This window comes from Eubalaena glacialis, chromosome 17 (assembly GCF_028564815.1).
Source record: "Eubalaena glacialis isolate mEubGla1 chromosome 17, mEubGla1.1.hap2.+ XY, whole genome shotgun sequence".
NCBI lineage: Eukaryota > Metazoa > Chordata > Mammalia > Artiodactyla > Balaenidae > Eubalaena > Eubalaena glacialis.
This window is the reverse complement of record NC_083732.1, coordinates 88,353,155-88,484,830: the sequence shown is the minus strand read 5'-3', so window position 1 is coordinate 88,484,830 and position 131,676 is coordinate 88,353,155. Positions and strand designations below refer to the sequence as shown.

The 131,676-nt window shown below is 61.2% G+C and overlaps 3 protein-coding genes across 4 annotated transcripts; 2 read left to right on the top strand and 1 right to left on the bottom strand.

The window, feature by feature from the left end:
* Positions 1 to 2,363: 2,363 nt before the first annotated feature.
* Positions 2,364 to 7,269, bottom strand: GSDMD (gasdermin D). The gene is made up of 11 exons (XM_061171908.1): positions 7,040 to 7,269; positions 5,740 to 5,999; positions 5,361 to 5,553; positions 4,542 to 4,710; positions 4,290 to 4,392; positions 3,979 to 4,032; positions 3,602 to 3,673; positions 3,302 to 3,477; positions 3,043 to 3,184; positions 2,873 to 2,946; positions 2,364 to 2,741 (listed from the first exon to the last, which is right to left on the bottom strand). The coding sequence occupies exons 2-11, from the start codon at positions 5,954 to 5,956 to the stop codon at positions 2,502 to 2,504; spliced, it is 1,440 nt and encodes a 479-aa protein (XP_061027891.1). The 5' UTR covers positions 5,957 to 5,999; positions 7,040 to 7,269; the 3' UTR covers positions 2,364 to 2,501.
* A 7,715-nt stretch (positions 7,270 to 14,984) lies between these two features.
* Positions 14,985 to 99,450, top strand: ZC3H3 (zinc finger CCCH-type containing 3). 2 transcript variants are annotated; one of them, XM_061171868.1, is made up of 12 exons: positions 14,985 to 15,097; positions 16,516 to 17,833; positions 19,076 to 19,272; positions 46,558 to 46,711; positions 71,727 to 71,914; positions 77,247 to 77,289; positions 77,363 to 77,524; positions 77,607 to 77,676; positions 79,685 to 79,816; positions 96,483 to 96,667; positions 97,282 to 97,655; positions 99,335 to 99,450. In XM_061171868.1, exons 1-12 carry the CDS (start codon positions 15,010 to 15,012, stop codon positions 99,364 to 99,366), a joined length of 2,943 nt encoding a protein of 980 aa, XP_061027851.1. In that variant the 5' UTR covers positions 14,985 to 15,009; the 3' UTR covers positions 99,367 to 99,450. The 2 variants fall into 2 exon arrangements, with proteins under 2 accessions (XP_061027851.1, XP_061027852.1); XM_061171869.1 differs by having other exon boundaries at positions 15,059 to 15,101.
* Positions 99,451 to 107,129: 7,679 nt separating this feature from the next.
* On the top strand, positions 107,130 to 109,740 carry MAFA (MAF bZIP transcription factor A). Its single transcript, XM_061171910.1, has one exon. It carries the CDS (start codon positions 107,496 to 107,498, stop codon positions 108,525 to 108,527), a length of 1,032 nt encoding a protein of 343 aa, XP_061027893.1. The 5' UTR covers positions 107,130 to 107,495; the 3' UTR covers positions 108,528 to 109,740.
* The last annotated feature ends 21,936 nt before the right edge of the window (positions 109,741 to 131,676 follow it).

The following is a 131,676-nucleotide window of genomic DNA, read 5'->3' as shown; positions in this document are numbered from 1 at the left end:
CACCAGGCACACGCTTGTCCCACTGCAGAGCACAGCTGGGCAGCCTAGCGGCAAACCCCACAGTGATGCCCACTGGAAAGGAGAGCCCAGCCTCAGATGAGGGCTCAGGCAGGCAGCACCCCACCTCTTCTCGCGACACCTCCGTGATGCCTGGGCTTCTTAGGCCTGGGAGCCCCTACTCCTACCTGTAGCAGGCCACTTGGAGTGCAGGCTTCTCTTGCATGAGGCACCTGCCTGCTCACAGTCTTGTGTGCACCTGCCTTGCCATGGTCCCCTGCCCCACCGCTGGAAGCCCTGCTAGACTCCCTGCTTGCCAGGTGTTAGGTTCACTTAGAGCCTGTTGCTTTGTCCTGGGAGTGTGACCCTTCTCGGGGATTTCTCCGCTGGGATCCTCAGGGAGGCTCCAGGTGGATCAGTGCTGCCATAGCCCTGCTCCCAGGTGAGCATCGCTGGTCTGTGAGTGTCCAGGCTGACCAGGTCCATCAGATCTGCCTGCAGAGAGCCCATCTCCCACCATGGGGCTAGGATCCGGGTGCGCTCCTTTCCACAGAAGGCCCCCCTGACTTGGTCTTCATGCTCAGATACTCTCACATGAGCTCTCACTGGAAACCTCAGGGCACTGGTGGTCCTGGAACCTGAGGGCCAATAGTCAGAACCTCCAAAGGGGGCCTGGGAGGGGCTGACCAGGACCTAACTTATCGCCTGGATTTCGAAGACCTAAGCTGTTCCAGTCTTGTTCCCCTTGGTTTTGCCTTTCAAGTCCCCCTAATGAGGTTCCCAAAGGAGGGGCGTGGGCCCTGGTGAACACAAACAGGCTTGAGAGGCGTCCAGCTTCTCCTCTCCCTGTGTGAGGGGTAGATTTCTAGGGGTTTCTTTTTGTTTTTTTAAACATTTATTTATTTATTTAGGCTGCACCAGGTCTTAGTTCGGCACACGGGCTCTTTGTCGCGGCATGTAGGATCTTTTAGCTGAGGCATGAGGGCTCTTGGTTGCAGCATGCGGGCTCTTTAGCTGCGGCATGCATGCAGGATCTGGTTCCCCGACCAGGGATCGAACCCGGGCCCCCTGCATTGGGAGCACAGAGTCTTACCCACTGGACCATCAGGGAGGTCCCTTCTAGCAGTTTCTGTACCGGGATCTGGGATGTTTGGGGAACGCTCTGTTTTTTTTTTTATTATAAATTTATTTATTTATTTATTTATTTTTGGCTGCATTGGGTCTTCGTTGCGGTGCGCGGGCTTCTCATTGTGGTGGCTTCTCTTTGTTGCGGAGCACGGGCTCTAGGCACGCGGGCTTCAGTAGCTGTGGCACGCGGGCTCAGTAGTTGTGGCTCGCGGGCTCTAGAGCGCAGGCTCAGTAGTTGTGGCACACGGGCTTCGTTGCTCCGCGGCACGTGGGATCTTCCCAGACCAGGGCTCGAACCCGCGTCGCCTGCATTGGCAGGCGGATTCTTAACCACTGTGCCACCAGGGAAGTCCCGAACCCTCTGTTTTAATATTGATTTTACTGTTGGCCTTGATCCTGAGTTTTCTCGGGAGTTAGTGTCCCAACCACAGCTGGGCCGACCATCCCTTCTCTTTAGCCAGTCCTGAGGCTGCAGGGCAGCGGTGAGCCTGACAGGAGGGGAGCGCGGCTTCCCCCGCCTTCCGCCAAGCGGAGGATGGCAGACTGGCTCCCACGGGGAGAGGCAAATTTCTCCTGGCTGTTCAAGCTCCAAGATGAGAATAACTTCCTGGCTGAATCAGTTACTATCTCTTCTTGCACGTGGGGCCATTCCACCCCCGCCCCCCCCAACCCAGGGAGGCTCAGGCTCTCTGGTCCAGGGAGGCTCTGAGCCCTCCGAAGGCCCAGGGACTGCGGCTCAGGGGCCCGGAGGCCTCCTCTCGAGAGACTGTTACCTTTGAGCGAATTAATTTGGATGAGACACACCCCAAAGGCCAGTTTCTCTGGTTCGGGTCACTTCCCTGGGGCCCCAGTGCAGCCCCAGGAGTGCAGATCTGTTTGCTTGTCAGTACACCTTTTCGCTGTCCTCTCTGCAGCCCCGGAGGGCAAGAACGGGCCCCCGCTACCTGCATCAGTACGTTCTTAAGTTCCCTGAGGCAGACAGAGAACCATCCTGAGGGCTGGAATCGCCCTGTCCCATTCTTTCCAGGCCAGCCTGCGGGGGGAGGGGGCCAGGAGCCCGGCCACGTGGCTGCTCGCTCCGGAGTGATCAGGTGCAGCGCAGGGAGTGCCCCCTCAGCCCCACGGGAGAGATGCCTGCTCTCAGCCCCCCGGTCCCTCCCCATGCGGAGGCACCATCCCCATCGCTGCCCCGACCCCTGACATAGGGCCCCTCAAAAGCTCAGTGAGCATTTTCCCTTTGTTCATCACATTTATTGGCCTTCCTCAACTCCCAGGCCTTGTGGTGAGCTGCCCACATGGCTGGGTGTGGCTCCAGGCAGCTGGGTGGGCATGAGCTCTGCCCCGACTAGAGAGCTGCCCTGCGGGCGGGCTGCAGGCTAGCAGAGCCGGCTCAGCCTGAATAGCAGTGCCAGGCAGGCGTAAAGCGCATACGCACAGCCCTGGGCCTCCGGTTTCCAGCACACCTGGGGGGCGCCCACCTGTGGCTCAAGGCCGCACTCCTCCAGCAGGACCCAGGTGGGTGCCTCTGAGTCCCAGCTGCTCCCCAGGAGCTCGGGCGGCAGGGACACGGCCCTGCGCTCCTGCCATGGGGTGCTCTGCTCCAAAAGGCTCTCCACCTGGCAGAATAGGGTGGGAGGTTGTCAGAGGGGACCCCCAGGCTTCTGGCACCACCCACACCACCGCATCCCAGATGCACTGGGTCCGCACCTCTGGCACAGCCCCTCCCCTACAAGCTGGGCCCTCTCACCAGTTTGAACGCCCCCGACAGGGCCCCCATCTCCAGCACCTCAGCCAGCAGCACGTGCTGGGTTGCACTCAGCACTGGGGAGAGACCTTGTGTGAGAGGGGGTTCCGGAAGGCCAGCTAGGGAAGCCCACATTCCTGCTCCCTACCTGCCCCGCCCCCGGAGCCCCTCACCAGCTAGAGCTTGCAGCAGGTAGAAGACGGGGCCGGCAAGTTCCTCTTCCAGCCTTCTGGAGGAGAACACCAGGCACTGGAGGACAGCACCCACCGGACCATCCCGAGGCTCCAAAAGCCCTCCACGCAGGCCGCGCTCCAGCTGGGGGTAAGGGCGTGGGGCGGACGGGTGAGGGGGGGGGGCGGCGGGGCACAGGCACCAGCTCCGCCCACCCCTCCTGCCGCAGCCTGCCCCGCACGCCCCACCCAGCTCGCTCACCGACTCATCCAGGGCTTGCAGGGCGGCCTCGTCCCGCAGCACCTGCCCGAGGGCCCCCAGCAGCTGCCCACAAGGCTCCTTGGACAAGCCCTCCAGGCCCACGGCCCAGGCCCCCACTTCTGCCTGCAGGCCCTGGAAGTCTTCGGTGGTCGCCAACCGGTCCTCCACGGGCCCGTCTGTGGGGACAGGGCTGCCATTGCTCAGGTGCCCACACGGCCCCGGGGAGCCCTGGTTACGGAGGGCAGACCACAGGGGGGCAGAAGGGGAGCCCACCAGGGGGGTGGCCAAGAAGGTACTGACCCGACAGGAACTTGAAGTGGACAGAGAGCAACCTTATGGAGGTGAGGCAGGAGGACCACGGCAGCTGGCCACCTGCAATGTAGGAGGGCCTGTAGCCTGGACGAGGCAGGGCTGGTCAGTGCAGGGGTGGGTCCCTGAGCCAGAGAGGGCTGAGGCCTCCCCTCGGCCCTCACAGCCTGTCACCACCGCCCCAGTACTGGCAGCCCAGGACAGGGAGCAAGGTCTAACCAGGCTGGTGTCAGCCTGTCACCGTGTCACCCGTGTGTGTGTGTGTGTGCGTGCGTGCGTGCGTGCGTGCGTGCGTCCCCCGGCTGCGCTGTGCTGGGCAGGAGAATGCCTCATCAGCTCGTCCCATTGCCCAGGTCCGCAGGCCTCACCTTCCTGCTGTGGCCTGAAGGTCGTCTGCTTCTTGTCCGGGAAGAAGAGGATGTCTGGCAGCCAGGCAGGAGCAGAGATGGGAAAGCAGGTTGGCGGAGCGCCTGGCATCTCCCTCCCAAGCTGGGGGCCCCTGTGCGGTACCCCCTTTGTGCCCCAACCTCCCAAATGCCAGAGCAAGGGACCCTCGGCCACCCCGACCCATGAAGTTATGCAACCAGATGCCCCCAGTGACCCCTGGTGGCTCTTCCAGGCCTCTTTGCCTCTCTGCCATGGAGTCTGGGCCCCAGAAGTCACCCTGATCCTGGCTCACCCCAGTCAGAGCCAATAACCAGCTGGGCCACCCGAAATGCGAGGATGCTGCCCGAGGGGATGGTGACCATCTTCTTCTGGCTCAGGTGGCCCTCGCCTCTGCCCTGAGGGATGGATATGGGCTCAGGACTGGGCTCTGGGTTATGGGGCCAGATGTAACAGGGTGCTGGTGGCAGGGGTCTACCCCACTGCCTGGGGACACTGCCCTCCTGCCTCCCCAGCCCGAGCCCACTGCAGGACCTATGCCGCACACCTGCAAGCACATGGCTCCCGGAAATGCAAACTGGCCTGAGCCCTCCTGCTTTTGGGTCCGGGTGACTTCCACCTCCTTCTGTGTCTGCAGCACCTCGGTCACGACGAACACGTCATCCCCACGATTCCGCAGCTGTTGCAGGATTTTGTGCTCAGGCCGCCGCAAGCGCCTGTGGTGAGCAGACCAACGGGAAGCTCGCAGGGGTGCAACCTGCCCTCCCCTCCCCCTGCCACGGGACGGGCTTCCCTCCCCTGGACCTCAGCCTTTGTGGCCATGGGGGGTGGGGGCGGTGACACGGCCGCGGAGACCAAGAGCTCTGTGGATGCCCAGGCACGGGATACCCATCATTCCCTCCCTGGTGCTCCCGACAATGTCTGTGAGTGGCTGGGGTGCAGGAAGAAAAGACAAGTTCCAGTGGGGACGGGCGGACACCTGAAGACCTCTGGAGGGGCCCACCCTGCTGGCCGGTTGCTCACCTGGCTGCTGTCTCCCTCCACTCCCTGCCGCTCCCTGGGTTCAAATCTCATGTCTCCGCTCTGAGCAAATGGTCCTTCTCACCAGGGTCCCTGTGTCGGCTCCACCCCAGCAGCCCAGCCTCCTCGCAGTGGGACTTGGTCTGACCCCTGACCCTAGGGCCCTGCCTGGCCGCCCTGGCCCGCAGGACCTCTGCAGCCTCCTTCCCTGCCCACTGGTCCCAGCACGCCCCTGCCTCTGGGACTTCCCTCAGCCTGGCAGAGACCCCCTGTGACTCCTGATGCCCCGAGGTCCTGACCCAGAGGCTGCCCAGTTTCAGCAGGGCCCCGCCACCCCGGGGCTCACCTCTCTCGGTGCATGGCTTCCCAGGTGTTGGGGGCCACTCGCAGCATGCACACGTTCATCGAGGCGCTGGAGCTGCCCGACACCGCGGCCCCACCTGACAACTTCCCCTGTCCTGGGGCCGCCAGCTCCACGCTGCCCTGCAGCTGCCCATCCATAGCATCGTGGAAATGGAAGGTGCTGCCACGCTCCACAGCTGCAGCAAGACCAGAGCTGAGGCCCATCCCACCAGCCGCCGCCTGTCCGCCCGGGCGGAGGGGCCTCTGAAAAGTGCCTGCCCTCTGGAAGCAGAGAGCCCAGAGGTCCAGAGCAGGTGGCAGCGGGCCCGCCCACTCCTCCCCCCACCCAACCCGTGGCTCTGACTCAGTGCCAAGCGGGGTACCTGGCTCCGGGGCGTCGGGCTCCAGGATGTCCCTGATGGACAGGTTGACACGTGTGTAGCGGTGTCTCCAGAACCGTGAACTCGAGGACCTCCTGCCCAAAAGGCAGTAGAGCTGGAAGCTGGTGGAGCTCTGCAGGCTGTCCACAGGGGTGAGCTCTCCACTGTGGTCCAGCTCCCGGACCACGCTCTTGACCACCCTCGCAAAGGCCGATGCCATGCTCCTGAGGCGGGCAGCTGGGTCAGGCCTTGCACCCGCAGGGCTGGAAGAGGGCGGGCGGAAGAGGGGAAAGGTAGGTACTTGGACGTCTCCAGTGATGGGGAGCTCTTTCCCTCCAAAGCAGCCCTGCTTGGCTAGTCCTGGGATGCTCTGACTGGCAGAAAGCGCTTGCTGCTGACTATCACCCAACACGAAAGCAAGCAGAAGTACACCCTGTCATCCGCTAATCCATCTCTCCAAGGGGCCATGAGCACCTCCAGGGTGCGACGTCATTCACAGCCCTCAGTGGGGCTCAGGCCATGCACACCATCTGTTCTGTGATCAGAGCGCCCACGTGAAGCCCAAGAAAGCCCTGGGACTCAGCGCTTGGGGCGGGGGGGCAGCCCTGGCCACCCACCAAGGCCTCTTGTCACTTTGTCACTTCAACAAGGCTTAGGGCTGCTCACGAATAGCAGCCACTGAGGAAGGGCAGGGCAAGGCTGGGGCCTTGGAGTGACCCCAGGCCACTGCTCTGTCTGCTGTAGCAGCTGACCCCCTGGCTGAGGTGTTCAGAGGGCATGGGAGGAAACAGAAGCCATCACTTCCTGGGCAGTTGGTGCAAAGGCCCACAGCAAGGCCCAGCCAAAGTGTCCCCAGCTCCTAGACGTGTCCTCCAGGGCTTTCTCTGCGCCCAAAGCTCCGTGAGCCACTAGTCTGTCTTCAGGGGTCAGAAGCCAATGTGGGCCTGACTCAGGACCCAGGACATCTGGGCTCCAGTCACGGGGGCCAGCCCTTAGGAAGCCTCTGAGCTTCAGGGCTGGTCTGAAGTCTGAGAGTGGGCCAAGGAGCACCTAGAGGGCCTACCAGGAGTTAAGCCCAAACTAGCCGGGCTGGGGAGGGCACCCCCTTCCCAGAGGCCTGGGGCTTCCCCAAGCCGGCCTGGGATTGCGAGTCCTGGGGGGCTTGGGGAAGCCACAGAAGGGTGCCCGTACCAGGTCTCCACCCAGGGGAGCTGGCCTCCCCCCACCCAGCACTAGGGAGAGCCCCACCCTGGAGCCAGGGCAGGCAGTGGGGTGCGGCGCGCAGGGGTGGGGAGCAGCTCACCGTGACCGTGACTGTTGCGTGCCCGCGCCCACAAAGCTGAAGCCAGGCCGCTCTGCTGGCTGGGATCGGAGGGCTCTGCCCCGGAGCTGCGGAGCGAGCACACAGCCCAAAGGTCCCCAGATCCAAAAGTGAAACCTCGGCTGGCCTGGCGCAGCGACAGCCCGGAAACACCCCCTGTGAGCCCGCCCCGCAGCCCGGCGGGGGTAGGGGAGGGTCAGGGTGCGCCAGCTCGTGCCCCACCCGCTGCTGCCTCCAACTGCTGGGCACCAACTGCTGGGCACTTCTTCAGTCCTTCTCTCTGGAAACTCTGGGCCACGGCAAAGGGTCTGAAGAGACATTTCCTCAAAGAAAATGTATTGCTACAGATGGCCAACAAGCGCACAAAAAGATGCTCACACCATTAGCTGCCAGGGAACTGCAAATCAAACCACAGTAAGATGCTGCTTCACACCCCATAGATAACTGTATAAAAGGGAAGTAACAAGTGTTCGGGAAGATGGGGGGAAATTGGAGCCTCACACACTACTGGGAATGTAAAAGGATGCAGCCGCGGCCGTGCAAAACAGTCTGGCAGTTCCTCAAAAAGTTAAACAGAGAATTACCATTAGATCTCATTCATTCCACTGCTAGGTGTGTATTCAAGAGAAGTGAAAACATATGTTCACGCAAAAACCTGCACATGGATGTTCCCACAACATTATTGTTAACAGCCAAAACGCAGAAGCACCGCAAATGTCGGTCTGTGGAAGCACAGACAGAATGTGGTCAGTGCATACAATGGGAGACACATGATGGTGTGGTGCTCGGTCATACAAAGGAATGAAGTTGTGACTCACGGCACAATGTAGGTGGACCTCAAAACATTATGCCAAGTGAAAGAAGGCAGACATGAAAGACAATATCTCACGTGATTCATGTATGCAAGTTGTTTAGAACAGGCAAATCCGTAGGGACAGAAAGCATATTAGTAGTTGCCAGGTGCTGGGGGGAGGGGGATGGGGAGTGACACAGCCTCTTTTGGGGAGATGGAAATGTTCTCAAATCGATTGTGGTGATGATTGCACAACTCTGAATATGCTAAAAACCCCAGAGTTTTACACTTTTAATGGGTGAATTGTATGGTATGTGAATTATATCTCAATAAAGCTGTTACTTTGAAAACCTGAAGCCAAGTAACAACATCCAGGCCTGTCTCAGGTTCTCAACACCCTTACTCTCCTGGGCTGCTTGCGGATCATGTCCAGTGCAAGGCAGCCAGGAGCCCCGTGCCCCCTTTTCTCCACCACCCCACTGCCACATCCTGCCTCTGGGCCCTATGACACTCTGGAGCCCGCACCAGGGCCCCTGCCAGTTGGCTGGCCTGAGACTCACCCCGCAGGCTCCGCCACATGCATTCATTCGAGCCATGAGTGTTTATCAGCACCTGGTGCCATGTGCTCCTGCAGATGAGGGCTCTGGCCGTGAACGGGACAAGGGCCCCTCCAGGTAGAGCCGCTGGCAGCGGCCCCGATGCCAGTGCAGGGAAAGTGACTTCCTGGGGTGTGTGTTTTGGAATGTTGCAGTGACCCGGGGCTGAGTGAAGTGTGGACAGGGCATTGCTGCAGCAACTCCTCGTTCACACGTTCAGTTCTTTGGCAATAACCTAAACAAGAGGCACTGGGCTTGGTGAGTGGTTGTGTCACTAGGCTCCTGAGGGCAGAGTCAGCCTGAGAGGACAGGAAGTGAGTCCACTGGGGAGAAAAAGCAGAAGGAAGGTGGGCGGGGCTGGCCCTGCACCCCCTCCCCCTACCCCGTTTGGAGGGCTGGGGAGCACCCGGACATTTCCAGGGCCAGGAAGTCTGGGGCAACCTCCCATCTTCCTCACAGCCACTCTGTGATATGGGGGTGGGTGAGGCCTCCCTGGACAACGTCTGGGCAGACCCTGGGGGTCCAGAGCCAGCTAGGACACTGCGCCCTTGGGGGGAGAACCGTGACCAGGGATGGGAGCCTGGGAGGGGGCTTCTGGCTGTGTGCGGGGAAGGGTCAGCACCTCTGGGAGAGTTCTAAGGAAGAGGAAGCTCACCGCAACCCGATGCCTCCACCCACCCGGTGTGGGGCAGGGCCGGCCAGGCACTGCTGGGAACTGGGCAGAGGAGGCCACAGCCTCTGCCCTGGGAGGGCCGAGCCCCTGGGAGGAAGAAAGATCGCAAGACCCAGGAGATAACCAGGACAGCCCTTTGGAGGCAGCAGTTGGGATACCTCAGAGGACATGGGAGAGTGGGCTTAGGGAGAGGAGGCATGAGGGCGTCCAGGCAGGGCCTCCAGGAAGGGACAGTGGAGGCCAGGACCGCATGAGACGGGGCTAGGGGGTAGTCGGCCCGAGGAACCCACCCAGCCCCGGCCATCGGGCATCAGGGACGGCCAGGGTCTGGGGAGGGGTAGGGGGAGCTCCGGGCCTCGGGCTCATCTGGGTCCGCGATGTGGGTGGTGCAGCCCGGGGGGCTGGCATCACCCTGTGCCCGCCTCCTAGTGACACTTTGGGGGTTCCCAGAGTGCCGGAAGTCGGCGCCCAGGATGTCGGCAGCCGCGGCCCGCGCCGCCGCGCCCCCAGGAGCCCGCGCGGGCAAGAGGCGCCCCGGAGGGCCCCGTGTGCCCGAGAGCCGCTCGGCCGGGAGTGAACGAACGCGGAGCGGGGGCCGAGAGGGTGCCAGACGCACTGAAGTCCCAGGAGTCCTTTCCTTTGGGAGTTGAGTCCCCGCGGGGCCTCCCTCCCGCTCGCCGCCCCCGCCCCCCTTGCTGGCCCGGACCCTCGGCGGCGGCTCGGACCGCCGGTCAGCAGGGCCTGTCCAGCAGGCGTTCAACGCTCGGCGGATCGCTGGGCGACGGGGAGGCCCCAGAGCAGGGCGGTCTCGGATCCAGGGGCGCCCCGGGAGTCCGGAGGGGCGTAGGCCGCAGGCAGGGGCGGCAGAACTGGGCGGGGGCCGGCGGGGAAACTACCCCCCGCAGGTCGGGATCAGCGGAGGCTCACGGTGCGTCCTGGGGGCCGGCGCGGGTGACTAGCGGTTCCCTTTGCCCACGCCCCGCCTCCAGCCGCCCCTCCCCGGCACGGCCCTCCCGTCTTGTTTCCTTTTGGTCCTCTGTCCGGAGGCCTGCCGCATCCTGCCTGGCTCCCGGCACTTTCTGCTGACAGGGGTCGGGGGAGCGGCTCAGAACCCTGCCCCACTCCAACCGGTCCTCTGCAGAGGGAAGCGGCCCTATTGCTCTTGTTTCCGACGCTCCGAGCCTCACTTCACTTGGCCCCAGCGGCAGGAGGCTCTTACTGCTGGGATCCGGGCATTGCTGGGCTGGGGTGGTGGTGTCTCTTCCACCTAGGCAGGTTTGCCCAGTACTAGGGCATGTGGGAAATTGTGGTGGTGAGATTCACACCATCCATCCACCGTGGTCCCTGAGAGCCTCGTGGAAATGCCGCCATCTAGGAAACAGTAGATTAATCAACTTTTCTCCCAAAAGGATCTGGTTCTGAGGCTCATGCTTTGCCCTGAGGGTGGAGGGTCAAGTGGGGGATTGGAGGCTGGGATGAAGGAGGGACCCACAGAGCCCTCAATGGCAGTTCTCGTCTACACTCACTTCCTGCCTCTCTCCCTCTGGGATAAAAGGCAAGGGGGTATCCATGGGGTAGCGGTCCCAGCCGGCCAACCACCTGTTCCCACGTGAGGGCCCGGTGAGTCAGGGTGCCTGACTCCCATCGCACGCAGACCTCCTGGAAGGAAGGAGATGGCAGGAGGGGGACATTCCCCAAGGGAGGTGCAGGCTGGGTTGGTGGAGGGGGGATGCAGACACTTTTGCAGGCCATAGAGCCAGGAGACAGGTAACAAGCTCAGGAAGGATTTGACATTTTGTGCTCGTGCCCTGGTAAAAGTGCATTCGGTACAGCTGCATTGCTTTCCCTTTACTACTCTCCCACCCCCTTCAGAGAGGCTGGTGCCTGGGGTAGCCTTCTGTGGTGGGGCTGGAGAGAAGGGGGGTGTGCAAGGCCAAGGGCAGACATGGGTGGGGTGGCCGGGGGAACAGCTTGCAGCTCAGGAAGGTTGCTTGGGCTAGGGTGGTGGAAAGAGCAAGAAGCTGGGTGTGGGAGAAGGGAGGAGAACAGAGGGAGGTGAGGGGTAGCGGTGGGAGACAACTCCCCTATGAGGGGAGAGAGGAGAAGCCCATGGAAATGGCCTTCCAGCAACAGGGATGTCTGTTCCTCAGCACTTGTTTGCTGCATGCCAGTAATGGAGTCCTTTTTATGGCCCCAGACCTGCACCTGGGCAGCCCTACGGAAAGGTCCACTGCGGGGAAGAGAGAAGACTGGCAGAGAAGAGATCCCTCGGAGAGTGGGCAGCCAGCAAGAAGAGACCTCTGGAGGAGAGAGACGGCCAGGAAGTAGCTGGCCCAGGATGCGCAGGAGTCTGGGGAGGGTGGGGCTACCGTGATTTGGGAGGGGAGATTGACCCCCTTTGTGTTGGTCTCCTCATCCTTAAGATGGAAATGACAGGGTTGTTGTGAAGACTCAATGCATTAATATGTGTTAACACTAGAATGGGGCCTAGGGACTTTCCTGCTGGTCCACTGGTTAAGAATCTGCCTTCCAATGCAGGGGACGCGGGTTCGATCCCTGGTCGGGGAACTAAGATCCCACATGCCGCCGCGCAACTAAACCCACGTGCTGCAACTAGAGACAAGCCTGCAACAAAGAGCCTGCGCAGCCAAAATAAATAAATAAATAAATAAGTAAACAAACACAGACCTGTGCTTTTAAAGAAAAAAAGGGGGGGGGGCCTGGCACGCTGTAATGGGCCATAAACATGCTCAATATTTTTGTTCCGTGTAAAGAACTCAGCACCTGACTTTAAAATTTTTAATTTTATTGAAGTATAGTTGATTTACAATGTTCTGTTAGTTTTTGGTATACAGCAAAGTGATTCAGTTATACATGTATATGTATTTTCATATTCCTTCCCATTATGGTTTTTTACAGGATATTGAATACAGTTCCCTGTGCTATACAGTAAGACCTTGTTGTTTATCTATTTTATATATAGTAGTTTGCATCTGCTAATCCCAAACTCCTAATTTATCCCTCCCCATCCCTTTCCCCCCAGCACCTGATATTTTTGTTCATAAAGCCTTGCACGTGTTTCACTATCTCTTTTGGGGGGATTCTGAAAAGTGAAATTCCTCAAACGGTATTCAGGGTCTTGGCACGTGTTACAAATTGCCCTTCAGAAAGGCTGTGCCAACATCCAAGAAGTGAATAGTGAAGTCTCTTCCCCTCACCCCCAAACACTGAAGGCAGACTGTTTAATCTTTGCCAGCTTGATGGACACCAAAGAGTTTGTTTTTTTTTTTAATTTTATTTATTTATTTATGGCTGTGTTGGGTCTTCGTTTCTGTGCGAGGGCTTTCTCCAGTTGCGGCAAGCGGGGGCCACTCTTCATCGCGGTGGGCGGGCCTCTATCGCGGCCTCTCTTGTTGCGGAGCACAGGCTCCAGACGCGCAGGCTCAGTAGTTGTGGCTCACGGGCCTAGTCGCTCCGCGGCATGTGGGATCCTCCCAGACCAGGGCTCGAACCCGTGTCCCCTGCATTGGCATGCAGATTCTCAACCACTGTGCCACCAGGGAAGCCCCCATCAAAGAGTTTTAAGTGTAACTGTCAAGGTCAGTTTTAAGGAGTTAATCGTGACAGCACTTACATCCCACTTACAGTTTCACAACTCCAGGAGACAAACCCACAAACCTTGCCTCCTCTCAGCAAGTGGCTGGGCTCTCCCCTCCACCACCCCAGGACTGAAGTCCAGGAGCAGAGAGCTTGTCGGGCACAGAAGACAAGTTCAGTGCTAGACCCATGAATCCGTCAGTTTGTGCTAATAAATCACCCCAAAACCTAGTGACACAAACATCCACTGGTTTGCTCATAATTATGTGAGGTGCCCTAAATTATGACATTTAGGCTCATCTCTGCCACACGTGGTATCACCTGGGTTCATCGATTTTGTGGCTAGCTGGCAACCACTGGCCTCATGTGTTTGGCAGACGGCTGGCTGTCAAGAGGGTCAGTGGTATTAACTAGGCATGTGCTGTCCATCCTCCATCAGGCCAGCCCTGGCTCATTCATAAGGTGATGGCTGCAGGATTCTCAAGAGAAGCAAGACAGGGCAAGTCCAAAGAAGTGCTTTTCAAGATCCCTGGTGGGAAATTCCCTCATTCTACGAGAACTCCCCTACCCTGCCCTCAGAGTTTTGCCAAGGCCTAAGGGTCTTACACAGTGTTCAGCTGGTGGGGCACGACCTGTGGCTCACCCCGTCTCACAGCCTGAGTGCAGGGGCCATTCTATTGCCTGGTCTTCCTAGCCTGGGGCCACCTCCGCCAAAGAAATCCCAGGGTGCCCACTGCTGTATGTTGAGTGGACTAACACTGACTCCCTAAGGTGGGTTCAGGTGCTGACCTAAGAGGCTGTGGGCTGCATCTTCACCTGCAGGAGACACAGTGCACGTGACCCCTTGAATCATTGGTGGCATATGTTTTACCTCTACATATATTATAAACCCACAATACGTTTTTATTATTTTTGCTGTATCTATTTGTCTTTTAGAGAAAATAAGAAATGAGAATTAAAAAAAAATTACTAACATATTTCTCGTTTCCTGTCCTCTTTCTTCATGTAGATCTGGCTCCATATTGTATCATTTCCCTTCAGCTCGAAGAATTTCCTTTAACATCTCCTATTTTTCAGGTCTGTGCAGACACATTCTGTCCACTTTTTTTTTATTGTGGTAAATACATACAAGTTGTTATAATCATTTTTAAGTGTCCAATTCAGTGGCATTAAGTACATTCACAATGTTGTGCAACCATCACCACTGCTTGTTTCCAAAACTTTTTCATCGCTCCAAACATAGACTCTCTACCCAAAAAGCATTAATTCCCCATTCCTCCTCCCCTCAGCCCTTGGTAACCTCTGATCTACTTTCTGTCTCTATAAATTTCCCTATTCTAGCTATGTCATATAAGTGGAATTTTGCCATATTTGTCCTTTTGTGACTGGGTTCCTTCATTTAGCATAATGTTTCTGAGGTTCATTTATGCTGTAGCATGGATCAGTACTACATTCCTTTTCAAGGCTTAAATCCTGTTCCATTGTACGGATATACACTGTTTATCCATTCATCCTCATGGACACCTGGGCTATTTCCACCTTTTGGTTATTGCGAATAATGCTCCATCCAAAATCGGCACACATGTTTGAGTCCCTGTTCTCACTTCTTCAGGGTACATACCCGGAAGTGGAAGTGCTGGGTCAACCCGTAATTCTGTTTTTAACTTTCTGAGGAAACACCAGACTGTTTTCCACAGCGGCCATACCATTTTACACGCCCCAGCTCTATAGAGGGATTTACACACCTGGTTTTATATTTGTTTCCACTGATACACCAAAATCTTTCATGTTTTCAGAGGTTTAACACGTCTCTGTAGGGCCTCTTCGATCTTGGACGTTTCTTCTCCTGTCCTGGCCCGCGCAACAATAGAGTCTCTTGGGCCCTCATCCCACCAGGTCGCCCCTGCAGAACCCCCAGAGCCTAATTCTACGCGGAAGGAAGTGCGCTGCAGCTGGGGTGGGGTCTGGGGTTCGGCCCCTCGCCCAGTCCCGCAGGGAACGAGAGCTCTTGGCGGACAACCCGGCCAGAGCTCTACAGGGCGGTGACCACCTGCCGCAGCGCCCCCTTCACACGGGCGGTGAGTACACTTCCCGGCGCTCCGTAGTGACGTTGCCCCCCCGCCCCTAGCTCTGCGCATGCGTGACCCCGCCTCTCCAGCCGTTGCCAGGGCGACGGCGCATCTCTCCTGCTCCCCCTCCCCGCGGCCCGGCAGTCGCCCAGGCCTCGCCTCATTGCGCAGTCTCGGCACCTCCCCGCGCTCCGCCCAGCCCGCGGGGAAACGGTCGCGCGGCGATGAAGTCGCGGGGGCCTGGTCTGGCGTCGCGGACTCCGGAGATGGAGGAAAAGGAGCAATTACGGCGGCAGATCCGTCTCCTGCAGGGTGGGTCGGGTCGGGCCCGGGTCGCGCGTCCCTTTCTTCCCCTTCACTTCACAGCGGGCCCCTGCCCGCCTCCCCTAAGGGGGTGGCTTTCTGCCCGCGGTCTCGGCGGCTAGGTCCGGTCGGGTGGGGAGGTAGGTGGGGTCGGGCTGCGTCTAGGGGACCCGGAGGGGCGTCCCGACCGGCCTGGGTCACCTCCAGCTCGGGTTTCGACGGCGGGTGCGAGCGTTTCCGGCGCTGCGGCGGGTGGCGGCGGGGCGGTCGCTTAGTAACCGGCAGGCGGGACGGGGGCCCCCCCACCCCCACGCGCGGGCACGTACTCGGCGCCCCTTGGGCGCTCCCTCGCTCCCGGCGCCCGACAGTGGCAAAGCCCGCTCGGGGCCAGGTGTGTGTTTCTTCCCCGGACAGCCCGTTTTGACGCTCCTTCCGTCCGTACAGCCACACTCTCCTTGATATTCCCGGCCTAGACTCCCCAGTCTTCAGTTTCCAAACTTTTCCATTTTTAGATCTAATGTGGTTTGCTATACTTAAACAAAAAGAAATTCCCCTTGTAAAGTTATTTCCACAAAGAGAAGACTTAAGGACTTGGAAAGTGTGTATAGGGGAGAGTTCAGGTGGGCTGAGCCCACCTTCCAGGCACTTCCTGGCCCTCCATCATATCTGCCCTGAGGTGTCACCAGGTCTGGACCTGGCTCTCTTTGGGTCTGGGGGCGGGACATATGGTGGGGGAACGTTGTAACTGTGGGGCTTGTTGGCTGAGTTGTAACAGCTTGTGTTGTTCCAGCCGAGGCCTGTGCCCCACCTGCACGGGCACAGCTGTCCAGGGGCTTCCTTGGCAGGGCCCCGTGGCGGTCCACTGCACTGCGATTCCACACGATTAGGCCTCTCCTCTCCTCAGGGGAGGATGGTGTGACATTCTTGTCAAGTGTGGAGTACCCAGGGGTGTCATTTATCTTACCCTCACTGTCTTGTGTGCCAGGCAGGGAGCTCATTAAGGTGCAGCCCTGCTCCCTTTCTATCTGTGGGCAAGCCAGAGGGCCTCCATGTCTCTTGAGGCATTACAGCATAGGGCCTTGCTGGTCTCTTCGTACTGAGTGACACTTCTCCTCAAAGGATTGTGAACCCAGCATAACATTCCTGGCGGATAGGGAATATGCCACAGGGGTGCATTTTAAGGATAAGCAACTAGAAATAGGACTGAAGTAGAACTGACGGGAAAAGACTTATGGAGAAGACTGGCCTAGGGCATTTGGGCTGACTCTCAGTGGTTCTCAGGCACTGGCAGCTGCCCCTCCTGCACTGGGGCCTGACAGGATCCAGTGGGGTCTGTGGGGTGTCTGGTCAGCTGATGCCCCTCCAGGGAATTCTCACTGATTTTACTCACCCTCCGGTTAACGGGGCCTGTGCTCCTGTCTCCTCAGGTCTGATCGATGACTACAAAAACCTCCATGGCAATGCCTCTGCCCCAGGCACCTCCGTCGCTTCCCAGTGGCAGCCGCCCACTTACAGCAGCGGCAGGGCCTTCGGTGCTCGCTACCCTCGTCTGAGCCGGAGGGGCTTCTCCCCGAACCATGGGCCCGTGTGGCGCAAGAAATACTCCCTTGTGAATCGGCCCTTGGGATCCTCGCACCCACCCGGCGACTGTGCTGCGCAGCCGCCCCTTGGGGCTGGGGGCAGCCAGGGTCCCGACCCCCAGCAGTACATCCTGGAGAGGCAGGTCCAGCTCAGTCCGGATCAGAACATGGTCATCAAGGTCAAACCACCGTCAAAGCCGGGCTCAGCTGGCACTGCAGGGGTCCTGCGGGGCTCCTTGGAAGAATACGGGGATCCCCCCTGGAGCAGTCACAGGCCTCAGGAAGGTGAGGGTGAGCCCCCCGGTGGGCAGCGGCAGCCCTTGAGGCCAGGAAGAGCCAAGGGGAGCTGCAGTGAGGAGGACCCCCTTCTGGTCTGCCAGAAGGAGCCCGGCAAGCCCCGGCTGGTGAAGTCGATGAGCGCTGTGAGCAGCAGCCCCTCGGAGCCCTGGCGGACGGTCAGTGAGAGCGCAGCTGCGGCCAAGGCCCGCTTCGTGCCCCCCGGCCCGCCCCAGCGGGGCAGCACGGCCCTGGGCCGGAAGGTGGGCCCGCACTCTGTGGCCAGCTGTGGTGCACAGCTCCTTGGGGACGGGAGAGCGAACGCCGGCCATGCAGATCAGTCAGCTGCCTCCGGCCTGGTGGCCGGCCCAGCTAGACCTGCTGCTGGACCCAGGCAGACCCGGGAGCCCTTGCTGCTGGTGTCCTGTCGAACCAGCAAGTTCCGGAAAAACGACTACAAGTGGGTGGCTGCCTCGGCGAAGAGTCCCCGGGCCCCTCGGAGGGCCCTCAGTCCCAGAGCAGTGGCGGAGAATGTGTGCAAGGCCCCCTTTTCTGCAGCGGAACGAACGGAGAAGCCGCAGCTCAGAGCCGACCTGGATGCCAAGCCCAGGAGGTCGGCCACAGCCTCCGTGCCTGGGGCCTCCCCGAGCAAGTACAAGTGGAAGGCCTCCAGTCCCTCGGCCTCCTCGTCCTCCTCCTTCCGTTGGCAGTCAGAGGCCGGCAGCAAGGACCATGCCTCCCAGCTCTCCCCAGTCCCATCTAGGTTCCCCCCAGGGGACAGACCAGCAGTGGGACCCAGCAGCTTGAAGCCCCTCTTCAGTGAGACCCCGCTCTCGGCTTACAAAGTGAAGAGCCGCACCAAGATCATCCGGAGGCGGGGGAGTGCTAGGTGTGTGTCCCCGCCCCGCCCCAGGGTCCCGTCTGGCCAGGCAGACTCTGCCTTGTATGCAGAGCGGGTGGGAGGGCTCACCTGCAGGGGTGTGGGAGGCGGAGAGGAAGCCTCGCCCCTGACGGGGCCTGAGCGTCAGGGGCCTGAGCGTCAGGGGCCTGAGCGCGGAGCTTTGCCTGTGGTGGTGTCACCATAGTCAGTAGGAATGAGGCCAGGGTCACTGCCGTCCCTTACAGTTGAAAGGGCTCAGCCTGGCTGGGGGCTGGCCCGGGGCTCCCAGCCAGGCGGGGCAGGTGGAGGTGGTGGCAGCATCCCACCCTTTCTCCTGTGGGCAAGAGACCAGAGACTGCTGGAGTGGTTCCTGTTCTGGGCCCACAGGGTTTGTGCCCAGGCCAGGAGCAGGGCAAGCAAACTCAGGGTGCAGTGTCTCTGCGGGAGGGGGTCCTCTTTCCACTGGGGAGGAAGGCTGCCCCTTGACGGCCGGGTGACAGGGTGAGTCACTGCCTCACTGAACCCATGTCACCTTCCCCGCCCTCTGTCCTCTCGGATCTAGAGGAGGCTCGAGGACGGGGTCGTGGCCCAGTGCTCCGTCTGGGGTCAGGGACTTAATTGTGGTGGCTGCCAGTGGCAAGGGCAGAGGGCCTGCCTCTGCCATCAGACGTGGTGACACTCGCTGTCCTCCCAGCAAGTCCCACTCCAGAGGTCCTTCCTGCTGTCTGACCTTGATCTTGGGCCCTGCTCTCCCAGATAGGTGCTGTCTTGGATCCCTCGGGCTCCCTGCCCTCCTCACTTTTTCTGGACAGCGGCCTCTGTTTCAGCCAGTGTGGGGAGGGGGTCACGAGGCTGGGGGCAACTCCTCCTCCGTGCAAGGCCTGCCTGCTTTGCTTCTCCCCCAGCTCCAGGCGGGGGCTCATCTGGCCTGGGGAGGTGCAGGAGGTGGTTGTGGAACACTGGGTGGGGGTCGAGGGCTGCTCTCCTGCGCTCTCCGCCTGCCTTGGCTCTGGGATCCTCCAGGGTTGTGGCTGGGAGGCTGGCGGGGAGGAGGAGGGGAGGGGGGTGGGGTGGGGGGGATGGGCGGGGAGCAGCCTTCTGACGGCTGCTGAGGTTGGTTAGGTGAGAAAGCGAAGTGGGCTGCCTCCGGGGGCTGAGTCCATGTTGCTGGGATCTGGGTGGGCAGGGGTGGGGAGGTGAGCCACTCGCTGGGGGAGCCTGTTAGGAGCTGTCCGCTCTTTGTCTCTGCAGCCTTCCTGGGGACAAGAAGAGCAGCCCCCCACCTGCTGCCACGGCCAAGAGCCAGTTCAGCCTGCGGCGGAGGCAGGCCCTCCGGGGGAAGAGCAGCCCCGTGCTGAAGAAGACGCCCAACAAGGGCCTGATGCAGGTCAGCAGGCACCGGCTGTGCTGCCTGCCTCCTAGCCGGGCCCACCTCCCCACCAAGGAAGGTACGACCAGGAGGAGGGGCTCCCTGGGCCTGTGCTGGCTCTGCTCCCTGTTGGGACCCACCTTCGCCGTCCACCTTGCATTGTTGGGCCCTGGCCCAGGAGCGCTCAGCCTGGCGGGCAGTGGGTGGCCTGGGCTAGTGAGTGGAGGAGGAGAAGACCCGGGGTACCGTGCCCTGTGCTCTGGGTGGGGGAGATGCTGCCAGGCAGGCATGTGGTGGTCTTTGCAGCGCATCCCTCCGTGTATGTGCAGCCGAGTACCTCTTGGCAGGAGGAGCGGGAAGGTAGATGAGAGGGTGGCGGCCACACAGTCCTGAAGGGGGAGGAGACATGGCTTGTGCTGCCCAGGGCCTCTCCCTCCTTTCCTCGCTGCCTGGGCCGCAGGTCTACCCCTCCCCTCCCTGCTGGCTGCTGCCTTTTCTTCGGGAAGCCTGAGCTGGCCTGGGAGGGGTCGGCTTTGCCCTCTTAATGAGTCCCTGGAGTCCAGGAACAGGATGGGGAGCGCTGTGGGCGTGGCCCCCGCAGGAGGCCAGCTCCCCACTGCCACGACGGCAGTGCTCTGGGGAGGCTGCAGAGCCAGGCTTCATATGGGTGCCTGGTCCTGAGGTGGCCCCTCTGAGCTGCGGGGCGAATGTGCGGCAGCGGCTTCTAGACTGACCCATGTGAGATCTGGAGGTGACAGGGTCTGGGGCTGGGCAGGCTCGGCGCCGCGTGCTCCAGCCGGGGCCTTGTGCTCTAACAACCGTGCTACGCTTGGTGCTTGGGGAACCCAGCTGAGGGCGTGGTCCTTGGCCTGGCCAGGAGGCTTTGAAGAAGGCTCCTGGAGGAGCTGGTGCCTGGGCCGTGCTGAGCATCTGCGCGGAGCCGGCCGTGGGAGGGTGGGCCGTGGGGTCCCGGGCAGAGGGTCGAGCGGGGCAGCGAGAGGGCTGTGGGGAAGTGAGGCTGGAGGGTGCCGGCCTCCCACCCATTCTCCTTTGGCCGTACCCCGTGCGCCATGGCAAGTGTGGATGTCATGCCAGGTGACAGTGCAGAGGGAGCCCCGTTAGCGGCCCCTGGTTGCTGCGAGGTGGCTGGATTGGGGCTTGGGCCTTGGCTGCAGGACTGGCTGGGAGTGAAGAGGTTGAAGGTGACCAGCGGTCAGGCTGCCGCGGGTTGTCTGGAGAGGACGAGTTGAGGATGCCCCTCGCTTCGAGAGACTGGTGGCGGGGGGGCCCCCAGGGAGCTTGAGGGCAAGTGAGGGGGTCAGGTGGCCTCTTGGGGCAGCTGGGAGAGAGACCAGGAGGTGGTGTCTGTGGACATCTGGGCCTCTGTGGGGACTCATGGCCCCTGTTCAGATCCTCTCTGTCACGGTGTTGTCTTAGCCGGCTGAGATGTCGGGTGTGCAGAGAAGTTGCAGACAGATCTGTCCCCACAGATGAGGTGTCACGCGGGATGGCAGCGTGCAGGCCGTGATGGTGCTCGGGGCCGGCTGTGGGAGGTGGGCGGTCCAGGTGCTGGGGGTCCAGGAGACCCAAGGCAGGGGTGGTCCCTCCTGCCCTCTGGTGCCTGCATTCGAGCTGGCCAGCTGCTGAGACGTTCCCATCGTGAGTTGCCACTAGCAGGGTGTGTCAGGGCGACGGAGAGGGGGTGGCCAGGTAGGGCCCCTTGTGGGGGTAGTATTTCAGCGAGGCTTGACTGGCGGATGTGGTTGGAGGTGGCTTGGGGGAGGAGTGTCCCAGCCGGGGCAGCGTGCTGGGAAGGCCCTAAGGCCCTGTCCTGCCTTCTCGGGCCCTTCCTGACAGCAGAGCTCTTGGGGGATCTGCTGGGCGTCTGCTGGGCGTCGGGCCCCCTTGCTGGGCCTGGAAGCAGGTGTGTGTGTAGAGCACCTGCTGGGCAGGTGTTGAGTATGGCATGGTTGTGGCAGACAGGGCCCCGGGCCTCTTGGCGCCCTTCCTGCCGCCCAGGGGTGCTGAGTCCTGATGCAGGTACGCGCACTGGCCTTGACTCTGTCCCTGCTAGGCCTGTGCTGCCCCTGCCCCCAAGGAGCCTGGTCTGGGGGTCGACAGGCCCAAGGCAGGCTGCTGCTGGCCCGTGCCATGGGCAACCCAGGGAAGGAGCGCCACGCGGTCGAGGAGGTCCTCCTGTCTTGTGGGCTGAGGACCCACGGACCGAGGGGCCCTCTGCAGACGGGTGGGCAGCGGTAGCACCGGGAACTCTCCTCGCAGAGCCAAGCTTTCCCACCAGCCGGCCAGGTGGTCCTGGGTGCCCTCTCTCCTGGCTCCAGGCTCTGGTGCGGCTTGGGGGCCGGGGTGAGGGCTGCCCCAGGCACGGGAACAGCCTGGCAGCAGCCTTGCTGCAGGAACCACTGGCCAAGGGGCGGCCGGGGAGCTGGAGAGCTGGGTAGGGGCCTGTGGGCAGCGTCCCAGGGCCATGGGCCAGAGATGTTCTGGGATGCTCACCCGGTCATGGGGTGGACAGAGGGGTGAGGGGCTGGCGGGGGCACAGACGCTGGGCCTGCAGATTCGATAACCAGGCCAGGTGGGAGAGGAGGCGGCTGTGTCCTCCCTGGAGCTGCACCTGCACTTGTGAATAGCCTGGCCCCTTTGTAGGCCCAGAGCAGAGTGGGGTGCAGGCTGGGGACGGTGGCGGCTGCCGCCTGCTGGCAGGGCAGCCGTGGTACTCGGTGGGAGGGTGAGAAAGGCTGCGGGCACCGCTGGGTGTGGGGCTGTCAGGTGGGGACTGCGGCGCCTGCCAAGAAGGCTGCCACAGTCCCTGCCTTCACGCTCCTCTCCACTAGGAGGCAGATCAATCAGCTCATAGTTATAGGCAGTGTGATAACCACGCACAGAATGCCTTGCGGGAGAGGTGGAGGCAGAGGAGGGAGAGGGTCCTGTTGGGGGAAGGGCTTGCAGAAGGCCTCCCCTCACTCAGCCCCTTGTCCACCCCCCCACGCATCCTCTGTCCTCCACCCCCTCACCCCCTCCCCATCTCCTGCACGTCTGTGCAGGGCAGTGTGCTGTCTCCTGGGGTGTGTGTGTGCTGGGGCCGTGCTGTGTCAGTGGACACAAACGGCCCCTTGGGTGCTTGTAAACAGGCTGAAAAGTTGCTTTCAGGGGGAATTCCTTGTCGGTCAAGTGGTTAGGACTCAGCGCTTCCACTGCTGGGGGCCCGGCTTCAGTCCCTGGTCGGGGAACTAAGATCCCACAAGCTGCACAGCGTGGCCAAAAGAAAAAAGAAAAGTTGCTTTCAGGTGGCCGAAGCCCTCTGAGGAAAAGGAGACAGGCGGCAGTGTTGCAGGGAGCTGCGGGGAGGGTGGGCGGCAGGGACGTCTCTGAGGAGCGACATCTGAACTGAGCCCTGCGTGAGGAGAGGAGCGCGTGGACACACCTGTGCAGGTGAAGTCACAGGTGGGCTGAGCTTTGCCTGTTCCAGGAGCAGAGACTGGTCCTGTGTGGCCGGTGTCCTGGAGGGTGGGAGGGGCCGAGGCCAGAGGGCAGGCGGGACCAGGTGATGGGACAGGGTGCTAGGCCACAGCAAGGAAAAGGGGGTTCTGTTGGGAAGCCCCTGAGGGACAATGGAGGCACCTGGGCCTGCATGGGTGTGCTCAGGGACACAAGGCGGCCACGTCGGGGCCCCAGGAGTGTCCAGCGGTCCCGGAGGGGCAGCAGCCAGGATGAGACTGCGGGTGAGGACTGAACTCCAGGCCGAGGGGTGAGGTCCTCCTCCTGGAGACTTGATGGCCGGAAGCTCACGGGAGAGGCTTGCGCTGGCGGAGGCGAGTGTGCTGGGCAGGCATCGTGAGGCCGGGACAGGTGGAGGTCATTTCCCTGGGCTGACGGCTCCCCCAGCCCCCTCCTCTTGAAAGGCCTGCCCGGCTCCCCGCTTCCCAGCTCTGCCTGCCTGCCCTCCCTTGGTGGGCCCGAGCAGAGGTTGTGTGTGTGTGTGTGTGTGTGTGTGTGTGTGTGTGTGTGTGTGTGTGTGTGTGGCGCACACGCGTGCGCTCTCCTGTCTCCTGGAAAGTGCAGACCCCACCTAGGGGCCGCTGGCAGGGCCTCCCTGGGAATGGGGGCAGAGGCTGCCTCTGCATCTACTTGCTTTGAGGCTTCTCTGCCCTGTTTCCCACACAGACTTTTAGTGCCAGATGCAGCCCTCCGCTTGGAGCGGTGTCAGACCTGACCCCTTTGGGACTCCCTTGCTGCTGAGGCCAGGAGGGCTGCGGAGGGGGAGAGGGAGAGGTGGGCTTCCCCACCTGGGGTCCCCACTTCAGGCCCGCTGTGCAGCCCCGTGGCCAGCAGAGGGCGCACTTGCCCCTCTTATTCCTCATCCACCTTTTTCTGGTAATTGATTGCCTAATTTCCTCTTTATGTGAAAGAAAGCAGATATCAAGTAATTTGCAGCAATAACCTGCTAATGCTGGGCCAGTATCGAAACTCCCGTGTTCATTTCAAGTGGCAGATAAAACACTAATACATAATTATCCTTGCAAATTGGATTGTTTTAAATAACCAAAAGGCTATGGCCAGGAGAAAGCGATCCCATCTCCCTTGAGTTACTATTGCAGTGTAATTGCCGCGTTCAATCAATTTCCCTGGCATTAGAAATTCCATCACAATCAACATTAAGCTTTATTCATTGTGATGGCTAAGAGCCGGGCCATTTCTCCTCTTTTTCTTAACTGGCAAAATTAATCAGGGAAAAGATTTTAAACATTTGCCCGTGCGAAAGAGGTCAGCTCTGCCACTATATTGCTCAGCAGATAAGGGGGCTAATAAAAAGAAAATTGAATTACTAATGATCACCAGGAACAGAGTATATAATACCTGGCAATCGCCGGTTCAGGAGAAGGGAGAATCAATGTTCTCGGGACAAGGTGTGCTCATTTTTTATTTTGGCTCATATTATCAGCAGTTTAATTTGAGGGCGCGTAAACAGGAGGAAACAGTTAGGGAATAATGAACCCGAGGTGTACAGTGCCACCGGATATATGCTGCACACAGTTTATTTGACACAGCAGATAATCGCTTTAATTGAATTCGAAACTGCACGTTCAGCAGGCCTGGGGCCTCGTGCCTTGGGGACCTGGCCTTACGAAGATTCCAGCCTGACTCCTCCTCCCGCTCTGCCCCCCGCCGGCCCTCTCTGGCCGGCCCTCTCTGGCCGAGCCCTCTGACCCTCCCGCCTAGTTCCCTGGGCCTAGAGTCAGACTTTGGCTGGGGGGTGGGGCAGGTGGTCCCTGGGGGTCCCCACGTGACACCCCTACCCCACCCCGTGCTCCCTGGGGGATAACCGCACCTTGGCTGCCAGAGGCCCCACTTGATCCGCCTCAGGGCCGACAGACCCCAGAGAAGGCAGCAGAGAAGAGAACCTTCCGTAGACCTCAAAAATGGTTTCCGATTGGCCACCCGTTCGACTGCGGAAGTGAGTCGTCACAGCCCGTGGTGTGGACGTGCTTTCCAGTGCAGACCTGGGGCTTCAGGGCCAGCACCGGGGCTCCTCTCTCCCGGCCACAGTGGGCCCAGCGCCGTGACTCGGGCTGCCCTGAGGTGACAGGCTTCGTGTGTGCAGAGAGGGTGCTGCCTGGTGCACACCAACCCAGCACGACGCTTGCGGTGTTGGGGGCTGGCAGCCCACCCAGCACACTCGGCCCCAGGCTAGGGGGCTTCCTGGTAGCAACAGGCCATGCGATTCCTCCCAGTCACTGGGAGAGGTCTGCCGTCAGGTGCCAAGGAAAAGCCATGGGCGGGTGGGCGGGCAGTGGCGTCCTCGCCTCCCAGGGGTTGCCCAGGACAGTGCATGTGTGGTGACAGCCCACCCACCTCTCCTTTGCCTGCCTCTGCACAGACAAGTGGCCAGCGCGGTGGGTGGGGTGTGGGCCTGGCGGGTCGCTCAGGGCTGTGCCGGCAGGGCTGAGGTTGACAGGAAGGGCCCAGCGTTCACGGTGCCATCAGGTGTGGATCTGAGTGCTGCCGAGGCTTTCACTCAGGCCGGGCCTCACACAGCCGCCTGCCTCTGGCTCAGAGCTTGCCAGCATGTGGCGGGCACTTCCCACACGTCCCTTAGTCTGCCATGCCAGCCACGCGGTCTGGAGGATCTGCTGTCACCTGTTTATGGATGCAGTGGGCGGCCACTCATCCTGGGTCACCGGCAGAAAAGGTAGGTGTGGTCTTGGGCCCTGCCCGGTCTTCACCATGCAGCCCCCTGTCTCTGACCCCTGGCCATGGTGGCCAGTGAGACACTCCTCTGGCTGGGGTCACCCAGCGCTGGGACCACCTTGCCACCCCGGCCTGAGTGCGAGTGTGTGTTGGAAACTGACACCCATTCCCTGTGTCCAAGTTTCTCCAAGGAAGTAGTCAGGGAGTCCCTCCCTGTGTAAGCCCCCTTGTCTTGGACCCCTCTTCTGGCCTCTCCCCGCCCAGTACCCAGGTTCCTCACCAAGCCCCAGAGCAGGGCCCTGTGGGGGCTGGGGACCCCTCAGGTGCACGGTCCCTGGGTGGCCCCTCTGTGGGCTGACTGTGAGGGGACATCCTGGCGCTGCCTCCCCCCACTGCTCGGTCATTCGGGCTTGAAGGGCTCACCTTGGGGCTGTCCCCATGTCCCTGGGGCACCTCCTGTGGAGGTCAGAGCAGGCCCTCAGCTGCCTGGACACCAAAGCCTGTCTGTGGTGCCCAGTTTGTCCAGGGGGGTTTGCGGGGCTCCCCTCGAGCAGCACCAGCTCCGGGTCGCGGGGTGTACCTGCAGGGAGTCGCCCGCCGGCCGGCTTTCTGCGCCAGCAGCGCCTGGGTAGCCAAGGGAGTCTTAAAATCGGTCCTCACTTAACCTCCCCTGTAGTCCTGCGGTTCCAGGTGCACCGGAAAACCCAGTTCCGGATTCTGTCTGCCCGCCCTGCCCCTCTCACCATGCCCCGCCCCTCGCCACGCCCCACCCCTCTCACCAGACCCTCAGTGTCCCGCCCCACTCAATGCCCCGCCCGTCTTACCGTGCCCCAAGCCTCTCCCAACAGGCCCCGCCTCCCCTCTGACCAGATGTGCCCACTGGACAGGGGCAGGCGGTGGGCCAGGTCCTGGCACGGCAGCATCACACTGCTTGGCGCTGGGCCGCCCTGGGCATGGCCTGTGCTGGCCTCAGGACTGCGGGAGGGTCAGTGGTCAGAGGGAGCGGAGCGGAGCGAAGCCTTGCCCTGGTCTCCACGCTCATCAGTAGTGTTTTTTCACCACCAGTGCCCACTGGGAGCACTGTGGGATGGTCAGGAGCCAGGGCAGGTGGGAGGAAGGAGGCAGGCTTGCTGTGGCCCGGAGGGGTGGGCGCAGGGCCGGGGCTAGGTGACTCCTGTGGTGTCCCCGTCCTGTCCAGTGCCCTGGTCCTGGGTCCCGGTCCTGAGGTGTGGGCAAGCCCTGGTTATGAGCCTCCAGGCTGGTGCTGGCATTGCCTTGCTCTGTTCCCACAGCTGTGGAAGGGTCATCTCTTGGGGGTTTCTGGGCGGGTTGAGGGGACGGGGCAGGCTTGGCGGATCCTAGACTGGGAGGCTGCTGGTGTTCCTGTCGCTCTTCTCGCTGCTGGAGTTTCCCGCCACGGAGCGGTCTGTGACCCATCATCACTCGCTGTTGTGCAGCTGGGTTGTTTAGCTTTACTACGGCAGACGCTGTAAAGGGCGTGAGCGCAGTTCAGTCTGGAGCCCTGCTTTCCTAAGGGAAAATGAAAATGCTGAAGTAGGCCCTGCAAAAGGCAGCCGCAGCGATCCTGAGCCTTGCATAAATTATCAGGCGTGTCGGAGGCCTCCAGTTTTACGTTCGTCATGGCCGTGCTAATTAATTATTCCACAAGAGCTGGCGTGGGCGTGCGTGTATGGGCATGCGCGTTGCCTGTGTGGTGCCCGGCAGGCGTGGGGCCTCTAGGGGGGCTGTGACCTCCGCGGAGTCAGGGGCACCTGGTGACTCCGTGAGGCTGAAGCCCTGGGAGCCGCTCCTCACCCGGGAAGGAGGGGTGATGTTCTCATGATGGCAGAGCTTGCAGCCCTGGGGTCTCGTGGGCCAGGGTCCCCAGGTGTCTGACGAGTGTAGACGGTGTGCTGAGGGTGGCTCGCCCCCGTGTCCTGGCTGACCGAGTTAAGCCCAGCCTCTGTGCCAGCTGGGCCTGGCCTGGCCTGAGGGTCCCTCTCAACCGGGGGCTCTCAGAAGCCTGGCCGTCAGTGGGCGTGGGGTGCAGGGCGGAGTCTTCCTAGGGCTGCTTTGTCTCCCGGCCTCCCCCTCGGCCCTCAGTGCTCTCCCTGTGGCTGCCGCTGGCCCCTCAGGTGGTCTGTCCCCCCTGCTCTCCTGGACCCAGCCCCTTCCTCCGTTGGGGAGTGGGGGCCACCTGGTGACGGGGGCGTGGGAGCTCCTACCTGCTGGAGGTGGGCCATGGCCCTCCAGGTCCTGGATTGTGGCACCTTCTCTCCACAGCTTCAGGATGTTGTTGGGCACCCCATCCAGAGCCGGGTCCCACTCCTCCATGCTCCCATGGTCCCAGGCCAGGAGCCCGCCCCAGGCTACGTCACGGAGCACCCCCTCCCCTGCACACCTCGGCCTGGCCCTGTGCCAGTGCGGACAGTGACGCAGTGGCCTCCCTGCGGGACTCAGAGCCGGGGGTCTGGGCTGGAGCCGCTCTTCCTTGTCCCTCTCTTTGAGTGAAGCTGGGGGCGCCGAGGTGGGCAGCTGGGCTTGGGCACAGAGAAGGCATCTCAGAAAGGAACTCCGAAAACATGTTTCCCCTGTGGAGCTCTCTTTAGCCGGGCTCTCCTTACTGCTTGCGTTTTAAAGGGGGAAGATGCCAGGTGGGGTGGGGGTTTGTGGTCTGCATCTGGCTCAGGCTGCCACCCCCATGCTGTGTGGTCCCCTCAGCTTGGGAAGGCAGGGCAGCAGGGGGAGGGGCTGCAGGGCCGCACTGACCCTGGGGCCGGCCCGGCTGTGTATGTCCTTGACTCTGGGCCGTGAGACAGTGCCCCAAGGGGCAGCACGTGGGGAGACAGGCAGCCGGGGAGCAGAGGCCGGGGCTGGGGGCTGCTGTCCAGGGTCAGAGATGCCCACATGGCCAGTGGGCCTGAGCTTGGACGGAGCGCAACAGGACCAGATGGCTGGACAGTTGACCTTCAGGTTCTCTTTTTTTTTGAAATATGCAGGTGTAAGCTTATAAATTCTCCCCTGAGCACAGCCTTAGCTGTCTTCTGCAAGTTAATTATTTTTGTGTTCCTCCGAAACTTTTTCTAATTTTCATTGTAATTTTTTCTTTGATCCAGGGTTATTCAAAAGGGACTGCTTCATTTCCAAACCCCTGGGGCTTTTGAGTTTCTCTGTAGTGACCGCTCCCCAGCTTCACTGCCCTGGGCGAGCTGTCTGCGGGATTTCAGTCCTTTGAAGTCTGCTCAGACTTGTCTTAAGGACCAGCTTAGGGTCAGTTTTGGTAAAGCTCTTGTGTGCACTTAGAGAGAATGATTCCATTTGGGAAGTTTGGGGCTCTGTAAGGTAAGTTGTATTAATTGTGTTGTTCAGATCTTCTGTATACTTACTGATTTTGTGGGGCAGGGAGGGTGTCTGTTTTTTCCAGTCACAAAGAGAGAGTGTTAAGATCTTCCACTGTTCTCCAGTTGTCACTTTTTTTTTTTTAATGAATTTATTAATGTATTATTTATTTTTGGCTGCATTGGGTCTTTGATTCGTCGCCCCTTGGGGGGAGGGGGGCTGGGGGGACTACTTTACATTGCGGTTGTGCGGGTTTCTCATTGCGGTGGCTTCTCTTGCTGCGGAGCACAGGCTCTAGGCGCGCGAACTTCAGTAGTTGTGGCTCCCGGGCTCTAGAGCGCAGGGTCAGCAGTTGTGGCGCGCGGGCTTAGTTGCTCCGCCGCATGTGGGATCTTCCCGGACCAGGGCTCGAACCCGTGTCCCCTGCACTGGCAGGCGGATTCTCAACCACTGCGCCACCAGGGAAGCCCCAGTTGTCACTTTTGCATTAAGCATTTTGAGGTCATTTGACTGAGTGCAAACCACTTAGAATCGTTACATCTCCCCGGTGGATTGAATCTTTTACTGCTACGAAATGTCCTTTTTTATCTCCAGTAAAGCTTCTGGCCTTAAAGTTTACTTTCTCTGAAGCAGGTATAGCTAGGCCAGTTTCCTTTTAGTTAGTGTCACAAAATGTGTGTATATACACATGTGTACACACACACACACTCTATGCAAATGTATTTATGTGCGACATGTGCAAACATGTTTACTTTCAGCCGTTATTATATTTAGATTTTTTTGTATCCAGCAAATAGTTGTTTTTTAAGTGCAATCTGAAATTGTCTTTCTAAAAAAGGGTTTCGTCTGTTCACGCTTAATGCAATTACTAGGGTATTTGGGTTTAAATCTACTGTCTTACTATGCGCTTTTTCTTTGTTGCACCTGTTTTGTTTTTTTCGCTCCTTTTTTTTTCTTCTTTTGGATGTACATTTTTAAATTCCATTTTCTCCTCAATTAAGCTTATTATACATTCTTTTATTCTTCTTTTGGTGGTCTCCCCAGAGGTTATATTGTGCGTTCTTGACTCACTTTTATTGGTACTTAGAAATTATTGTCTGATGCCTCCCCAAACAATGTAAGAAGCTTGGAGTACTTAAACCCTATTTTCCTCTCTTCCATCAGATGTGGAGAACTGCCATGATTTTAATTCTCTATATATTTTAGACCCTAGAAAACACTGTGTACAGTCAGCATTGACCTAGGCTATGTATTTATTCTCCCATTTCTCTTCATCCCTTCCTTGCCTTCTGTTTGAGAAACACCTCTTAATATATCCTGTAATATTGCAGGTGTGCTGGGGACCATTGCTCTCTATAGATGTTTATCTGAAAAGTCTTTGTTCTTGCCTTACTCTCTGGAGAGTGATTTTGCCTGGGAAGCCGTGGGGCTTTTGGTGCTGGGGAGAGACCCTTCCCATCGCTAGCTGGCGTGGGCTTTTGGTGAAGTCAGCTGTCCTTCCCGGGAGGGTAGCATGGCTCTTCCCCCTCTGGCTGTGGGGCTTTCTCTGTCTCTGGTTTTCCAGCAGGTGTGCTCTGGTGTGCTTCCTGTACATTTTATCTGTCCTGCTCAGGGTCTGTGGTGTCTCTTGAATCTGTGGCTTGATGGTTTTCATCACTTTTGGAGTCTCAGCCGTTCTGTCTTTAAGCATTGCTTCTGCTCCATTCACCCCTCTCTCCTTCTGGGACTTCAGCTGCGTTTGTAGTGAACCTTTTCACCATATCTTACATGTTTCCTGTGTTCTTCTCTCTGTCTTCTTTGTCTCCATGCTTAAATCTGGGTAGTTTCTTCTAACCTATTTTCTAGTTTAGTTATTGTCTTTTCAGCTTTGTATACTGTGCTACAAAATGCATCCGTTGAGGTCTTAGTTTTAGTGACTTTTAAATTCTAAAATTTCTATTAAAAGATAGTTACTAGGTCTCTGCCAAAATTTGCAATCTTGTATTTTTTTTTAAAATTAATTTATTTATTTTTGGCTGTGTTGGGTCTTTGTTGCTGCGTGTGGGCTTTCTCTAGTTGTGGCGAGCAGGGGGGCTACTCTTCGTTGTGGTGCATGGGCTTCTCATTGTGGTGGCTTCTCTTGTAGCGGAGCATGGGCTCTAGGTGCACGGGTTTCAGAGTTGTGGCACGCAGGCTCAGTAGTTGTGGCTCGCGGGCTTAGTTGCTCCGTAGCATGTGGGATCTTCCCAGACCAGGGCTCGAACCCTTGTCCCCTGCATTGGCAGGTGGATTCTTAACCACTGCACCACCAGGGAAGTCCTGCAATCTTGTCTTTAAGCCCTTGAACATATTAATCGTATTTAAAGTCTGTGTCTGACCACCCAGTTATCTGGATCCCTGTTCATTCCATTGCCTGTTTTTTTCCTTCTTAGTTTTGGGTCAAGTGTGATTTGCTTGTATGTATGGTTATTTTGTATTGCGTGGTGGACGTTGTGTATGGAATTCTGGAGCTAATTCAAGGCTGGATGATGTCATGTTCCCCCAGACAGGGTGCGTGGCCCCTGGGGGAGCAGACCTGCAGAGTCAGGGCAGTGTGGGCAGTGAGAGTGCCCAGGCACTTCCTGCCCAGGGGGGGCCCCGCGCTGGGGCGGGCTCACTGCACCGGCAGGCTGGCCTGCAGAACAGGGTCTGTGCGGGAGAAGGGCGAGGGAGGGGCGGTGGGAGCCCGCTCAGCCCAGCCCTGCATCTAGAGGCCCACTTGCTCACCTGTCCCCAGTGTGTGCTTGGTGGGGGAAGAAGGGCGGCTCCCTGCAACCCCCAGCGACCTGTGTGCTGGAGACAGGAGGGCCTCACTGACCCGTGGCCTCTGAGAGGTAGAGGTCTCTGGGTGTGGGGTAGATGGGGCGGCCCGTGGGCCTCCTGCACGGTGGCCTTGCTCCTGTAGGCCTTGCCCCGCCTCCGCTCCAGGCCCTGGGAGGGGCCTCTGGCAACCCTGCCTGCTTCCCCATGCAGAGCCTGCTGTAGGGGCCGGGCAGGCCTGGGCACAGGCGGTGGAGGCCGGGTGAGGGGCCAGGGGTGCTGCCTGCCCAGGGGCGGGCGAGGAGTTGCAGTGGGGTTGCGTGACAGCTGGGGTGGCGGTGCTTGTGTCAGTAGGGCCTTCGGTAACATCCAGGGAGAGCGTTGGGTTCTGAGGCGGCCACCGGCAGAGGGCCCTGGTGCACAGGCTGCCCGAGGGAGTGGGGCAGCCTGGTCCGGACAAGAGCTGACCGCCTCGGGGCACACCTCTCTGGGCCCGGGCGGGCAGGCCGCCTGAGCGTCGTCGAGAGGCCTCAGCCTGGGAGGGTGGGTGTCTCTCTGCCCCGCAGGGCGTGCAGGCTGGGCCGGTGGGGCTCAGACGTCCCAGAAGCTCCCTCCCTGCTCCTGCAGCTCACGTGGGCTGGAGCTGCTGGCTTTGGGGAAGGAGCAGGACCTGGTGACACTTGGCTCCCAGCTCTGTTGTACCTGAGGCCGCGTCTCTCCTCTTGGGGTGGTGGGAAGGGTCGTGGGCAGGAAGGGCTTTCTGCCCCAGATCCGGCAGGCAGCGATGGTGCACTTGCTTGGAGCCCCCTCGGCTGTGTCCCCTTGGTCGCCCCCCGCCACCGTGTCCTCCTGGGAGCATGTTGACACTCAGGGAGCCCAGTCAGGATGGGCACCAAGGATGGGCCTCCCCCAGGCTCTGAGCTGAGACCCTCTGCTACCCACCCTGCCGGGGCCCCGCTACTTGCTCTGCCGAGGGAGGCCATGAGGGCGGTGGGCTCAGCTGTCCTGGAAAGGGCGGGGCCATGTGTCCCTCTGCCGGGGGCTTCTGGACAGGCCGTGTGACCCTGAAAAAGCGCCGGTGTACGTGGGGCCCTATGCTCTTCGTAGCCCTCCTGCTTTCCTGTCTTCCCTCTCGTATCCATGGGAAGTGAGCAGTGCTTCCCCCAAGACTGAGCCCTTTCCAGGCAGATCCCAGGCTGAGAAGGCACCACAGCCCAGCTGGGCCCTGCTGGCACCACCTAGGCATCACCTGTGTGGCCTGGGGCTCTCAGCAATCACAGGTATCCTTCCAATTTGAAGCTTTGGCCCTAATGCATAGAATTGATGGAATTTGCAAAGAAAATCTATAGCCGCAGGCAACGACTGTAAACCTATCAGCTTCTAATCATTAGGCGTGCAGTTATTTGTTGGTTTGCCTAAGTGTCTCCCAGGCCTGGCAAGAGGAGCCCTGGCCCTTCTGGTTATCTCTGGCCCAGGGGTCCTCAGGGGTCTGCACTGTTCCTGCTCCCACTGCTGGCTGGTCCGGGCAGCACTGGGACAAGGTGTCCGGCTCAGGGAGGTGGCAGGTCCCCTGCTGTGGGGTTGCAAGCGTGGAAGCGAGCCGCTGCCCCCCCACGCCCTCCTGTGCCCCCTGGGGGCTGAACCCTCAGGTGCTGTGTGTGGGGAGGCCCGGGTGGGTTCCGGGGCCAGTGTTCTCTCCGGGCCGGGCATGGGCCACTGACTGCCTCTGCCCCATGCGGGCCTGTCTGCACCTGCTGCAGCTGTGCCGGGACCCATCCTGGGATGCTTCGGGGCGCCTGCAGGGTGTGGCGCCGGCCCAGGGGTCTTGTCCCTGGCACACTCGCCCCCTCCCATCTCGTTAAAGTTCTTGGGTGTGTCAGGGACCTAAGGGACATGCTGCCGCTTCTGCCTTTCCTGCCCATCTGTGGACGGGGAGACTTCCGAGATACTCCACCCCTGGCTGGCTCCGCCCAGGAGAGCCGTTTGCCGGCCGTTTGTTGTCATTCTTCGGGGTGCTGCGCTTTCTAAATTAATTCAGAGCTGTTGTGTTTCCTTTTCACGGCGTATCCCAAGCTGTGCCGATCCCTGATGGGCTCTGGCAGCTCCAGCGGCCGCGCGAGTAGGTGGCAGCTGAGAGTGGGCGCAGCGGCACGGCCGCTGGCAGCAGGTGGCATCCTGTGAGGCAGCGCGTGCTGGGTGCGGGGACGGGCGTGAGCCTGCTTGGCAGGAGACGTCTCTAGCGCGAAGGATGGCTCACTGCAGGGGTGCCTTCAGAGCGGCTTGCTCCCACCCCGCACACCAGGCTGCAGCAGGGCAGCCGCCAGACCCGGAACCGCCACGGGCCGGGGGAGGCGCGTGGGGCGGCGGGGCGAGGGGCGCACCTCCCTGTGTCTGCAGGAGATGGAAGGCGGGCCTGGCGTTGTGAGAGAAGCTGAACTCCGTGGCCCGGGCCTGCCGCAGAGTCTGGGAAGGCCGAGGAGAGAAGCTTGCTCTGTGCCAGGCCCTGCTCGAGGCGGGAGACCCGGGGTCCGAGCAGGCCCGGCCCACCAACTCCCAGCGTGTCTGGGGTGAGCCCCGCTGGAGCCCACGGTGGTCCAGCAGATCGCCAGCGCCATGTGTTCCCGTCACTGCTCGCTCCACACCCGCGTGGGGGTCTGGAATGTTGAACTGGGGGGCGGGCTGGACCCTGGGGCCAGCCTGGCTGAGCTCAGGCACCCTGGCTGCCCCTCCAGGCTGTGGTGCCAGTGGGCACCGTGACCTGGGGCCTCGGCACTGGGGGGCGGCCTGCGCCCCGGGCCTTCTCTTGGGAGCCCCTCTGCTTCCCTCTCTTCCTTCTGTTGAGTTTCTCGGGCTCCCTTTCCCCCACCAGATGGCATGTGCATCAGGTGTGGCGCCCTCTGCTTGAGAGTCCACAGACAGAGTGGCCTGCGGGCGCCCACCACCCTGAGTTTGGGAGGCCTCTGCTCTGGGCCTCTGCCTGCCCTGCCTGGGCTAGCCCTGTGCCCCACAGCCCTTCCTCAGACCCCGGCACCTCCTTCCCTCCCCCTTCCCCTCCCCCCTCCCCCCCTCCTTCCTCTCACAGAGGGCCGAGACCCCGTCTTCTGGAGGAGCCCCAGCTCCCACAGATGGGTGGGGCTGCCTTGAGCTCCCTTTCTCAGGGGCCCCAGGATGGCCCTTGGTCCTCACCCGTATGGCCCCTGCGGACCCCAACCTTACACTGGCCCCAGCAGGAACTTTTTGCCGGCTGTGTGCTTGGGAACTGACCCTGAGGCGGGCGCTGCTGCTGGCTCAGGGGCTGCATCCTGTGCAGGGACTGGAGGATCCCAGAGGGGAAGGGAGAGGAGGGGGGAGGGGAGGGGAGGGGAAGGGAGGGGAGGGGGGAGGGGAGGGGAGGGCGGAGGGGGAGGGGAGGGAGAGGGGAGGGGGAGGGGAGGGGGAGGGCAGGGGAGGGGAAAGGAGGAGAGGGCAGGGAGGGGAGGGTTGGGCAGGATAGGGGAAGGCAGGGGAGGGCAGAGGGGGACAGGGGAGCGCAGGGCCCACTCTAGAGTCTGCTGGCCCAGCGCAGCTGCAGCCACAGCCAAGGCCCGGCTCCTCCCTGTGGCCTCCGCAGAGCTGAGGGTGGGGAGGCAGGGACGTGGCCCCGAGCTCCCGTGCTCGCGCGCTGCCCTCCTTCTGCCACCGCAGTGCCCAGCGCTGGGCAGGCTGGCTGTAGGGCTGAGTGAGGCCGGGGCCCACCCCACACCCAGGCTCCCCTCCGCGGCCTGCCCGCTGCCCCTGTGCCGCAGCCCTGCCCCTTCGGCCACCAGGAAGGAACGGGTGAGCGGCCGGAGAGCCTGGGCAGCCCGGAGCCTGTGAGGGGTTACGTGGTTTTCTCTCCGTGGCCGCTGCTTTTTATAGTGGGCTTATTTCCAGGCTCTCTCGAAAGTGTCTCTCTCTGGCCCTGACTCCGAGGAAGCAGGGCAGGGATCCCGAGAGGCTAGGCTGTGGCCAGCAGGAGCGCTGCCCTCACAAGAGCCACAGCTCCGGGCCACGTGGTGGAGCCGGGCTTCCCTGGGGTGGCTGAGGCCCAGTGTCTGTCAGACACCTGCGGGGCTGTGCTGCCCACCCTGTGTCTGCTGGGGGAAGCCCCCCTCGTGCTCCCGCCCCTGTGGGAGAGGATGGGGGGGTCCCTGGGGGTCAGAAGGGCAGAGGCAGGCTCGTCGGTGCCCGTCCCGTGGCGCCCTGTTAGTGTCACAGCACCTGCCGGGGGGGACGGGGTGTGCTCTGCAGCACCCCCTTCAGGGGCAGGGACCGGTCCCTCTCCGCCTCTTGTGGCTTGGAACGTGGGGTATCTATCCACCTGGGACTAGTGGGCAATTTCCTGCGCTCCTGAAAGCCCCCAGCAGAAGCTGCCAGGGTGGGATGGGCCTTTACCTCACAGGCTGGGCTTCGTCCCCTCAGCTGGGCTGGCCCGGCTCGTGTGGAGGCCCCGTTGCTGTCGGTGGAGTGTGGACAAGGCCCCTCGATTCTCCCTCGGGGACTTGGGAGCCCCCATTGCTCCCCCGGGCTCTGGCCTTCTAGAGTTTCAGCCCGGTGAGGGAATGGATACCCCTTCCGGCCCTCCTGGCACATCTGGGCCAGGCCCTCAAATGGAGAGACATAGTGATGACGGAAGACTGCCGTTTTGTGAGGGCAGAGACACACGCCAGTAGACCCAGTGCGGGGTAGGTGTTGGCTGGTACCTGGTCCCTCCTGGGCAGTCAGAGGCCTCTGGCCTCTGCATCTGAGCATGTCAGCCCCAGGCACAGCGTAGATAGAGAGGCCTCGGCCTGAGGTCTTGGCCTGCTCTGGGGCCTCTCCTGCTGGGCTGGCTTCACTTCCTGTCCCCTGGCAGGTGCAGGGAGCTGGGCTGAGCACTGTGCCCGGGGCGGCGGCACTGTGGCCGGCTCCATGTTTACCTGGATGGTGGTCCCCGCAGGCAGCCAGCAGCTCTGTGCTTCGTCCCACCTGGATCACAGGGAGTTCGGGGCCACCAGTGCTGGGCCCTGCCAGGCGGGGAGGCCTGCAGCAGGTGGAGAGGGAGCCTTGGCATCGGGTGGGCAGGACCGAGGTGTCATCTGAGCCCCTGGCACCGGCACGGAGGGGGGCCATCTCGAGAGAAGTTTAGGTGCTTCCGGTGGTGCTGGCCCTCCAGAGCCCCTGAAACCCTGGGCAGGAAGGGCTTGCCCAGTCCAGATGCTGGTGCGGACGCTCTTCGTGTTCAGGGCTAACGTATCAAGTGCTGCCTCTGCCTCTTCCAGCGTGCTGTGGAGGGACCTGCCCTTCCTGGGAGGAGCTGAGGGGACTCGCCTGCCCTGAGAAGGGGCGCTTGCTGTGCTCCCTGCCGCTTCCCCAGAGCCCAGGGGCCAGCATACAGCGGGCTCGCCAAATGTCTGTTGACTGACTGAGCGAGCTCTGTGCAAGGGACACACTGGTGTTGGTGCTGCCTGGGCATCCTTTCCTCAGCCCTCTGACCTCTGGGGTGGCTTTTGTCAAGCATGAGGGTCCAGTTCCCTCTCTGGCTTCCTCCATGGTCTGCAGTTGCTTTTAAAACACTTCATTTTCACTGTTTTCTTTCTAAGCTTTTTCATGTTCCTGGTCACTTGATTCCATGTAAGGAATAAGTGGACCTCAGGCCACAAAAGCAAAAGAGGCTGTGAGATGGCAGGCCTGGCTCGGTGTCGGGCTGCAGGTAGATGGCTGATCACCTGGCACTGTGCCTGGGCCCGGGACACCAGATCAGAGGGCCGCAGGCGGGCCAAGGGGCCCCAAGGGTCACTGTGGTCAGGGCTGGGCTCGGAGCCTATGAAGGCACGGTCCTGCTCCATGACCCAGGGCCAAGGGGAGGAGGGGAGCAGGGTGGGCCCCCCAGTTGTGAGCTGCGTCTCTGGAGGCTGGAGCTGAGCCTTAGGACCTGCTCCCCGCTGACGGCAGATTCCTGTCTCTAACATACATGTGCGTGCCCTCACCTGGGAGGCCCTGGGGGCTCGCATCGGTACCTCCATGGCCACCCCACCTGCTCTCCTGGACACTGGCACCTCTCGTGCCTGCGGGTCCTGGAGCCCTGCCGGGGCTGCTGAGCCAGAAGTGGGTTTGCCTTTTGTCCTGAGTAAGAGGTGGATTTTGCTCATCGGGGTCTGAGTGAAAGCAGACAGGGCAGGGTATGTCCTGTCGTAGCTGCTTCTGGCTGAGGTCAGATGGGGCACTGGGGCAGCAGCTGGCCTCACAGTCCGGTGCCTACAGGGTGTGGCCCCAAGCGGGCAGGGGCTGCTTGGTCTGCTGGGGAAGGGGTAAGCACCAGCTGTGCCGCTGGACGAGCCTGCATCACGCGGACGCTGCTCCCAGCACGCTCAGGCCTGGTCCTGTCTCTGGGGGGCGCGGTCCTGGGAGGGCGCGCTGGCTGCCTGGCACGGACCCTGCCTTCCCTGCCTTCGCTTGGGGCTCATGGCCTTGGGGTGCGGCCGCCTCTTGCTCCTGTGGGCCCCGCTCCGCGAGTTTGTCCCCTACCTGGATCTCCCAGCCACACGCTGTGCTTTCACCTCCGCCTTCTGGGGCGCGCCTCCCTGGGATGTGCTGGGGCTCCCTTCCCCCTGGGCCCAAGGCCTGCAGGCGGGGTGGGGGCTGGGAGGTGCTCGCTTTCCCCTCTTCCATCCTTTAGAGGGATGGTTAAAAGGGGAGGGAAGACCCACCCCCATAACGTACAGCGACTGTCAGGGAGCAAACTACTCCCATTTCATACAGACGGGTCAGTGTCGTCGCGCGATCGATGGCTCGCGCACAGTAATTATAGGAACGAGCGGCTTGTGTCGCTTGAGTGAGTTTGAGAAGAGTGGGGTCTCAATCTTTCCTCTAATAGGGCCTCGACAGCCCCAGCACCGCGCATCTCCGGCTGACAGTGTTGTCATTAAACACCAGGTAGTGCGGGGCGACAGAGAAGGCGGCCGCAGGGACAGGCAGCTGACAGCGGCGGTTTGTCATCACCCAGCTGCCCACGCTCCTCTTGCGGCGGTGCCGACCGCTGCTCCGTGACGTATGGCCCTGTCGGGCTGCCACTGTGACTTAGTAATCAGTAAATGTTGGGTTTTTTTTTATAAATTTATTTTATTTTATTTTTTATTTTTGGCTGCTTTGAGTCTTTGTAATCGGTAAATGTGTGTCAGAGGCTGGTCCCCAGTTCAGACAGCAGTGCTGCAGGAAGCCCAGCAGGGTGAGGCCCTGGGCCGGGGATCCCCTCCCCCCACCGTTGCAGACGTGTGCACACCGTGTGTGTGTGTGTGTGTGTGTGTGTGTGTGTGTGTGAGCGAGCACGTCCACTCATCCTCCCAGGGCCGCCCGTGTGGATTCTGGCCGGGAACGCAGAGGTGCTGTGGCCAGCTGTGTGTCGGAGTCTGGCAGGGCCTCTCCACGGGCCGCCCGACCCATTCCCGAGGGGCCTGCATGAGTGCTGGCCTCCAGTGGCCCCAGGGTGCAGAGCTGGGGTGTCCTGGGTGCCTAGGAGGGGCCTCTGGCTGTCCCGTCACCTCCTCTGTGACTGCCACCGGAGATGAAGGCTGAGCCGCCTGATTGCAGCAGGGCTTTTCCAGTGTTCGAAGTGTCGGGAACCATCAAGCACAGGAAAAGTGGAGTGATTTATTAGACTCATAAAAATTCATACTTTGCGATCCCACTTCAGTCATCCCACGTCTGAAGCTTGTTAGAGCGTGGTCCCTGGCAGCTCCCGCCGTGGCAGGGGCGGGGGCGGGGCGTTTGCCGCCTCCTGCCCGCTGCCATCCCTGCTCATTTGGAGAAATGGACAGGCCTCTGCAAGCACCTGAAGAACTGTTCACAGGGCTGGGGATTTGTCATGTTATTACAGCTGTGTTCTCGTGGGTGGGAGCAGGAGGGCCAAGCCCTGTCACCTGTGTGCTCCCTGCACCTGCAGGGCCTGGGCTGGGACTGGCTGGGGCTGGCTGGGTGCCGGAGCACTGAATGCAGTGGGCCCGGGGCTGGCACCAGGTGAGCGGTGCACCCGTGTGAGAATACAGACAGAGGTCTAGGCGTGCAGGGGGAAGTCTGGGGGCACAGGGGGAGGTCTGCAGGTGCAGGGGGAGATCTGGGGTGCAGGGAGAGGTCTGGGAGCACAGGTGGAGATCTACAGGCACAGCTGGAGGTCTGGGAGTGCAGGGGAAGGTCTGCAGGTGTGTTTCTAGCTGTCTTTATGGGATGGAGCGGTGTGTGTCTTCTAGGCTGATGTCAGTGGGAGTTGAGTCCATCTCTGTCCTTCCTGAGAGACTCCTGAGCAGAGGCCCCTTGGCCCAGTGCCCCCCTGGCCCAGCCTGGGCCCCATCCTGCTGGGCATGGTGGGCAGGTCATTTTCCTTCTCTAGGCCTTAGTCTTCTGATCTGTTCACTGGGGGGCTGGCGTGCCCCGTCAGCTCTGCTGTGCGGTGGGCATTGTGGATTCTGTGCGAAGGGGATGAGGGGACAGAGGGTCCTCACTTCTGTTGACAGGGAAGTGCCACCTGAGCTGGCCAGAGCCAGTCCTCCCTGGGTCCTCGCCTGTAAACAGCGGAGGGGCCTGGAGGTCTGGGCAGGATGAGGGCCCAGCCCCCTGTGGAACCGGCTTCATCTGCTTCTTCGCAGGCAGCGGCAGGGTCCTCCCAGCAGGTGTCTCGCTCGGCTCTGCTCCCAGCCCGGCCCTTCAACGAGATGTGAGGGGTCCACGTGGGGCCTGCCGTCCCCATCCACCACCCACCTCCTGGACACCTGCTGGGGACTACCACTCTGGCAGTTGCTCTGGCTGCGCGGCCTCCTTAGCGCCTGCCTCAGCCTTCCTCTTGCTGCTTCCTGCTGGTGGCGGAGCCTCTCCTTGTGGCCCCTGGGGTCTGCTCGCCCCTCCTCAGCCCCAGGGCGCTTTTCACCCCCAAATGCTGTTGTGGCCTTGCTGTCTCCAGGACTGTGTCACTGAGGGGACAGCTCAGACGGGGCTGACTTTCGGAAATGCCCTGGTAGACGGGCAGTGTCCAGAGAGGGCAGCGCCCCTCATCGTGTGGTCTGGCAGGGTCTCCCCACCCAGGAGCAGTGCACCCTCATCGGGAGATGCCGCGTCCTGCTGGCGTGGCCTTTGCTCTGGCTCCAGGCGTGGTCAGTGCCATCCCGCCAGGCCCAGGGCTCTGCGCACACCTCAGATGTGCAGCAAGCCTGCAGGTGCCGTGGAGGCCTCTCAGAAATGCGTGCCGGCTCTTCTGTGGCCACTTTCCCGAGACGGCGGCTCGCCGCTGTGGGAGAGAGTCTACCTGACGCCCGCTCGGCCGGGGTCCTGCGCGTCGGGCTCCTGCATACGGCTTCCTGTCCTGTGTGAGGCCCGCCTGCTGCTGCCGAGAGGGCCAGGAGCCTCTGGGCACCCACAGTCCAGCTGCAGGCCCGGCTTTCCTGTCAGATGGGTGGGAAGGTGAAGCCCTGGAGGGGCCGTGTGACATGTTCTGAGCTGGGTACCAGGGGCCCGTCTGGGCTCGGTCCCTCCCACTGGCTCTCTGGGGACCCTTCCCCGGCTCAGGCTCGTGGGCTCATTGCCTGCCCGCTGTCCAGACCCACCTGCCCCCCTCGGCCCGGCCTGTCCTTGTCCCCGTGCTGGTGCAGAGTCTGGGAGCAAGGTGTGAGCCTTCCGCCAGCCGAGGGGCAGCGCAGGACGGGCCTACGCTCCCCCTCCTGCCAGGAGACGCTAGGGCACCGCCTGCCTACAGCTCTCCCCTGCTTCTCACTGTCCTGGGGCCTGTGGCCATGCCACCCCCTCGGCCTGGACCCCACCCCGGCCAGCAGTGTCACTGCGGGGGCCGCCCCTTGTGGGTCCAGCCCGTGGTGCACCCCCTGCACCCCTGAGCGCCTTGCGTTGTGACCCCAGCTCTAAGCAGGCAGTTAGCCTGAGAGGCCTGCTCTCCGGGAGGCCGGGGGGCGGTCCGGGCGAGGGCGCTGGGAAGAGGCCTCGCAGGGGAGCCCCCTTGGGGACCATGGGCGTGCGAGCCCTTTCAGACCACGGAAACCAGGAAGAGCGAGCTGGAGGGTGTGGAAGTGGCTTTGGTTGGCGGCGCCCACGGGCCCCCGTCAGGTGGAGGCCGTGTGCTGTGCTGGGCCCGGCCGGGGTCGGCCTGGGGGAGGTGGGTGCAGTGGTGGGTGTGAGGGCACTGACGGCTGACGGTGAGGCGACGGGCCAGCCGGGACCTGAGTTACTGGGGCGGGAGGGAGGCTTGCGGGGCAGAAGAGCGGAAGTCAGCGTGGCTCCCGAAAAGGCTGAGCCGCGACGCGGCCTTTCAGGGCTGCCTTCAGCCGCGAAGGCGGGGGTACTGAAGAAGCGTCCAGGCAGCTGTTGATGAAGAGCAGTCGGCGACACGCGGGGGGATTGAATGGTAGGACTCGGGCACGGGAAAGCCCGGGCCCGGCAGCCCCGCCAGCCCGGCTCCCGGCGGCCACACTGCAGTGACCCCGCGAGGCCGGGCGCCTCTGCTGGCCCCCACCCGTCCCCTTCGCCCGTGGGGCCTGGGGGCCTGGCCTGGAGCCCCCCTTCGGGAGCGGGGCTTGGACTCCGGGATGCCTGACAGGCAGGCGGGATTCTTCGTCCACGCGCTCCACCGGCCCAGGCGCCTTGTGTGGCTGGTCTGGTGAGCCCTGCGCTCAGGCACCAGGCACCGGCCTTTGCTCAGCTGTCTGGGAGGGCTGCAGGTGGCCGTGCTCTCGGGCCGGGCCTTCCCCAGCAGCGCCCGAGCTGTCTCCTCACGCCTGCTGGTCCTCAGATGCTGGGTGGCGTGGGAAGCCCGGCCGAGAACCGTCTGCCGTCTTGGGCCTCCTCCCCCCGTTGCTCCGTCTGCCTGTTCGGGAGGCCCTGGTGCCCCGCGTGGGTCTGGAGGCTGGTGGATGACGAGCCGCGGGGCCTGGGGCGCGGTCAGGGCGAGTCGGGGCGGGGGGCCTTCAGGTCCCTGCCCCCCGAGGTCCCAGGTCTGCTTCGCTGCCCCCGCCCCCGCCTTTCCTGACGGAGCCTGACCTGCTTCTGTCGGGACGTCTGGAGCCGGACGGACAGCTGGGCGGCCGCGAGGGCTGCTGGCCGCCGGGCTCCTGGGGCTTGTCCCACAGCCGCCTCTCTCCTGCCGGCGGCCCCGGGCAGTCTCCGCTCAGAGGAGTTCTGGCTCCGTCTCTTCCTCACTCATTATACAGTGGTGAGATCGGCAGCGCCCCTTCTTCCTAGTTCTCTCCCTTTGAAGTTCCACAAAAACCTGAACTCCCTCTCAACCCCCGGTCGCAGTGAAACAGAGCGAGAGCCGTGACCTCCGTCTGATGGGCTCTGCCGTCTGTGGTGGCTCGTTGAGGCCGGGGCCGGGGTCAGCGGAGGCCGGGCTGCTGCAGACAGTGCCGCCTGACCGGCCATGCGAGCTGCACAGGCCCCGGCAAGGCTGGCGCTCTCCCCACTTCCGCAGCCCGAGTGCCAGACCGCCTGGGCTCTGCTGCCGTCGTCCGGTCCCCGCCTCTTGGCCGGTGGCCTCCCTCCCCAGCTTGCTCGTGCAGGAGCCGGGCCCTGCTGATAGATGGGCTCACATCCCATTCAAATATGATGCCAGCAGTTTTTTTGTAGTTTGTCTTCCATTGCGGTAGTAAAGTTTTTAATTAGGGAAGCTAATGAGATCGATTAGTCATTAGAAGTGACCTCTGCACGGCAGGGCGGAGAGGGCTGTGTGTGTGTGGGCCTGATAACGCGGCACCCGGGCGTCGTTGGCAATAAAGGCACGAAGGGTTTGATTTGAGTGAAACGTGCCACGGGGAATACATCATGCGGAGAAAAAAATTACAGCCCTGGGAGTCTGTAATGAAGGGAATTAAACCAACATCCTATCTAAATAACATGATTATCTACACAAACCCTCAGCCGGCCAGGAGGAAGGGGAGAGACTGCTGCCTGCCGGGGCTGCTGCCGGGGCAACCCTCCAGCACCACAGGGCCGGGGGGAGGCCGGGCACCCTGCCCACGGGGAGCTCGCCCATACCTGCCGCTCTGCCTTTGCACTGGGTTCACGGTTCCGGTCCCTGTGTGCCATGCGTGGTCTGAGGAGCTTTCACTCCTATCAGCCGTAGGATGGGGGGGCGATGCCACCCGCCTGTCCGCCCTGCTGAGCTATATGTGCCCTCAGCATGGGCGCCCTGGACTGTTCTCTTCAGGGCGTTGTCATGAGTGCTTCCACCCCCATGGCCAAGTTGCTCATGGGGAAGACCAGGAGGGTCTGCGGGGCCAGGCTGTGAGGGTCACAGCCCCACTCTGGGGGGCGGAGCATGGGCTGGTGTGCCCTCCCCTCTGCCCCTCGGGATCGCGGGGGCTGGGGCCTAACGGGTGCCGAAGTCTGGGAGGTGACACTAAGCCTTTTAAGAGGGGGGCCTACTTTATTACTTTGTATTTTCTTAGAAGTGGTTATCAGGTACTAATAAGTAAAATGCAGTAAGTTAGTGGAAAGTTAAATTTCGCAGTGGGGCTGCATTGCAAAGGAATGTTATAAATACTGATGCCCGTTAACGGCAGGAATGAGGGCCAGGCCCAGAGGTGGTATGTCCCAAGAGGAACTTTGCAGAATGCAGAGTCCAGTCCCTTGGGCATTGGGGGCTGGGGGTTTCCTGGAGGAGGTGGCATCTGGTGGAACAGGGAGGGGGATGGGAGAAGCCGATGTTGTGCATCTGGGCGAGGGGGGCGCGAAACTGGCCAGGCCTGGGGCTCCCGGTGCTCAGGATGAAAACAGGGTTGGTGAGGAGGGGCCCTGCCCCAGCACAGCCCAGCCCTCCTTCCCACCCTGCACACCGGTGCCCCCGAGCTGCAGAGCCAGGGCCCTGGGGCTCTAGGGTGTATGTCGCAGCCCAGACTGGCAGGTGGTGGCTGGTGTGGGAGCCGAAGGGGGCCGAGGGCGGGTGGCCCCCGTGGCGGCGGAGGGAATAGGCAGGTGGGCTGTCCAGGTGCAGAGGCTGTGGGAGCAGGGAGTGGGTTTGGAGGCCATGGGGTCAGCGTGGGGCTTGGCAGTAACTTAGAGGAATTCCCGTGTTCCTGAGCGCTTAGTTGGAACAAGCTATTATTGATTTTCATTGGTCTCTTCTTGCTTGTAAGACCTTGAAAATTCAATTCAACAAACATTTATTTACTGATGCCCCCTGTGTGCTAGGCTCTCCCGTACACCCCAGATGTGTGGGGGCTGCCTGGAGCTAAAGAGTCCCTCACTTTGGTCACTCAGTGGGATCAGGCGTCCCGGGTGATGCCCGGTGCTTCTGCCGAGCTTCCCTCTTTCTCCCTGACTGCCCCCTGAGCTGCAGCCCTTGGAAGGAGAGAGAGACGGAGACGGAGATGGAGACCTGGGGGGTGCTGGCCTGGCCTTGCCCGGACCTCTGTGGACCCCTGGTGGGCAGCCGCTGTGGGCCCCTGCCTCCAGTCCCGGGGGCAGAGGCGTCCTCCGCTCTCAGCACTCCCTGGGCCTTGCAGCCCCATGTCCACCCCGACCCCAGCTGGGTGCGTGGACCCTGCACATCCTGCTCCTCTGGTCCGGGGGCTCTCAGGGGCGCTCTGAGCCTGTGCTGTGTCCTGGCCTTCTCATGTGGGTGCGTGGGAGCCCTGTTAGAGGCTGCAGTGCCCCAGGGATGGGTTTGGGGACACCTGAGGGAGGGGCTCTTCCAGCGTCTGGACAAGGAGACACAGTGCCAGTTCCGATGACCGTGCAGGTGCGGTGGCTCCCGTGGGGCGGGCTTGTCCCGCCTGCTCCCAGGCAGGCCCCGCACCCCACCGCCCATCAGGCTGGGTGAGCCTTGGAGAGAAGGCATCTGGGCCAAGGTGCTGACTGCTGACTGGGGGAGGGCCTGGCTGTGGGCTGGTGGTCTGCTGTGTTTAGGGCTCTGGAAGGTGATTTTTGCCCAGTGTTACTGTCACTGTTCATGGAGCAGTCACCGCTTCTCGTGGAGCGGGCAGGTGCCGGGAGGACGTGTCCTTGGCGCCTAGGGGAGCAGGTTCTGCTCGTGGAGCACCGGTTTGTGCTGTCAGGGAGTGGGGTGGCTGGCCGCTGTCATGGCTGGCCCTGAGCAGCCGGGAGTGTGGGAACCTGTGGGTCTGGCACCACCGTGCCCCTGCCGTGCTCCCTCTCCTGGGCCACCCTGGACCCCGGTGGCCTTCAGCTGAGGGTCAGCCAATTCTTGCCCAGGGGTCATAGGCCTGTCCTTGTGCCGAAGCTCTGGTGGTGAGAGCACGTGTGTTTTCCTGGCCTCCTTGTCTCTGCTCCTTCCCATTCACCCTCCCCCCACGCCCCTCACCCCCTGCCTGGCTGTGCTGCCCGGAAGCCGTCTGCTGCTGGGGTGGCTGGTAGGGGCCCCCCTTCCAAGCAGAGCCTGGGCTCCGTGCAGGCAGGTTAGGTGGGGCCACAAGGAGGCGCCTTTGGGAACCTGGGTCCGAGCAGCCTGGCCTGAGGGGCTGGGGTGCTGGGTCGGTCACAAGAGGCAGCAGCGCCCCTGTTCCCGTGCTGCGTTAGCTTTAATTATCTGGGCAGTTAGAGCTGTATATTATGAAAGTCGGGCAATTAGATGCGTTTCTCATAGCTATGGGGAAATTGCTGGCTATCAAGTGGAAGGGAACTGGGGCAAAACAGATCCCTGTTAATTGCATGAAACATTCGGCAAGAAATAAAGCTGTGGTGTACATCACCCTGCAAAATGTTCTGAAAACAGAAGTGATTAAGTACATAAATCTGCGTGGATACCCGGTGAGGGTTCCCAGAGAGGGAGGTGAGCGCTTCACACCCGCAGCCTCCCGGACCCGCCCGTGGGCCCCTCCTCACTGCCCACGGGGAGCACCGGCCTGCCATGCCGGCTGCTGCAGCTGGCCGCACCCGCCCCGCTTGCTCTCCTGGAGGCTGTGCTGGCCGCCTCCGGCTCCGGCAGCCCTGGGCTGCTGAGCTCTCTGGGAGTGGGCGGGGGGTTGGATCAGGGGGTGATGGGAGGCCCCACCGACCTCCACTGACCACCCATGTCTGGGTTTCCCTGCAGCCTCCAGCCTGCACGGCCAGCGGAACCCTCCCACCAGCAAAGTGATCAAGACTCGCTACCGCATCGTCAAGAAGACCCAGGCCTCACCTCTCAGCACCGCCCCCGGTCCCCTGGCCCCGCCCTCCTGGCGGGCACTGCGGCTCTCCCTGTCCAGGTAGGAGGCCTGTGGCTGGTGGGCTCCAAAGTGCAGGGCGGGGCCCGAGGACCGAGCACGCCCCCGGAAGTGCTTGGTCTACAGTTGTTGGCTGGGGAATGGGCTAATTTTTCTGTCTAGCAATTTCTGCACGAGACGTGTGGCCGGCCTGTGTGTGCTGTGCACTCATGCAGACACGCACGCTCCCTGTCCGTTAGCAGCAAGCTGCCAGCTTGGGGCGGGGGGTGGGGTGGTGGTCTGGGAGCAGCCACTGCCGGACCATTGAGGCCACACCACGCCTGGGTGTCCCTCAGGGAGAAACTTCTGGTGAGAGAGGCTGGGCCATCTCACTGTCGATATATTGATTGTTGCGGGCGGGGGGTGAGGCTGTGTCCCTCTCCAGCTGCCCACACCAGGGTCTGGCCTGCACGCTGAGCGCTGTGGCCTCGCTCCAGGCTGCTTCTGCCGGAGGGCATGTGCGGTGCGGTGCGGTCGGCTCCAACTTCTTTTCTGGGTCCCCTGGGCCCAGAAGCAGGAGGGCTGCAGAGGTTGGGGTGCGGCTCCTTCCTTCAATGAGGCAGGGGAAGGGGTGACAGCCTGGGTGGGTTGGAATCGGACAGTGGCAGGCCCCCTCCCTCTGTCCTCTGTCCTTCTGGGGAGCGGTGTGGGAGCCCCTTGGCCCAGTGTGGGCTTCCAGCTGGCTGCACTGGGCACTCCAGAGCACATGGCCTCGGGCCTTGGGGCCAGGGGGCCATTGTGCCCCCAAAGGGCTGGGCCGTGGGGCAGAGCAGCTATAGTCCTGGGCAGGGGCCATCCTGCCAGCCCCCCACGGACCCCCCCACTCTCTGGACATGGGAGAGGAGGTGCTGGCCTACTGGCCCATGGTAGGTGTGCCAGGAGGTCAGCCTGCCCAGGCGGTCAGCGGTGGCCACTGCCCTCCTCCCTTCCCACCAGGCCGCACGAAACTTGGCCCTGCTGCCGACTTTTCTGGAGGCAGTAGCTGGAAGTATATTTTAAATTAATTTTACTGCACTTTTTGTAGTATTTTTGTTTTAAATAGATTTATAAGCATCTTGGGGGCTATTTCTACAAATTTATGAAGATAATTTTCACTCTCTCGATAAGGTTAAATTTACACCTGCTATTTCCATATTAATTCACAGTGCTAAGTGGGTCTAATTTTCTTCCGTTCTCCTATCTGGTGAGCACGGCCTTTCCTAATGCAATTTCCCCCTCACTAAATCACTGTGATCGGGAGTCATGATCGAGCTAAATTAACTTAAATTAATTTACTTAATAAGAGCCCCAGATCTTCGTGAATGAGGTTCAGATTTATTGATTCTTGCTCCTCTCTCCCCCTCCTGCAGTCGGCCTTCCCGCCCGCATGGGCAGCCCTGGCCAGGCCCCGCCTCTCCCAGGGGGGCCTGGCTGGGGGCCGGGGGTGGCCTTCGTCAGGGAGGCACCAGCGGGCCTCTCCTTCCTGGCCTCTGAGCGCCACGGAAGCCCAGGTGTGGGTCCAGCTGGCCCAGTGTTGAGTGTGCCAGGCCCTAATGGGGTCACTGAGCAGAAACAGGTGCCAGGCTTAGGGGCCGAGGGCTTTGGAGGAGGGAGGTGGCTGGGTGCACCCCCGAGGCAGCCGCCGCCTCATACTTCAGCCAGAGTGTCAAGCCCATCAGGCCGAGGACAGCCCGGTCAGCAGCAGGGCGGGGAGTGTGGCTGCCTCTCAGTTCTGGAGACAGGTGGGGGCTGCCTAATGGGCAGGTGTGTGAGGTCCGCACTTGGGTCGGGTGGATAGGACAGGCCATCGGGACAGGCCCAGCCCAGCTGCCAGCCCCGCCCGGCCACTGCTTGCCTCAAGCTCCCAGCGAAGGTGGTACCGGGCTTTGTGGGGAGGGCGCGCCCCTAGATGGCTGTGTGTAGCCCCACCAAGGGCCGTGCCGAGTGCCAGACAGCTCAGGCCCCGCAGCCCTGGCCTGTGCTTGGTGGCTGGGCGCTCTGAGGCAGGTTCCCAGCTGCGCCAGGCCCCAGTGCCCTCCCTGGGCGTGGAGGTGCGGCCAAGCCCACCCCAGGATGGCCACGTGTGCACTGAGGGCACGTGTGGGCTGTGCTCAGTGAGGCCTCCCTCTGCCCGCCTGCCTCTCTGCAGGCCTGCCTGACCCATCGCCATGCACCTGGGAGGCTCCTTGAACCCAGAGCCCTGGACCCTGGGGGCCTGGCCTCTGGACGTGGTCTGCGGGGCGGCAGGGCCGAGCGGCTGGGACGCCCTGGGAAGCGTGGGTTGGGCTGCCAGTGGCCCGGGCTTCCTATGCCCAAGACCACCTGTGCCCTGGCGAGGCTGCCTTCTCAGCAGTTGCCACCCGCCAGCTGTCCAGCCCGCCGTCGGCTGTACACGCCAGGCTCAGCTTGTCGAGGCAGCAGGAAGGGCTTGTCTCCAGGGCCGGAGGCCAGTCTGATGCCCTCCCACCCTCCTCCTTCAGCTCCATCAGAGCTGGGGCTGCCTGTGTGTGGTCAGCAGGTCCCAGAGAGGTTCTGGGGCCAACTGGCTTTGGCCTTGGCCTTGGCCTTGGCCTTGACCTCTGTCCTGTGCAGCTGCAGGTTCCTCAGCTCTCCCTGGCAGAAGCGGGGGTTGGGCTGGTGGCTGGACTGAGGCCAGTGTGGGCTGTGGGCTGCTGCAGTGATGAGAAAGCAGGGCGGTCCCACCAGGCAGCGGGGCTGAGCCCAGGAACCAAGGGCTCTTCTTGGGCCTCCCGATCTGTGTCCCCCATGGAGAGAGGACACCTCCGAGGGGCTGGCAGGCAGGCCCGCCCCAGCAGTCCTGGAAATCTCAGTGGGCAGAGTTGGGGGCTGGTGGACACAGGTGGGAGGTGAGGCAGGTGGCCCAGCAGCTGAGTGCCAGTGTTGGCATGAGGTGGCCCTGGACCCCACACCCCTGCAGACCCTCACTGTGAGTCTCTGCAGAGAGGAAGCTGTGTGTGCGTGGGGGTGGCTGCCAGCCTGGGGGAGCCCAGGGAGCCCCCGGTAGGCGGCACACAGCGTGTGACCCTGGGCTCAGCCCAGACCCGCGCCTAACAGCCATGGCCTTGGCAAGTCCCTGCCCTCCCTGTGCGACGAATGACACGCCCCTTGTAGCGGTGGGGACGCCACGCTCAGTCCCACACCACGCCGGGCCTGGCTTTAGAAAGACTTCAGAGGTGGCGGGGCTGCTGCGAGCCCTCTCCCGAGAGGGATGGGACAGGGCGCTGCCCAGGCTGGAGACGGGCCCCTCCTCCACTCTCAGCACAGCCCTCCCTCGTGTTGGGGCACCTCGCCTTCCACACTCTTGGGGCGGGGCCGGCGGCCTCAGGAGAGGCACGTTGTGACGTTCTCCTCTCCTCCCCACCCTGCTGGCCCTGGGTCAGGGGCGGCACAGCTCCTCTGCCCGCTCCCTGCTCCGGGGGCTCGGGAGGTGGGCATCCCCAGGCCTGGCTCCTGGTGTCTGGGAAGAGGCAGAGGGTTGCAGGGTCCTTGGCCTGTTCCCCTCCCTGGAAGCCCGTGTTCTGCACCGTGACCTGAGCCACGTGGCAGTGTGGCCACCACTGACAGTGCTGTCCTGGGCGCCAGGCTGCACGTCTGCCTCGCAAGGCAGCTTTGCACTTCGTTTCCTGGTTTAGACAGAAACCTACTCTGAGCCCCATGTCAGTTTTGGCCTAATGTGTGGGGAGCTGAGGGGCCACGTGGTAGCCCACGTTCACAGCAGGAGTCCTGGGGTCCCCTTCCCACCACCAGCTGTCTGGTCTGGAGGAGGTTCTGGTGCTTCTGTGCTGAGGCCCTGACTCCAGAAACATCTGAGAGGAGAGTCAGCTGGAAGTAGGGCAGCTAGCCCGTCAGTTCTGTCGGCCGCTCAGCCCTCATCCACGTTGGGGCAGACGGAAGGTGGGAAGCCGCCGGGCCGCAGCTCCTGGACCCCGTGGGCACTGCCCCTCCCATCGAGAGCCATGGGCTGGATGAGGTGGCCGCTGCCCTGGCCAGGGGAGCGTGTGGAGGCCGGAGCTCCGGAGGGACACAGGGTGGGGGGTGGCTGCCCCTCCTGGGAAGGACTGTGGCCTGAGTGGGGCGGAATCCTCGGCGCCACGTCTGTGCTGCTGTCCCGGCCAGCAGATGCCTGGCTTTGGGGCCGCCTGCGTGCAGGGGGAGTGGCAGCTGGCCCGGGCAGGCCAGGTCCAGGGCCCCAGGAGGCGTGGCTGGGGCTCGAGGACTGCACAGCGCCGCGGCCCAGAGCCGGCCCCCGGGGCCTGGGCAGCAGGGGGACCCACAAGCGCACCCCGGGGCTGAGGCGCACACTGAGCGAGGATTTCATTTTTTTTGTTCGGAGATTTGTGGATTTGCCCGTGCCCTCGCCGGCTTCCAACAAGTTCATTAATCTGAGCTGAAGCTGAAATGTGACTTATATCCCTAAACTGCCTGTCACTTTTTTTCTTTCCAAATTCATTTGACGTGGAAGCGCAGAGTAAACAGAAGCCCCTGTGCTGAAGCAGATGGGTGTGGCGGCTGCTCCGTCCCGACCACAAATGGTGCTGTCACAGGGGCTGCCGTCGCTGGGCTGCCTCATTTTATTTTACTTTTGTGTCTGTGCGGTGAATCTTAAGTAATCTCCGGGCAGTTTGTCGAGGTTTGGGCTGCGATTTTGAAGGCTCTAAAATACTTTTCCGAAGTGACGAGTCATTATTGAAGAGGAATCCAGGGCGAGGATGGGCAGTGTCCCTGCGGGGTGGCCTCAGCTCCACGTCCTCCCTTCACGCCTACCCTTGCCGGCTCCCTGGTGAGCAGGAGGCCAGCCTTGGCCCTGCCCGGCCTCCTTCTCACCTCCGGTTATCGGGGTGTTGGGCAGCTCGGGCTGCCGTAACGCAACGCCTCACACGGGGCGGCTTATGCCACAGACGTGTGTTCCTCACAGTCTGGAGGCTGCACGTCTGAGGTCGGGGTGCTGGCCGGGCCCACGTCTCCTCCAGGTTGCAGACAGCCACGTGCTCATCGTGCTCGCCGTGTCCTCCTGTGTGGAGGGAGAGCAGAAGCCTCGGCGGTCTTAATGAGGCCACTAAGCCCATCACGGGGCCCCACCCCGACGACCTCATCTCACCCTCATCACCGCCCAAAGGCCCCACCTCCAAACAGCATCACGCTGGGTTTAGGGCTTCAACATAGGAATTGAAGGGGGGGACACAGCCTTCAGTCAGAGCAGGGAGTGTCCTGCGCAGGCCAGCGGAACTGGGGTCCCCACAGCCTACTGCCCTGCCCCGAAGGGTGTGGCAGTTAGAGGGACCTGGGGAGAACCCTTCTGGGAAAGCAGTGTTCCCTTCCAGTCGCCTCCACCATGGCCACAGCCCGGGGCCCCGCTCTGTCTCTGGCGAGGCCCCAGCCTGGTGGTGTGCAGAGACCCCTCCCAGCTCAGCCCAGGCCGCAACCCTGTGACAGAGCTAGTAGGGTGCCCAGTGCTGGGCAGCGGGGCTCCCCTGCGGATCCCTGCGGGCAGCCGTCCTGTGTGGGCGAGTTCTCTGCCCGCGGCACTCGCCTCCCAGTAGGCAGGGGGTCAGGAAGCAAGCAGAGGATGAAGCAAATACTTGCACGGGGTGGCAAGTGCTGGGAAGCGCTGAGACTCACCCAGGGTGGACGGGCCACCAAGGAGCCCAGAGAAGGCTCCTCTGGGGCTGGGGCCAGTGAGGTCAGTGTGGGCCGCATTGTGAGGGCCTTTCCCGGAGGGCTGGGAAGGAGCCCGGGATGTCTGCTCAGAGGGCAGCAGAGGCTGGTGTGGAAGGTGGGACCTGGGCCCTGCTGCTGGACCCGCAGGGGCCGGGGCGATGTCAGGGTGGGGGCTGCAACCCTTCCTCCCGGCGGCCCCGCTTCCCAGGCTGTGACTGTTGTGTGCAGGCCCTGGGCACACGCCGTGGCCGACCTTGACCTTGACCTGGCTTGCATGGTTCTGGGGGTGCCCGCCTGCCTCTGACGTGGAGCCTGGGGAGCTGCACGCTGCGCCTGGCTCCGTCCAGCCCTGTGCCCCTGGCTGCCCCATGACAGCTCTGCCCGTGGGCGGCTTGTACTGACAGCCGAGGAGGCCGCTGGGCCGAGTGCCGCTCAGGCTGCCTGCGAAGGGGCTGAAGGGGTTGTGGCGAGTGGGTAGCAGAGCTCTGGACTGGTTCTGTTACAGCGGAAAGCGCCCGTTTCAAGAGAGGAGGATGTTCCCCGGGTCTCACCGGGACGCCCCCTGGGCTGAGGGTCCTGGATGCCCGCTTCGGGCCCCGCCTGCTCCGTCGGCAGCGGGCAGTCAGGACTGTCCTGGTTTCGTGTCAGAGGCAGGGTTTCCCCGCCGCCCGCCTCCACCCGGCTTGTGCTCGGGGTTGGGGGCAGTGAGAGTGGAGGAGGAGTGGGACAGGAGGAGGGGTCCCCCAACACGTTCTGCGGGGCCTGCTCGCTGCCCTGACGGGGCTGTCCCCTCCGGGAGAAGGGCCTTCCATCTGGGCTGGAGCTCGGGGGTTGTTTGGGTTGTGGCTTTCAGTTGGGTGGCACCTGAGCGTTTTCCTTCCCCGGTCCCTCTGTGTTGCAGCTCAGGCCTGGCGGAGCAGAGCTGGCGGAGTCCCCGGGCAGGGGTTCTAGTGGCTCCTAGCTGCCCCTGGGCCTGCGGAAGAGGAGTCGGTCCACTCACTCCCCAGGTGTCCGTGGAGGGCCTGTCCTGCGTCAGGCCCCGGCCTGCTTGGAAGCTGCGGCCCAGTGGGGGACAGACTGTCCTGGGCCGGAAGGCCTCTCCGCAGCCCTGGGTCTCCCCCAGGCCTGGCTGCGGTGAGTGGGCATGACCAGGCACAGGGGCTCTCCCCCGGCAGGGGAAATGACACACACCGCACGGGGGAGCCGCGAGACGGCCGGGCAGGAGGCAGAGCAGGTTCACGTGCGGAGGTGTGACCAGGCCTAAGGCTTCAGGGGCTAGTCTGGTCAAGTAGCGAGCGGCCCTGGCCCAGCTCCTGCTCGGGGGCGCCTGGCCGCCCAGGGCCCTGCTGACCACTGACCGCCACTCTCTCTGCCTGGCCCTGCAGATGGTCGCCACTGGGCTGTAGCCCTGCTCTGTGGCTTGTGGACTGAGTGGGCCACTTTTATGTCAGCACGTTGGGGGCAGCGCCCTGTTGCTGCTGACCACCCCTCAGCCCCAGGAGGGCTGTGAGCCGGGGGCTGTCGTGTGGGAGGGGTGCATGGAGGAGCCAGGGCGGGCCTGGGCCAGTGGGGAGGGCGGGGACGGGGGCTGTCGCCGTGCCCTCCTGGCTCACTCCTGGTCCCTCTCCTAATCAGTGCCTTGCGTTTAATTTTGGGGGGTAACCTTATTTCACATACTTCTGAACTTATAGAAAAGTTGCAAAAGTAGTACACGGAACTGCTGTGTATTCTTCACCTAAATCCACCGGTTATTTGTACCTTGCCCCGTCTGCTGTATTGTTTCCACTCTCTGACCACAGACCACCGTTTGTGAGGGCGTTGCAGCCTCGGTGCCCTTGACCGGGGCAGCAGAGGCCTCCTCGTGCATGACGAGACTCAGCTTCGCCGTTTGGGCAGGAGCGCTGGGGGTCCCTCTGGGTGTTTGTGGCGTCGAGCCTGTGTGGACGTCCTGTTCCTTGCTGGGCCTCACCCGCTCCTTCTAGACCCTTAGTGATTTCCAGCCCCTCATTCCTTCCATATCGGTTGGTCGGGGTCCTGTAAGGAACTGCTGTCCCTCATCCCCTGTTGCCTTGTATATTCATTTATTTGTAATGGTATGGACTCCCGATTCTTATTTTTCAGGCTATAATCTGTTGATGTGATTCATTCGACCCTCCGTTGGCCACGGCGCTGGCCCGCGGAGGCCCCCTCTGGGCTGGCCCTGTCTCCTTTCCACGTGGCACCGTCACTCACCGAGCCTCCCTCACCTGCCCAGTGGACGCTTCCAGGCTCACCTGGGACTTGCCCTCTTCCAGCCCGGAACCAGCCGCGCCTGCGGACCCCGGCTCCTGGCAGCACGGTGGCTCCTGGCCGCTCGCAGCCGCGCTGCCGAGGGGTGACGGGAGCATGTCGAGCGGGTCCGGGCAGCGCGGTGCGTCCTCCTTGCAGGCCTTCCTGGGTCAGATCCGCGCACCTGTGCGCACAGCTGTCTCCGTGCTGCTGCTGCTGCTTCAGGCCGCCTCCCCCTGTGCCCTCGTGACTCCCCTGAGGAGCCCTCTTCTGGCCGCTTTCACTCTGGTCCTTCTGGCTGGTTCTAGACGCCGCAGGGGAGGTGCACACTCGGCACGTCCGCCTGCAGCCACCCCCAGCGATTGCTGATTGCCCTGCTCTCGAGGGCGGGCGGCTCCCCGCTCTCACGGGGCTCTTTGTGTAGACGCGGGTCCCCTCCTGGAGCAGCGCCCCCTGTCTGTTCCAGTTCCCATCGCAGCACGTTCTCAAGGTGCCGTGGCATCTCGTCGTGGTTTAATTTGCATTTCCCTGATTACCAGTCATGTTGAACGCTTAGGCACGGGATTGTTTAAGGCCGTTCTTGTGTTCTTTTGTGTCTTCTTTTGTGCTCACATCTTTTGCCCGTTTCTGATTACTGGTTTGTCTCCTGTTCTTGAGTTGCGGGAGTGGTCCACTTGTTCAAGGCCCTGTGTCCACGCCTTTCCTGGCCAAGTCGGCCTCAGCTTGAATGAGCGCCTTGTTTCCTGCCCAGGAGTCTGGTGGTGGGTCCACGGGGGCTCTCGGCCCTCTGGGGGGCTTGTGCCCTGTGGCTGCTGTGCCGCCATCCTCAGCCCCACGTTCAGAGTGTGAGGTCAAGGACCCTTCCCCCCGGAGGCTCTCACCTGGCTCTGCTCTCTGCCAGCGTCGCCTCCCCAACCCCCGAGGGAACCCTGCAGGCCTGGGTCTCCTGGGGGACTTGGAGCCCCAGAGGGGAAGCCTGGCCTTTCTCAACCTCTCCGGGCCCACGGGGAGTGCAGGCTGCTGCTCTGTGCTGGACCCCGTCCTCTGCCCTCACTCACATATACCCCTCACCAACCCCGGGCCTGGGAGTGGTCAGAGAACAGCCTTTCCTGTGCCACGGGAGCAGCCAAGAGCATCCCTCAGGGTGGGATTGGAAGAAATAGGTAAAGAAATCAGAGCAGAAAGGACTCCCCTGGTGGCGCAGTGCTTAAGAATCCGCCTGCCAATGCAGGGGACGCGGGTTCGAGCCCTGGTCTGGGAAGATCCCACATGCCGCGGAGCAACTAAGTCCGTGCGCCACAACTGCTGAGCCCACGTGCCACAACTGCTGAAGCCCGTGTGCCTGGAGCCCGTGCCCCGGAACAAGAGAAGCCACCGCAATGAGAAGCCCACGCACCGCAACGAAGAGTAGCCCCCGCTCGTTGCAACTAGAGAAAGCCCACGCGCAGTAACGAAGACCCAACGCAGCCAAAAATAAATAAATTTATTTATTTAAAAAGAAAAAAGAAATCAGAGCAGGAAGTTTGGCCTGAGGGTGACAGGGAGGTGTGACCCAGCTCTTGGTGGTGAGCTTTGGAGAGGTTAGGGTGGGGCCTCTTTAAGGGAATTGGTGGGCGCCAGTAGGGGTCAGGGAGGGACCTGGGGTGACCCTGCCCCCTCCCCTCCTGCCCCCCACCCCCGCCTGCGTCCCCACGTGGTGCTGAAGCAGGTCTCCTCTGGCAGGTTTTTTAGAATTTTATTTTATGAGAACAGGCGGTTATGGCTCCCCAAGTGCTGTAAAAGTTAATGTGATGGCCTCCCTGCGCCTGGGCTCATTTTTATAATTTTTTATTTTATGAAACAGGACAGAGAGCTTAGTGACTTATTACTATTCATTTCGTTTCAATGCAGTAAATATTGATTCAGTTGGGGGTTTTCAATTTAAACCACTCGGCGATTATATAAAATATTACCGGCCTCTGAAATTACGCTTACCGATCCCTTCGGCTGCTCGTTAAGGAAGGAGAGCAGTGTAGGTCCCTTTGCCTTCATCGTTCTAATAAATGGGCTGAGGTGCGCTTCTGCACGGGAGGTGCCGCGGAAACTGCTGGCGGGGGCCTGACAGCAAAGGTGCAACTCTTAATTTGGAAGTCGGTTCAAAGCGCGTCTTGGTTATTTATTTCTCTCTCTGTCTGAATCTAGCAGGCCTTTCAGCTGTCGGCAGCCCTGAGGCCTGAATGCCTGCCTGCGCTCCCCGGTGGGTTTGGGGAGGGCCTGGGGCTCGGGCGACGATGTGGGGCCTTGACCCCTCACCCCCTTGATGGTTTCGGGGAGGTGAGGGAGGAGACCAGCCTTGCCAGGGCACAGCCGTCCCCTGTCGGCACTGAGGCTGGGACGTTGAGGGCTACCCGCTCTCCCTCCGGAACCTGGTCCAGAAGGGGGACCTTTCTTGGCCACGTTAGATCCCAGCCCCTCGCTGGCAGGGCCAGGCCTGGGATGCAGGACCCTGAGGAGAGGGCCCTGGGCGCCAGGGCCCAGCTGGTGCACAGGCCGAGGTGGCCCTGCTGCCTTCCTTCTCTTCTGTGCCCTCTGTCAAGCACTGCCACCGGTGTGGGCTGGCACGTGGAACCCCCTGCCCTCAGGAGCCGAGCACCAGGCCAGCCTGGCCCTCTGGGTTCGGGGTCTGTTCGTTCTCTCAGTCCCCGTCCTGCCCCGTGTGGGCAGCTCTAGGACGGACCCGTGTGATGTCGGGGGACACGGCCAGCGCTGCAGGGAGTCAGCACTAAGGGTCCGGAGCCCTGAGTGAGGGGAGGCTGCGCTAGGCCGGGCCACCCCAGTGCCACGCGGCCCCTGCGCTCCCAGGCAGGGGCGAGGCTGAGCCATCCTCCTCGGCTCTCTGTGCTGACACTGCGGGGGATTGACATGGGGTGCGCGGGTGCCTGGTGTGGGGTGGGGCCGGGTGGGGCTCACGTGCCTCTTCCCCATCCGTCCGAGCCTCCGGCCCGTCCTCCCCAGTGGCCACACAGCCCCCCGTGACAGTTGCCCCCAACGCAGCTCTGTGCCACCACTTCTTCCCTGGCCATGGGGACCGCTGGTGTGGGCCTAGGGTCACAGGCACTGTAGCCAGAGTGTTTGTGGCGAGACCACGTGACAGGTGGCACCTGCGTTGTATCTGCACACGGCGTGGGAGCGGAGGCTGGCGGCCTACACTGGAGCCCCCGTTTGCTCCGTCTCAGGCCAGGGGCTGCCGTTCCGTGGCCGTGGTCCCCTCCCTCTCCGGGCCCGTGGTGAGCTGGCCCGGAGCTCGCTGGCCCAGGGTGCATCCCTGGGTCAGTGTCCCTGAGGGCCATGCTGGTAGGCAGGAGCTGCCGCGCAGGGCTGGGGCCAAGGCTGGGGTGCAGGACACAGCGGCCCCCTGAGAAGGCCAGGGCGCTCTGCCGCAGGTCCCTTCTGGGATGGTCTCTGTCGTCCGGCCAGCCCCAGCCCTGCTGGTCCCTCGTCTGTGTGTGACTCGGGCCCTCTAACCTTCAGTCCTCTTGCTTCATCCCTTGGCCCTGCTTTCTTGTCGCTGCCTTCGCGCATTGGTGTCTTTCTCTCCATGGACGGCCGTGCGCGTGCCTCCCTCTGTCCCACTCCCACTGCCCCGCGCCCTTCCTCTCGCGGTGTGGGGCGCCGCTCCCTGGTGCCTCAGGCGTGCGCGGGGTGCCGGGGACAGGGAGGTGAGGAGGGCGGGCGTGCCGAGTGGCCGGGGCCCCGGCGGTGGCAGGCTGTGAGGCGCTCTTACTCTAGAATGCCCGAGCCTGGCACCACCCCGCGGCCCGGCACCACCTCCCAGCCTCCACGCCTCGCTGCAGCTGCCCCGCGGGGAAGGGCTCTCCCAGGCCACCCTCCATCCCTGCTGCCTGTGGCCGAGCCTGCTTCGCCTGCCGTAGCACACTGCGTCTTGATCATGAGATGTACAGGGGGCTTCTTCGCCCTACGGGAACTGGCTTGTGTGGCCAAGGCCTGCCCAGCAGCCTCCAGACCGGCGTGGAAAAGGGTCAGGCAGGCGGGCGCCTCGCCCGGGCCTGGCTCCTTGTGGGCCAACGCTGACGGGACAGCACCCTGCAGGGCCCCGTGCGACGCTGCCACTGCCACTGCCACGGCCAAAGCACAGGCCACGGTGTGGCCTCTCCGTGCACTTGGTGACAGCACAGCGACTCACAGAGGAAGAGTGGGACAGGCCAGGTTGGGTGTTTCAGGATAAACCTAGAGAGAGCATCCCCGCCGTTGGCCCCGGGGGAAGCTTTGTTCCGAAGGCAGCAGGACTGTTGGAAGGAAGCTGGGCAGGTCCCGTGAGGTCCCTCCCCGTGGAGCCCTGTGGGAGATGGCCCTCGGTTGTGCCCAGGCCCTGGCCACACGTTGCACTGTGGGCCCTCGTGCGTCTGTGTCGGTGTCCCGGGGGATGAGGAGCAGGGGAAGCTGAAAAGACTGCCCCCGACAGGAAGAAATAAAACGGCCTTGTCCACCCAGTGGTTCCTGGGTGCCTTACACAATAAAACACCGTTTTAAATACCACTTTTATCCTGGCTTTAGAGGTGGTAGTAAAGCATCGTCCAAATAATCAATACCATATTTAACTCTCTGCGTATGTCCACCCTCCTGCCTGATCTTACCCCACGGCATGATTCCCCTCTCGGGGCCGAGCTGGGGCCTCTGGAGATGGGTGGGGGGGAGGCGTTGTTCTAGGGGTCTGGGTAGCTCAGGATAATGGGCTCCCCGCGTTGGCTGCGGGGTGCGGGGGCCCCCCCTGCTGAGGACCGTGCCCAAAGGGCTCCCACAAGCAGGTGCCTGCTCAGGCCCCTGGTGGGCCTCAGGCAGCCTGGCCGCCACCTGCTCCCTGGGCCCCACCCTGTGGCATCAGCCCTGCTCCGCGTCACCCTCAGCTTCTCTGGGCAGGGGGCTCCCAAAGGGCACAGGGGCACCCAAGGAGCTGCCGGGCCCTTGGGGGGTGGGGTGGGCATGTCCTCCCCCTGCCATGGCTCGGCACTTAACCTCCCCCCCGCCAGCATATCACCATGCGAGTCCTCAGAGGTGGGCCTTTGGTTCGACCCTCTTCCACCCCTGGCCATTGAGGGCTCCACCCAGGACCGGGGTTGCAGAGCCAGAATGTCGTCCATCCACTGCTGGGGCGTCCCCGTCACATCTTCTCCCACCTGGCACCCTGCTAAGGCTGTCAGAGGGCCTCTTCAGCCACTTCACGTGCCAACTGGTGGACAGTGGAGGAATCGTGGGGTGTCTCCTTTCAAACGTTTGTCCCGAGTGGGAGGGGCTGCAGTTGCAAAGACCTCTGTGTGTTGGGGCAGGCCCGGTGACGGCTGCCCTTCCCCCGGCCACCCCTGCTGCGGGGCAGTCACCGCGGCCAGGCAGGACCCTGAGCCCAGCTCCAGCTGAGCCTGGCTCTGGGCCCACACTCCCATCTCCTGGAGCCAGAGCAGCAGGCAGGTGCGGAACCGGCTTATTTTCCTCGGACTTTCTTCGAAGTCAGCAAGGTTTCTGTGGCTGCCCCACCCACTCCCCAGAGTAAGGAGCCCCGGTTTAATTTGCGGTTAGATGTCTGTTAAGATTGCGTCCACTTCCCAAGTCAGCACTTAATTGGCAAGGCGCTTGATTTAACAGCGTGGGAGCCTCCACCGGAAAAATGGCTTGAATAAATCACCATCTGACGCCAGAAAATAGATATAATCTCAGCATTAACTACATTAATAGTAGCAGGAGCCGAATTAAGAAAGCCATAAAGCATAGGCGGGGGAGCATAAATTATGGCCCAGGCTCTGTCCCCTTGGCAAGGGAGATCCTCTGGGGGTGGGGCAGGGCTGAGGGGGTGCGCCAGGCCCCTCCCAGTCCGCCCCGCCCTGCCCACCTGCCTGGTAGGGTCCCAGGCGGGTATGCCCAGGTCAGGGCTTGCATGTGGGCGAGGCCAGGCCACCTGCCCGACCCCGCCCTGCTGGGCTCAGGCGTCCGGCCCTGGGAGGGTGGGCTTTGCCGCTCTGCCCTCCGGGGCTCCCCCCACCCCACCCCTAGGACCTCCTTGGGGCCGGGCCCTGGCTGAGCGCTTTCCACCTGGACCATCCTCCACCAGCAGGTGCTAGCAAGGTCTCTGCCGTGTGAGACCCAGCGCCGATGGGACCGCACTGCCGCCACCTCCTCCCTCCCACAGATGGCTCTGCCCAGTGGTGCCTGCAGCCCGGAAGTGTTCCCGAGGCAAGGAGGTGACATTTGGCTTGCCGCGTAGGTGGCTACAGCCTGACCCGGCTGTTGAAGTTGTGCCTCGTTTGTCTACCTCATTGAGGTCGGTTCATCCAGGAGGGGCCGCCCTGGTTCTGGGCTTTAGGGAGAGCCAGGGGGGCACCTCCTGCCGTGCTGGTTTGCATCTTCTCGTGTCCTCCTTGGTGTTAGCTGCCACTGCCAGAAACTTTTTGACAATTTACTGGAGGAGAATGCTATCCAGTTTTCATTTCAGTTTTTTTTTTTTTTTTTCCCTCACACCACATGGCTTGTGGGAATCTCAGTTCCCCGACCAGGGATTGAACCTGGGCCACAGCAGCGAAAGCGTGAAATCCTAACTGCTAGACCACCAGGGAACTCTTTTAATTTCAGTTTTATTCATACTCTTTGTCAAGTTCAACATTCTTTATGTGTACCGTTCATTTGTCTCTGGCCTGTTTCTTACAGGTTTTCAAGACTCTCTAAGTATTCGGGGTGGGGGGCACCCTTTTGGATATTTAATAGAACTTTTTACTTTTCTGTGTTCTTAAATCTGTCAGTCTGTTAAGACTTAGTATATTGATTTGCTTAGAACAGGCTTCCTCATCCCAAGATTACATGAGTTCAATTATTTTCTTCTAGTGCTATGTTTTCAAGGTTTGCATTTAAAACTGTAACCTACCTGGACTTTATTGGGGACATGGTGTAAGGCTAAAGGTCAAATTTAAATTTGCTTAACGCTTACCTGGTTGTCTCTGGACCACTAGACGTTCAGACTTTTTTTCCAGTATTTAAAAATGTCACTTTTGTCATGTACAAATCTTGTTCCTGAACTTGGCCTTCTGGACAGATCTTTCTCTTTGATATCCCTTTGCAAAACATCTGTGGTGGTTTGTATTTTCAGTGGTCAGTTCTGTGGGTTTTCATCTTGCGTGCCTACCGCACAGGTCAGCGTATGCCCGTCTCCTGCCCCGGAAGCTCCCACATGCTCCTTCCCGTCCCGTCCCCAGCCAGCCAACCCATAGGTCCCACTCCTCTGGCCTCTGGCCTCTAGACTAGCTCTGTCTCAAAACTTTTGAACTTCATACAAGTGGATTCATATAGTAGGTACTGTTTTGTGTGTAACTTCTTTTGCTCACCGTTTGTTGTGGACTGAATCATCCAAATTCATAGGCTGAGTCCCTGAACCCCAGTGTGGCTATATTTGGAGATGAGGCCTTTACAGAGGTGGTTAAGGTTAAATGTGGTCATTTAGGGTGGGGCCCTAATCTGATAGGTTTGGTGTCTTTATAAGAAGAGGAAGAGACGCCAGAGCTGAGCACTCAGACGCCACCTGCAGGCCAGGAAGAAAGGCCTCACCAGGAACCGGCCCTGCTGGTGCCTTGGGCTGGGGCTTCCAGCCTCCAGAACTGCGGGCCAATCTAGCCGCCTGTCTGTGGTGCCTTATGGCAGCCTGAGCCAGCTGAGACGGTGCCGGGTGCAGCAGAGGCGCCTTCTTTTTCCTCGCCGTGCCGTACTCCTCTCAGGGTGCGCCACGCTGGGCTCCTTTTGCTCTCGATGGACGTCTGGGTTATTCCCAGTCTCTGCTGCTCTCTGTCCTGTTGGGCATGTTGCCGAGTGACTGGGAGCCCTCCTCTCTATGGAACGGCGGCCTTAGCGGGTGGATGGATGCTGGGCTGTAGCAGGGAAGGCCGGTCTCCCCCATGGCTGTCCTAGCCTGCACTTGTGCCACAGTGTGAGGGTGCTCCAGTCACGGGGGCTGGGGTGGCATCTCACATCCCAATGACTCACGGTGCCAGCGTCTTCTCCCACTTCTGCAGTCCTTCGTGAAGCGCCCCGTGGAGTCTTTTGCCCACTTTTGTATTAATTTGTCTTTTTATTGATTTGCTAGTGTTCTTTATATATTATGGCTACATTTTTCTGTCAGATATCTTCTCACAGTGTGGGGCTTGCCTTTCAATGCTGTCTAATTTATCAGTCTTCTTTTATGAGTAGTGCTCTGTGTCGTGTTGAAGAAATAGTTGCCTACCCCAAGGTCACGCTTTCTTCTAGAAGTTTGGCTATTTTAGCGTTTATATTCAGCCTACGATCCTTTGTGAGTTAACTTTTACTCGACGTCTGAGATGGGGGGTCAAGGTTTCTTTGTCTCCTCCCAGAGACGTTTGCTGAGACGAGCCCCTCCCCCCACCGAAATGCAGAGCCGGAGACTGTGCTCTTGCTGGGCTGTCTGTCCTCACCACCCACCTGTGTGTCTGGCCTCCGTATTCTTCAGGTGAACCGTAGCAACACTGGCTCAGTTTCTCAGCCTTCCCCAGCCAGCCAGCCTCCAAACCCACCCGCCTGCATTTAAGCTTCTCGTTCTGCCCTCTGTGCAGGGCTCGCCTCGTCTCGGTGCTGCAGGAACGGTGTTGCAGGAACGGTGTTGCGTGGGTTTTGCCTGTCTCCGGGCACACCTGCTGAGGTGTCGCCTTTAGTGTTTTGTTTTGCCTTTTTTTGTGGTCCCAGCCAGTCCTGCTGGTGTCTTGGAGGCTTTGACGGGCGTGTGTTCACTTTGCAGCTGGCTACCTGCTCGCCCTCTGACTCTCAGGAGCTTTTGCTGTTGAGCTCGTGGGCCTTTCCCTGGAGTTGCGTGGATCCCGCCGTCTGCGCGGCCCCCACCCCCTTTCCCGGGGAGCCAGGCTGTGCTCACGCGTGACTCTAGGAGGAGCCGTCCCACTGGGGACTGTGGGGGAGGGGCACCTGCCCCCCCATCTCCTCTCTTCCTGAGTCTCTTTAGGTAGTGGTGACATGCGGGTCCCTGAGGGCCGGGGCTTGTAGCATTTGGGGGTCTGGTCGTGTTCCCACTGTGTCACGTGCTCCCGCTTGGGCTGCCCTCCAGTGTCTCTCAGCTTGGCCACGTCCAGGTGCTGGGGCCCCTTCGTGACGTACTCGCAAGCGTGAATGTCCTAGGGGGTCACCAGAGGGACATGGGTGACTGGCGTGAGAGCCAGAGGTGCAGCAGGGGTGCAGGGAGGTGCCTGCCGAGCAGATGGCAGCCCTGGGCCCTGGGGCCAGAGGGGAGCTGGAGAGACGGGGAGGGGTGTAGGTGGCCAGGGCCCTCTAACCCCGAGCCGTAGGCCACGTGGCGCTCAGCGAGCGAGGGGCTGCGAGCCGCGTCCCGAGAAGGGCCGGCTGCAAGGTGGAGCGCGCCGAGTGCCAGCCGGCAGGGCTGCCGGGCAGTGCGAGGGCAGAGGCCCCGAGATGGGCCGCCAGGCAGGTAGGTGATGGGAGGCCTGGCCCAGGAGCGCGAGCCCTCTGCTGCCAGAGGTTAGGTGGCCTGGCTTTTCACTGGGGCCTCGGCCCGTCCCGCCACCAGGGCTCCGCGGGGGCGCTCTCTGGGCTGGTCCCCGCGTCCCTGGTGATGGGGGTCAGAGCCATGGACACCAGGGCACAGAGGAGGGGTTGCTCTGAGGATGGTGTGTGGGCAGCAGGGGCTGACGGGCCGGCCCAGCTTTGAGGAGGGAGCCTGAGGAAGCGCCCTCGGGGCTCGGGGGGGCAGAGTCTGAGGTCTTGGCTCGGGGTGGGACGTGGAGGGGTGGTGGAGGCTGGGCTGGACCTGAAGCCCGGGCATCGCGGATGGTGCCCGGGGGTGTCCTCGGGTTGCAAGGGCCGGGTACCGGACGAGCCAGACGACTGGCACAGGGCTCCTTCAGCGGTGTCCTCTGGGAGCCAGAGAACCTGGGGCTGGCGCTCTACTGCCTGAGCAGCCTTCCCTCGTCTGTTGCCCACGTGGAGCCCGTCCCCGATGCAGCCCTGCGGGAGAGGGCTGGGATGGGCGGGCTGGACTTCACGGGCACGGTGAGCCGGTGGGGGTGGGGGGGGGGGAGTTGGTGGGCAAGAGAGAGCGACGTGGGAGGGGCCGAGGGAGCAGAGGAAGGGCCCGCCCTGCCCCTCACCAGCAGTCAGGGGCCAGGGGAGCCCTGGGCGACAGCCCAGCCTGGAGGGCGACCCTTGGGCGCAGAGGACCGGGGTCCCGCCCTGGGCTACACCAGCCATTTGGCTGCCTGATCCTGGGCCCCCCCAGCCCCTCAGCCCAGCGAGATGAACTCTGCCCTCTGGAGTGGGGCCATTAAGGCCCAATAATACCTGTTTTTTGCAGCTAACATACAAAACACCAATAGCTTCAGCTGAAATGGATTTTTAAAAGTGTCATTTTATGGAGAATTTTACTTTCTATCTTGTTGTTTATTAGGCTCTTAAAGGGAAAGCTTGTAATGCATGCATTGATCGAAATACCAATTGAATAGATGTGAGCACATAAAACAACCCAGCCCCGCATCATGCAGCCGTGGCGCTTGTACTGCAGGCAGCACGATTAGTGTTGCCCACCAGATGCCGGCTGGCCAGGGGCGCCCCGAATCATTTCTGTTCGTTACCGGGGAGAGATGGGGCGGGGTCCCTTGGGAAGGAGCAGCGCCCTCAGAGACGACGCCTAGGTGTCCTGCTGGGTCAGGGGGGCCCGTGGGAGACAGCCCCCTGCCTGCACCCCCCACCCCCCCAGTTCCACCCTCAAGTGCTCAGCCTGTGCCCTGGGCCGGCCAGCCCTCTCCAGGGCCGTCCTGTCCTTGTCGCGACCCACCAGGGCCCTCAGGCCTCAGCTCCCCCCCCCCCGCCGGACCCGTAGCCCCGCATCCACTGCGAGCAGGTGTGTCCTGGGAAGCCGAGCCATCACCTCGCCCCTGCCCCAGGGTGGCCGGGACCACACTCAAGAGGAGCACATCACGTGCTGGGAGGAGGGTCTTAGGAGGCCAGGTGGCCCCAGTCATCCCGAGGCCCGCACCGTCCATCCGTCCGTCCGTCCATCCATCCATCCGCTGAGTCCCTGGCTCCCGGGAGCCCGCCCTGCCACCCCTCCTGGACCCTAGCCCCCGAGGGCCTCTGTCCCTCGCCCCCAGAACCCAGAACGTTCTGTCAGCACCTGCGCGACAGGATGCCCTGCACGACAGCCGGGACCCCGAGTGAGGCCTCGGCTGGGAGGGCACAGCCTGTGGCGGGGAGCCAGGCCGTCAGCGTTTCCGTGGAAAGCCCGCTTAGGCAGTTTGCAGCCGTCACGGTGGCGGCAGCGGCTGAGCCTGACCTACTTGGGATTCGCCGCGCAGCCGCCTCCCCGGGCGCCCCTTCTGCTGACGGCGCACTCCCCGCTTGCCTGGAGCTGCGTGGAAGCCGCTCCATTTCCTGAAAAATGCTTCCCCGCTTGTTTTCTCTGCTCCCGGCCAGCCTGCCCGCCTCCCGGCCCTCCGCTGCCCAGCCCCGGCCTCAGTCCCTCCAGCTGAGCCCAGGGGCCTCTCCTGGTGTAAGTGCCCCGCGTGTCCCGTCTCCCGCCCACCGAGGTCTCCTGTCTGCGTGTCTCCCCTCACACCTCAGGGCACCCCGGTGTGCGGGACCCGGGTGGCCCCCCAGCCTCCCTCCTGGTGTGCGTTCACCCAGCACCAGTCACTGGAGCCCCCGCTCGCCAGCACGGCCCCCGCCCCGTGGTGCTCGCTCCCAAGTGTGACACGGCCCTGTGCGGGGCCTGGGGCCCGTGACCGTGAGCCGTTGGGGTTTGGGGGAGGCTTCCCAAGGACCTGACGTCTGAGCTTGGTCTCCGGGCAGACCCGTGTGACAGGCAGAGGGACGGCACGTGCACAGGCCCGGCTCGAGGGGGGTCACAGTGCCCTCCAGGAAGCAGTGGCCGGTGAGGGCCCGAGAGACCCGCCTGCAGGGGGGCAGGTGGAGCGCGGGGAGCTTGAGCAGACGTGCAGCTTTCAAACCAGCTGATGGGACGGGGAGCCCACCAGGGAGCCGTGAATGAGGGCAGGACCCCAGACTGCCTCTGGGGCGAGAGGGCAGCTTCCTCGGTGACGGTGACAGAGGTCTGGGCTGCGTCCCCATCCCGGGGCGGGGCGGGGCGTGCGGAGGAGGGGAGCAGACCGTGGGGACTGGGAGGAAGGTGCCAGCAAAACGCCTCTGTGCCCGGGGGGCCTTTCCGTGCGAACATCGCCGTCGGTCCCGCCAGCAGCTTCTCGTCCGGGCGCGGGCTCCCTGGGCCTGGCCCTGTCCCCGGCGGGGTCTGTCCCACCCGCTCTGGGTCCACGTGGCCTGTGCCAGGCTGCCTTAGGACTGGGTGCTGAGAGGCCTGGCCCTCAGGAGTGGATGCGCTGGAGCGGGGCCCCTTCAGCTCCAGTGTGGTCCTGCCATCCCACCTGAGCAGTGACAGCCGAGGAGGAGCCCGGCGGGGCTGTGCTGGCGGCCTGAGGCAGTGTCGGTTTAGAGGCCAGTGGACCTGGCGAGGAGGCCCGGGCACCTGGGCGCAGCTCCAGGGTGAGGCTCGCCCTGCCCAGGGTGTCCTGGAGGCTGGGGCTGCTTCCAGGGTCTCCAGGGCCAGGCCGGCTCCCTGCCCCTCGCCTCCCTGCACCCGATTGTGCCCTCCGTTAGGAGGAGCCACTCTGTGGGCCTTCAGGTGACGTGGCCCGGCAGGCTGCCTGTCCTTGGCCCAGGGTCTTGGGTGCACTGGGGCAGGCGAGGTGCGCGGTGTTCAGGAGCTGGTCTGCCTGTCCACTCCGTGCACGCACACCTGTGCCCCAGGCTGCCAGGCCGCTTAGCCGAGGATGCCCCCCCCTGGGTGGGCCCATCTCAGCCGTGCAGCCTGAGAAGCAGACCCGCAGCAGGGGCGCCCTGCGCACGGTGTTGGGGGCTACACAGACCTGCTTGGGCAGTGGCCAGGGAGTGTGCAGGGAGTCTGGGTGTCCAGGGCCAGCCTTCGAAACCGCTGGGGGGTGGGGGAGCCCTGGCAGGCTGGGCACTCGGCCACTGCCGGCAGTGCGCCCCGCGGGCAGAGCAGAGGATGCGTCACACTCATCCTGGCTCCTTGGGGAGAGCTTTCCTGTCTTACCCAGACCCTGACGCCCCATCTCTCGGGGTCCCTTTTCCCTGGGACTTTCTACTCGCTTCCCGGGTACAGCAGGTGAGGGGGGCCTCAGAGGGCAGAGCCCCTTGGAGTTCCTGGATGGCCTTGGGCCTAGAAGTTTCTAGCTGCTCCCCAGGCAGCGGACACGCGGACCGCTTTTCTTTTTAAACCTACTTTTGTGGCGTGTGCGTCTTTCTCCCCATTACTGCCGCTTTTCATTTAGAATGTTATCTCCCCCCCACCTGTCCTTCGTGGCCCCCAGGGGGCCGAGGGGAGGCCCAGCCCTCACCCCAGAGTAGTCAAGGTTATGGTGATAAATCCTGGGGCATTGTCACTGCTATTCGGAGTAAATTGGCTGGCCGCTTTCGGGCTGAAGGAAAGATAATTTGCTGTAGTATTTCAAATGGATTAGAAATGGATTTGAAGGGAAAGTTCATGCCTCCCATTACAAAGGCGAGAAAGAGGACTATCTTAAGGCATGGTTCCCTCCCTGGCCTTCATTATCCACGCTTAATACCTTTCCTATTTTCCAGCGTTAATGAAATTTCCTGGCGGCATTGGCCTGCCGGACGGATGGGAGAAGCCTTTAGATCTGAGGCTCCTGTTGTAGAAAAGGAATTACAGGCCCTTGCTGCGAGGGCAGGCGTGTTCTCTGGGTCCTTGGCCCTGCTATTATCTCATTAATTTTATCCCCTCTTCTCAATACAGTTCGTTTCCAAAGGCTGTCCTCTCCATTAGGGTAACAATTTACTGGAGTGCTGTGACACCCACGGCAGTGAAAAGCTACAAGGCGTTTGGGGCGGGGGGCCCCCCAGCCCACCTGTTCCAGCCCCCACCTGCCCGGCACCTGCCGGGCCACAGGTCCAAAGTCAGCGGGACCAGCGGGAGAGGGAAGGGCAGAGGCGGCTCTGCGAGACTGCAGGCCAGGCCGGTTTCCATGGGCGGGGGGCCCTTCCCAACCCTCGCCAGCCCTCCCCGAGTTCTTCGGGTGCACCCACCTCCCCCGGGCAGCCCCAGGGCACCATCTGGGAATGCAGCTTCTCCCAGCTTGGCTCCCAGGCTCCTGGGGTGCCCCTGGGAGCTGTGGGTCCAGGGCTGTTGTCGCGCTGCAGCCCTGCGCCCAGGCACGCGGGGTCCTCGGGCCCAGGTGTGAGCACAGACTGTGAGCGCAGAGCCGGGGCCTCGGAGCAGGAGGCCTGCTGCGCCTCCGCTCCTCCCAGAGGCCCGCGGTCGCCCCGTCACTGCACCAGAGCCCAGGGACATGGCTTTTCGGGTCGGAAAGGGGATGGATCGGTTGGTCGTGTTCATCCATAAGAATAATCAACATTGTCCCGAGAAAGAAGCGTCACCTGAGACGGGCATTTTAGCTGTAAGAGCAAATCGCGGAAGGCAGTGATTAACGGGGCCACTTCTTCTCCTGGGGGCGGGGGGTGGCCAGCAACAGCCCCAGACTGGGGCTTCTCCGTGCGCAGAGCTGTGGGGCGCAGGCCCTCGTGGGGGGCCGCCCGAGGGGGCCGGCACACGCTCTGCCCTGAAGCTTCCGGTTCCTTCTGACCCCAGGATCTGCCGGCCTCCACCCTGCTGGGCCCTGCCTGGGCGGGCCTCCTCTTCCTTGGGCTGCCACGTGCTGCTTGAATCCCGCGGCGTCGCCTGCGTGGCTGCCTCTGGGGGCGGTGGTCTGTCCCTGTCCGGCCTCAGCCGGGAGCGCATGCCCACAGGTGGGGAGCTTTCTCACCCCTCGAAGGGCCTGACTCCCTCCCTCCCCCCGTCTCTCACGTTTGTTGGGGGCCAGCGCCGTGGGCGGAGGGAGAGGCAGGTGGGAGAGGGGGTGCCCCTGGTAAGGGGAGGGGCGGCCTAGCGCGTCTTCGTTCCCGGCAAGCGCAGTCCCACGATCGCGATGCACAGCCTGTGCGGGGAGGCTGGGGGCTGGCCCTGAGCGGCCACCCCATGGTGAGGGCCTGGGTGCCACGAGCAGCCGGCGCTCTGGGGGGCGACCCTGGGTGCACAGATGGGGGCTGCGGAGTGAGGGGGCCCCGACGCTGCCCCTGGCCCAGGGCTGGCAGATGAAAGGGCAGCTGCTTTGTGGGCGGGGAGACCTCTGAGGGCTCGGGACGGTGCGGGGCTGGGGGCCGGGGCTGTCGGGGGCCTCTCGGCCTCGGGCTAAGTGAGCTGTGGCGGCCACTGGCCTGGGCTCTGCTCTCAACCTTGGGGATCAGGACTCAGGCCAAGCGGTGCCTTTCGGACAGCAGCCACAGCTCCTGCAGAGGATCCCGGGCTCCCAAGGCTGACAGCGTTCTGCAGTGAGGGGAGGAGACCCCACCCAGGCCTGCCCCTCCTCACACCTCCACCTGGCCTTGGTGCGAGCCCGGGGGACATGCAGATGCCCTGAGGCCACGGTGGGTAGATCTGCGGTCCCAAGGTCCGGGAGAGCCTGGAGGTCTGGCTCCTCCCCCAGAGGATGCCCACGTGCCCTGTGAGAGGGCAGCTGGGGCCTGTCGGCACGGCCAGCGTGGGCCCGGCTGCCGAGGACCCTTGGCAGGAGTCCTCCGCTCCAAGATTGGTGTTTGTGAACTTAAGTTTTAATTAAGGGAAGCTGGGTTGCGTGCTTTCTGGCGGGAAGTCCTCCTCGGCCTCCCGCCTGGCGCTGCCGCTTCGGGCCCCCAGCGCCCGGCTCACTCGGCTGGTTACAACGATCCCCAACTCGCAGATGGAGAGATGGGGGCCAAGGGGTGAGCCAGCTTGCGTGCTAGGGTGCCCGGAGGCCTGCCGCGTCCCGTCTGCGCTTCAGACCCAGGTCTGGGCCCCCTCCCTGGCCCTAGCGAGCCAGGAAAGGGTGTGCTGCTGCCCAGGTGGAGTTGGGGTTCATATGCTCCCAGGGGAAGGGGCTGCAGGGCGTGGGGGCCTCAGCGGGAGCACTTTGGACAACCCAGAGGGAGGGTGCCATGTGTGCCCCAGGACGGGCCCTGACTTCAGCTGGCTCCTCTGCTGGGCCCCAAGCTGCCGCTGGTGGCACTGCCTGCAGTAGGGCCACCCTCCTCACGCCCCGCCCCTCCTGCTGCTTGGGGGCCATCTTCGGGTAGAGGTGATGCGCACGCGACAGCTGGTGCTCCCTTGCCCAGGTTTGCCAGTGGGGCCCGAGTGTACACTGGGCGGTGACAGCGTGATGAGCAGAATCTGAGCCCATAGGGAATTGAGCTCAATTTGCATAAACAGATTCCTGCTGAAATGCACCGGGGGCCAAGGCCAAGTCCTCCTGGAGCCCGGAGGCCCTGGGCAGCGGGAGGGCCTTGGACCCCTCGTGGCGGCTCGGGGAGCAGGTCCACCAGGGCAGCTGCAGGCCCACCATCTGTGGGACCTGGGTCTGGGGGTGTGCGGCCGCTGCCCGCTGTGTGTCTGTCGGGGGACTTCTCCCGACCCGTCTGCCCTTGGGCTGGCCTGGGCGTCCGCTAACCCCAGGACAGGCGGCTCAGTCCTCTGTCAGCCCTTGACCTCGAGGAGACTTCAGTCTTTCCCCCGACACAGGTTGCCGGCGGGAGCGGGGTCTGTGAGCCTGTCCCCTCCCAGTCTCCGTGCAGGGCCCTCCGTGCAGTGGAAAGAGAGGCGGGGAGGGCGGGCAGTGGAGCTTGCTGACCCCACAGCACGGCCTTCCCAAAGCCGGGGTGGCACCACTGGGGCAGCGTCCAGGAGGTGTTCCCGGGCAGTGGTGATGGCCACAGGCCTTGGAGTAGACCCTCAGGGCCCCCTTAGTGCAAGCGCCGAGGGCACAAAGGAGCCCCCTCGAAGCTGTGTCGCAGGGGCGCGCGTGTCGGAGGGGGAGGCTCAGTCCCAGCCTGGTTGGTGGGGTTGAGGGTGCCCCCTCCTGTGCCAGCGGAGGGCGGAGGGCAGAGGTTTCCCGACCGCGGGCCCTGGGGCTGGGCTGACAGGCGTTCCCTGTCCTTGCAGGTCCTTGGTGCTGAACGGCCTGCGTACTGCTGCAGCGGGTGGGAAAGCCCAGCCCGGCTCCCCTCGGTGGCGGAACAAAGGCTACCGCTGCATCGGAGGCGTCCTCTACAAGGTGTCGGCCAACAAGCTCTCCAAGACCTATGGCCGGCCCGGAGGCGACGGGGGCAGCAGGCCCCTCCTGCGCGCAGGTGAGGCTCCTGGCGGGTGAGGGCTGTGCGTGCGCCGTTGCTCTAGGTCTGAGGCCACGGGCCTGGGGCTCTCCCGGAGCCGGCCTGAGCGAGGGCTCCCCAGACAGTGCCCCAGCCCCAGGGCCGTTTCACTCCTGCTCGCAGAGCCTCAGGAATTGCCCCTCACAAGGCTGGCAGCGGCCATGATGGGGAGGCCCCCCAGGGATGGCTCGGGTGCACCTGCCTCTTGCTTGGCTAAGCCACCTCTGATTTTCTGTGTTTTGCTCCTGGACAAAGGAGATGAGCCACGTATGGTAAACGCGGCCTGGGCGAGTGAACACCTGGGGCTGCGGTGCCTAATCGCTTTGGCAACGCCTCCCCGCCGTGCCTGGAGGCCGTCGCCACCACCCGCGCCCCCAGGCCGCAGAGAAGGAGATGCTTTGGATTTGCTTAGTGTGCACATTAACTAGAAAAATATTTTGGTTTCAGTCCAATTTTACTCTTTTCCTTTGCTGTCGAAAAGGGAAAAAAACAGGGAGAGGTTGCAGGTGGTACGGGGATTGCACAGGCCCAGCTACCCCCAGCCCCCAGCCCGACCCGCCCAAAGGGGCAGGAGGGAGAAGAGGCCCAGTCCAGGGAGGAGGCGGGGCGTGGGTGACAGCCCGAGGGCCCCTCCCGGAAGCCCTGCCTCTCTTCTCCCAGGGCCTCAGTCTGTTGGCCTGGGGCGCCCGGCTGCTGAATTCCAGGCCAGGTGCCCCGGGCTCCCCAGGACAGGCACTCTCTGCCCGCCTCAGTGCCTGCTTCCCACCTTGCGGGGTTGGGCTGTGTGGCCTCTCAGGGCCTCTGCCCTGACCTCGAGAGCTTGGTGGTGGAGGAGCGGGTGCAGAGCCCTGGCCGGGCTCCTCAGGGGCCTCGGTGAGACTCAGCCCGGGGGGCTGGGGCCTGGGGTCAGGGGACAGCCCTGCCCCACCCCGATTGCCTCTGACACCAGAGCTCAGCGGGCCTGTAGCACGTGGGCTCGTAGTCTGTGGGGCCCACACGCAGCTGTGGGCATCTCAGAGGGCAGGGACCTCAGACCCCTCCTCTGTCCACGGCCGCTTCCAGCCTGCTGCTTCCCCTGAGCCGGGCCCCTCACGGGGCTGCCGCAGCCAGGCCTGCTGGCGGGCTGGACAGGGCCGTGGGTGCCCGGGCATCCAGACAAGCCCACAGGGCTTGCAGCGGCCGCTCGGCGGAGTGGCCGTCTGGCGGCCCGAGGGACCAAGCCTCTCCGTGGGCCCGACCTCTGGCCCCAGCTACGCCCGGGCCCCACCCCCACCCTCACGACCGACCCAGCAGGCAGCACCCTGGCTCCGCTCCCTACTCTCCTCCCTTGGGCTGGACAGGTTGTGGTTTGGGGCCATCCTGGCCCTCGCCGGGACCCTGGGCTGCACGGGAGCCTGATCCGAAATGGGCCGGTGGGCCTGTGGGACGGGGCTGCACCCGCCACCTGGGCTCCTCGCGTCCCCTCGCATCCCTCGCGTCCACATCCAGGCGGAGGAGAGGCGCCTGGAGGCTGAGAGGAAGAAGCAGGTTTGGACTCAGCCTGCCCACAGGCATCGCGGGGCCCCACGTTCGAGCCGCCGCCCCGGGGTGCCGCGAGAGCAGGTGGGAGGGGCCGGCGTTAGGGACTGTGGGGCACTTCTCCCCGGGGAGGATGCCATGCTGAGCCCGCTGCCCTCCAAGTGCTGAGCTCCGCAGAATCCCACCTCCCTGCTCAGACAGAGCGGTGGGGACAGGATGGCTGCAGGGTGGCGCCCTGGCCTTCCCCACCCCTTCTCCCCCAGCCCTCCAGCCTCTGGGCGATTAGGTGAGGCCTCCTCCCTGCCGACCCGCCCCTGCAGGCCACAGCTGCCCACGCCCTGCTGATTAGCCTGCTGGCTGCCAAGGGGCAGCCCTGGGGCTCAGCCCTCCCACCTCAGGGTCGGGGCAGGGAGGTGGGGTTTGGAGCACAGACCACAGGGCAGCCTGTCCTGGGGGCACGAGGCCGGCCCAACACAGCACCAGCTGCCTGGACCCCCGTACAGGTGGCCGACTCTTGGCTATAAGGAAGGTGGATTGCTCCCAGCTGTGGGAATGCCTGTGGACCAGCAGCCCACTTAGGTGAATGATAATTAAAGAAAGAAATTTTCTCCTCCGGAGTCGACAGAACTTTGACTTCAGCGAGAAAGTGCAGGCCTCCTTGGGAGGGGGCGGGGGCTCCACCCCCTCTCCTCCTGGCTGCCGGCCTCTCTGGGACAGCATCAGCCCCTGGTTGGGGTGCCCGAGCCATCCCAGGCTTCGTTGGGGAGAGCCTTGCCCTGCCCAGCTCCCGAGCCCCAGGGGCAGGGCCTTCTAGCAGGCAAACCCCGCTTCCCTGGAGCCCCGGGGCCAAGCACTTCCTCCCAGGTCTAAGGTCTGCCCACCCGAAGGGCCCAACCCTGGGACCCCTCCCCACATGCTTTGGCCTGGAACCTGGCGGGGGTCCTCCCAGGCGGTGGCTCTGAGGGGGGGCTCCACTGGGCCTGGCCTGTGCCTCGGCCCCGAGAGCCAGCAGGTCCCTGCAGTGGAGCAGAAGCCCCAAGTCCCCCTGCCAGAGCCGCCTCGCTCGGCCTGGGCTGCAGGCCCGGCTCCCAGGCTTCTGAGCCCCAGACCCCAGACCGAGGCAGACGCAGGCTGTGGCGGGCAGTCTCCCTGCTGCTGCTGACCTGCCACCGCGCACCCTGGGCAGGTAGTGCGGGGCGGGGGGGCGGGGGGGGGCGTGTCTGAGTCGCTGCCTGGGCGGGGGCTGCCTCGCCGCCTGCGCCTGGGAAGCGCAAGCTCTCCGGAAGGCTCAGTGCCTCCTGCTCCGAGGTCGCCAAGGGTTTTCAGCTGAACTTTTTAGCGCCTCCACGCCTCTTTTCAAACAGCTACTTCATGTGCATTTTTTAGCACTGCAAAGTATTTGAAAAGGTGCCTCCTGTTCTTGTAAAAACTCCTACCGGGCCCTGCACTGGCATTTTTTTTAAGAGCAGAAGTGGAAAGAGGAGTAAACCTGCCCGCCCCCCGCCCCGACCAGAGGCCAGGCCTGTGGGCCCAGTCTGACAGGCAGGCACGTGACGACAGCGGTCCCTGGCGGGAGCAGATGGCGCCACAGCGTCACCGGCAGCCTGGGTGACTGCCCCGGAAGCCGCGCCCACCGACAGTGATCAGACTGCACTGTCACCCTCAGGCTGGCAGGTGGAGGGCCGCCGCGTGCCATCTGGACTGGCCTCCACTGCCACCCCGAGGATGGGTGTCCCCGGCCTGGAAACCAGACTCCAGTATGGCCTGGAGCCATCCTAAGACCCCCTCCCCGCCAGCCCTCACGCTCTGAGCCCCCTCTCTCCCTTCTGTGTCATCGCGTTCCCTTCCCCCATTCACACACAGTAACTCAGCCGCCTGGGCCACCGTGCAGAGCACTTCCCTCCCGCGGGGGTCTCGCGGCACAGCCCTGGAGCCGCCTTTTTTAACTTGAGGAGACTGAGGCTCAGAGGAGGGCGGACACTGGCCAGAGGGCAGCTCCAGCAGGGCAGTGAGGGCACTGGCCCAGAACGGGCTCACAGAGCGTCCAGGGAGCGGTCAGGGCTTAGCAGAGGGTGGGGTGTGGAAGAGGGCGTCTGAGGGTCCGGCCTGTGGGGCGCAAAGGGGTTTGGGTTTGGACAGGCCGAGTGAAGTGTCAGAACACTGGTGTGACTGGGTGAGGAGCTCGGGAGACCAAGCTGAGCGGGCCCTGGGAAAGGATGCCCTGGGGCGAGCCAGGGAGAGGGCCCTACAGGTGACAGGAGGGCCGCCTGCCCAGGCCTCCCACGCGGCTCCGGCTCCAGTGGCGGGGGTGGCTCGGGGCCAGGCAGCTTGGGGGCGTCCCTTTTTAAACCTGGGATGCTTTGTCACCGCCTCAGGTCCCTAGAATTTCTGAGTGATGTCACTCGTGCCTCCTGCTGCCGGATCCATTTCAGCAGCTGCCTGTGGGAAACCAGATCTGGTCTGGGAAGGGTCATGTGTGTGTTGAGGAACTGTGGCCGTCCTGAGCAGCTCTCACCCTGCCCGGCCCGCCTTGGTCCTGGGGAGTGACCTGGTATCAAAAAGGCAGGCGGGAGCCGTACAGTAGCCCAGATGCCCCTTCTGCAGGGTGAGCTCACACCTCAGAAGACAGTGCCGCTCGCCTGCCCCGCATCCCCTGCCCCCAGGGCCCAGCCCCACCCAAACCCCAGCTGCCCTGGCTGAGCGTCCACCTGTTCCCTTCCTGTCGCCACCGACCACTTTGTGAGCAACTCCCCTTCAGGCCACAGTCAGTGACCTCAGAGAGGCCTTGCTTGGTCTGTGCACTTGGGGTTTTGAGGATTGTCTTACAAGGTGCCTCCAAAACTGTGAGGAGCGGGGACCCGCCAGGGCCTCCAGCCACACGACGCAGGCCGAGGTCGGCACACAGCTTCCTCAGGGCCTGGGAGTGAGGATTTCAGGATTTGTGGCCATACACATCTTTTTTGTTTTTATCTTATGACGCTTTAAATAAGCTATTCTTAGCTACTGCATTACCAGGTGGCATTCCCAGACCCCGCTCAGGTCACGCGTCCCTGGGTTCTGCTCCAGGCAGAGGAAGGTTGCAGGGAAGCCCCACCACCCACTGTTCCTGGGACCACTTGCCTTGAGGCAAGACCACTGGCCAGGGACTTCCCTGGTGGCGCAGTGGTTAAGAATCCGCCTGCCAATGCAGGGGACACGGGTTCGAGCCCTGGTCCGGGAAGACCCCACATGCCGCGGAGCAACTAAGCCCGTGCACCACAACTGCTGAGCCTGCGCTCTAGAGCCCGCAAGCCACAGCTGCCGAGCCCGCGTGCCACAACTACTGAAGCTTGCGCGCCTAGAGCCCGTGCTCCTCAACAAAGAGAAGCCACCACAGTGAGAAACCCGCGCACCGCAACGAAGAGTAGCCCCCGCTCGCCACAACTAGAGGAAGCCCGTGCATAGCAACGAAGACCCAATGCAGCCAAAAATAAATAAATTAATAAATTAATAATAATTAAAAAAAAAGACCACTGGCCAGCAACCAGGGTGGCCTCGGGGAGCTGTGCCACCAGACCTGGTCCCTGAGCCTTCGTCCCCGCCCGCTTCTGCCGTCTCGCCTCGGCCTCTCCCCTGCACGGGGCTGGGAGGTGGCCTGGCAGGGGTCCAGGAGGGCAAGCGGTTTCCTGGAGGGAAACCAGGAGGGATTTCCTGAGGGTGGGGCATCCCAGGGGGCCGGTGCCAGGCAGGTGAGCGGGGAGAGGGCAGAGCCCGGGGCGGTGGGCCTGGAGTGACCGGCCTCTCCCCCCCACAGGCCGCTTGGACCCTGCCAGCAGCTGCAGCCGCTCCCTGGCCAGGTACGTCCCTTGGGGTTGGGGGCGGGGTGCTCCCTGTCCTTCCGGGGCTCACGGACGTCTGCCCCCTCCCCAGCCGGGCCGTGCAGCGCAGCCTGGCCATCGTGCGGCAGGCGCGACAGAGGCGGCGGCGGAGGAAGGAGGAGTACTGCATGTACTACAACCGCTTCGGCAGGTGCAACCGCGGCGAGCGCTGCCCCTACATCCACGACCCCGAGAAGGTGGCCGTGTGCACCAGGTGCGCCCGCCGGGGCCTCCCTGCAGGTGGGGTGGGGGCTGGCGCGGACTCCCCGCCCCTCAGACCCTCCCTGTTTGCCTAGGTTTGTTCGGGGCACGTGCAAGAAGACAGACGGGACCTGCCCCTTCTCCCACCACGTCTCCAAGGAGAAGGTGAGTTTTCCCCTGTCCCCTGTGCCCGTGGGGCGGGGGTGGGACCTGGAGGCTCTGCCCCTCCGTCCGCCACGTGCCCAGTGGCTCCCAGGTGTGCCTGGGCTTGGCGAGGGGCAGCTGTGTGGGGCCGGGCCGTGGCGGAGGGGGGCGCACAGCTGGGCCCCCCACAGTGCGGGGAGCTCTGAGGTCAGGGGTCAGTGCTGACCGGGGGGCCGCCCGCTGCCCGGAGCGGGGGCTGCAGCGGGTCAGGGGAGGCGGGATCAGGCGGAGGCGTGCTGCTGCTGCAGCTTTTCCCCTTGAGGAACTTGAAAAGAATCAGCATTTTTCTCCTTAGTAGAGCTTCGAAACTCTGCTGTGAGCAATTTGGAAATTCACGTCGAGTTTCGGGTTCATTAGCTCCAGCTCCAAAGCGGGTGCAGGCTCTGAGCTGTCTAACGCGGAAGCCCCGCACCAGCGCCCTGAATTAATGTTATTGTTATTTGTGTGGACGTGCTGAGTGCAAACAAGGTTAATTGAAATGAGAACGCAGTTTCCTCTTGATAATGGTGCTGACAGCTAGAGGAGTTCCGTTTGGTGCAAGAGTTGGCTTTATTACCCCTTTTTATTAGCGCTAATTTGGGCCCTGTATCAAAACGCACATTAAGGGAATTGTCTGCAGCCAAGGCACTGCCAGCCCCAGGCCGGCCGCTCCTTCTGCGCTGCAGTTAAAAGACAATTAAAAATAAAGTCTCCTCGCTAAATCACCCTTTGTTTCTCTGCTTTCTCTCCTTCCCTCCTCAGCTGTAGTGGTATTCAGCTCCCCCCACCGCACGCCTCTCCCCAGAAAAGTGGCTTTTTGAAGCCCCTGTGTGTCCTCTGCAGGCAGGCGGGAGTCCAGTGGGGTGCGGTGAGGAGTCCGGCCGGGAGAGGCCAGCAGTGGGGGGTGCCCGGGGACCACGTGGGCAGGGCAGGCAGGTCTGACAGCGGAGGGAGGAGGCCCCCCGAGAGGTGTCAGGCCTGTGGAAGGTGTGAGACCTACAGGGTGACAGCTGTGTGAGCTCCTGGCAAGGTTCCATCCCCCCAGGAGGCTGGCCTGCAGGAGGGGCAGGGCTCACCCCAGGGGCCCCAACCGAGGAGTCGTCGCTGCCTGGAAGAGTGGCGGCTTCAGGGGTCAGCATGGGCGACTTCACAGGCACACACCCTCCCCTCCCACCGTCCGCTGGCCCTCAGGCCTCAGTCCCCCCACGGGGGAGAAGGGGGGCTGCCCACCCTGTGTCCCCCACCAGGTCTCCCCTGGGCCCCCCTGCCGACGGGCCAGGGTGCTGGGAGCCTGCCCCCTGCACCAGTCCCCCACAGTGCCCGCCTGCGGTCAGTGCTCAGCAGAGCCCCGCGGCCAGGCTTCACCAGGCCAAGTCAGGTCTCCAGTTGACGGACGCTGCCAGGTGTCCACACATCAGGCAGCTGGAAACTCTGCTGGATTTCAGGCCCTATGAGCTGACACCTCAGCTAGGATTTCAGGCCCTATGAGCTGACACCCCAGCTAGGATTTCAGGCCCTATGAGCTGACACCCCAGCTAGAGCCCCCATGCGCCACCCCCCTCCTACCCCCAAGCCCTGCTCTTCTAGACCAACCTCCTCCTGGCCCATGCCACCCCAGCCCTACACCCTGGAAACCAGGCAGGCTCGGGGCAGGTGATGGACTCAGGTGACAGCACATCTGGGCCTGAGCCAGCCTGCTGGGCTGGGTCCCCCGTCTCAGTATCCTCATCTGGACCGTGTGAGGGCAGACGTGCTCTGCCCGGGCGACCACGTCTTCTGGGGAGGCTGAGGGTCTGACTTCAGGGTGGGCGGCCCCTCCTGCTGGCCAGCACTGTTGTTTATTTCCACAGTCAGTGTGTGGCTCATGCCTGGCGGTGGAGCCCTGGGTGGGGCCCTGGGGCCCCCGGCGTTCCTGCCTGTGAAGTGGGCTGAGGAGGCGGGCTCGGGGGAAGTGGCCTGCCCTCAGCCTCACTGCCTTCCCGCCCCCCAGATGCCCGTGTGCTCCTACTTCCTGAAAGGAATCTGCAGCAACAGCAACTGTCCCTACAGCCACGTCTACGTGTCCCGCAGGGCGGAGGTCTGCACCGACTTCCTCAAAGGCTACTGCCCGCTGGGCGCGAAGGTGAGGGGCGCGGCGGGGGGCGGCGGGGCGCGGCGGGGCGCGGCGGGGCGGGGCGCGGCGGGGCGGGGCGGGGCGGGGCTGTGTCCTCGCCCGGCACGCTCGCCTGTGGGCTCAGCTCAGCTCCGCTTTGCGGGAGAGCTCCCGGCAGCTGAGAAGCTGAGAAGCGGGTGCCCTCCGCGCCGCTGCGGCTCCTTCAGGGAGGGCCCGCCCCCGTGGGCCTGCGGGGCAGGGGGGGAGGCCGCACGGGCCGTGGGGGCCCCCGGACAGGCCTCTTCGGTCCCGGTGCCCCGAGAGGGAGCCCCCTCACCAGCCTAGGGGCTGCAGCAAGGCCCGCTGCCACCCTTTCCCCACACACTTGTGAGTGACCGCCCTGCTTCGGGGACCCGTGGTCTGCCGTGGGGGACCAGGCCTGGGCCCTGCGCAAGGGGAGCGCGTGGCCGTGCGGGGCCGGCTCCCCGGCCCCGGCCCCGGCCCCCGCGTTGCGCACCGCACCCCTCCCTTCCTGCGCCGGCTCTCTCCAGTCGGTCGAGCCCTTCCCCGAATCCTCTTCCTCCTGCCCAAGCCTAAGGGCTGGGCCGGGCCGGGCTCCGCAGACCCAGGGCCCCAAGCGGAGCCGGCGGTGACCCTGAGGGCGGCCCTTCCTGGAGGCGGGGCCCAGCAGGCAGCTCCCGAGCAGCCCAGGTGGGGCGGGGGGCAGGACCCCCGGAGGCTGGGGATGATTATTGTAAGAGATTCCATTTAAATGAAAATATCAAAGCGGTCTTTAAGGTTTGCCTCTATTAGTGGAAGTGCTTAGTGCGTCCCTTTCGGCGTGTGGGCGCTGCGAGGCTGCCCCATGATGGATAGCGGCTGGTAATTATAGGTGGGAAAAGCGCTGAGCCGGCCGGATCCGGCGGGAGCAGAGGCAGCAGCCTGGGCCGGCAAGGGTTAATTTTATTCTCTAAACAATATAAAAAGTGCTGAGTCGTCACCTTGCTCCTGAAGTGGAAGTCCTCAGATGGGCCCCAGAGAGTTTATAATATTCCACTGACTCAAGTGGAATTGTTAACCTTGCTTCATAAAGCGCTGGCTTGTTAAAGAGGCGCGTTCCCTTTTCTTGTGAATAATTTAGGCCCGGAGTAGGTCTCTGCTCCTTCCCCTTTTCGGGGGCCAGGCGCTGCTCCTGGGCCTGAGGCTCAGAGGTCAGCCCCTCGCGTCTCCTCACTTTGTCCCTCCGGACTCTCAGGACACTTGGGGACACGGCGTCCTCCTGTGGGACGCCTGTCACCTCGGGTGGTCCAGTGGCCACACGTCACAGGGTCGCCGCCGCAGAGCTTTCTGCGCGAGCCGCAAGTCCCGTCACTCCTGGCGCTGGCGGCGGGGTCGCCTTGGTCCCTTGCTGTCGGGTCGGTGGAGCAGCTGTTAGCGCGCGTGCCGTGGGGGACACCTCTGTGAGGCGCGGCGCTAGCAGCCCTGCTGCTCTGTCCGCCGCGTCGGAGCACCGCCACCAGCGCTGCCCTCAGAGGGAGAGCGCCCTTCCCTGCCTGCCCCCACCGGGAGTGCGTAGCAGTGCAGACTCCCCGACTCCGCGACTCCGCGACTCCCACCGGGACCGCACTGTCGCCGTCCAGTGGCTCGCGTGATCCCCAGGGTGCCTTCTGGCGCTGCAGGACGCGCAGCCCACCCCTGCCCTGGAACGGCCGTCCCTCCCGGCACCCTGGCTCCTCTTCCTCGTGTTCACAGCTTGTGGTCAGGGCGCTCACTGCAGCTGGGGTGTCGCGCGTCTCCAGCCCCTCCTGCTGCAGCGCACGTGCAGTCTCATCCGCGGCCACCTCTGTACCGACAGCCCCCGCACGGCTGCATCCCGGCCCTTGTGCCGCCCTCACATACTCTCCTCGACCACCTTCTCGCCCTGCCCCTGCCTGTGTCAGGGTCTGGCCTTCCAGGGGCTCTCTGCCTGCTGGAGAGGCCCCTCTGCCCCTGTCCCCTGCTTCCTCCTGCCCTTCGGAGGCTCTTTGTCCCGTCATATCAGTCTTTGGAGTCACAGATAGCGTCTCCTTGTCACCGCCTGATAACTTGCCCCGGGTACCCTTTCTCAGGCTGAAATCCTTCCTGTTTTTATGGGAGCGTCCTTCCATTTTTCTCCATGTGGGTCTGGTTCCAGAATCTGCCCCCACCCAAGGCCACGTGCCCCTCCTGCGCCTTCTCCAGTTTGGCTTTACGAGCTGCGGTGAGGCGGGGTGGAGGCGAGGCTCCGGATGGGGCTCAGACCCCAGTCCGCTCGCGGCCGTGGACCTGCACAAGTTGTTCACCCTCTGGGCCTCGGTTTCCTTTCTGTAAAATTGGGGTAACGGTAGTACTTAGCATGTAGGAAGGTTGTGAAGATTACGAGGTTAGTGCAGGGGGCTTCCCTGGTGGCGCAGTGGTTGAGAGTCTGCCTGCCAATGCAGGGGACATGGGTTCGAGCCCTGGTCCGGGAAGATCCCACCTGCTGCGGAGCAACTAAGCCCGTGCGCCACAACTACTGAGCCTGCGCTCTAGAGCCCGCGAGCCACAACTACTGAGCCCCCGTGCCACAACTACTGAAGCCCGCGCGCCTAGGGCCCGTGCTCCGCAACAAGGGAGGCCACCGCAGCGGGAAGCACGCGCACCGCAACGAGGGGTAGCCCCCGCTCACTGCAACTAGAGAAAGCCCACGCGGAGCAACAAAGACCCAATGCAGCCATAAATAAATAAGTAAGTAAGTAAGTAAATACGTACATACATTAGTGCAGCGCTTCGCAGCCCTTTGAGGAAGGGGAGTGTCGGGGAGGCTCCGGTGTCCCTGTTACCTAGCCTGTGGTGTGAGGTGCGACCTCGCTTCGTTTCTTCCACGTAGTGAGCCTTTCCCCGCAGATATGTGCTAAGCTGTCCGTTCTTTCCTCTCTGATTTGTGGTGCCACTTTTTAAAGCCAGCTCTATTGAGGTACGGTTTACATATCGCCCCGTTCATCTGTTGCACAGGTGTACGATTCAGTAGGTTTTAGTAAGTTTACGAAGTTGTGCAGCCATCACCACCCCCCGGTGCTGGAGCATTTGCATCACCCCAGAACATTTCCTCAACCCTTTCCGTGGTCGGTCCTGTCTCTGCTGCCCACCCCACCCCACCCCCAGGACACACTAACGTACCTCCGTCCGCGTGAACCTGTCTTTTGTGGGCAGCGCACACGAGGGAGTCCTACCATGCAGACTTCGGCGTCTGGCTTCTGTCGTGAACGTGTTTTTGAGGGTCGTCGTGCTGTGGTCTTGAGCAGCACGCGAGCGGCCCTCCACTGTGTGCAGGGACCTCTTTCTGTTTCTCCGCTCGTCGGGGGATGGGCACTTGGGTTGTGGCCAGTGGGGCTGTTTGGAGTGAGCCTGCTGTGAGCGTCTGCGGGTCTCAGTGTGGGCACAGCCTGCGGGGATGCCCGCCCGCACTGGTCCAGCTCCCACCGGGAATGAGTGAGGGTCTCATTTTGTCACTTCCTTGCCAGCACCTGCCAACCCTGTCACCCGTTTAAGTGCACAGTACAGTGGTTTTTGGTGTATTACATTTTTAATTTTGTAATTGTAGTAAACTAAATATAACATAAAATTTGCCCTTGTTAAGTATACAGGTCAGTGGCATTAATTACATTTACAATACTGTACAACACCACCACTGTCTATTTCCAAAACTTTTCCATCACCCCAAACAGAATCTGTATAAACAGTCGGCAATGACTCCCTGTTCCCCCTCTCTCTCCAACTCCTGGCAACCACAGATCTACGTTTCGTCTCCATGAATCTGCCTCTTCTAGATATTTAACATAAGTGGAATCCTACAGTATTTGTCCCTTCACGTCGGGCTTCTCCCGCTGAGCACCACGCGTTCAGGGCTCACCCCTTTTATGGCTGAGCGACGGCCCATCGTGCGTCCAGACCACACTCATCTGTCCCCTCCTCTGGGGATGGACACGGGGGTTGTACCTTTTGCATGCTGTGACCATCAACGTACGAGTGGCTCTTCAAGTTACTCCTGTCACTTCCTTTGGGTACAGAGGCACCAGGAGTGGAATTGCCGATGATACGATAATCCTGTATTTAGCTCTTTGAGGGACCGCCAGACTTTTCCGTAATGACCGCGCCATTCGCATCCCCACCAGCAGTGCGCGAGGGTTTCGCTTCCTCCACGTCCTCACCCGTGAATTATCTTCCTCGTTGGTTAACAGCCATCCAGCGTGCGGCATCTGACTGTGTTTTCAGTTCACAGTGCCTTAGAGATGAATGATGTTGAACATATTTTCACATGCTTCTTGGTCACTGGTATATCTTCTTTGGAGAAATTTCTCTTCAAATCCTTTGCCTTTTTTCCTTTTTTTTCTTTTTGGCCATGCCCCGCGGCATGTGGGATCTTAGTTCCCCGACCAGGGATCAAGCCCGCGCCCCCTGCATTGAAAGCATGGAGTCTTAACCACTGGACCACCAGGGAAGTCCCTTTTGCCCATTTTTGAATTGGGTTGTTTGGGGGTTTTTTGTTGTTGTTGGGTTATAGGAGTTCTTTATATATTCTGAATACTAACCCCTTATTGGAGATATGATTTGCATATATCTCTTCTATTCTGTGCGTTGTCTTTTCACTCTCTTGGTAGTGTACTTTGATGCACAAAAGTTTTTCATTTTGTTTAAGTGCAATTTATTTATTTGTTCTTCTATTGCCTGTGCTTTTGGTGTGATATCTAAGTTATTTTTGTCAAGTCCAATGTTATGAAGCTTTTCCCTTGTGTTTCCTTACAAGAGTTTTATAGTTTTAGCTCTAAAGCTTAGGTCTTTGGTCCATTTTGAGTTAATTTTTGCATATGGTATTAGATAAGGACCCAACTTCATTCTTTTGCAAATGGATATCCAATTTTCCCAGCACCACTTTTTTTTTTTTTAATATTTATTCATTTATTTATTTATTTGGTTGCACCGGATCTTAGTTGCAGCGGCCAAGCTCCTTAGTTGCGGCACCAGGGCTCCTTAGTTGTGGTGTGCGGGCTCCTTAGTTGTGGCATGTGAACTTTTAGTTGCGGCATGCATGTGGGATCTAGTTCCCTGACCAGGGATCGAACCCAGGCCCCCTGCATCGGGAGCACGGAGTCTTATCCACTGCGCCACCAGGGAAGTCCCAGCACTGCTTGTTGAAAAGACTGTCCTTTCCCCATTGAATGGTCTTGGCACCATTGTTGAAAATTTATTGACCATACTTGAGATGGTTTATTTCTGGCTTCTCTTTTCTATTACATTGGTCTGTATGTTTGTGTTTTGATTACTATAGCTTTATAATAAGTTTTGAAATCAGGAAATGTGAATCCTTCAAACTTTGTTCTTCTTTGCCAAGGTTGTTTTGGCTATTCGGGGTTCCTTGAGATTCCATATAAACTTTTGGATGGGTTTTTCTATTTCTGTTTTTTTTTTTTTAAAGGCCTTTGGGATTTTAACAGGGATTGCGTCAGCTCTGTGTATCACTGTCGGTAGCGTTGTCATCTTAACAATATGAGGTCTTCCAGTCCATGAATGCATGATGTGTTTTCGTTTATTTAGACCTTCATTAATTTCTTTCAGCAGTATTTTGTAGCTTTCAGTGTATAAGTCTTTTGCCTCCTTGGTTAAATTTATTCCTGAGTGTTGGGCTTCCCTGGTGGCACAGTGGTTAGGAATCCACCTGCCAATGCAGGGGACACGGGTTCGAGCCCTGGTCCAGGAAGATCCCACATGCCGCAGAGCAGCTAAGCCCGTGCGCCACAACTACTGAGCCTGTGCTCTAGAGCCCACGAGCCACAACTACTGAGCCCGCACGCCACAACTACTGAAGCTCAAGCGCCTAGAGCCCATGCTCCGCAACTAAAGAAGCGACCGCGGTGAGAAGCCTGCGCACCGCAACAAAGAGTAGCCCCCGCTCACCGCAACTAGAAAAAGCCCGCGTGCAGCAACGAAGACCCAGTGCAGCCATAAATAAATGAATGAATGAATGAATGAATGAATGAATGAATGAATGAATAAATAAATAAATAAATTTTTCCCGAGTGTTTTATACTTTTTGATGTTATTTAAATGGGATTGTTCATTATAAATGTATAGTAATGCAGTTGATTTTTGTGTGTTCATTTTATATCCTAAAATTTTGCTGAATTCACTTATTAACTCTAACAATTTTTTTGTGGGTTCTTTAGGGTTTTCTACATACAAGATCATGTCATCTGCTAACAGAGATAATTTTCTTCCTTTTTGATTTGGATGCCTTTTAGTCTCTTCTCTATCCCTTCCTCCCTCCCTCCCTCCCTCCCTTCCTTCTTTTCTTCCTTCCTTTTTTTTGCCGAATTGCTCTGGCTAGAGCTTCTAGTACTATGTTGAATAAAAGTGAACAACGGGGATATCCTTGTCTTGTTCTTCATCTTATAGAATAGCTTTCAGTCTTTCACTGTTGAGTATGCTGTTAGCTGAGGGCTTGTCGTATGTGGCCTTTATTATGTTGAGGTTATTCTTTTCCAGTCCTAGTTTATTTGGTGTTTTTATTATGAAAAGGTGTTGAGTCCTGTCAAATCTTTTTTGTATCAATTGAGATGATCATGTGGGGTTTTTTCCCTTCATTCTGTTAAGCTGGTCAATAAACATATTGATCACAATGATCAATCACAATTATATTGATTGATTTTTGGATGTTGAACCATCTTTGCATTCTGAGACTAAATCCCACTGGATCACGAGGTATAATCCTTCTAATATGCCACTAGTTCAGTTTTATAGTATTTTGTTGAGGATTTACATCTGTATTCATAAGTAATATTGATCTGTAGTTTCCTTTTCTTGTAGTATCTTTGTCTGGTCTTGGAATCAAGGTAAGGCTAGCCTCATAGATTGTTTTGGCTATTGTAACTTAGGAAGTATTCTCTCCTCTTCAGTTTTTTGGAAGAATCTAAGAAGAATAGGTATCAGTTCTTCTTTACATGTTTAGTAGGGTTCACCTGTTTAAACCATCTGGTCTTGGGCTTTTCCTTGTGGGGAGGCTTTTGATTACTGATTCAGTCTCTGCACTATACAGTTGACCCTTGAACAGCACGGGTGGGGGGTGGTCAGGGGCACCAACACCCCCCATCCCCAGCACAGTTGAAAATCCACATACAACTTTACAGTTATTCCTCCGTATACGCGGTTCCCTGCCAGCTGCTCTTGGTGTGATGAGTCATTTCCTATTGAAACCTGGATGTTTTGGTTGTTATGAGAGTCTGGATCTTATTTAAACCTTCTGTTTCAGCAGGTTTCCTCTGAGTCCACTCCAGCAGGTGGGCAGGTGGGCAGGGGGCGTGCAGGTAGAAATCCTGGTTCCCCACTCGGCCTTCACTGACCCCTGAGGAGGGGTCTCCCTGGTGGTCCTGGGTGGATGGCAGTACTCGCTTCCCACTCAGCCTCCTCCGGCACCATCCCAGCAGGGCGGGGAGGGACGCCAGGGTCAAGGCTCCCCACTCAGCCTTTGCTGGCCCGGGTGTGACAGAGCCACCCCTTATCTGCACCCACTGACACTTCCAAGGTGCCAGCTTCTTCCGCTCCAGGTCAGGATGACGAGGCAGCAGGAAGTCCCAGGAGCCACCACTGCGTCGCTCCTTGGGTCCCCAGGTCCCTGGTGGCCTGCCTCCTTTCCACCTTTTATGGTCTTCCTACGGTTGTCAGGGTTTTGGTGGTGCTTAGTGGAGGAGTAGGGACAAATATGTCTCCTTCGTCTTCCAGGAAGTGGAAGTCCCTTCTATTTCTTTATTTTGCCAATTTTGACTTATTTTCCCTCAGAAATTGATCTGTTTTATTGAGGTTTTCAATGTATTGGTGTGCCTTTGTGTGTATAACATTCTCTATTGTATCTTGAGCTCTTAACCTTTTCCATCTGTATTTAGTTGGCATTTTCTCGCCTTTTCTCTGGGCTGTCTCGCCCGAGGTTTGCCCATCTAATTGTCCTTTTCAGACAACAGGTCTCACCCTTGGGATCAGCTTCTGTTGCTGCAGGGCCCTGGCCTTGCAGTGGCCTCTGATGGCCTCAGAAGGAGTCCAGCGGGCACCTTGACTGGGAGGGGGTGGCTTGTTCTCTGCACGGCCCTGGCACAGAGTGCTCATCATTTATCGTGGGATAAGCATCTTCTTTGTGATCGTGTAGGTTCACCGAAAAGTTGCAGATAGTGCAGAGAAGGGCCCGCGCACCCTTCACCCAGGCTCCTGCACTGCTAGTATCTTTTTTTTTTTTTTAATATCATTTTGGTAAGTGCTGTTTGTTTATTTATTTATTTATTTAAAATATTTATTTATTTATTTTTGGCTGCGCCGGGTCTTCGTTGCTGCGCGCGGGCTTTCTCTAGTTGGCGGCGAGCGGGGGCCACTCTTCATTGAGGTGCGCGGGCTTCCCATTATGGTGGCTTCTCTTTGTTGCAGAGGACGGGCTCTAGGCACGCGGGGTTCAGTAGTTGTGGCACGCGGGGTTCAGTAGTTGTGGCACGCGGGGTTCAGTAGTTGTGGCACACGGGCTCTAGTGTGCAGGCTCAGGAGTTGTGGTGCATGGGCTTAGTTGCTCTACGGCGTGTGGGATCTTCCTGGACCAGGGCTCGAACCCGTGTCCCCTGCATTGGCAGGCGGATTCTTAACCACGGCGTCACCAGGAAAGCCCTAGTATCTTACATAACTGTAACTGTCTGTCAAAACTAAAAAATTAACATTGGTACGTTACTACCAACTTAACTTGAGGCTTTGTTTGGATTTTACCCGGTTTTCCCCTAATTTCTGTTCTCTGTTGTAGGATATCACGCTGCATTTGGGTGCCAATTTTGGAATGAATGATGAAGTGATTGAGGCAGGGCCTCCACGACAGTGGCCAAGAGTAGACGCACTCGAGAGGCCTGCAGAGGGGCCAGTGGTGGGCAGAGGTGGAGAGGGAGGGGGTCTCCAAGCTGGAGAAGGGGGCAGCTCTGGTTTGGGAAGGTGGAAAGGAAGCTAGTGAGTCACCGGGGACGTTGATGGGTCACCCAGTGGAGGTGTTGCTGGCCCCCGAGGGAGGACTGGCCCCCACAGGAGGGCGGAAATGAGTGGGCGGGACCCAGGTAGAGTGCGAGGGCCAGCGGCCCCTGGGCCACACCAGCTCCTCCACAGCCACCACCAGGCCTGGCGCAGACAGCGGGGACGCGCCCTGGACAGAGTGGCCCCCGGGAGCCCTGGTGGCTGCGGGGCGAGCGCAGATGTGCGGCTCAGTGGTCCTCCCGGCCTCGCCCCTGCAGAAGGGCTTCGGGAGGGCAGGCTGGCGCCTTGGGGACAGTCTGTGCCGCGGGCTCTGCTGCCCCCGAGGGGACCAGGGCTTTAGAGCCCTTGGAGAGCGAGGGCCGCAGGCGCGGAGTGTGTGGCGGGTCGCTGTAGTCGGAACCTCCAGGTGACCCCCAGAGGCCATGCCCACACGTTCCTCGTGACGGCGGCCTCTGTTTTCTTTTTGATCATTTTAAGGATTAAAAGCTACCTTGCATTTTTTAATTTGCCTTTCTCTGTTTTAAATGAAGCAGAACATCTTCCCTAATGTTTAAACCCCTTGTGCCTTCTCTTCTAAAAAATACCTGGGGTTTTGTTGTTTTGTTTTTAAGTGAATGTGGAGACATTTTTCCAGTGTGTCGGTTTTCTCTTACTGACTCATGGGAAATTTATAAAATATAAACGTGAACATAAAAATATCTCATTGTGGGACTTCCCTGGTGACGCAGTGTTTAAGAATCCATCTGCCAATGCAGGGGACAGGGGTTCGAGCCCTGGTCCGGGAAGATCCCACATGCCGTGGAGCAGCTAAGCCCGCGAGCCACAACTACTGAGCCCGCGTGCCACAACTACTGAAGCCCGTGCGCCTAGAGCCCGTGCTCCGCAACGAGAGGCCCCCGCAGTGAGAAGCCCGCGCCGCACAGTGAAGAGTAGCCCCCACTCGCCGCAACTAGAGAAAGCCCACGCGCAGCAACGAAGACACAATGCAGCCAAAAATAAATAAATAAATATTTTTTAAAATTAAAAAAATATGTATATCAATGTAAAATATTCTGAATATTAATCTTTTGTCATTCACATTAGTGGCAAGTATCTTATTTCAGTTTGTCGTTTATTTTTTCACTTCTTTGTGATGTATCTTTGTCTTTTTAATATTTATTTATTTATTTATTTATTTATCTGGCTGCACTGGGTCTTAGTTACGGCATGTGGGGTCTTTAGTTGCGGCATGTGGGACCTAGTTCCCTGACTAGGGATCGAACCCAGGCCTCCTGCATTGGGACCACCAGGGAAGTCCCATCTTTGTGATGTATCTTGAGGAACAAAAGCTCTTAATATTAATGGAAATACTATTATTCATCTCTATTTACAGTCTGCACCTCTTGTGCTTGTATGAGACCTCCTTCCCCACTGCGTCCTGTGGTCGGATCTTTGCCATTTAGGACCAGTCCAGCTGGAAGTGATTTTGTGTCTGTGTAGGGGACCAGTGTTGTTTCGCCCACACACCTTGCATTGAAGAGCCCCTTCGCCTCGTGGATCTGTCGTGGGCCCCTCTGTAGTTAGGTTTCCTTGGACAGTTGGTATCTGTCTTTCCAGTGAGTCTTCTGCCCATGATCAAGGCACCATCTCTAGTTATACAGGGTTCTCCTTTGATGTCGTTTAATAAAATTCTTTTTCTTTTTTTTTTTTTTTGAATTTTATTTATTTTTTTATACAGCAGGTTCTTATTAGTTATCTATTTTATCCATATTAGTGTATATATGTCAATCCCCATCTCCCAATTCATCCCACCACCACCACCACCACCCCGCCACTTCCCCCCCCCCGCCACTCCCCCCCCACCCCACCTTGGTGTCCATACGTTTGTTCTCTACATATGTGTCTCTATTTCTGCCCTGCAAACCGGTTCATCTGTACCATTTTTCTAGGTTCCACATATATGCGTTAATATACGATATTTGTTTTTCTCTTTCTGACTTACTTCACTCTGTATGACAGTCTCTAGATCCATCCACATCTCTACAAATGACCCAATTTCGTTCCTTTTTATGGCTGAGTAATATTCCATTGTGTATATGTACCACATCTTCTTTATCCATTCATCTGTTGATGGGCATTTAGGTTGCTTCCATGACCTGGCTATTGTAAATAGTGCTGCAGTGAACATTGGGGTGCATGTGTCTTTTTGAATTATGGTTTTCTCTGGGTATATGCCCAGTAGTGGGATTGCTGGATCATATGGTAATTCTATTGTTAGTTTTTTAAGGAACCTCTGTACTGTTCTCCATAGTGGATGTATTAATTTACATTCCCACCAACAGTGCAAGAGGGTTCCCTTTTCTCCACACCCTCTCCAGCATTTGTTGTTTGTAGATTTTCTGATGATGCCCATTCTGACTGGTGTGAGGTGATACCTCATTGTAGTTTTGATTTGCATTTCTCTAATAATTAGTGATGTTGAGCAGCTTTTCTTGTGCTTCTTGGCCATCTGTATCTCTTCTTTGGAGAAATGTCTATTTGGGTCTTCTGCCCATTTTTGGATTGCATTGTTTGTTTTTTTAATATTGAGCTGCATGAGCTGTTTATATATTTTGGAGATTAATCCTTTGTCTGTTGATTCGTTTGCAAATATTTTCTCCCATTCTGAGGGTTGTCTTTTCGTCTTGTTTGTAGTTTCCTTTGCTTTGCAAAAGCTTTTAAGTTTCGTTAGGTCCCATTTGTTTATTTTTGTTTTCATTTCCATTACTCTAGGGGGTGGATCAAAAAAGATCTTGCTGTGATTTATGTCAAAGAGTGTTCTTCCTATGTTTTCCTCTAAGAGTTTTATAGTGTCTGGTCTTACATTTAGGTCTCTAATCCATTTTGAGTTTATTTTTGTGTATGGTGTTAGGGAGTGTTCTAATTTCATTCTTTTACATGTAGCTGTCCAGTTTTCCCAGCACCACTTATTGAAGAGACTGTCTTTTCTCCATTGTATGTCCTTGCCTCCTTTGTCATAGATTAGTTGACCATAGGTGCATGGGTTTATCTCTGGGCTTTCTATCCTGTTCCATTGATCTATATTTCTGTTTCTGTGCCAGTACCATATTGTCTTGATTACTGTAGCTTTGTAGTATAGTCTGGAGTCAGGGAGTCTGATTCCTCCAGCTCCGTTTTTTTCCCTCAAGACTGCTTTGGCTATTCGGGGTCTTTTGTGTCTCCATACAGATTTTAAGATTTTTTGTTCTAGTTCTGTAAAAATGCCACTGGTAATTTGATGAGGATGGCATTGAATTTGTAGATTGCTTTAGGTAGTATAGTCATTTTCACAGTATTGATTCTTCTAATCCAAGGACATGGTATACCTCTGCATCTGTTTGTGTCATCTTTGATTTCTTTCATCAGTGTCTTAGAGTTTTCTGAGTACAGGTCTTTTACCTCCATAGGTAGGTTTATTCCTAGGTATTTTATTCTTTTTGATATGTAAGCAAATGGGATTGTTTCCTTCATTTCTCTTTCTGATCTTTCATTGTTAGTGTATAGGAATGCAAGAGATTTCTGTGCATTAGTTTTGTATCCTGCAACTTTACCAAATTCATTGATTAGCTCTAGTAGTTTTCTGGTGGCATCTTTAGGGTTCTCTATGTATAGTATCATGTCATCTGCAAACAGTGACAGTTTTACTTCCTCTTTTCCAATTCGTATTCCTTTTATTTCTTTTTCTTCTCTGATTGCCATGGCTAGGAATTCCAAAACTATGTTGAATAATAGTGGTGAGAGTGGACATCCTTGTCTTGTTCCTGATCTTAGAGGAAATGCTTTCAGTTTTTCACCATTGAGAATGATGTTTGCTCTGGGTTTGTCATTTATGGCCTTTATTATGTTGAGGTAGGTTCCCTCTATGGCCAATTTCTGGAGAGTTTTTATCATAAATGGGTGTTGAATTTTGTCAAAAACTTTTCATTTAATAAAATTCTTGCTTGTTTTATCTTTGTCAGATTTATTCCTGTCACATTTATTATTATTATAAAGAACATGTTTTTAAATGTTATCTTCTCACTGTTCATTGGTGTATGGACATACAGTTTTTAATATTGATTTTGTTTCCAGCAACCTTGTTAAACTATATTAGTAATTGTAGTAAATCATCCATAGGGTTGATTCTCTTGGGTTTCTCTACATAAACAGTCGTATCTTTTGAAGTAATGACCATATTTTCTTCCCCTGAGTTTATATGCCTTTTCTTTCTTTTTCTGCCCTGCCTGTAAGCCCAGTGTGATATTGACTGGTCATGGCCGTGGGCTTCCAGCCATGCCCCTTGGCAAGTGAGGCTTTCTGGAAGGTTCTATATTAAGCTAAGGAAGTTCCCTTCTATCACTAATTTGCTAAACTTTGAATTGATGCTGAATTTTATTTTTTTTTTATTTTATTTATTTATTTATTTATTTATTTATGGCTGTGTTGGGTCTTCGTTTCTGTGCGAGGGCTTTCTCCAATTGCGGCAAGTGGGGGCCACTCTTCATCGCGGTGCGCGGGCCTCTCACCATCGCGGCCTCTCGTTGCGGAGCACAGGCTCCAGATGCGCAGGCTCAGTAATTGTGGCTCACGGGCCTAGTCGCTCCGCGGCATGTGGGATCCTCCCAGACCAGGGCTCGAACTCGTGTCCCCTGCACCGGCAGGCAGACTCTCAACCACTGCACCACCAGGGAAGCCCTATTTTTTTTTAATTTATTTTTGGCTGTGTTGAGTCTTCATTGCTGCACACAGGCTTTCTCTAGTTGGCGGCGAGTGGGGGCTACTCTTCGTTGCGGTGTGCGGGCTTCTCATTGCGGTGGCTTCTCTTGTTGCAGAACATGGGCTCTAAGCACGCGGGCTTCAGTAGTTGTAGCATGTGGGCTGAGTAGTTGTGGCTCGCGGGCTCTAGAGTGCAGGCTCAGTAGTTGTAGAGCACGGGCTTAGTTGCTCCGCGGCATGTGGGGTCTTCCCAGACCAGGGCTCGAACCCGTGTCCTCTGCATTGGCAGGTGGATTCCTAACCACTGCACCACCAGGGAAGTCCCTAAATGTTCTCTTGTCATCTAGTTCTGGTCAGGGTTTGGTTCTAAGATTATTCTGGTCCAGTAAACTAAGTTGAGAAGTATTCTCTGCTTTCCTTTTCTGTGGACCAGATCATGTAAGGTTGAAATGATGCAACTCTTGAATATGTGGTTGAACTACCAGTGAAACCCTGGGCTGGAGCTTTCCTTATTTTTTAACTACTGATTCAAATTCCTTTATGGTCATAGGAATGTTCATTCAGGTTTTATGTCAGTTCTTGTCAGTTTTTCTAGAATTTGTAGATTTCGTCTGCTTTCAAATTCATTGGCATAAAGTTTGTTCATTGTATCATCTTGATATCTTTTTGCTTTCTGCAGCATCAGCAGTTTAACAGCACTTTTGTCATTCCTAATACTGTTCTTATGTTCCTTTTCTCTTTATTTCCTTCCCTCTGCTTTCTTTGGGTCATTTTGGTGTTTTCCTTCTAACTTTTGAGGTATATCCTCTTTGCTAATAACGTAAGCCTGTAAGGCTGAGGACTTCTCTCCAAGTGCTGCTTTAGCTGCATTCCACAAATTTTGATGGGTTGTTTTGGTGTTATCATTTGGTTCTAAGTATTACCTAATTTCCATTGTTTCTTGTTTGACCAATGAATTATCTAGCAGTGACTTTCTTAATTTCCAGCTCTGCGGGGGGTTTTGTGTGGTTGGTTGGTTTTGCCCCTTCCTCAGTGACCTTGGTCTAAGGGGGATGTCGGGCCTTTGAGACCTGAGACTAGCCCTGTGTCCGCCACGTCTCTGCATAGATTTTCCTCCATCATTTCACTTTCTCGATAGCTCTCGGACGATTTGAGAAAGTTCTTTACGCTCTAGCCTAGGTTTCGGTTGTTCTTGGGAGGACAGCTAGTTCAGACCAGCTGTCTCTAGTAGGAAGGTCAGCCAGATATGAACCCCACGCGGGATTTCACATTTCCTAGTAGCCACCTTAAGAAGGTGAAACAGAAACAGGTGAGATGAGTTTATTTGACCCAGCAGATCACAAACATCAGCGTGCGACCAGGGAGGAAACCTCTGTGCCGCCTTTTACCTGGCGCCCCCTGTGCATTGCCCCTGTCGCACCGTCCAGGCTCAGAGCAGCCGCGGGGCTCGTGGTCACCGCGGGACAGTGCAAGTCCAGTGCCCTCTAGCCATCTCTCTGTGTGCAGCCCAGTGCTGGGCCCTCTCCACCCAAAGGTCCTTCCTGTTCCCTCTACCTGCCCGGGCCCCCCTTATTCCCCAGGAGACCCCGAGGGGCAGCCCTGCATGGCCCCAGCATCTCCATGTGTCCCTTTTATGTGTGCACCAGCAAGGGCGGGGCCACTGGGTTCCTGATCGTGTCACTGGCCAGGCCCAGGGCAGAGGGCCGTGTGGAAGGGAGGGAGAGAGGGAGGGAGGGAGAGCAGGCATTGGCCTGAGCCTGTTTTCTGCTCAGGGGCAGGGCTGGTCTGCCCAGCACGGGGACGGGCTGCTGTGGTGGTACAGGGGTGCTCAGGGGCTGTTGCCTGCCTGTCTTCACGCCAGCCCCCAGGCTCCAGTGTGAGGGGCGTCTAGTCCCTTGGGGGCGGCCGGGAGCCAGGTGCGGGGACAAGAATGGGGTCATTGCCCAGATCCTGCTCACAGAATGGGTACACGCCCCGTGGGGTTCTCGGCCGGCTTTGTCCTGGGTGCTGGGAGCAGAGCTAAGATCCGGGAGTCTGAGGGCACGTGCCCGGGGAGAGGTTACGGGGCCCAGGAGGACGTGCTCTCAAGGCTGTTGCCGTGTATTTCCAGTGGCTGTGCTGGTGGGCACCCTCGAGCTGCTCAGGCACCGGGGCTGGTTTTAAACTCCCCTCTGGGTGGGTTTGACAGGGACTCTGCTTGCAGTGGTTCCCATCTGGGTCTGTCTCCAGCATATCGCCTGTCACCTGGCCCAATATGAGGCTTGCTACACCTGGCTCTCTCCTGCTGGGTCGTGTCCCCTAAGCCAGCTGTTGGGGGTGGGGAAGAACAGGACCCCCTCCCCTAGAAGAGCCAGGCAAGACGTGGGCACACAGCCGGGCTGCAGAGTTGGGCCCTGCAGCCCCAGTCCTGGGGGCAGGAGGGCCGAGGAAAGGCAGGCCTTGGGCCTGGCGGGCAGAGCTGAGGCTGCCTGTTGTTGCCCCGAGCTGCTCGTAGGCCACCCCCACAGGGTATAATTAGCACCGTGACAGGTGTGGTGGATCAGGTGTGCAGCCGGCCTCCACCCTGGGCCCCCAGGCCTAGTGCCCCCCACCCTGGTCCTCTGCCAGGATGGGTGGGCTGTGGTCAGGAGGAGGAGTTAGCGCCCTGAGAATCCCCACCTCAGCCTGGCAGGACCCTCAAGCCAGGCCCTGCCCTCAGTCCAGGCCCAGGGCCCGGCTGGGCGGTGCTGGTACAGCCAGGGCAGTGCCCTCGACCCTTGGGCTGCTCAGGGGCATCTTCTTGGTGGGTGGGGTGTGGGCCGCGGGGCCACTCTGGCCTGAGGGCCTCAGTCCCCCAACAGGAAGCCTTTGGCCCAAGCCCCACCGGGCGGAGCAGGCAGGGCCACCCCAGTGGCGCAGAGGCCTCCACTGGCTTGCCCAGCCGCGCCCCTTCTCCCCGCAGTGCAAGAAGAAGCACACGCTGCTGTGTCCCGACTTCTCCCGCAGGGGCGTCTGCCCCCGGGGCGCCCAGTGCCAGCTGCTCCACCGCAACCAGAGGCACCTCGGCCGGCGGGCAGCCACAGCCCCGGCCCCGGAGCCCAACACCACGCCCCCCAGGAGCAGGGCTTCCACCAGCCACGGGCCCAGGTGACGGGGACAGTGGGCGCTGCATGTGTAAGCGCGGGGTGGGGGGTGGTCAGGAAGGAGCCCCCCCCCCCGCCGCCACCCAGCTCTGTGGGCTTCAGACCCCAAAAGAAACCTCAGTCCAGAGTCGATCAAGTGACCTTGAGGTGCCCCACCCCCTGGTCCCCAGGCTGGGCGGAGCCAAGGGCATCCCTGGCCCAGACCAAGCTGTGCAGGGCTGCCCAGCCCCCGCCCTGGGGAGGAAGGTGGGGACTTCTCAGCTGCCCCCCACAACTCCCCAGGAGAGGGGAGGGTCCCAGGTGATGCTCACGGCTGGGGCCCCTGTTGTGCTCACCCCTCTATGAGTGTGGGAGCCCGTGTGGACGAGGAAGGCTGCAGAAGGTGAGGACAGGGTCAGCGTGGCATTGCTGCAGGCCCTGTAGTGCCGCCAGCCTGTCCTTGGGCCGAGGGCCAGCCTTGAACCCGCACGGCGATGCCTGATGGCTGCCGGGGCGGGGTGGCACCGGGAGCCTTGCCTCCGGGACAGGCAGTATACAGGTGGCTGGCCAGCCCCCCCGACGCCCGCCTGCCCCACGGCCGCCCACCCTCACGCCTCTGCTCCCCTTCCTTTCCCGCAGGAAGTCCTTGGCCACCCAGCGCCCCACCAGGCAGACATCCAGCTCCCTCACCTCCGCGGCAGCCGGCTCGGCCTCCCCGCCGCCTTCCCCACGGCTGTTAGCTGCAGCCTCAGCCTCTTCCTCCTCTGTCTCCTCCCGCCCCTCCCCCCCATCCTCCCCCTCCCCCTCCCCCTCCCGCCCCTCTCCCTCCTCCCCCTCCGCCTCCCTGCCCCTGGACCAGGAGGAGCTGTCTCTGCGGGAGGAGGCTGCCTCGGTGGGGACGGGCTCCGGCAGCCTCTGCAAGCTGCCCTCCTTCATCTCCCTGCAGTCCTCGCCAGGCCCAGGAGGCCAGCTCAGGGCCCCGACCCCCAGGACCAGCCCCACCAAGGACTCAGGTAGGCAGCCCGCCCGCCGGAGCCCAGCCTGCACTCTTGCAGTGCCCGCCTCAGACCCACTAGGTCAGAATCTCTAGGCGGGGCCTGGATGGTTCCGGAGAGCTGGCGTGGGCCGGGCGCTGCTGTGCCCTGTCCCTGGCTTGGCAGGTGTGCCCCTGCGGGGGCCCACAGGGGCAGGGCCGGCAAGGTGCGAGCACAGCAGCGCCGCCTGCACAGACCGCCCCAGCCGAGGGCTGATTTAATTAGAAAGCACCCATTTCTGTTAATTTGTTCTGGAAGATCACTGCACGCTCCTGGAGAGAACAGATGTTCCCTCTCCCCCGATGAACATTTGGGGCTTGGTAAATGGCTCCACTCAGCCTTGTTTAGGAGAGAAAAGAGGATTTTATGGCTGCAAACGACCCTTTCTGTAAACATTTTACAGCTCTCTGCGCGTTTGAGTGACGATAAACCCCACGCAGCTCGGCGGGCTGCAAATTTGCGACCATACGGCTATCATTTTATTGTCATATTTCACGGTCGTAACGTTAATGGAAGACGCTTGCTGCAGCCTTTTCTAACAGCTCGGCTGAGCTCACTCACACGCCTGCTCAAGCCCCCGCGTCATGGGCGCCAAGCTGCGGCCAGGCCCTCCACCTGCCCACCCGGCCTGGCTGGTCACCAGCTCCTTCCATCGGGAGGACACACTGGGGCATGGGAGGAGGGAGCAGACAGCCCGAGGCAGCCACCTTTGAAAATTCTTTTTTTTTTTTAAGTAAGATAAGGAACCCTGCAGCCAGCCCCAGAATCAGAAGAAGCAGGCAGGGTGGGTGAGAGGCTGCAGACTCCCACTGGCCTGGGGGCCCCCATCAGCCTCCTTCCCTGCTCAGGCCTTGCCGACCTTCCGGGAGCTGGAAGGACAAGCAGAGGGGGGCCGAGGCCCTCGGGCAGAGGCCGGTGGAGTCTGCAGGCGGGGGGTCCTGGCTGGCTGGGCTGACCTCTAGGCACTGGCTTAGCTGAGCCGGTGACTGGGGTCCTCGGCCCTGAAGTGGGGTCCCAGGAGGAGAGGCGGGCTGGCAGGGGGCACGTGGACAGTGCCGTGCCGGTGGGCAGCCACACGGAGGCGTCTGTGGTCAGCGGGGCTGCTGGCCTGGAGTGTTCACAGGAGGGGAGGGGCATTGGCACCCAGTGAGCGTGGGCCACACAGGGCAGGAGCCTGCTCTGCTGTGGGAAGCCTCTCCCTCCCCGCCCATCCTGTCCCCGGCATGTCACCCTGCACAGGGGCCTCAGCCCCGCCCCTCACCCAGCAACTGCTCGCACCCACCCTGGCTTTTCACGTCAGGGGCTCCGTCTGGCAGCCTCAGACTCGTCCAGGTGCAAGCCTGTGCTGTGTCTGCGTGCAGGCCGCCTGCACCTGGTGTTTATAGCGCAGCCTGCAGACTGCTGTGGCTCCCGCCGTGACCCACCCACTCCCCAGGGGCTCCCCCCCCCCCAGGGGAGCTCTCAGCCCCACAGGCCAGGCCTGCACCCTGCTAGACGCCGGACCCCAGGGAGGGCAGTGGGTGGTGGACGAGAGGACGAGGGTGTCAAAGCCCCTCTCCCCATGGCTAGCGGTCCCTGACCCAGAAGCTTTGGGAGGCGGGGCATTCCTCCTGGCTGGGGGGCTCCTGGTGCCTGACCTTTGCCCCTCTCTGGAACAGGGAAATCGCTGCACATCAAACCCCGTCTGTGAGGGCCCAGGGAGCCGGTCCATGCCTACCTCAGCCCTTCATCCCTGGAGAGGAAGGAGGCTCTGCCCGCCACTGCCCCAGAGGAGGGACCGCTTGCCACAGAGCGCCCCCCCCGGGGCTGCAGGGCCGTCGCTCTGCCCGCCTGGCTCTCAGCCCTGTGTGATCAGTGCCCAGGCCTCGCCTCCCTCGGACTGGGCTCCACCCACCCGCCCACCCCTGGGTCCTCAGCCTTGCCCCGAGAGGTGCCTGGCAGGGCTCACCCCCAGGCCCGTCCCCTCTGTGGGTGTGGCAGCGGCCATGCGATGTACGCCCCCCCCGCCTCCCCCACCCCCCGGTCCTTCCGCAGGCCTCCTGCCCAGGGAGAGACTGCCAGGCAGGCCTCCCTGGCGGGCATTTTGTGTTCAGCAATAAAGGTTGTCCTGTGTCCGCGTGGCTGTCCTGACTGCCACCCCACCGCTGCCCGGCCTGCTGAGCATGGCTCAGGTGGACGCACACTACCCAGGGGCCCCAGAGCCTCCCCAGGGTGACCTGGAGGCCTGAGATTGAGGGGAAGGTGAGGGGCAGGCCACAGACCCCCCTCCAGTGGCCCCCACTCATTCTCCACCTGCCCGCCTGGCCCTGGCGAGGCGGAGGCACAGCCCCTCCGTGCCTTCGGGCAGGAACATGGGCCACTTCCCTGCCGCCCCAAGATGGCTCAGAGGGTTGGGGCAGCCTGTTCCCCACGGCTAGGCCAGTGTGATTTGTGGCTGGGAGAGACCCAGGAGGGGCCTGGCTACATGTTGGATGCCACAGCCTGGGGCCAGAGGACCTGCCCCAAGCTGTCACCAGGCCTGGGACAGGGCAGCCCGAGGGAGGAGGCAGCGTCTCTGGCCCCAGGGCCTGGGGAGCCCTGGCTGAGGGCACGGGGGCCTCGGACAGGGTCTGGCCCCCTGCTGGATGCCACTGCCCAGGCCTAGAGGGGTGCATGGCCACTCAGGGTATTTACCCCTCACCCCCAGGGAAGTGAGCTGTGCTCCCCCTGGTGAGCACGTGCCAGCAGCCTCCCTCCTGGGGTGGCCGCCCCGTGCCTGCATCTCTGTATCAGTTGGCTGCCGCCCCGGGATCTGCATCACAAACCACCCCGTGCGCTGGGGGCCCTCTTGTTCCCCAGCCTGCGGCCTCACGCTTCTGCCTGGAGCCGGCTCAGCTGCACGGCCGCGTGTCCTCCACGTGCTCCTTCCGGGCCCAGGTTGAAAGGGCAGCACTGGCTGAAGGGTAAGAGGGCCACCCGTGTGGGTGCAGCTCGGGCCTCCGCCCACACTACATCCTCGAGGGTCGCATTGGCCAAAGAAGGCCCCTCGGCCCAGCCCCGGCTCGGGAGGGATGGACACTCCACCCCGGGAGGCCAAGGTGAGGATCCGGGGCTCCTGCTCTCCACCAGTCCTTGTCTGTGTGATGGCACGTCCCTGCGGCAGCCCCAGAGGTGACAAGAACCAAGGCCGGTTCGTGGCAAAGGTCCTGCCCAGCGTCAGCATGCGGTGGCGCCGCTAAATCCAGCGGAGCAGGGGTCCCGTCGTCTCGTGCTGATCGCTGGGGCCTGACGTGTGCCACTTCGGCAGGATGGTGGATTCTGGAGTCAGACCCAGCTGTGAAGAAAGGGCCCCCAGGGGCTTCTGTGGTGGCGCAGCGGTTGAGAATCCGCCTGCCCGTTCAGGACACACAGGTTCAAGCCCTGGTCCGGGAAGATCCCACATGCCACGGAGCAACTAAGCCCGTGCGCCACAACTGCTGAAGCCTGCGCGCCTAGAGCCCGTGCTCCGCAACGAGAGAAGCCACCGCAATGAGAAGCCTGCGCACCTCAATGAAGAGTAGCCCCCACTCGCCGCAACTAGAGAAAGCCCGTGCGCAGCAACGAAGACCCAACGCGGCCAAAAAAATAAATTAATTAACTAATTAATTAATTGATTTTTTTTAAAAAAGGGCCCCCAGCCCGTCAGGGAACTGAGTGGACCAGCTGTGGGCCAGCTAGCTTCCCCAGCCTGGCCTCGCAGGCAGATGTTGGCAGAGCCCATATCCTCACCCGGCCACCCCTCGGGTCTCTCGGTGGTGGCCTCGGCCCAGGGCCTTGGAGGAGCCATGTGGATTGGTGCGGCGGGGGCTGAGGATCCTGGGCTAAGTGATGACAGAGGAGACCGCAAGAGCCGGGGATGCAACCTGCCCCGCTGCCCGGCTCCTCCTCCTCCTGGCCAGGATGAGCAATCCTCCCCAGGCTCCCTCTTGATGCCCACAGTCAGCGCCACCACAGCAGGCAAACCTTCGATGATGGGAGGGCGGGGGATAAATCCTCCCTCCCCCGACTGGGCAGATAGGAGACCACCAGGGACACAGCTGTTGGTCCCTCCTGATCTGAGAGGCCGGCTCAGACCCTCACCTCCTCACTACCTCCCTGTACTTCCCTCCACGGTAAAAGAGGGGACACGCACCCAAGACTGCAAGGTGGGCACCAGCTGGACAGGAGGTGAGCAGGTGTGTCCATTGCGGGGGCTCCCGACAGACCGGTGGGCAGCTGGACGCCCACCGCCTGCCTGGGACCGCCGCTGCTCTCCGGGGTCCACCCTCCCCAGCCGCTCTCTCTCCTCTGTGTGCATACCTGTACCCTGGCCCCACTGCCCACGGCGCAGCCCACCGCCTGGAAGCAGCCGGTCTGACAGCTGCAGGCCAGCGTGCAAGGCTCAGGAAGGGCTGGGCACCCTGGGAAGAGGAGTTGCCCCACCAGCGGCTGCCCTGGGCCCCTGGGCCCGTGCCCTGGGGACCCTCCAGCCCCTGTGACCCCCTGAGGACCTTGTCAGCCTCAGGCTCAGCCTGGTCAGAGTCTCTGTTTCCAGGCAGGAGGAGGGGGCAGTGGTCACTCTGGGCTCCTCGTGCTAAGGGGCAGGCCAACCGGGCACCCTGGGGTTGAAGGTGCGGGTCGCCGCCCCACTGCCCGGCACCAGCCCCAACTGCGTGAGGGCCGTGGAGCCCAGGCAGGGCCTCCTGGAGCCTTTCTTGCCTTGTCAGGAACCCACTGCCCTGTTCAGGCCTGTCCCCCCTACTACCCCGTGAACTGCCCTTTGCTCTAGTGAGGCAGGTCATGCAGCCTCTCAGTTGATGGCCCCAAGGACAGGGAGCCGTGGCCGGGCAGGCCCTCTAGGTGAGGCCTGAAGTCAGGTGACCAGCAGGTGGCGTGGGCCTGGCCACCACACGAGGGTCCTCAGAATCTGGGCCCCTAGCCCCAGGGGAGGCGAGGCATCCGAGGTGGGGGGGTGCACTGGGGAGGCCTGTGGGCCTGGGGGCCGCAAAGGTGACCCCCACGTGGAGTCTGGAGGAGGTGCTGCCTGGGCAGGGGCCCGGCCTCTCCTGGGGGCTGGGAGGAGTTGGAAGGGGGCGTGTGTGGCACTCCAGCGGCCTGAGCCCTTCCCCAGGGAGGCACCGCCCACCCCGCAGAGTATGCAGACCCGGTTCCTCACTTTTGAGTGCTGATGAGCCCCTGGGTGGGGAGAGCACCAGCCGGCGCTCTGAGCTCAGGAAGAAATCCCCGGAGGCGGGGAGTGCTGAGCAGAGGCCTTCAGCTGGGCCCTGGCCGAGGCTGAGCAGCACCTCTGACCCCAGCCTGGAGAGCCTGGGGCCGGCTGTTGAGGACGGGAGTCTTGGGGCGTCACCTTGTGACTTCCCTGAGGCAGCTCGGTAGCGGGCCGTGCAGAACCTGCAGCGCCGCTCGTTGTGATGGAGCGTTTAACCCTCGCAACAGGACTTGCCCAGAGCCCAGGGCGCTGGGCTGGGACTCTGACGCAGCACTGCCCATGGGCGGTCCTGTGGTCCCCAGAGGTGGCACCACAGGCGCCTGACCCCTCCCCACATCAGGCCAAGCCCCCTCGACCTTTCCCTTTCTCACCTGCTGTGGTGGCCCCTCCCCATCGGGTGGGCGGGGCTCCTCCAGAGGCTCTTGTCGCTGGCCTGGCCACCTTGGGGCAGTCATGGGGTGCAGGGAGCCAGGGCAGCCTCCAGCCCCCTGAGCCCGGGGCCTTGGTTCCTCAGACTCCAAGAAATGGTCCTGACAACCTGAGGGAGCTTGGGGGTCTCTTTCCCCGGGGGAACCTCCAGACTAGAGAGAGAGAGAGAGAGAGAGAGAGACACACACACACACACATACACAACACACATGCACCCGCCCCCGACCTCGAGACCCTAGCCCTGAGGGACTCCTGACTACAGCACTGACACAATAAAGATGCTGTTTGAAGTTGCTGGACTTGTGGTGATTTCCTGCACAGCAGTGGGAAACTGATAAGCTGTGTAATTTACTTATTATTTTATGGTTTATTTCCTGCTCTCTCATCCCCACTCTGGTAGACTGTATTTGCCAAAGATGCTGTACCAGTGTAGTGTTTTTCCTCTACATGACCTGTAGGAGACTGTGTCTGTGCCCCCCTGGGATGTGGGCTGAGCACTGCCGCACCTCACAAAAATGCCAGGCACGTCCGCCAGGCTCTCTTGGACACTCCCTCTGGGAACCAGCCGCCATGCTGCGAGGAAGCCCAACCAGTCAGCTGCCGTGTGGAGATGCCAGTCCAGCTACAGCCCCTGTTATCTGCCAGCCATCAGCTGTCCAGTCACTCTAGCCTTCAAGTCCTCCCAGCTGTCGGGGTCAGAGAGAGCCGTCCAGCTGCACCCAGAACGAACCGTCCACTGCAGAGCCCATGAGCACAGTACTGGCTGCATCACGCTTCCCACACACCAGGGCCACCTCCCTGGTGAAAGGCAGTGGACACTGCCCTCGGGCAGGCAACCTGGCACACAGAATGTGCTCAGTGAAGACTCGTGGGGTACATTTAATGACGAGCCCCACGGGTGCTCCCTGTGGAGTTCCATGGGTTCAGGTGCTGATTGTTTGGTGGGTGTGAGAGGCCCCCAGAGGACGTGGTGGCGCTGGATGGGAAGAAAGTGATCCTTTTCTGGGCAACATGGAATTGGCGTGTTCTCGCCCAGCCTCCACCGTCCAGGGAGCTGAGAGGACAGCCACGGCCGGGGCACACAGCACACCTGTATGCTCTCTCTGTGGCCTTCTACCAGCCATTCCTGGCAGACAGGATGGACCCTGGTCCCTCGCGGCCTCGGCTCCCCACACCCTGCTGTGAGCGCCTCCTTGAACTTGCCCCACCCCAGGCCAGCAAGTGGCAAAGAGGAGTTTCTGAAGAGAAAGGAGCCAGCCTAGAGCCCACCACCTGAGTCAGGAAGGGGCAGCACCTCCCCTGGGCTGGGAGAGCCTGTCTCGCCCACTGTGCAGGGCGCCGGGTGGTCGGGCGAGCCCTCCAAAGCCTGCATACAGGGACTCTCGGCCCCTTTCCCACCTGCCCGGCTGTGACTAACAGGAGAGAAGAAAGCTCAGCTGACACCATGCAGAGTCAGGGAGCAGACTGAGGGCCCCCCAGGGGCTCCTGCTCCCCAGGCTCGGGGACCGCCAGGAGCTGAGGCCAGTCCGACCCCGAGGCAAAGTCCAGGACCAGGGAGCTTACCGGGTGCCTAAGCCAGTCAGGGACATGGGTACCCTACTTGGTCCCAGGCTGCCCCGAAGGCCCCCGTGCCTCTCCCCAGTTCTGAGTGCAGCCTCTGCAGCAGACCTTGCGCTGGGTCCCCTCCCACAGTGGAGGGAGTGAATGAACGACCTGTGTGTGTGACTGGGTGAGGGGCTGGCTGGCTCTGGGCTGGGGCGGGGCCCAGCATCCTTGAACATCACATTTTGGGACTGGATGTGGCGGGAACTGTCCCTGACTTGGTGTGGCCAAGCAGAGGACTAGAGGAGGTCCAGGGTGGGCTTGGGGTGGGCCTTACTGCGCATCTCAGGACAAGACGAGACGACTGGGCGGGACTGGGGGTGCCACAGAGCCCAGGCATGGCTGTAAGTCAGTGCCCCTCGGCCTGAGGCCAAGAGCTGTGAGGAGGGCCCCCATGTGCACAAGCCTGGCTCCACCCCAGCATCCTTCTGAGCTTGGGACCAAACCCGTAGCTGGTCTAGCGGCCTGGCTGGAGCCACAGTGTGAGGGGCCGAGCCCAGGTGGCCAGACACAGCAGCCCAGTGCAGACACGCTCTCCCCCTCAGACAGGCAGACGTACCACCAGCTCGGCATCACCCCTCTGAGCCGTGGCCTCCCTCTGAACGCCGCGGCCTTTAAAGGGAGCCCCAAACCTGGCAACGCATCTGGCCTAGAGCCCAAACCCCCGGCCTGGGGCCTGTGTTCTGCCACTTGCTGGGCCATCCCTGTGGGACGGGTCCTTGTTCTCCGCATGGCCCTGCCTCACAGCCCAGCCCCACCCAGAAGAACGTGGGGGAAAGGAGGAAGGGGCAAGAGGTGCCCACTGTGCAGATGGGGCCGGGCCACCCCCATGGCATCTTAAGAAGTGCGGTTTCACTCCCCATTGTATGACACTTTTCTTATTATAAAATATTAGATATTCATGCCAGGAACAAGGTAAAAACCCTGGTAGATAAACGCCCCCAGCACATGGCTAGGCTGCCCCTGGTGACGTCTTGCCCACAGTCCCTCCAGACTTTTGCTTCTATGCACATAGATGGTTGCATTTAAGACTGAGTTTTTAAATTATAAAAGTCACATAATAGTATAGAGAATTGGGGGCCTCTCTGGGTCATGCCCTCCCATCTCAGCTGACCCTGGAGGGCCGTGGCAGGGACCGCCCCCTGCTCTGGGCGCACCCACTGCTCCACAGTTCTTTACCCAGTCACCAAGCCCTGGGCAATAGGCGCACCTCCGCTCCCTGAGCCCAGCCCTCCCGGTTTCTCCTCTCACTGGAGGCTCCCCACCTCCGCCGCCCCAATCCCCGCCCCTGCCCAGCTCTGCGCCACAACCCCCGCCAAGAGGCCAGACCTGGGCAGGTGGGCAGCTGGAGCCCGGATGCCTAATGCGGTGCGGGCCTGTCAGCCCTCTGGCCCTGAGCGCCCCTCCCACCCCGGGTCCCTCCAACCAACCCCCGAGCCCCAGGCCTCACCCGTCCCGCAGCTCAGACCCCCATACTAGGGTCCCTGGCGCCCCCACTTCGCCGGCCTGCGCGCGACTCCCTCCCCACCTGCGCCGCACACCCTTGGAGTCGGGCGTCCCGCGGTGGATCCCGCCGCACGGAGGTGCCAGCAACTTTGTTGACTAAATTCCTGAACCCGCCTGAACCGCGGAGCTAAAAATAACCGGCTCTCCCGCGCAGCGCCCGGCCAGGCCGCGCAGTGTCACCCGTGTCGGGAGACCGGAATGTCCCGGCGCCACCACGCTAGCGGGGCTGGACGCGGGCTCCCGGCCGGCCGGAAAAAAACCTGGGAAGGGGCTGCCGGGTCACGGCCAGCTGGGCTGCAGGGGAAGGAGGCACCGAGGAGCACCCCCTGCTCCCCGAGACTCTGTGGCCGCCCCGTCGCGGACGCGAGGCCTCGGAGGCCTCGGGCCCGGTCCCGCGCCCCCCGCGCCCCCCGCGCGCCCCGCGCCCTCTGCCCGTGCAGTCCCCCGAGGCGGCCACCAGAGGGCCCTGCCCCTCCTCTCCCTGGCGGCGGGTCACCACCCCTTCCCACAGCTGTTCCCCGCAGGAGATTGACAGCTGGGCTCCGGTTGCCATGGGGATATGCAAATGAGAGCGCCGGGTCTGGGGCTCCGATTGGCCCGGAGGCGCGTACCCTTCCCAGAAAGGCGGGCCCAGGAGCCCGGCACTATAAGGGGGAGCGCACAGCTCGGCACTCGGCGGTGGAGGCGGGGCCGGCTGTACGCGGGCGGAGCGAGGGGAACCCGAGCAGCCGGAGGCGGTGGCCGCACCGCCACCCGCCGGGCCACCGCCCGGCCGCCGGCTCGGGAACAGGGCACCGCGGCCGGCCTGCACCCGCCGGGGAGCGACCCAGGGCTGCCCGAGAGGCCCTACCGGCGGCGTCCCCAGTGGCCACCCCTGAGTTGGCTGCGTGAAACTTTTCCCCGCGCGCTTCAGCTCGGAGCCCGCGCCTCTCGCCGCCGCCCCGGCAGGGACCCGCCGCCCGTGGGGAGCGAAGGGGGGGGAGAGGCCCGTGGCTCCCCCCCCCGCCGCCTCCTGTTGGGGCTCAGCCGGGCGAGGCGGCGGGCTCCCCCGGGCGATGGCCGCGGAGCTGGCGATGGGCGCCGAGCTGCCCAGCAGCCCGCTGGCCATCGAGTACGTCAATGACTTCGACCTGATGAAGTTCGAGGTGAAGAAGGAGCCGCCCGAGGCCGAGCGCTTCTGCCACCGTCTGCCGCCCGGCTCGCTATCCTCGACGCCGCTCAGCACGCCCTGCTCCTCCGTGCCCTCCTCGCCCAGCTTCTGCGCGCCCAGCCCGGGCACCGGCGGCGGCGCGGGGGTCGGCGGCGGCGCGGTGCAGGCCGGGGCTGCCCCGGAGCCGGCAAGCGGGGGCCCCCCCGGCGCCGTCGGGGGCGCCTCGGGGAAGCCGGCGCTGGAGGATCTGTACTGGATGAGCGGCTACCAGCACCACCTGAACCCCGAGGCGCTCAACCTGACCCCCGAGGACGCGGTGGAGGCGCTCATCGGCAGCGGCCACCACACCGGGCACCACGGCGCGCACCACCACCCAGAGGCCGCCGCGGCCTACGAGGCCTTCCGGGGCCAGGGCTTCGCGGGCGGCGGCGGCGCGGACGACATGGGCGCCGGCCACCACCACGGCACGCACCACGCCGCCCACCACCATCACCACCACCACCACCACGGCGGCCCGGGCCATGGCGGCGGCGGCACGGGCCACCACGTGCACCTGGAGGAGCGCTTCTCCGACGACCAGCTGGTGTCCATGTCCGTGCGCGAGCTGAACAGGCAGCTCCGCGGCTTCAGTAAGGAGGAGGTCATGCGGCTGAAGCAGAAGCGGCGCACGCTCAAGAACCGCGGCTACGCTCAGTCGTGCCGCTTCAAGCGGGTGCAGCAGCGGCACATGCTGGAGAGCGAGAAGCGCCAGCTCCAGAGCCACGTGGAGCAGCTGAAGCTGGAGGTGGGGCGCCTGGCCAAGGAGCGGGACCTGTACAAGGAGAAATACGAGAAGCTGGCCGGCCGGGGCGGCCCCGGGGGCGCGGGCGCAGCCGGCTTCCCGCGGGAGTCCTCGCCGGGAGTCGGGGCCAAGGGCGCTTCCGACTTCTTCCTGTGAGCACCGGACCCCGAGCCCGCGCCGCCGCCGAGAAGAGGCTCGCGCGGGCGGCCCGGGGCCTCGGCTCGAACTCCGTGGCCCAGGGCGAGGACGCACGGCCGGGCCGAGGCGCCCGCCGCCGCCTCCGGCCGGGCCGGCCCCGCGAGCCCCGCTGCGACGTCTGCAGGCTCCGGACTGGAGGCCCCTTCCCGCGGCTCGGCCTCCTCGCTCCCGGCCCGCGCACCTTACCGGGTGGCCGTCCTGACGCCGTCCTGACGCTGCCACGACGCCTCTGCTCGGAGCGCGGCGATTCCCGGGAGAGTTGGGCCGGGTCGAAGTCCTTCCTGGCGTCCGCTTGTACATACGTGAGGTGCGGTTCTGCGCCCAACCTCACTCGGACCACCGCGAGGGCCTCAGCCGCCGCCCCGCGCTCCTTCGCGCTCCTTCGTTTCCTTTCTTTTGGCCTCCCTACCCTGCCCTTTTCTACTCCTTTTTAAAGCGGTCTTATTTTCGAAGTATTTATATTTATTTTGCTCGGTGATTAGAAAAGAAAACCCTAGAGGAAGCTCCTTGCTTCCCGGCCGGGGTTGCCCTCAGACGTCGCGTGTCCCAGCATGTGTCGCTCGCTCGGAGGGGCCTGGCCCCTGCCTGCCCTCCTGCCTGCCTGCCCCCCACCCTGCCGCTGGCGTCCCCTAGAGATTGAAGCCGAGGAGCATTATCTATGCTGTGTTCAGTCCTGCTGCCCTACTGTACTCCACGGGGGGAGGAGGGTGGGAGCTGGCCCGGACTCCCGAGCTGCTATTTCTCTATGCACCAGATCGTATTTATGACTCCTGGGAAAATATATCTTATTTTAACCCTCAAGAGAAGTGAAAGAAAAAAAGTAATGCACGGTATTTCTAGCAGAAAAAAAATTTTTTTAAAGAGGAGGTTTCGCCTGAATCTCCTGGCATGGGGGCGGGTGGAGAAAGTGTTTTTATTTTAATTTAAAATGTGTTTCGCTTTTTGTGGATTCTTGTTTTAAGAGCTGATCACTTTTTGGAGTAGCCGGAAGAGAGGGTGGGGAGGCCGGTGCTCCGGCCCCTGCAAGCCCCCAGCCCCGGACTGCAGCCCGTCCTGCACTCCTTCAGCGCCCGCTTCTGCTGGGCGCAGGAGACTCCAACTCGTTGCAAGTTTCGTTGTGTTGTTGTATTTCGTTGGGTTCTTTTTTCTTTTGCTACGAAACTGAAGAAAGAAGAAAACACACACAAAATAAATCCGTTTAGATCCAAAAGTCACTGGAGCCTGGCTGGTTTTTCTGTGGCTTTCGTTTTTGCCATATTTCTTCCTGAATAGAAAGAAAAGGAGGTCCCTGAACTGGGCCCTGCCTTAGCTCTGGGTGACCTGCCTGGGCCGACCGGGAGAGACTGACCAGAGTTGTTAAAAAAGGCTGCTGTCAGGGCCCGACCCGCAGGCACCTGCCCTGCCGCCCCTGGGCTGCCCCACTGGGAGGAGGGCCGCACAGGGTGGCCCCGGCCCCGCTAAGGCAGGACGCGGCCCGGTGCATGAGGCTGTCCTTGGTGGCGACCCCACACACAGCGCCGATGTGTCCTGGTGGCAAACGCTGTCCTCAGCTCTACTGAGCCTGCGGTCTCCCGCCTGCAGGGCCGAGGCCTGAACTGCGAGGGCACCAGGGAGGGTGGCACCTCTGGAAACTTCATGCTAAGAGAGCTGGGGCCACCGTAAGATACTTGACTGTTACCTCTGTTCACAACGGGATGGGGGATGGAGTCCGGTGAAGTCTGTGGTTTGCACATTTGGAGAAGAGCTTGCCACGGAACTTGCCAAGGCTCCCCGCTTTTCTGTCTGGGGACAGCAAGGCTCCTCCTCGGGGCTGGGACAGCTGCAGTTCCCGCGAGGATGTCGCCTGAGTTTGTTTTAGTGTCTCTGTCTGCAAGACGGAGAAAAGCCGAGGGCTGCCCCCTCCCTCTTTGCCTTAGAATGAAACTTAGAACCGAGAGGTTGGTTCTCCGTGAGGGTTTGAGCAAAATCCCCAAACCCAGGGGCTGAGTCCTCCAAGCCCCCAGGGAGGGGAGCGAGCTGCCCTCTCCGCGGGCAAAAACGCTGGTGCAGAGAGAAGTAGAAGTGTGGGCGTGGGGGAGTGAGTTAAGGGGACCAGTTGGGGAGACTGTAGCGTGGCGAGGGGGAGAGGGAGCACCCGGCAGGTCCCAGCCAACCTCAGGACGGCCCCGCGGCTCAGACTCTTGCCGACGACGAGGGGCCCAGAGTCTGGGTGCATGCGAGGGCCGGTCTGCTGGTTGGTTTTGATGAGGGCACCTTAGTTTCCACTGCTGCCGCCTGAGGGGCCATTGGAGAGCCATCCTCCTGGCAGAGAAAGCGGATGGACGGCTGAGGGCCAGGCAGCCTGACGGTCTTCTTTTGCGGGGAGGGGTTGGTGGGCAGGGAGCTGTGCTCATCCCTCTCCCTCCAGCACCCAGGCCTCTCAGAGCCCAGTACTCGGGGCCTGGACCGGGCAGTGGGGCTGGGGTGGGGCGGGGAGGCTCGGGAAGTACCCCCGCCCCCGCGCCCCAGTGCTTGGGTTCCTCTGCAGGGCGGGCCTGAGCGAGGGGCTGAGTGCTGGGTTTGGTTTCACTTTCCTCTTCTATTTTCTTTTGCTTTTTCCTCCCTGCTTCCCTCTTTCTTTTTCCTTCCTTTCTTCCGCCACCTCTTCTTTCCTCTGGTTTTCCCTCTAGGATAAGATGGAGAAGACAAATGAACATGGAGGACAGGGAAATTATTGGGGGAGGCAGGAGGAGCGCTTATTTTTGTGTTTAGAGACAGATCTTTTCCAAAAAGCTTTCAGGGGATCCACGAACTCCTGCAGGAAAGCAGCCAGCCTGTGGAAAGCATCTCTGAGTCCCTGGAGCACCTCTGAGTCCTCCAGGAGTGCAGAGCTTAGGCCCCCTACCTGCTTCCTCCTCCTAGCGGGGCGCCGTCGGGCAGGTGCTGGGGGCGGAGCTTCTGCCCGCGGGGGAGGTGCTGCTGCAGCCGGGGGCGGGGCGGGGCCCAGGGGTGGGGGCGGGAGAGGGAGGTGTGTGGTGGAGCGACTCCACCTCACTGGGCCTGGGGCCACGAGAGCAGGGGGACCTCGGGCGTGTGACAGCCAGTGCTCAGGTGTGTCTCTATCTGCCTGTATGAGTGTGATGTGACTTGTGTCCCTGTAGGTGTGGGGAGGGCAGTGGCAGCACCGAGATCCCTGGAGCCACCGGGACTGGTCTGAGAGGGAGCTGGCGGGGCAGCGAGGGCCCCCGCCTGGGGTAGGGGTGACTGCAGTGCCCAGGCTGCAGGACAAGCCTCCACTCAACGCCCAGGTCCCTGGGCTGCTGTGCCAGCCTGGATGTTCACGGGGCCGTGGTGGTACCCTTGCCTTGGTCACTCCTGGCAGGGCCTATCCCAGAGCCTCGCACCCTGTCAGCTCACACCTCCATCCTCTGCCCTCCGGGAGGGGGCTCCCCAGAACCAGCATACAGACAGAATCTGCACCTAGCGGCCTTGGGGCCGCAAGCACCCTGGCCACCCCCTGCCCCTGCCCCTGCCCCTGCCCCCGCCTCTGGGGGGATCCATTCTTCATTCCTTTGTTACTTCATTCAGTTTGAGTCCCAACTCTGTGCCAGGCCCAGTGGGGACCACAGCAGGGACCAAAATGACAGCCCTCACCCGGCGTTCCAAGGGAGAGAGACAATCACCCACCCAGTAAGCAAGTTCCTTAGACGGCAGCAGCAGCAGAGTGCCTGGAGGAAAGGAGGGGGTGGCGGTTCGGGGGGGTGGTCTAGGACATTAGAGCAGGTTTGGGGCAGCCTGGAAGGCAGCATGAGGACCTCGTGTTCCCAGAGGGCCCAGGAGTCGCCCTCCGGGGGCCTGGGGGCTGAGTGAGCGGACTGTGACCCGTGGCCCTGGAGAGGACAGGGCAACATACACACACACTGGACACGTGCACACTCGTTACACTCGACATACACAGATCCACACGTAGATGACAGCGCAGCTGTGGCTCCCACACATGCACTCAATGCACTCCACACACTCCCCCGCATGGCTGCCCCACTGCAGGCGGTGGGTGGCAGGATGGAGTCCCTCTCCCCCGCCCTCGTCCACCACAGCTGTGCTCACTGCCGCCTGCTGGGATCCCCAGGGCCACCCCTGCACCAACAGTCTCAGCTCCCAGCCCAGGGAGGCTGCCTGAGCTGAGGCCCCAGCGCCCCACACCCCATCCAGGCCCTCACCCCACACACAGAGCACCCAGCTGGGCCTCATCTTCCCCTCCTGCAAGGATCCCTACACCCCAAACACACGCGAACACAGCACAGCTGCTGCCCTCGTCCTCCAGCTGGTTAAGGATTCCAGGAAAAACCCTGAGTTGGGATTCGAGGGGACCTAGACGGGCCCTAGGCCCCTTCCCCAGCTGCTGGCCCTAGGGGATGCCCAGGGCTGCTCGGTACTGGGGCCCCCACTTCAGTTCGCAGTCGGCAGCGCCCCCCTCCCCCGCCTCTCTCCATTTCCACACCAGCCCAGCCCTCTGCGGCGGGTGGCTGTCTGCTGGCCCCTCCCCGGCCTCCTATTTATAGCTGCTCCTGGGTGGGGCCAGCCAAGGCCAAGGTGTCCTCTTCCCTGGCCTCCCCCCTCCCCAGGATGGGCGCACACACAGACACGCACACGCAGATAGACACGGCCACACGCGTGGGCTGAGACATGTGCAAATGCACAGACCCACATACACACACACACACAAGACTGGACGTGCTCAGGAGCACACAGATCCAGGAACCCATGACAGCACACGCGGGACCTGCACAGACATGCACAGGGACCACGTGGGTTTTCTGTCCCAGGCCCAGGCCCTTCACCCCACGTCCTGGCCCTGTGGCCTCATGAGCTCTGACACTGGCCACCCCAGGGAAGTGCCACCCTCAGCTACTGCCCAGCCCCGGACCCTACGGCTGCCCCACCTGCCCCTTTGTCCTCTCTCTCTGGCCAGCCTGGGTCCTCCGTGCCACTGGTGAGGTTCCAGGATGGAGGCCTCCTCCCGCAGCCTGGGCTAAGAGCAGCGGCCTCTTCAGGCTCACCCCGCGCCCCCCGTGTGGTAAAGGCCAGGCCCTGCCCCAGCGGGAACCATCACCAGTTGCACTGGACTGGGGGCTCCACGTCCAGAATTCACTCTCTCAGCGGGTACCAGGTCCAGACCCGCGCTGGGCCTGCATGGTGCCGGGCTGGCCTGGCCTAGAAGGGCGCAGGGAGCTGTGAAGGATTCCGAGCTGCAGACTGACCTGTGGGGAACTGGTGGGGCCGGGGCTGTGTGACCTGCCCACCAGGCAGGGCTGGGAGCCTGGGGCCCAAGGAAGGGTCAAGCCATCCCTTGGCACTGGCCCTGGGACTCTCTGGCCCCAGGCCGAGGGACTTGGGACAGGGTGAGCGTTGGGCGTCAGGACAAGAATGGTCTTCACCCAGACCCCAGTGGGCCTGGGTCTTCTCACCTCTAGCCACTCGGGGAAGCAGACAAGTGGCAGGTTTGAGCTGGCCACAGAGGTGACAGGCTGCGTTGTCCCCAGCACTTGAGGGGACAGTTGGGGGACAGGGAAGGGCCACCAGTCCTGTGGAGGTCCAAAGCTGTCCCCCCGCACAGCCCCTAGCCCTGCCTGCGGCTCTGACCCCACAGGACCCGCTCTGTCACCTCCCTGGGCCACACTGTCAGCAGTTCCTGAGACCACAGAGTCTGGCCACGGGCCAGGGAGGCCCTGCTGGGGTGCAGGGAACTTGGTCTCACCCCTGCTCTCCCAGATACAAGCCCAGCCCGCCTGGCCACCACGGGGACACCACACCGGATGGAAGGAGGGCCAGCCTGGAGAAAAGTCTGCCTTTCCTCCAGGGGGAGGGGACTCATTTATTCACTCAAAACTATTCATGGAGCACCTACTGTGTGCTAAGGTCTATTCTAGAAGGTGAGGACAGAACTGGGAACAGGACAGACAGCCCACTGCCTGGGGATCCTATTCTGGTGGGAGGCCGCCCCCCAGCCTGAGGGCCAGACCAGCAGAGGAGGCGGAAAGGCCGTCCTGCGTTTGCTGCTGGTGAGCCGGCGGGGTAGCGCTGGGGCCCGGGAAGTGGGACACTGAGCCCAGGTCACTGTGGGGGAAGTTTTGCTGAAAGGAGAGCAGGTCAACAACGGGGCTGGGAAGAAAGTTAGAGAAGGTGGGCGTGGACCTGGGGGTGAGGGCGCGGGGCTGGCGAAGGCAGAAGGGCGGGAGCTGGAAGGACCGGACCGGCGGGGGCTGCAGTGCTGGGAGGGGTGGGCTGCGGGGAGGGCAGGGCCGCTGCGGGGCACCCCTCGCTCCCACCACACCCTCGCTGGCGCCGAGCTCACGGCACACCTGCCCCTGGGCCGTTCACGAGGCTCCCGCCGCCACCGCCGCAGCCTCGCCCGCGCTCGGCCGCTGCCCCAGCGCAGCAGCGACGAGTAATTTGCCGTTGGCGGGCTCAGCGCCGGCCTAATTCGCGGTGACACCGCTCAGCTGCTGAGGGCTCGAGTTGTCACAGCCGATTAGCCGCGACCCCGGAGGAAAGAAGGCTGGCGGCGGGGGCGGAGGAGGGGACGCGGAGGGGCAGGCGCAGGGGAGGGGCGGGCGCAGGGGAGGGGCAGGCCAAGTGCGCTAGGGGCGCTCCCCCGCTCCTGCTCTGCCTCCTCCTCCTCCTCCTCCCGCTTCCTCACGCCTGCTCCCCCGCCTCCCTCTCCTTCTCCACCTCCTCTTCCTCCTCCACCCCCTCCTTCAGTCAGCTTCCAGGCTGACCTGGCATCCTCGCCTAGGGAAGAGAACCGGGTCGGGAACATTCTCAGGACTCGGGCGCCAAGCTAGAATCCTGCTAAAATGCAGAGGCCCTGAACCTCAGGGCGGCAAGAACCTGCCTTTCTAGGGCGCTCGGGGCTGAAGCCACAGGGCAGGGGGTGTGGAGACCAGAAGGTTTTCTTTTGGGGCCGGGTTGGATCGCAGGAGGAAACAGGTTTGGGAGGATGGAGGGGCCTGCAGGGAGACGCCCCCAAGAGTCAGGGGGTGGCGCTGAAAGAAGCAGACTGTGGGTGGGAACCTCAACCCAGTGTGGATGGGGAGCAGCGTGCGGAAGGGGTGCTCCAGCTGCCTGCAGCAGCCGCCCTCCTCCTACCCCCTTGGCCCTGGCACTACCCTGAGCCTTGCCACTTCCTCCACGCTGGCCTCCCTGACTCTGGAGCCCTTGCTGGCTGACACCCTAGTTAGGTGTCCTGAGGCCAGCTGGGATCGGCCATGCCAGCCTCAAGGGGAATTGTTCCCCATCGCTGAGCCACTGCCTTCCCAGATAGCCACGCTCTGCCCCCCCCCACGACTTGCCCCTGCCCCCTATCCCACCCTCCCCCTCCTGCTCCCCTCCCGGTCCCCACAGGGGCGGGCGCCTTGGCCTGTTGCCTTGTGGCCTCAGCCATGTCCCTTGCGACTCCACCTCGACATCTGCATCACTTCAGTCGGGGCCCAGCCCCCAGCAGGCTGCCCTCCCCTTCTCTCCCACGGGCCCTCCCCTGACGCTCCTCCCTCCCACCCTGTCCTCAGAGAGGGGCCCAGGAATGCCACGGTGTCCAGCATGTGCCAGATTCCAGATCGCCCGATGGCCTCCTGGGAATGGTCCTGGATGGCAAGGGCCCATTCTGCAGATGAGGGGCTGGGCTGAGGGGCTGGGCATGGAGAAGCCAGGGACTGTCCTCAAGGTCGCTCAGTGGGGCCCAGCTGGACCCCAGAGGCCAGTCGACAACGGTGCAATTGCCAGTTCCTCTGTTAAGGAGAGTTCCGCTGCCCCTTCTCCCGCAGTGTCAGACCCAGGGCGGAGGGGCGGGGTCCCCTCGAGGCTCCCTCAAGCTCTCTGCAGGGCACAGGTGCCCCAGCAAGCAGCTGACGACCTGGCGAGGGGCACAGCCCACTACTTCCCCGAGACGGAAGGGGTTCTAAACACCACTGGCCATGGCTGGAGTCCACCCAGACCTGACCCCGGCTCCTCCCTTGTGCCTCTGGTCTCTCCTCTTCAACTCCAGGCAGGAGCCGCCTGTGGCTCCCCAGTGCCCTCACCCCCAGCTCCTGAGGGATCTGACTGTAGCCCTGGGGCCTCAGGGCTCTCTGATTCCTGTCCCAGGTGCCTTCTCCCTTCCTCACCTTCCCCGCTAACTCCCACCTGGTCCCAGCATCCCGCTTGCCGACTCCTGGTGATCCCACACTCATCCACCCCAGATACGGGTGGTGAGTGGAGCCCCACCCACCCCACGCGGCCACTGGTTCAGCCCCAGCTCCACCCCCACTGCCTGGGGCCACGACACAGCTGAAACCTCCCTATCCTCAGGGGACCCCACCGTTTGGGGTTTGGGAGGGGGCTGGGGCGTGGCCAGAGGGGCACCGGAGGATGGTGGCGGGGGTCCCTGGCCTGCACCCACCACAAGCCCGAGGCTTTCCTCAAGTGCTGCCGTGGGGGTGGGAGCCACGCCTTCCCAGGGTGGGGCACGTGACTTCGTGACTGTGGGTGTGAGTGGCAGAGGATGTCAAAAAGTGGCACTTCCAGATGTGTGTGTCAGTGGGTGAGACGCCCTGGCTGGGTCCCTGCAGGACACGTACATGGATCAGTACACGGATCGCGTGGAAGCGCAGCCCTGGGACCTGTTACTCCGGGGTGGGCAGGTGTGAGCACAGCCGCCACCTCGAACTGCAGGGACAGGGCTGGGTGGGGGGCTCTGCTCTATTGGGAAGAGAGCCGGTCAGCAAGTTAAATAAGTAAATGACAGAGTAAGTCAGAGAGCGAGGTGGGGTAGGCATAGGAGACAGTGCAGCTGGGTGGGGCGGAGAAGCAGAAGGAAGGTGGGGTGGGGGTGCAGGGGGAGGGGGAGGGCAGGGGGACTGCAGGGGGAGGGGGACTGGAGGGGGAGGGGAGGGCAGGGGGACTGCAGGGGGAGGGGGGACTGGAGGGGGAGGGGAGGGCAGGGGGACTGGAGGGGGAGGGGGACTGGAGGGGGAGGGGAGGGCAGGGGGACTGCAGGGGGAGGGGGGACTGGAGGGGGAGGGGAGGGCAGGGGGACTGCAGGGGGGAGGGGGGACTGGAGGGGGAGGGGAGGGCAGGGGGACTGCAGGGGGACTGGAGGGGGAGGGGAGGGCAGGGGGACTGCAGGGGGAGGGGGGACTGGAGGGGGAGGGGAGGGCAGGGGGACTGGAGGGGGAGGGGGACTGGAGGGGGAGGGGAGGGCAGGGGGACTGCAGGGGGAGGGGGACTGGAGGGGGAGGGGAGGGCAGGGGGACTGCAGGGGGGAGGGGGGACTGGAGGGGGAGGGGAGGGCAGGGGGACTGCAGGGGGGAGGGGGGACTGGAGGGGGAGGGGAGGGCAGAGGGACTGCAGGGGGGAGGGGGGACTGGAGGGGGAGGGGAGAGGGAAAGAGCCCTCCAGACAGAGGCAGCAGCAGGTGCCCAGGTGCAGGGGTGCCTGGCTGGGCCTGAAGGGGAGGTGGGGCCCACAAAGCTGCAGGGGAGGGGCTGGGGGAGGGTGGGGGGAGGGCTGAGAGGAAGCAGGGCAGGTCACAGGAGTCTGGTTGGTGTGAGAACAGGGCAAGGGCCCCCCACCCCACCCCGCTTTTCGTCCTTAGGGACAGATCTTGGGGGATGGAGCTGGAGGCCACCACCAGGTGCAGGGAGGAGGCTGGCCAGGCCGTTGAGTTCTCTCTCCCTCCCCTGTGCTGTAGTTCAGAGGGGCAAGAGTCCTCAGTTTTCCCAGCGGGAGCATAGGATTATGATAATAGAACTTGCTTCCCTGGTTTGCTTGGGGATGAAATGGGGCAGGGTATAGCCATGGTGGGGCGTGGATGGTCCCCTCACCCTCTTGTTCCTCCTGAGGGTAGGTGCTCACGCGGTCCCCTGACTGGCCATCATCTCAGCCCTCCAGTTTCTGGGGGTGCTGTACCAGGGCATGCACTTCCCCAGGCTGCCTGGGGTGAGACCTGGGCCAACGGCTGCCCCGTTCTAGCGTCAGTCTCCTCTGTGGTTGGGGGTGACACAGATGTCCCCCATGGGTGTAGTGAGGTTAACTTTAGCCCCAGAGCCTCCACCCCCACAGTGATCAGAGCCCCTCCCTCCATCCCACCAGCCCTCCAAGAGAGCCAAGGCAGGAGGCTGGTCTGGGTGCCCCCGAAGGGCAGCCCCTCGGGCACTTTTGTGGGTGCTTGGAGACAGCCCACCAGCACGACACCCCAGGGCTCAGGAAGCATGGGTGGTGTGGAGGGTTCCGCCTGGGGTTGGCGAGCCAGAAAAGGCCTCAGTGCCCCTTCTCTAGAGTGGAATAGGGGCTGCCCATGCCTTGGAAGTGGGTCATGGCAGTTTGGGGTGGGCAGAGGCCCAACCTAAAGGCCGGGTCGGGTTGGAGGGACACCTCCGCAGGCTCCCCTGCCCCAATCACCATCCACACCAAGGCTGGAGCCAGGCCTGACTTTACTCCCAGCTCTGCCCCTCACCAGCTGGAAGTAGGGGGAGTGACTTCTGTGGGCTCAGTCACCTCATCGGTAAAAGGACACTGAGCTCCCCCTGCCCACACAGCGTCCTTGTGAGGGACAAATGAGAAAAGGCAAGTCCTCTGTCAGTCTGGGAAGGCTTCCTGGAAGAGGAGGTGCTGTACGGAGGGGAGGGCATGGAGCAAGACATGCCTCTCCAGGTGCACTGGGGCAGGGTTTGCAGAAGGGGTTGCCCCCAGTCCATGGCCACTTTTGTGGAAGCCACCACCTGCAGGAGTTTAGCTCCAGGCTCCTGGTCCTGGTGGGAGGTGGGCAGGGAAGGAAGAAGCATAGGAGGGACACGCAGAGGTGCCCAGTCCTCCGCCCCTCAGATTTCCTCCACCTCCAATCTAGGTCTGTCCCTGCACTGCCCTTGTCCAGACCTGGGCACCAGGGGTTATTCTTGGGGGACAGTCCCATTCCCATCTCTCAGCACTTCCTACTGAGTTTGGGGAGCTGAATTAAGCTGAGTTCAGAAAATCTGGTGCATGGACAGGGTACTTAGGGCCCTGTCGAGATTATGATCCAGGAAAGCATGACTTAGCCACAGGCAACAGGCCTACAATCCAGGGTCCAGGTCTAGACCCCAAGACTCCTACCACCACAATCCAGACCACTATTGGGGTAGCAGCTGGAACCTGGGGTCAGGACTGGCCACCTGGAGTGAGAAGACACTTGATAAATATGAGTAGGCTGGATGGATGGACAGACAGACAGAAAACTGGATGGGTGACTAGGAAGATGGAAGGAGGGATGGGCGGGTGAGAAGATGGAAGGATGGTGGCTGGATAGAAGGATCTATGGATGGTTGATGATGGATGGATGAATACAGTGATGAATGGATGGGGGATAGATGGATAGATGGATGGATGGAAGATGGATGGATGGATTGATGGATGGATGGATGGGTGGGTGGATGGGGGATGGATGGATGGATGGGTAGATGGATGGCTGGGTGGGTGGGTGGATGGGTGGATGGGTAGATGGATGGGGGATGGATGGATGGGTGGATAGGTACATGGATGCTGTAGAAAGCTATGGGGCAACTCCAAACTATTATTCTCCCACCAGAACCTTCTCACATCTCTCCCCTTCTCTCCTCTTTTCAGAGCCCTCCTCAAATCTTGCACTTGCATTTTCGAGAAACCTGTATCATCACTGGGCCCCCCAGTGCTCCCCTCTCCTCTCCCACGCTTGCTTCTCTCCGGACTCCTGTCACCTTCTAATATACCTTACTGCTCTATTTACTCTGTCTCCCTTGACCGAAGAATATCAGCTTCAGGAGGGCAGGGTCTGTGTGACTCCCCTGTTGGTTTCCTAGAGCTGACACCAGTGCCTGGCACAGAGGAGGTGCTTAATAAATAAGTGTTGAAAGGAGAAAACAAAGGAAAGAGAGGTGGAGAGGTGGAGAGGTGGACTGACCTTGTAAGGGCCCCCCTCCAGCCCCTCGTCCCTTCTCCTTACAGCGACCACCTTGCCCACACACGGCTGCCCCCTAAGCCGTTCTCTGGCTCCTGCTTCCCTCCAGGTAGCCTGCGTTGCTCAAGAAGTGCTGAGACCCTCCCTCTCGATCCCCGCCCTCTTCTGAGCGTTGACGGCGCCCTGAGCCACTGTCCCTCTGCGACCCCCGCCCACCGCCATCTCTCCCCAAGACTGAAGTCCACGCTTCACCTACTACCACCAGAGTGAGCCCAGGCGGGGGCCTGGCACACAGGCGGGGGCACAGGGCAGGGTCAGGCCGCCCCCAATGGCCAGTTCTCTGCTCCGTGTCCGCTGATGGGGTCCTTCATCCTGCAAGTACCTCCTGGGTACAGGTGGCCTCTTGGCCATCAGTCATCACGTCCCTTCCGCTTGCCAAGACGGGGGACACTGAGTGCTCTGCAAACAGAGATGTGCTCTCACCACGCCCCCGCCCCCCCATCCGTGCCCACAGCCAGCTTCCCCAACAGCAGATCTCTGGTCCCCTGTGGCTGGCAGAGGTCACAGGGCAGCCAGTGGCTCTGACCACAGATGTTGGTGCCCCAGGCCCAGAGCAGAACCTCTGGCTTCTCTCCTGCTGGGCGTCCCTTCTCTGGCTTTCTTGGCTCTGCTTTGCTCTTGGTCCCACAGACCACCTCTCTCTCTATTGTTTCTCTGTCATTTTGGTCGCTTTTTGGGAGACACCAAGAAGTGACACCCCTGCCCTCACCGCCACGTCTAACAGACGTCTGGGTTCCCAGGACTTGACGGGGCCCTGGTGTTTCCGCACTGAGCCAGGATGCGCAGAGCTCAGACCCTTCCTATTGCAGGGCTTTCCCCAAGGTGTGAGGGGGGGAGGGCCCTAGCAAAGGGCTTGGGGAGGCTAGTGGGGGCGGCCTGAGCCAGCCAGGTCTGGCTGGAGCTGCCTTTGGGAGGGGGCGGGCAGAGCCTCTGGCAGCTGGGCAGGTGTGAGGCCCACCCCAATCCAGGCCTCGGCCCTGGGCCTGCAGGCTCTCTTGTGGCTGCAGGTCAGTGAAGGGGGGGTGTCACTGCCTCCCCATCCCTTGTCCCCATTAGGGGGACAATGGGAGAATAAGCACTTTTCTTTCTTCATTTCCCCGCTGTCTGCTAATATCATATTGATGGTAATTTCTCTTTAATGGGCTATTTGCGGTAATTATGATGCACGGAGTGAGTAATTGTATCTGACTCCCAGCGCCCACCATGGCTGCGGGGATGGGCAGGCGGGGGGTGTACCAGCCTTTGGCCTCTCAGCCGGGGCAGCTCTGCCCTCTGCCTGGGACCAACCTCCAGCCCTTGACCCCTTGGTGCAGGGGTCCTCCTTGGCCTCGCTTGTCTGGGGAACGCCAGGCTCTCAGCTCCTCAGAGTTGATGGGGCCTCCTTCCCAGGGTGGGGCAGGGGCCCAGGGCACCCCAACTAGAACCAGGATGGGGCTGCACGCCTCGAGACAGAGCACCCCCCCTCTCCCTCCCCAGGGCGCTCCGGGCTCCCGTCTGGGTCTCGCTTGGCCTCCTTGATTCCCCACAGGGCCTTGTCGTGGGGGCCTCCTGGCTGTACGGCGTGGCTGGTGGGCCTCTGAATCTGCTGGGACGTGACCTTCCATCAGGGATTTCCAGGCCCACTCTGGCTGCATGGGGGGCGCAGGCACACAGTGGGGGAGCCTCGGTCACTGCAGGGTCGTGCCGGGCAGACACCTGGGGACCCTGCCCCAGCCCCACACGTTAGGGAGCTGCTGCCAACCCCTCAGACCCACCTCAGAGGCCCTGGACACCCCCAGGGCTCTGGCCTCTGCCCCCACGCGGCCCCAGCACTGCCAGTCTCTCTTCTCCCCATGCTTGTGCCTCCAGGTCTCTGTCACCTACCAGGCCCAGCTGGGCAGAAGGCACTGGGGTCCTCAACAGTGTGGCCTTACTGTGTGCCTGGGACAAGCCATCTGGGATAGCGGTCAAAGATCAGGCAGAGCTCTACCTTGGGTTTCCCCACACAAATGGTGAGGTCAGGCCCAGGATCTCAGGAGACAGAGGAACCCCAGAGCCCACTGAGTCTCTGTTGAGGACCTCCAGCCTCCACCAAACATCTTCCCAGACCCTTGGGGCCCACACCCTGCACTGCCTTTCCTAGATGAGGGCGCCTTCCTTCAGCCTCACCAGGCTGTGTTCAGGACACATGCCACTCAAGCCTGTGAGAAGCATCCCAAGGCAGGGCCCCTCACCTCACCATCACCACCACCACCACCATCACCTCTGCCATCACCACCGCCACCGCCACCGCCACCACCGCCACCACCACCATCACCACCACCGCCACCATCACCTCCGCCATCACCACCACCACCACCACCACCACCTCCGCCACCACCACCGCCACCGCCACCGCCACCACCACCGCCAGCGCCACCGCCATCGCCACCACCACCACCACCACTACCACCATCATCACTATCACCACTGCATTATGCACTATCAGTGCCTACTGTGGACCTCGCTAGATTCATGATCATCTAGCTGGGAGATAACACACAACCTCTTGTATTTCTGAGAAAAACTCAATGCCAAATTGACTATTTCTGCCCACAGAACAGTAAACCGGGAGGAGTCTCTGGGGCTGGGGTCGTCTGGGAGGGCCTTGAGCCTTGCCACTCTGGTTGGTGGTCTGGCAGAACACATCATGAGTTGAACAGCATAGCAGACAGATCGGGGGTGAGCACATCAGGCGTCCCGGCTGGCCCAGGGCACACAGCTGCTCCAGGCCCCAAGAGAAGAGGGCTGGGCAGGGGTGTGGCCTCCACTCTGGGGGCTCCAGGCCACACACCCACCCTGCCTGGGATAACTTCAGGTAACTGCTGTCTTCAGGCAAGGCAGGTATGAGTAGAAACTTGGGGGCCAGAGATGTGGAAAGGGGAGGACTCGCCCCCAGGGACCTGGGCGGGAACCAGGCTAAGGATATGGGAGTGCCCCCTACACACACACACTCGGGGCTCCCGCCTCCCGCCCCTACCCCTCCACTCACCCCGCACCCCACCCTGCTGCACGTGGCCAGGGTCTCCTCATATGTCTTTTCTGGTCAATAAACCTCAGCTCCCAGGGGGCCTGGGGCTGTGGGCTGACGGTGCTGCCCCACCCCCGCCGGGCACTCTGTCATAATTAAGCACGCACAGCCTAATTAATTGAGTGGTCAGGATGCTAATTAGCAGCTTGATTGAGACTGGAGGAGGGTGAAGGGTAACCTTGGCAGTGGGTGCTCCTCCCCGCTGGGCTGCTCTCCGGCTCTCCCAGCTGGAGTCTCCCAGCCTGGCCCCCACCCTGAGGCCCTCACCCTCAAGACAGCCCCCCACGGCCTCTCTCGTCCCTCTCCAACCACCTTAGACGGATCAGCCCCTGGCCACTCTTTCCCCCTCAGCACCCCTGCCCAGAGGAGAGACCAAAGGACTTGAGCTCATCCGGTGACAGAGAGCCCCCGCTCCCTCTCGAGATGGCTTTCCCAGGGAAGATGTGTCCTAGAGCTTCCAGCCACCAGCACTGACCATGACTCCTAGCCATGAGGGCAGCGTGCCCATACCTCACGGCAGGGCCCTTGCCCCTCTCCAGGCTCCTGGCCCATCTGTGACCACCTGGGCTCCTCTGGACTCTGGCTCTCCCTCCCTTCACCCCAAGCAGCCACAGACCCACAGGGGACCTGGACACAGTGGCCTGACAGGCAGGTGACTGTGGCCAGGCCCCCATACCTTTGAAGCCCCTTCCCCACAGGGTCATGGGGGTAAGTAGAAAGGCGGTAGAGAGTAGGAAGGCTGATGAAAAAGGGGGAGAGAGGAAAGGCTGGGGGTGGGTGGGGAGCCCAGGGATTGGGGTCCCTCTGAGGGACCTCCTGGCATCCTTGTGCAGCCCACAATGCCTGTGTTCCACCACAGTAAGGCTTGGGGGATTCCACCCTCCCCCCCCCAGGAGGACCCCACCCCTCCTCTCCCTGAAGGAGCCAATGGGCAGGTGAGGAGGGTGGGACGGCCAAAGGACGGCCACTCTCCCTCTAAGCCTCAGTTTCCTCATCTGTAAAGTGGGTGGTGATGACAGGCCTCCCTCCAGGGATATGGGGCCGGCCCCCTTGTGGTTCTTTGCTGATCAGCCTGATTCCCTGGCGAGGAGAGAGGAGGCATGGCCACGGGGGCAAGGGGAGCCCCCCCTGCTAGCGGTCCTGAGTAGGGGCCACGCAGAGTGAACCAGTGGAGGAGAAAGTCACCTCCAGGCTCCTTGCTGCTCTGGGGCTGCAGATGTCGGGAGTTGCAAACTAGGGTCCAACCTGAGGAGCCTGATGGGGGTGCTTGGAGAGCCGGAGCCGGGCAGCACGGGGTTGGGGGCCGGGGGAGGGGCAGGGCCCGGGGCGCGGTGAGGGCCGGAGCAGGCCGGTGCTTGAAGCTGAGGAGGCCCCACAGTGGAGACTCCGGGAAGGCGGATCCCAGTAGCTCTTCTTTTGGCTCCACGTAGAGGTCCGGGCACCCGTACCTCTCGACACCCTCCCTCCCCTGCTTCGCCCTCGGCCCCAGGGGCGTCATCCGGGATGAGCAGGGACTCTGCATTCCAGACCGGCGTGCGGACGGGGGACGGCTGGACGTGGGGAGGGGCTGGGGCGCTCTCCGGGCCCTGGCCCCTGGCCTGGCGCGGCTCCACGGCAGACAGATGGCAGCGGGCGGGGTGGGCGGATAGGTGAGGGGGGCGTCAGATGGTGCCGCCCCGGGCGGACCCCCGCCTCCGCCGAGGAAGCGTGCTGGGGCCCTGGGCCCTGCGCATCTGGAGGGGCCGCGTGCCCGCTGCGCCGCGCGGGTGGCAGGAGAGGTGACACTCCGAGCTGCCACCGCCGGTGCCCGGGGCTGTCCCGACGCGCCCCGGCGGGGCGAGGTGGGAACGCGCGGGCGGGCGCAGCTGTCTCCTCGCAGCTGCGCGGCGCCAGGGCGGGCCGCCAGTGCGCGTGCGCGGCCGGGGCGCCCGGGGCGGGGCGGGAGGCCCGGGGACCAGCCCTTGTGACCCCGCCCGCGCGCCTTTACTGGCCCTCGCATCCCCCCACGGGCTCTCACTGCCTCTGTGCCATGGCACCTGCCCGGGGCTGCCCCTGCGGCCCAGGTGAGCCGTTCACTCCCCGCCCAGGCCGGGGGTAAGGAGGGCGTGGGGCCGTATAACGATTTGAGGTAACGTGCAGGAAATCCACAGGTAAGGCAGAAAATAGACGTTCTTAAAGATAAAAGAAGAGGAGAAGCTCCCGTGGCCCCCAGTCACCCTTGTCTCCTTGTCAGAAAGTGAAAAACACCCCGGTTTTCCTGGGGGCTTTTCCCCACGGAGAGCCCTACGGCAAGGACGGAGCTAAAAGGGCACCCTCAGGGCATGGTTGGTGGGCCCTCTGGGTCCATCTTAGCTTCTTCCAGGCCGGCTACTCCCAGGATGAGGATGAAAAGTATGGGGGCAGTGGGGGGCACACAGCCTCAAAGCACATGACTGCCCGGGACATCCACAGGACAGGGTGGGAGTCCCCGGACAGTGGCCTTGCCCCCGTGTGGTGGCTCTAGGAGCCCAGGGGAGGCAGGTCCCCTGAATCTTGCAGCCAGCTGAGCACTTGACTGTGAGCACCTGTGAGGCCCCCAGTTCGGTGGGGTGCGGGTGCTGGAGGCCGAGGAGGAGGTCGCAGCCCCCGGCAGGCAGCAGGCAGGGCAGAGCTAGCGGCTGGCGTTCCTGGAGCCCAGGGTCCGCCTCCTCGCAGCCTCACCTCCGGCCTTGTCCCCCGGGGGGCGGGGCGGGGCGGGGCGGGGCGGGGCGGTGGGCTGAAGAGGCTTCCGGGAAGGAGCTGGGGGTCACAGGAGCTGGCTCTCTTGTGAATAACTGAGACCGCCCTGGGGTGAAGGCAGGAGGTGCGTGAAGGGCTGCTGTGAGAGGGGCACGCTTCCTGTCCAGTCCTGCGGGGAGGCCAGGCCAGCCTACTGGGTCCCCAGGCTGAAGGGGGCCCCCTGCCCTCCCGGCTGCCTTGAGTGCTGTGCTGAGCCCGGTGCTGCCTTGAGTGCTGTGCTGAGTCCGGTGGAGCAGGCAAAGGGGTGGGGGAGGGGCGGCCAGGGGCGGGGCCTGGGATGTGGCAGGGATCCCCAGAGGGGCAGCTTCTCCCGGGCCCTGGAGGAGATGGTGCTGTGGTCGCTGGGGGAGAACAGTCCAGGCAGGGTGGAGGCCGAGGGAGCAGGCATTGGGGGTGCTGCAGCCCAGGGACCACTGTGGGCAGCGGGGTGAGGTCACTGGGGTCAGGCTGCAGAAGGGTCTGGAGGGTCTGAGGACTTCTTTCTGTGCCTGGTCCTGAGCCGGGTGTCCTGCAGCCTGCGATGGGGCACCTCAGACAAGGCTCCTGGAAGGAGTGGCCAGCCAGGAATTACAGGAGTGAGTGTGGGGTCGGGCAGGGGATGCTTAGCCTGGAGGCAAATGGCTGGTGTGAGGACCTGGGACAGGCTCCGGCCTGTGGCCTTCTTTTAAAAACCACTAGATCCCCCACCCAAAAAAAAGAAAAAACCACTAGGCCCAATGCACTTTTATTAAAACGAATAAATTTCATTCCAACCTGCATTTGCTATGTTTCTCAAAGCAATGAAATTAAGGTGTTTTCCTAATCAAATCTATTTGACCAAAGTGGAATGTATTTATCATAAATAACCCGTGTTGGTGGGGGTGAGGTGCTCAAAGGCTGAGAAGGGCCACACGTTCCCGTCCTCCGGAGGCTTTGGTTCTGTAGGGGTCCCAGACCTCGTGCGGTTGATGGTGGCGCCCTCCACAGTGCCCACCCCGCCCCAGGAGCAGTCCAAGGTGCATACTCCCCGCCCCACCGTGGGGATCCCAAGGCCCGAGGGCAGGCCTGGGAATCTGCATTTTTTACAGATACCCCAGAGATCCTGCCACCTACTCCGCTGGGGACACCTGGCATCAGGCCAAGCATGTAGGAGGCCAGACCCTGGGCTGGGGGTGTGAGGGGGCAAGCTGGGCTGGAAAGGAGAGGCGATCTTGCTGGGGGGGGGCATCCATGGATGAGGGGTCGCGGGCAGGGTGGCAGAACAGCCCAGGGGCCAAGGACCCGCCCAGAATTTGCCTTCAGGAGTCTGGGAAGGGCCTCCTAGGGCCCAGGATTACATGGCTGATCACAAGGGCCTTGGAAGTGGAGGGACAGTGTTTGGGAGGGAGGGCTTCCTGAGGAGGTGGCATTGAAATGACCTCACAGGTGACCTGCAGCCAGGGCAGAGAGGCCAGAGGCTAGCCAGGGAATGGAGAGGACAGGGCCCCGGCCAGGTGACTGTAAGCAGTGCCCCCACCCCCCTCTGCCCTCGCCCTTGCTCACCTCACCTGCCCTGGCCAGTGAAGTCTCCCCTTGGTGGGCAGTGATGGACAGCATCCTCAGTGGACCAGCCCTCCCGGCCCTCCTGCCAGGCTCTGGGCTCTGCGGAGGGAACTGGAGCTGTGGGGTTGGGTTTCAGGCCACTCTACCACGACATGAATAATGCAGCTGGCTGAGATTGGAAGGTGACCTCAGCCTGGGGGGTGGGGACACCCCCAGAGCCTCCAGCCTGTCCTAGCCTCCCCTTTGCCAACCAGGACACCAGGTTCCCAGCCCCTGCCCTGCCTGGGCATCCAGTTGGCTGCCCACCTATGCCCCAGCCTCCCTTGGCCCCCACTAGGCCGTGAGTGTTGGAGCAGCAGTGCAGCTGAGGCTGCTGGGGGCAGGCAGGGGGCACAGCAGCTTGGGGAGGGGGGCACCTCTCTTCTGTGTGGAAAGGTGGGATCTTCCCCAGTGGGTCCCACAGTGCCTGTCACTCGTCTCCCAGAACACAGAGGAAGGATGCTGCCCATCATGGCCTGTGGATGGTGAAACACGTCCCACTCCTGGACCATGAGCTCTTGCTCTGACATCTGGTGGAAAGAGGCCAAACATCATTATGAAACTTCCCAACCTGAGGACAAAGAGAATATCCTAAAAGACTGGGGGAGGGGGTGGCCCAGGTCACATACAAAGAAGAAAAGCAGAAAGGGGAAGAGTCAGAAGACAGCAGAGCGTCCCCTCACAGCCAACTTGGCAACCAGAATCCTGGGCCGGCTGCCCCTTGAGGTGGGTTGTAGAATCAGGACAACTTAAGGTGTGCAAAGTCCCCACAGGTTTGCCTTGCAGTGTCCTTCCTGGGGAAGTGAGCAGACAGCAGCTGTGAGAGAAAGCCAGGGAGGAGGAAGACATGGGTCCCCACAAACGGGGCCCCAGCACAGGAGAGAGGCCCAGGGAAGCAGCCACAGGAGTGGCAAGGTCATCCCAGGATGAGGGCACACTGCAGACAGAAGGTCCAGAAGTACGGCCTGGGAAAGCCCGCGGGAGCTTCACACTGCTGACACCCAGTGCAGGGGTGGGGGGGGGTGCGGGGAGGGGAAGCCACGTAGGGCACTGAGCCTCAGGGAGGAGGGGGCGGGGTGGGGAGGGGAAGGGGGACTGGCTCCAGGATCCTGTGGGCTGTAGGACACACAGTGTCAGCTGTGGACAGATCTACATTGCCACAGTAATGACCAACCAGAAACGGTGCTCTAACCACAGCTGGCAATGATGAGGATGTGAACAAATCAGGGTAAGGGGCTGGAGACCCTCGTTTTGAGGAGGAAGGGACTGGGGACGACTAAAGCTGAAAAATCAAGAGAGCCACGTTCACAGATTATTTGGAAACATGGAGAAAACACCACTGGAAGTGCTGGCGAGGATGTGGAGCAACTGGACCTCCCATCCATTGCTGGATGGGATGCGAAATAGTGCAGCCACTTTGGAAGGCAGTTTGGTTATAAAATTAACATACCTTACCATAAGATCCAGGGATCCTGTTCCTTGGTATTTACCCAAAGTAGTTGAAAACTTATGTTTAAACAAAACCTGCACGTGGATGTTTATAGCAGCTTTATTCATAATTGCCCAAACTTGGAAGTAGCCAAGATGTCCTTTAGTAGGTGAGTGGATAAGCTGTGGTCCATCCAAGCAATGGAATATTAGTGCTAAAAGGAAATGAACTATCAGGAGGGATAAATTAGGAGGTTGGGATTAACATATACACAGTACTATATATAAAATAGATAACCAACAAGGACCTACTGTATAGCACAGGGAACTGTACTCAATATTTTGTAATAACCTATAAGGGCAAAGAATCTGGAAAAGAATATATATATTGATATATATCTCTGTGTGTGTGTATGAAACTGAATCACTTTGCTGTACACCTAAAACTAACATGATATTGTAAATCAACTGCACTTCAACCAAAAAAAGAGAGAGAGATATTTCTTCAAGACTACCAAAAAAAAAAAAAAGAAAAAAAGAAAAAGAAAAAAGAAAGAAAAGAAAAAAGAAAGAAATGAACTACCAACCATGAAGAGACATGAGGAACCTTAAATGCATATCACTAAGTGAAAGAAGCCAATCTGAAAAGCTTACATACTGTGTGATTCTATCTCTATGACTCTACTTTGGAAAAGGCAAAACTAATAGAGACAGTAAAAGGATCAGCGTTTGCCAGGGGTGTGTGTGGTGAGGAGGGATGAAGAGGGGGAGCACAGGGCATTTTTAGGGCAGTGAAACTCTTCTGTATGACATTGTAATGGTGGATACACGTCATAGAATGTACAATACCCCACCGAGAGTGAACCCGAAGGAAAGCTATGGACTTTAGTTAATAATAATAATGTATCAATGTTGGCTCATCAATTATAACAAAAGTATCACACTAACGCAATGTGTTGGGAAGGGATCGAGGGTGTATATGGCAACTCTGTGCTTCCTGCTCATTTTTCCATAAATATAAAAATGCTCCAAAAATGCTATTAATTTTTTTTTTTTTTTGGCCGCGCAGCTTGTGGGATTTAGTTCCCCATCCACAGGTTGAACCCGGGCCACGGCAGTGAAAGCGCCAAGTCCTAACCACTGGACCACCAAGGAATCCAAAAAAGTCTATTAATTTTATATCTACACCTATCTATCTATCAAAGGAAACAGCAAAAAGATGTGGGCCTGGTATGGCCCTGTCCCCATCGGAAGGGATGGAGGGCTAGGGGGATCTCTGAGGGGCTGGGATCCACCTACCCCAAGGGGACGGACCCATCCTCCCAATCCCCGTCTCTCCCCACCTCTGGGTCCTGCTCCCCGGACGAGCTGAGCTGACCGATGGATCATCCCTGTTTCCAGGAGGCCGTAACTCCAGGGTGGCATCTTCATCAGCGCCACGCTGTCCCAGGCCCATCAACAACCTGCTGCCCACAAATGAGCCCACCAGCCAGCTCCCCTTGGCAGCACAGTGCGGGGGGTGGGGGTGAAAGGGGAGGATCTGGGAGGGGCTCAGTGCAGGGTGCGCCCCAGGAGGACACCTCTGGCAGGAGCAGCTCCCCAGCAACGCCTCTTCCCCACCCCCAGCCAGCTCCTTGCCCCGGAAGTGTGCAGACCCCACCGCCAGCGCCAGACCCCTCTCTCTCACACCCACGTGATCGTCCTTCAAAGACACCAGAACTCACCTTCTCACCCCTCCCGGCCCCTCCGAAGCCTAAGCTGAGCAGCCTCCTTGGGCTCTGCTGGCCCCTGGCCCCCAGCCTGTGGCCCGCTCCTGCTCAGGACCCTGGAGTTGGCAGGTCCCCTGCCCAGAACAGCCCTGTCTGTAGGCCCCGCAGGACTCTGCAGACAGAGGGAGGACAAGAGCCCACCTTGCCCCCTGGGACCTGAACGAGCCTGGGTTGCGGGGAAGCTCGGCCCTCAGGGCCCAAGCGGGCCTCGCCCTCCCCCTCAGCCAGTGGCGGGCCCGGCCTGGAGGCGCAGGCGTCCCTGAGGCCTGCACACACCCCAGTCTCTCTGCACAGGACCTCAGCGCTGACCCAGGCGTCTACACCAGCCGTCTACACAGCCGGGCAGCAGGGTGGGTGGCCAGCTCTCAGGCCTTCTGCACCCCTGGCTCCTCTGCCCCGTCCCTGCCCTGGGCCCTCCCCGCAGGCTCTGGCCACTAAGTGCCATGTGTAATTACGCACTGATGCCTCAGGCCTCCGCGTCACTGGGCAGGTGCCTAGTGGGCTTGTGGTCCGATGTCCCCCATCCTCTCGAGCTTC

Excerpts from the sequence above, each read along its gene's own strand:
- ZC3H3 (XM_061171868.1), top strand. The coding sequence starts at position 15,010 with ATGAAGTCGCGGGGGCCTGGTCTGGCGTCGCGGACTCCGGAGATGGAG. Across the intron at positions 15,098-16,515 it reads GCAGATCCGTCTCCTGCAGG|GTCTGATCGATGACTACAAA; the intron begins GTGGGTCGGGTC and ends CTGTCTCCTCAG. Across the intron at positions 17,834-19,075 it reads CGGAGGCGGGGGAGTGCTAG|CCTTCCTGGGGACAAGAAGA; the intron begins GTGTGTGTCCCC and ends TTGTCTCTGCAG.
- MAFA (XM_061171910.1), top strand. The coding sequence starts at position 107,496 with ATGGCCGCGGAGCTGGCGATGGGCGCCGAGCTGCCCAGCAGCCCGCTG.
- GSDMD (XM_061171908.1), bottom strand. The coding sequence starts at position 5,956 with ATGGCATCGGCCTTTGCGAGGGTGGTCAAGAGCGTGGTCCGGGAGCTG. Across the intron at positions 5,554-5,739 it reads GCCCGACGCCCCGGAGCCAG|CTGTGGAGCGTGGCAGCACC; the intron begins GTACCCCGCTTG and ends GTCTTGCTGCAG. Across the intron at positions 4,033-4,289 it reads GGTTATTGGCTCTGACTGGG|ACATCCTCTTCTTCCCGGAC; the intron begins GTGAGCCAGGAT and ends CCTGGCTGCCAG.